General features: G+C 31.7%; 9 protein-coding genes across 22 annotated transcripts in view; 5 read left to right on the top strand and 4 right to left on the bottom strand.

Annotated features, from left to right (window-relative positions):
• LOC119616074 (protein cappuccino) overlaps positions 1 to 37296 on the top strand; it is an 82654-nt gene extending 45358 nt beyond the window's left edge. For 2 of the 4 annotated variants that reach the window (XM_037972221.1, XM_037972224.1), the window contains 5 exons: positions 18601 to 18761; positions 34404 to 35316; positions 35360 to 36388; positions 36452 to 36749; positions 36811 to 36940. In XM_037972221.1, the coding sequence (XP_037828149.1) occupies positions 18601 to 18761; positions 34404 to 35316; positions 35360 to 36388; positions 36452 to 36749; positions 36811 to 36913 (2504 nt within the window). In that variant the 3' untranslated portion in view covers positions 36914 to 36940. Of the gene's footprint in view, positions 1 to 18600; positions 18762 to 34403; positions 35317 to 35359; positions 36389 to 36451; positions 36750 to 36810 lie in introns of all 4 variants that reach the window. The other 2 variants (XM_037972222.1, XM_037972223.1) reach the window with 2 other exon arrangements.
• A 6472-nt stretch (positions 37297 to 43768) lies between these two features.
• Positions 43769 to 45973, top strand: LOC119616073. The gene has a single exon (XM_037972220.1). It carries the CDS (start codon positions 43769 to 43771, stop codon positions 45971 to 45973), a length of 2205 nt encoding a protein of 734 aa, XP_037828148.1.
• A 5601-nt stretch (positions 45974 to 51574) lies between these two features.
• On the top strand, positions 51575 to 52492 carry LOC119616081 (probable RNA-binding protein EIF1AD). The gene is made up of 3 exons (XM_037972243.1): positions 51575 to 51751; positions 51820 to 51988; positions 52049 to 52492. Exons 2-3 carry the CDS (start codon positions 51829 to 51831, stop codon positions 52396 to 52398), a joined length of 510 nt encoding a protein of 169 aa, XP_037828171.1. The 5' UTR covers positions 51575 to 51751; positions 51820 to 51828; the 3' UTR covers positions 52399 to 52492.
• A 581-nt stretch (positions 52493 to 53073) lies between these two features.
• LOC119616085 (centrosomal protein of 97 kDa) lies at positions 53074 to 59210 on the bottom strand. 2 transcript variants are annotated; one of them, XM_037972246.1, is made up of 13 exons: positions 58844 to 59210; positions 58217 to 58374; positions 57849 to 58109; positions 56833 to 57029; positions 56689 to 56772; positions 56348 to 56622; positions 56209 to 56286; positions 55971 to 56144; positions 55771 to 55917; positions 55354 to 55678; positions 55125 to 55292; positions 54761 to 55046; positions 53074 to 54692 (listed from the first exon to the last, which is right to left on the bottom strand). In XM_037972246.1, the coding sequence occupies exons 1-13, from the start codon at positions 58845 to 58847 to the stop codon at positions 54153 to 54155; spliced, it is 2697 nt and encodes an 898-aa protein (XP_037828174.1). In that variant the 5' UTR covers positions 58848 to 59210; the 3' UTR covers positions 53074 to 54152. The 2 variants fall into 2 exon arrangements, with proteins under 2 accessions (XP_037828174.1, XP_037828175.1); XM_037972247.1 differs by having other exon boundaries at positions 53078 to 54692; positions 55971 to 56141; positions 58844 to 59194.
• Positions 59211 to 60105: 895 nt separating this feature from the next.
• LOC119616079 (replication protein A 14 kDa subunit A) lies at positions 60106 to 73819 on the top strand. Of its 4 annotated transcripts, none has more exons than XM_037972238.1 (3): positions 60106 to 60545; positions 60610 to 60735; positions 73463 to 73819. In XM_037972238.1, exons 1-2 carry the CDS (start codon positions 60306 to 60308, stop codon positions 60709 to 60711), a joined length of 342 nt encoding a protein of 113 aa, XP_037828166.1. In that variant the 5' UTR covers positions 60106 to 60305; the 3' UTR covers positions 60712 to 60735; positions 73463 to 73819. The 4 variants fall into 4 exon arrangements, with proteins under 4 accessions (XP_037828166.1, XP_037828163.1, XP_037828164.1 ...); XM_037972235.1 differs by having other exon boundaries at positions 73441 to 73819; XM_037972234.1 differs by lacking the exon at positions 73463 to 73819 and adding an exon at positions 69158 to 69353 and having other exon boundaries at positions 60107 to 60545.
• LOC119616078 lies at positions 61160 to 62518 on the bottom strand. The gene is made up of 2 exons (XM_037972233.1): positions 62242 to 62518; positions 61160 to 62179 (listed from the first exon to the last, which is right to left on the bottom strand). Exons 1-2 carry the CDS (start codon positions 62311 to 62313, stop codon positions 61280 to 61282), a joined length of 972 nt encoding a protein of 323 aa, XP_037828161.1. The 5' UTR covers positions 62314 to 62518; the 3' UTR covers positions 61160 to 61279.
• LOC119616076 lies at positions 62955 to 69482 on the bottom strand. Its single transcript, XM_037972225.1, has 6 exons — positions 69321 to 69482; positions 69156 to 69247; positions 65845 to 66133; positions 65574 to 65778; positions 63713 to 65090; positions 62955 to 63193 (listed from the first exon to the last, which is right to left on the bottom strand). Exons 1-6 carry the CDS (start codon positions 69326 to 69328, stop codon positions 63063 to 63065), a joined length of 2103 nt encoding a protein of 700 aa, XP_037828153.1. The 5' UTR covers positions 69329 to 69482; the 3' UTR covers positions 62955 to 63062.
• On the top strand, positions 73616 to 111507 carry LOC119616077. Of its 4 annotated transcripts, none has more exons than XM_037972229.1 (7): positions 73616 to 73759; positions 78812 to 79178; positions 105112 to 105874; positions 105950 to 106144; positions 106362 to 106493; positions 106551 to 106863; positions 110025 to 111507. In XM_037972229.1, the coding sequence occupies exons 3-7, from the start codon at positions 105554 to 105556 to the stop codon at positions 110225 to 110227; spliced, it is 1164 nt and encodes a 387-aa protein (XP_037828157.1). In that variant the 5' UTR covers positions 73616 to 73759; positions 78812 to 79178; positions 105112 to 105553; the 3' UTR covers positions 110228 to 111507. The 4 variants fall into 4 exon arrangements, with proteins under 4 accessions (XP_037828157.1, XP_037828159.1, XP_037828160.1 ...); XM_037972231.1 differs by having other exon boundaries at positions 73621 to 73759; positions 78894 to 79178; positions 110025 to 110227; XM_037972230.1 differs by lacking the exon at positions 73616 to 73759 and adding an exon at positions 74092 to 74685 and having other exon boundaries at positions 78894 to 79178; positions 110025 to 110227.
• An 18398-nt stretch (positions 111508 to 129905) lies between these two features.
• Positions 129906 to 136414, bottom strand: LOC119616080 (39S ribosomal protein L13, mitochondrial). Of its 4 annotated transcripts, XM_037972239.1 has the most exons (7): positions 136302 to 136414; positions 136107 to 136230; positions 132553 to 132839; positions 132342 to 132490; positions 130965 to 131703; positions 130572 to 130900; positions 129937 to 130509 (listed from the first exon to the last, which is right to left on the bottom strand). In XM_037972239.1, the coding sequence occupies exons 1-7, from the start codon at positions 136323 to 136325 to the stop codon at positions 130047 to 130049; spliced, it is 2115 nt and encodes a 704-aa protein (XP_037828167.1). In that variant the 5' UTR covers positions 136326 to 136414; the 3' UTR covers positions 129937 to 130046. The 4 variants fall into 4 exon arrangements, with proteins under 4 accessions (XP_037828169.1, XP_037828168.1, XP_037828167.1 ...); XM_037972241.1 differs by lacking the exons at positions 136107 to 136230; positions 136302 to 136414 and adding an exon at positions 132965 to 133117 and having other exon boundaries at positions 129906 to 130509; XM_037972240.1 differs by lacking the exons at positions 136107 to 136230; positions 136302 to 136414 and adding an exon at positions 133248 to 133352 and having other exon boundaries at positions 129911 to 130509.
• Positions 136415 to 144179: the final 7765 nt, after the last annotated feature.

Raw genomic sequence — 144179 nt, 5'->3', positions numbered from 1 at the left:
CACGCACATTTTCAATGAAAGAATTGTTGATATTTCTGTTTTTCCCCAACATTTAACAACATGTCTGCTTTTTGCACCAACAAATATTGTTTGCATTTCCAGCGAAGGAAACACGTTACGAAACCAATAAGAGTGTTATATTCGGCTGTGCCGAATCTTGTATACCCATCATCAAATCATTGCCGAAAGGGAATGCTTCCTTATAAATAAACTTTGATATTTAAGAATCGATGCTTTTGTTATTATTAAAACAATTTTCTCATTTATTTTACCATCATACATTTGTATATCGATAGGATCAATTATGGACTGATCCTCCTAAAATTTGGTAGAGAAATTTTTGTTGAATTTTGTTACTTTACTTGTATTTTTAAGGTAGCAAAAAGGTTTAAAGTAATTTTCTGAGAAGGACCTTCTTTGAGGGGGAGGTTTGGTCAATTATGGACCGATCCTCGTCAATGAGCGTTAAAGCCATTTTCTGAAGGGGACCTTATATGGGGGATAGGGTCAATTATGAAACGATCCTTATAAAATTTTATAAAGCGATTTAGTTTCCTATAAAATATGTTCATGTCGAATTTCACCGCTATAGATGCTTCTTTTGGACAGTTATGATCACTAAAGTCATTTTCTGAAGGGGACCTTATATGGGGGATAGGGTCAAATTATGGACCGATCCTAATACAATTTTACAATGATATTAAGGTTCCTATAAAATATGTTCGTGTCGAATTTCATCGCTATAGATGCTTCTCTAAGGCAGTTATGAGCGTTAAAGTCATTTTCAGAAGAGGACCTTATATGGGGGGTAGGGTCAATCATGGACCGATCCATATAAAATTTTACAAAAATATTAAGGTTCCGATAGAATATGTTTATGTCGAATTTCATGGCTATAGCTGCTTCTTTTAGTCAGTTATGAGAGTGAAAGTCATTTTCTGAAGGGGACCTCATATGGGGGCTAGGCGAAATCGTGGACCGATATTGCCCATTTTCAATACCAAACAAACTGCACCAATACAAAATGTCTATGAAAAATGTTAGCCCGCTAGCTACTTCCGTTTGGACTCTATCGTGTTTTCAACTGACAGACAGACGGACGGACGGACATGGGTAGATCATCTTAGAATTTAATAATGATTCAGAATATATATACTTTTATAGGACTTAGATGAATATTTCTATGTGTTACATACGGTATGACAAAAACAATATACCCCCCATCTTTTTTGATGGTGGGTATAAAAATATACTACGAGTTATTTGTCAAAAAAAAAACAAATTTGCGAATTGGCGAAAGAATGGAAGAATGTCCGCATTTAGGCTGCAATAATGCGAAATAGAACGGATGCAATTCTACATAGTACAACAATATTTAGATGTTTACTTTTGGTTTTTCTTTTCACGGGATCAAGTGGAGATTTTCACTGTTAAAAGCACATAAACATGACTGAATACACACATTCATACATTTTCATAGAAAACACAGATTAATATGGCGACCAGTCTATAGAGGAGGTTTTACAAACATCTTTCTGTTATATATTTTGTGTAGTGTTCTTAACATTAAAGAGTGAATTGATTTTGTTTTGAAATTCCTTTAACATTTTTAATAAATTTAAGTTTTTAACTTTTTTATTACAAATGGAAATATTAATGGAATGTCTGTAGGCCGAGTAACATCCTTTTCGGAGGATTTGGGATGTGATTTTAATACACTTGCATTTGATTATATTTTGGCATTATGTGGGAATCTCTGGTAGGTTAATTGGTACTGTTCTAGTCTGTCAGTTCGGAGTTCGTGGATTCGATTCTCACTAAATATTAACGCATAACAAGATGGATAATGGCCTGTTGAATTACATTGGAGAAAACGCTGTTAAGGATTAGACATTGTATGTCTCGCATTTGATTATATTTTGGCATTATGTGGGTAGGTTAATAGGTACTGTTTAAGTCTGTCAGTTCGGTGGCCGTGAGTTCGATACTCACCAAAGATTATGGTAAAGAAACGCATAACAGGTTGAATAATATCCTGTTGAATCATACATCGGTTCGACATACAAATTTTTTTTTTTTTTACCTTGAAATCATTGTGTCAAATTCAAACTTCCTATAACCCATCTTTTAAAACAAATCGTGATTTGAAAGTTCTTTCTCCCTCCGTTACATACCCGCTAAATGTATTCCATCACATTTTTAATGGTGAATATAAAAAAGTTATATTTATTAATCAAATTAACCAACACGAATATATTCCTTCAATTGACTGCCCAACATTAGCTAGAAACTAATAAAATACAAAACGAAAACATGAATGACTAAATGAATAATTCTTTATTCATTTGTGCCAAGAGGCATTATAACACGAATCTTATTTTCGATTTAAGGCGAGAACATGGAATAATAAAATTTGTTTACACTTTGCCACAGCCAAGGCCTTCTGGCAACAATCATAATCTAATGGGAAAATGGCCCCAATCGATATAGTCTATACTCAACATATTGCACTACTAACACCAGCAACCATCATCACTTATCACCTTCACTGGCCAAAATAATTCCAGTTATCTTTCGTAGAGCACAGCCTTAAGAAAAAGAATAATGAATTTAATTTTAAAGAATAAGGACGAACGTAGTAAAAAAAAACGAAAGAACATGATTGAACAGAAAAAAAAAATTAGGGAAAAGAAATGAGCAAAAGCGAACAACAACGAAATTTAATGAAACATGTTTCCAATAGACATCACTTTAAACCACAGCCTCCAATGCCGTCGTCAACAACGCCGCGTCTTATTTTAGTTTTCTAACATCATGCGTTGATGTGGTTTTTGAGGTTTTAGGTTTTTTTTTTAATGGCAGCAAAAACTTTGCCTGAAACTATTTGCTTTTCCACACCCCCACACACATATATAATCATGTGTAGGCCCCGCTATTCTGAGTGGCGGAAAACAGATTATATAGGAACAATTTAAAAAATGTTAAAGAAAAGAGTCAATTTTTATTAACACTATGATTAAATGTGTAAAATTTGAAAAAGTAGAATCCCTGACTGCTCAGGATTTCTCGATCACATGGGGGCTTAGAGATATATCTTTTTTACAGCAAAATTTTCAACGAACGATATCTCAGCAAATACAAGAGATTTTAAAACAATTCAAAAAGAGTTTTGTGGGGATAATTATAACAAATTTTTAAATTTTAAATTTTTCTTAAAATATACATACATACATCCATCCACTATCGGCATTGACAGCGGTGATACATTGAGTACAGCTGGGTACTCAAATCGACATTATAACCTCAATGTTAGCGAATAATGTGAATTATAGTAACTAATATTTGAGTAAATATATTTTTTCGTTGCTTTTGTAACATTTGAAAATATAGTGTCGGACATCGAAATTGATTAAACTCCTTGGAGCAATATTGTTACAATTAATTTATATGAACAAATTTTTTCACTTATATTATTAAAATTTCTTCGTAATATTTGCGAAAAATGTTTCACATTTAATGAAAGTTTTCGTAAAATTTCATTCTTATTACGAAAGGATTTCTTGATGCGAAGCCACGAAACATTTCGTAACATTTATGATAGTTTTCGTAATATATTAGGCATTGATTATTTTCAGTGTAATAGGTTATGCTAGGTTGATAGAAGGATGTATCAACATCAAATCCGAAAAAACGCCTAGGCCACTATTCCTTTTCATGATAAAAGGGAAAATCTTATATCGTATTCACTGAATGAATTATCGTCCGATGTTCAGAAACTCACTTTTTGTACGTAATTCCAAAGAATTTTCCAATCAGGATTCGTGATATTATTTCGGATATAATATGCCCTATATCCGAAATAATATCACTCCCAACATATTTGGAACTAATTTCGGCGACAGTGTAACAAAGTCAAAGAAAGTGCTACAGAGTTTCAATGTCCTCTCTAAGTGCTCTACATTCGTCTGAATCTGAATCAAGTCCAATTTTGTTTTGCTGTGCTCGTAATCCTGTGTATCCACTCGGAATACGTACCATCATACTAATCTCAGACTTGCTAATATTGAGGAGGCTTCTCATCCTTATCTCGTTAGGGACCCCACATAAGATCTTTGTGGTTATATCCAATGTTTGATTCAAAAGGCCTCATGGGATTCTCTCACAAACATCTTCATCCATATTCAGTGTAATAACAGTTCTGGAATAAATGGTACTATTCCGCTTGTTATCAAAAAGGGTTTTCCAAAAAGAATCAATCTCAATTTATATATTTTATATACCCACATCAGTATATGTCAGAAACCCACATTTCACTAACTGATTGAAATCGGTATAATATTTCAACTAGCCCTTATACAAATGCCTTTTTGGAGCTGTTAGACAAACTTATCTGATTGGTGCATATCATAACATATCTCCCACTACAATCTTTTATATTTTTTATGAACTTTTGTTATGAGAGTCCCATAATGTCTAATATTATTCTAATAATAAATGAAATGGTCTATAAGTTGACGTAACTCCTATATAAAGCCCATTGCATAAATCGTAAAATTCTATAAAGGTCTACTATATAAAGTGCTTAAAATTCGATACAACCGAAAGTATCTCACACAGTTGTTGTTATAGTTTTTCAGTCATTCATCACATTCTGACATCAATTCACGCAAAAACATACGCTACCAATATACCACATATCCATTCCTACATACTCTTACATACATTCATTCACATGATCACAACACATCGGTCACCAGTTGTGGCACATCTCCTTTTAAATAATTTCCTTCATTTATCTCTCCTACTTCTCATGATGAGGTAGGCAAGCAAGCACGCGGTAAAGAGGAAATTGCAAAGTTAACAACGGTAAATAGAACTAGTAATTTTATTTTATTTTTTTCCCAGAAACTCGAAAATTAGAAAAATAATTTTTGTGCTCTTTCAATTTATGTGTTTTTTTTTTTCCTTAGCAAGTTTTTTTTTTCGGGAGAATTTTAGTATCAAGCCTAGTATAAAAATTTCTAAAGCACGTTCATACATAGACATCTGCAGGATTGTTTACACACATGTACTTTGAGGATATACACATAGATACAACTAACTAAAGTGATTTTATGAGCAAGTGTATGTGTGTGTGTGTGCATCTGTGTACTTTTATATGATAAAACTAATTTTCCTATCTAATTTAATGGTTTTATGATATCAATGTTAGTGCAGGAGATACTTACATATGTGTGTGTTCAGTTTGCCAGTTGGGATTGGGGAGGGGTGATAGATTCATGTATTAAATTTGGTATAATTTTCAACAATAGTGTGTGTCTTACTTTAGACAACTTCATTAACTTTTAAATGAACTTTTCTACGTAGTCACACATGAGTTCCTTCCTTGTCATTTCGTTTTTTGTACTTTGGTTTTTAATTATTATTAAGAAATTGTCTTCTTTAATCTAAATTTAATAACGTCAGTGAGTATTAATAAAGATTTATCTTTGTTAAATTACAACTTTTGTTGTTGAAACAAAAAATAGGAACATGTTACTTTAAATAAAACACATAAACCATAGAAGATTTTATTAAAAATAAGACTATTTAATAACTGAAATGTGATTCATTTTGGCATGTGGTTCTAAGGGAAAATCCGATCATGTCCACGCCACATTCTATATAAAGTCGTTTACTTATTATTTTATCGGAATAATCTTTCTGTCCCCATTACTAGCCAATGACTTACATCAATAGCTTACTGATGCCTTCACACTGTATTCTACTCATAATATAAGGATTACATTACTTAGATCTTCGACTTCTAAAATAGACATTTATGTGCATCACAAATGGCTCCAAAACTAATTATAAAGTGAGTTAGATTAGATTGAAACGCAATCGAATTCATTCGATTATAAATCGAGGTTCTATCGAATATTTTTAGAAACATTCAAATTTATAGCGTTAGTCACATTTATCAAGTAACTACTCCAGCCGACTGTCACTCAGTAAGTCTCCCCGGAGGCATGTTACTTTGATTAACTTTGCCATCTTGGTGTTATTGCTATCCAGGGAAAAGAAGTGCTACCAATACCTCTAGTTTGCCGGGACTATAAACGGGTGATAATCAAATGTATCATCGGATACCTCACAGAGGCGTGACTGTGGAACTAAACGATGATAATGAGTTGGTATCAAGTGTATATGTTACGGGATGGATGAAGGCATATGTAAACCTTACCCATCCGTATACCTAAAGTGAGAGTGTCGGAAGAATGAAAAGTATGCTGAGTAGAAAGGTGAATAGTATCTGCAAGTGATACTATTGAATTTTTCTCCTTGTCTGGGTATATTTAAGCTTTACTTTGTTCATACCAGATTTACCACAGTGTGTTCTCTGTGAGTAAGAACAAGTCCTCATCTTATTTGATGGATTCGTGTTTCGGTCTACCGATTTCATCTTTAAGCAGTTGCCGACTCAACAGAGACCATCCCATATGCGTGGTTGTAAACGAAGATGAGATGTTTTTGCATCTCGGAAGTTAAGCAATGGGATAGCAATTGTCAGAGTATAACAGCTCGAGTACTTGAAAAAAGAGCTTGTACATGAACCGACACAGGTTAGGTTAGGTTGAAGAAGTATGGCTTAACTTGGATCCAAAGTTAATTTCTTTGTAAGAATACCTGTAAGAAGAGAAAACGATATAGTAGAAAGAGAGAAATAGAGGAGATAAAAATAAAGAGGTAATGAGGAGTAAGCAAAGCCAACGAATACGGAAACGGACAGTACTACTATCGTAGAGTAGAGACGTGTAATAAAGATTACATCCAGCCTGGTGAGAATTGAGATTCACACACATTCTTTCGAATTTAAGACATTCCAATTGAACATTCGACAAGTCAGATAGATCACTACCTACCCGAGCATCCGGGTTCAAACCGTAGCTAAGGCAGAACAGTTACAGAGAAGATGGGATTCCGCCGCATCCTCATTCTGACAACTCCGGCACAATCATGTACAGATGGTGAGTCGTCAAAAACAGCTCACCCTGTGGATGAAAAATACCACCGTGAAATTAGGCCGTCAAGGCAGGTGTTCACATTAAACACTTCGACATCTTGTCACTCAGTAAGAAGGCGGAATATTCCAGGGAAACTCTTGTATGTTTAAGTGGAATCAAGAGGTCTTTGGATTGCTGATAAATTTGCGAAGAAGATGGCGAGTCATTTGAAAATAACACTCGTATAGATAAAGAAACACGGAGAAGCATTCGATAACTGTATTGCTAATAAATTTGCAAAGATTTTGTGGAGTCTCCCTCTCTTCCGCCATACCTTGTGTGTATCCTACAAATTCAATAAATGTTATAATTAATCTACTTATATGGTCGCCAAAAACTTATTTCTTAGACCAGAATCTATAAGTACGAGAATACTTCAATTTCAGTTCGGGCCTCTGTGTGTTTGTCCAGCTCGCCTTGTAAAATTTTTTATAAGAGCTATTACAGTGAGGAGGTATGCCTGCGGTGAGTTAGTGGTTAGTGTTCTAGTCTGTTAGAGCAGAGGTTGTTGGTTCGATTCCCACAAAAGACACTGGAAAATGACCGCAGAACAGGTCCGATGAAGGCCTAGTTGTATTTCTTCTGATTTGTTGTAACATAGGTACATCTTCCTTTCAAGCTGAACCTATATATTCTTCAGTGTTCTAGAGTTTATATAAATCTAGTGTGGTTTATAGGTAAAATTACTATTTAGGTCCGTCGTAAAATTATTATTTAACAGGACACTCATTGCTTAACTGAACTCGATATCTAAATATACATAAATACTAGGCTTCACGCAATATTTTGGAAATTGTGATATCATACCTTTTATGAAAGTTTTTGGAACAGCGCTAATATTTCCGTAATTATTTTGTTAAAATTTCAACTCCTTGATCTGCATATCTGCGGCCAAAATACCGATTTTGGGCGACATTTTTTTATAGACCGAAAACTGCTGAACATATTTCATATCCGACTTTAGTATACTATTCTACAGGAAAATTTAAGATATATAAACTTAATTTGACAGAATTTAGATGCACTATAAATGCATAAGAGCAAAAGAAAAAATGCAATTTAAAAAAAAAAAAATCAAAACCTAATTTTATCATTCGTAAATATAATATTCAGTGCCCTTAAAAAATAGTGTTAAAATTTTTAATTTATTGTAATCCGTTTAGGAGTTATGATGGTTATAATGTTGGCTTGTGGTTTAATAATTTCCCATCAAACAATGGTGTTTTTCATCATCATCTCCGAATTTAATAAAACTATATCCTATTAATGTTCCATATATAACTTGTATAATGACAAATTTTGGGCCTTATAACTTTCGTGGTTTTCGAAATATAGCGTTGTAAAGTTTAAAATCTGAAAATTTAATGTCTCATCACATCTAAAGGGTTAATGATAAAATTTTTGTTTTTGCACAATTTGTCTCAGCAAAAATCATACTTTGATTATACATAAAGAAAAAATTTTTTGAAATATTTTTTGAAAAAAGTGCATCTTTGGATAATACTAAATGCACTTTTGAAGCATTATAAAAGTGTGAAATTAAGCTCATTCTTATTGATTTTTCCTATAAAATCAATTATTAGAGCATGATTTCCTATAAATTCTGCAGTTTCGGCTCTGTAAAAAATGTCGCTCAAAATCAGTGGTTTCCGCCTCAGATATGCAGAGGAAGGAGTTGGAATTTTGAAGAAATTATTACAGTGATCACAGATACAAAAACCTTCTAAAAAGTTGTCATATCACAAAAACGGGAAACATTTTATTTTTTGAAACGAAGCATAATAAATACATATATAATTCCTTACATAATAATGTGGAAATTGAAAACAGAATGTGTTAAGACTTACTTAGTTTTTACGTTCCGTCCCGAGTTGAATAAGCTGTTTCGTTTTTGACTTACTGAAATTAAAGTAAGCCATTTCTTTAAACGCTAGGTTGCCATTGGATTTTTGTATACCAGCTGATACGTCACGAAATGGAACATAGAAACCAACTAAACCTTTACACTTGCTTCCATCAAAACAATGATTAACATATACTATGTACAAGAATTCTACACTAAAACAAATTCCCCTTTAATTATTGTAAATTTTTAATGCAGTTCTTATTTGAGAAGATAAATTGATTTTAAAATTAAAAGATAATTTAAAGCTTGTGATATTTTCTTCTATCTTTCTGCCTATTTTGTATTATTTTATCCAAAATTTTTAATTAACAAAACATGTATGTACTTTTTAAATAAACAAAAATATTTACAAACAAGTCTAAAGAGGTAAACAATACAAAATGACTCAAGTATAGAATTTATATTTAGTAACTACATTCTAAAATTCGCATATACAATCAAATATGAGGAATATAATTAAATAATCAAGTAATAAATCAATTACAATTACAACTGAGTTGATAATAGAAACAAAAAACACAAAAACAACAACAATAGCGAGTAAATAAACTATTGAATAAAATGTTATCAAATTGAATTAATATAGAATGTCTTTAAGGGCACGTATGCCAACATTATAAAACAAGATCTACAACAAAACAAGAAGTCTATAATCAAATTTAATTAAAGAATTTTAAGTTGGAAATATTCACAAGCAAAAAGAAATACTGAAAATGGTTGACTAGTGTTGTTTACCAAGCTATTTAGCGAATAAAACTTCAAATAAAAAATAACGTTATAAATAAAGAAAACAAACATTAAATAAACAATGGCAAAGACAAAAATATACTAAAGATTACAATTAAAGAAAAAAAAGAAAAACACAAGTTAAAAATACAAAAACAAATACATAATTATTGGCAAATGACGTATTTTAATTTTAAAATACGAACACTAAAATACTGACAACTGTTGAATGATCAATCTAATTTCATCGAACTTCAAAACACATCATAATAATACTACGTACTAATATTTAGTTGAAAATTTATAGTACTTATAACTACTGTTTTTGCACTTTTGACTTTAAATTTATAAATAGAACACAGTGATTTGGTAAGCTTTATTTGATTAAATAGTTACATATTAAAACATTTTTTTGGAGTTTTAACGTTTAGAGTCTTAAAAATCGTTTAACTTATCTATATATAAAAGAGTAGCGTTACTGACTGACTGATTCATCATCGCACAGCCCAAACGGCTGAACCTAGAATCATGAAATTTTGACAGTAGATGTGTTTTTGGTTATGTAGATCCACTAAGGAGGGATTTTTCTAAATTTGTACATTTAAGGGTAAAAAGGGGGAAAAACGATTAAAACAAGTTTTTTTAATTATCTTACACAATACTAGTGATACAAGAAAAAGTTTAAATGCATCTGTATCTACTCTTAAAATGAGCAGATGGGTGTCTGGTACTTTTTTGAAATTCGTACTTTTAAGGGGTAAAAATGTGTAATAAAGGTGATTTTGGTACTTTTTTGGCCCTTTATAACTTTTGAACTAATTAACATAATAAAATTTTTATAAATATTTTCGATACATTTCCCAAAATTATGATACACCTCTTTCGTACTTTTTTAAAATTCAGTCCTTTTTGGGTGTAAAAGGGAGAAAACTGTATTTATGGTACTTTTTTTTTAGCACATTAAGAAAACTTTTTCGGTTTATTGAATTATTCCTATTAAATTACGGTCTAACTCTGTAATATTTATTGTAATAAAATTTTTGCTATTTCACTGGAGAAAAAAGTACCAAAAAGGGAAAAAACGGGAAATTTAATTTTATTCAATCTCATTGAGCCAATTTTTATAAAATTTTAAAAAGTAGTTTATTTACTCACACAAAATAAGCTGTTGGTATATTATTTTGGAATTCGAGTACTAAGTCCTATATAGGACCAAATTCGAGTAAATTGTTTGGTACTTTTTGAAAGCACTATTTTTCTGGAACAAATGAATGCAGATTTGAATCGTTTGGGTTTTATCTGTGATATATAGATTGAAATACGGAACATTTTGTAAACTTAATTTTCGAAAAAGTAAATTTCTAAGCGAAAAGGGGAAAAATTGCATTCTTTATTAATACTTTCCACTTGATACTCTTTGTATGTTCTTTAATATGAATTCAAAACACATGATTATTAAACATACACGGTCCTCATTGAATAAGATTCTTTAAGAGAGAACTTTTTAGTACTTTTTATCTCATAAATGGTACTTTTTTAATTTTCTAAAATATTGAACCTAGGAACATAAATTTTAACATACATGGTCTTGACTGAATAATATTCTGTAAGTGGGAACTATTTGGTACTTTTCAATTCTTCAAATGGTACCTTTTAGATTATTTATAATGGTTAACCGGAACACACGGTCCTTATTAAATGAGAATTTATTAAGAGAAATTTTTGTACTTTTCCGTTTTTCCGATGGTGCTTTTAGATATTTTTACGATATTGAACATAGATATTGAAAATAAAATTTAAAATGTAGGGACTTTAGTGGATGAGAATCTACTGAAAGGGACTTTTGGTACTTATTCATTCATTAAAATTATATTTTTTGAATTGTATATAATATTGAACACAGAAACATAAAATTTTTGATTAAATTATAATCTATTAGAGGTATTTTATAGTACTTTTTTCAAATAGTACTTTCGAAGTTTTCTATAATGTGGACGCTAAATGAATGAAACTAAAAATACAAGCTTCTAACTGAATGCGAATTTAATCACGTGATATTGAACGTATAAAACTGAAACATTAATAAAATGTTTAATCAATTTTAATTTTCTATAAAAGTAAACAAAATTTTGTATGTATTTAATTTAAGTTAGGGTAGCGGAGCACCCAGGGTATGCTAGTTCATTATATTTGTAGCACGCAAAAATATTAGCTCCACATTCATCGAAATTATTTGAAAATATATTATTATATAAAATTTTACATAGGCTTGTCATTGCAGTCAAAAAGTATAATACCTCAATAGGACAAAATTTTGATGATTTTACGATTTTAATATCTTTTAAAACAATACGTGAAAAAATGGTAGACCCACTCCGATTATATCGCATTGATAAAAAGTAATTTTCGGAAGTATGTATGTATGTCTCATATGTATGTATGTATATGGAGGTCGCTCTACGGGAGACCTACTAGCCTTCCTTTCGAAGAAATTGTGTCATTCCATTCACCATTTTGGCGAAAGTAAAGTGATGGCTCAATTGTTACCAGGGAATGTTACCTGTCATGCTGAATGTTAATGAACATCCATCATCTTGGTATTTTGGCAATACCGAGGAATAGAGGTGCTACTAATACCTTTAGTTTGTCGAAACTAGAAATTTTCCGGGATAAGTTTTTGTTTTTGTAGTAGTAGGTGCAAATGGCAAAGGAAATAAGTCTTTTCAAATTATATAAGGATTCCGTTCTATCAATTACGTCCCTAGGCGCTCTTGCTGCCTCAACAGATACATCTCAGAAAGCACTGGGGTGATTCTATAGATGATGAGAATTGCATTTTAAATAATGCATTCTTTCATAACATCGATGGAGTGTTTTCACCTGATGTTGGGTACGTCTAAAGTCTAAAGTTAACTTAGTGGATGCAAAGGGACACTCTGAGATAAAGCCGCGTACATTGACATTTTATACGTGTTGTTAGTCATGTGATCCCATTAAATGAGTTCAAGATTAATTTCGGAGTGCCGCAATGATACGTTGTTTCCTTTACCCTATTTCTTATTTTCATAAAAAACCTTCTATATCAAACTTGAGTTGCAAGTCCTACTATTTTGCCGATTACAGCAATATAATTGAATTATATACTAAGCCCGTTAGAGGTTGGGGCAATGAGGCACAACATGAATGAATAGCACATAATTCACTGGATCATTGTCACGACGAGGGAACGTCTGTTCCCTCAAAGATATTATTACTACGGTCCCAGAGAGAAGAAGCCGGTTCTCACTCTGCATTCTTCTTTATCTAAAAATATTCCGATTTGTATTCAATCAGATTTTATTTAGAAGGTATTTAATGGACCAAGTTCCACAAGTTTGTGAAGTTTTACCTCCGAATATTTAAGTTTTATTTCAAAACAATTATGTAGTACAATCTGCATGACAAGTAGAATCAATTGAAACCACTGTAACTATCAACAACTTATGAATCAATGAACAACCTAAGTTTGGTGATAACGATGACGATTAGTTTTAGAAGTAAACTAGACGAATGTCGAGGGAAAAAATAAATAAAGTTATTAAACCAAACAGCAATATAGACAAAACTTTTATTTCATTTCAAATGTTTTTAGTCTCAAATCGCGTTTATAGACGTAAAGACATACTAAACGACGACGGTAGCGTAACAAAATTTTACGAACGGATGAGAGGGAAAAAAACGAAGGTGTTAAAAATGAGTTGAAGCGAGGGAGATCCCACATACAGCAACTCAATGCGAACTAAAGAATACATCATTCGGAAGGCAAACACCACTTAACACAACGACAACAACAACAACGAAATTAGAGCAAAGAATATAGAGCACAGAGAGAGAGAGAACACAAATAAACACGTTCGTTTTTAATGAAAAACACACAGAGAAATTAATGAACATTTAAGGCAAACATTATTGAGTGTTTAGAATTGCGTTCAATAATGTCATCATCGAATCCAATTTCAGCATCTTTAACAATTCAAACCATCAGGGTACAACCAACAATAGCAAAAACAACAACTGATGACGATGATGATGCAGTGGCAGAAGAAACCGCAACAACAACTGCTGCAATAGCAACACTATCACCAGCCACATTTGTAAAAACACAAGAGCTCTCAGGTGTTTGGTGTCCTTTATTGATGACATTGGCTAATAATACAGCCTTTTGTACGAGTGCGAACAATAAGAAGCCTTTTGGTTTAAATGGAAACTCGAGAGTTTTATACAAACCACAAATTCAATACTGTTCACCAAACAGCAGCAACAGCAACTACAACAAGAGCAGCAACACAAACAATTACCTTACAACTGAGCCAACAATGATACAATACCACAACCAACTACAACAACAACAGCACCTACATCATTATTATTCCAACTGTTGTCGTCGTTGTTGTTGTTGTTGTTGTCGTCGTCGTTATCGCCAAATAACAAGTGGGCTGTGTGACACAATAAATCCCCAAACAACAAAGACCATTAAGGATTCTACCAATAATTTGAAAGTTTATTGTGAAATGGATACGACGAGTAGGACGATTACAAATGAAAATTTCTTTGCATGCAATTTACCAAATCCTTTGCCATCCATTATTTTAAAACCAAATCCAAATTCATTGCTACTTTTAACAATTTCCCCTGAATCTCTACGCCATATTCCAACAGCAACAAGAACAACTACAACGGACCATTTGGCCAACAATCCAAATGACCTTGAAAACAGTGTTGATACGATTACCACTGAAAATCTTTATAAATGTTTAATTAAAGTGACTAAAGATAATAAAATATACTATAATACACCAGCTATTGTTCGTTGTGGTGTTGTACAACAGATTGAAAAGAACTTGGACAATTTATCTACTACTTGTATACTATTGAAACGTAAGTGATTTCACTCGCTCAATTGAAAACCAATAATTGTACTAATTGAATAATATGATGTTTTCAATTGTTCGAAAACAAATAGAAAACTTTTGGAGGGCTGTTTGTAATCGTTGTAGTGAATCATCATAGGTTGCGCTATATAAGGAAGTTTTATAATAACAACTAGCTGATCAAAATTAATTAATTTGTTTAACTGTTTAGTACGTTGTTTAAAGAAAATACAAATAGATTTTTATTAAAACCAATGTACATGCGTCTAAATAAAATGTTGTTCAAATCTAAAAGTATAGCCTGCAATGTCTGACTCTATATCCTCTAAGAAAGTCGTTAATTATGAACCTATTTTCAAGGAATTTAGTGTAAAAGTTTCAATACTTGGACTGTCTCAAGGATTTATTATATTTTTAAGGATTTAGGTAGATTTTAATGGGATTGATATCAGTAGTGGGTCTTATATGGACTTTACCCTTATACTAGCATTTATAAGTCAATTATTATTTTAAAGACCTAAGCGGACCTAATGCCAAATTTAGTTCGATTTTTAATATTCTTTAGATTGCACCTTAAAATATGATTTCTAGGCATACAAATGGAATTTTGGGATGACATTATTATCATAACCAACTCATGGAAGGTGTAGGGTATCTTAAACAATGACATTATATCTTGAATTCCTACTTATTTTAATTAAATTTTTTGACAATAAAATGTCGTTTTGTATATTCTCTTGTAATTTATTTACTCATGCAATATCGCAGACATAAATCATTTAGATAATTTATGAACAGCTGTTAGCTTCGTACACACTTTTAATGATCTTCGTTTGTTTCCAATTTTAATAACATCTGTGTTTTTTTAATGACGAATTGAATTCTCTCTATATTTTCATTTTACGACTTACATAACCAGCCCCTCAATGGTGTTATGTAATATTAATTTTTTTACGATGTTATCGAATTTATATCTTTAAACTTTTTAAATTTAATAGTTTTTTCCCATGTTCACTAGATACCAAAGTATAATAAGTAGTCCGACTCTTTGACAGCAGTATATATCTCTAAATATGTGTTAGTAACAAAAATATATAAGCGGACTACTTATTACAGAAACATTTACTACTGCTCTCCCATTCTCCTGCCTGACATGCTCGAGCTATCGATAGCGACTGACTCATTTCATTTAGTAAATGTATCGATATCTATACTGACGGATCCAAATCATCAAAGGATGCGGGAGGTGGCTTCTTTATATCCATGTTTAATAAAAGAGCGAGTTTCAGGCTGCACGACCATAGCAGTATATTATGTACAGGCTCAAATCTCCGCCATAAAAAGAGCCCCAAACTGGATGAAGTACACAGAGGGAAAAGGAAATATACACGCCTGGTACCAAATTGACATCAAAGAATTTATAAATTGGCAACGGATTGTTTGTCAATAGTGAGCTTACCACGTTTGTTAACATTTAGACAACAGATGTGTATAAAATTTAGATTTCGACAAAGAATTGTTGCAATGTTGTCAAAATTACATAGTGTTGCCGAACGTATGTATAAACTTTGACAACGGATGGTATTGAAAAATTATCAACAGTTTGGTGTCAATTTGGTACCAGGAGTGTATATTTCTTTTTCCCTCTGTGTACTATAGGATATTCAATCTGTACTGACAGTAAGCCGACCATGAAATCTCTAATTGGTGTCTATACGACATCCAGACTGGTTCGCGAATGTCGGTCGGGGAATAATATTGCGAATGCACTAGCAAAACTTGGTTCTTGCCTACATATCAACGAAGCTGACTCAATTGTTGGTGTTCCACTTTCCTGCTGTAAATCTCTAATTCAGCAGGATCTTCTCGGGACTGCTCAAATCAGGTGAGCATCCCTGACTACTTGCTCAATTTCTAGACAGACCTGGTCATTCTATGATGGTAGAAGGTCTCATAGTCTGTTGGAGCTTTCAAGAGTTAGTCTACGACTTTTAGTAGCCATACTGACAGGGCACTGTAAAATAGGTGCGCATGCTAGAAGATTGAATCTTTCATACAACGACTTCTGTAGAAGTTGTTATGAAGAGGAGGAGACTATTGAACATTTCGTTTGTCAATGTCCCGCCCTCTCTTCTATCAGGACTGCTATCACTATCACGACATAGAATATAACCTTTAGTTCATGCCTCAGGTTGGGTTTGACTCCGTATTGAACATGGACATTTAATGTCCCATGGGAGGGTTGAGGCGCTATCTCCTTCTGGGTATCACATCGGAAACAATACATGGACCCAAGCCAACTGCCCTAATAACCTAACCTTCCCATGTTTACCGATTTGGAGAAAATAAGATCCTCCAGTGTAAGGAATAATTTTTTAATTTAAATTTTGAAAAAGGGTTTAAAATAGCTGTAAGTTGGATTTAGTTTTCGGAAGTGCAAAAAACCCACAGTTCAATTTCATTTTCACTCAAACATCTAGAAAGAAAAATATACAAATCATATAAAAGGCATCATAATGCCTTCTTTAGTTACATTACATTAGTTACACTACGTTCACACATTAAAATCGGCTGAAATTTAAAACACTTTTCAGTGCATTTATATTTAAGAGGTTAATTGTTGTCTAAATACAATTTTGCTTTAAAAAATCGAATTTATGTTTTTAACTTAATTATGCTCCTCATAGTTAAGGTGTTAAAAATTGTCTAAATGTCAAATTAGAATAAATAAATTTAATACAAAGAAATCTTTAAATTATAAATCATAAATTTGTATGTATTAGGGTGTCTTTTTCTGCATCACAACCATTTACTAAAATTGAGAATAAGATTAATGTTTAACGATTCAACGAACGAATTTTTATGGAAAATTTAAAATGAAAAAAAAAATTAATTAAATTAAATTATTAAAATCCGACACGTACGTACATATAACCAAACTTATTTAATAATTCCAATTTCTATATTTGTTTTAACTCCTTTGATTAAAAATCAAAATGTTTAATTATTAAAAGTCGCTATAAATGTGATAATATCCAAACCATATTCCTCCTATTGAAGAAACACCCTAATTTTAGTTCGTTTAAATACAAAATTTAATTTTTTTTTAGCCAAATCAACAACACCCACATTGCGTTCGTTGTATTTATCTTTGCATTCTGGAGAAATGTGCATTCATTTTTTAAAGAAATGAGGAACTTCTACAAAAAACATGCCACACGTTTTGACAAAAATAGATTCTTAATAGTGATAACCCAACACACATACAATATTTCGGTAGCTTCTCAAAATCTAAACAACTGTCAAAACTTTATAAAAATGTTGTGATTGTCAGTGACCTATGTCTAAAGTTAATGGAGTTGCCACTAACCAGTGCTGATATGCGTTCTTTGAAAATATTATCCGGTATTTGTTGTAACATTTTATATGAAAAAAGGTGTAACACTGAATAAAAGTATACATTTAGCTACAAACAACAATATGTACCTTGATATTTCCAAAGAACAAGATTCAGCGCTAGTTTAGAATCAACTGTATTAACTCGATTATATTCTCTGGATTTGAATCTCTATTTATAAAATTTTTCTTTAATACAAGTTGTTCACTGGTATATTAAAAACAACTTTAAATACGATTCTAAAAATATATTCCTTTTGTGAAGATTTTCTTTTAAATTAAAAACAAAATCACACAAACCAAAAAAAAATAGATGTCATTTTCATTTAGTATTGAACGAATCTTCTCCGTGTTTAATTGTATTTACTTATTTTAGTTGACAAAAAATAACAAAAAATTTCACAGATTCACAAAGAGTATTTCGTCAATTAATGGCCACATTAATTGAAGTTTTCAATTTATTTTACGATTCTTTCAAAATAAGTACGTACATACGTTTGTTTTAGTTTTATGTTTAGTTGCTGCTGTTTTTTTTTTTTTTGTATAAAAGTAAAATGTTAGTACAAATAAAATTAATTTGTTGTTTTTTCTCTTTTATACTCTATTCCATTTCCAGGTCAAATGTTGATGAAATGGTTCATATCATCGCTACAAAACAATTGCAATCACTTGAGTGAACAGGATATTAGTATGTTAACACTTCAATATTGTAATAATTTAATCAATGTGGGTGTTTTGAAGCAAATTTCCGAGAAAAATGATTTGGAAACATTCAAGGTAAGTGAAGTGATGGTACTTGTAACTGAACATTCAACAAATAATCGATACGAACAATAAAAAATAATAAAAGGACAAAAAAAAAACAAAACATTTTTATAGACAGCCAACAGACATGCTAGACAATGTTGCATTTAATATTAATGGTTAAAATTTATGAATTGTAAAAATGGATTTAGACACAACAATTGTTTTCCAAAAGTCCTTGAGACAGAATATAAAAAGTGTGTAAAATTATATACATTTATACATATTTAGAATCTCGTAATATGAAGTAGAAAATTTTGTTTAATCGTCATGATTGCTATACTCAGTGGCTATAGAACATGTTAGTTTAAATTATAAAAATAAGATGTCGTATGCCTCAACTCCTAAATTAATGAATCTACAATTCGAAAAAGGTCAAACAGATACGATTTATAGGCCTACAACGTGATAACAATAAGAATTATTGCACAAAATATACCAGTTTTTGTACCATTTTTTAAAGACGATTCAGTCCGCTTTGTGAATTTCTTGGGTTATTTGGAAAAACATTTAGATGATCTAAACGCTATGGAGTACAGTCTCTAATTGTTTCCGTGTGACTTAAAATAATTTGAGAAATGTGTCTAATATATTGATTTTGGAAATCTAGTTTGAATTGTAGATTCACATTCACATGTTTTCATTGATGTTTTGGGTATTAGTTTAAATGGACTTGGAACTGAATTTGTTAACGATTTTTGAGAATAAAACTATTTTATTCATTCCTGACGGCTATGATAATGAAATAATCGAAATCGTTACTGATGGGGCCAAGTTTTCAACGGTTAAAACAGACAGATTTTATATGACCCATTAAGATAAAATGGTGAGTTTTAGATATATTACAGCTATAATAACAATTGTAAACTAGAAAAGTTGCTCTAGGATGTAAAACGTGAATATCTGAATCTGTACTGACAACAAACCTGCCATTAAATCTTTATCTGGTTCGCAAATATCGAGAGTCTCTTGACGAGATAGCCAACCATTTCAACCTATACCACGTTATGATCAAATGTTGGGCTTAAGACATATTACAACCTGAAATTTCAGCTATAAAAAGAGTAGTAAATTGGATGAGTTACCATAGAATATAATACAATATCCATACTGATTGGCGAATGTCAAGAGTCTCTAAAAGATAAAGCGAGCTATTTGAACCTAGAACTGCTCTGGGTACCTAGGCACCTAAATGTCCTAGGAAATAATTTATCGGACAAGATAGCTACGCCTTCACATAGAGAAAATTGTCTAACCAAACCTGATGTTCAACACTGGCCACTTGCTCAACATCAGAACTGTCTTCCTCATTTATTTTTATACCCACCATCAAAAAAGATGGGGGTATATTGATTTTGTCATTCCGTTTGTAACACATCGAAATATTGGTCATAGACCCACAAAAGTATATATACTCGGGGTCCTTATTAAATTCTAAAACGATCGAGCCATGCCCGTCCGTCTGTCCGTCTGTCTGTTGAAGCACGATAGAGTCCGAACGGAATAAGCTAGATGGTTGAAATTTTCCACAAATATTCTCTATAGATAAGGATTGTTTGGTATTGCAAATGTGCAATATCGGTTCACGTTTTCGGATAGCCCCCATACAAGTGGACCCCCGAAAAATAACTTTAACGAGCATAAATATTTTAAAAGTACGAGTAAGGCGATTAAATTGAACATAAATAGGGTTATATGAGCCAAAATCTCTCAAACAAGTTTTATGAGGATCGGTCTATAATTGACCCCACCCCCATATAAGATCCCCTTCAGAAAATTACTGTAACGCTCATTACTGACTATAACACTCAAATACGACTACAGCGATGAAATTTCACGTAAACAAGTTTTGTATGAGCAAAAATTTCCTTTATAAGTATCGGTCTGTAATTGACCCTAAGGTCCCCTTCAGAAAATTTCTTCATTACTGGATTAAAAATACATCAATAAGTTTTTTACAAGCTAAAATCTCTGTACCAAATTTTATGAGGATCGGTCCATAATTGTCCCTACCCCCCACATAATGTCCCCTTCAAAAAATGATTTTAACGTTCTTTACTGGCTTAAAAATACGAGTATAGCGATGAAATTCGACATTAGTAAGTTTATTACGAGCCAAAATCTCTCTACCCAATTTTATGAGAATCGGTCCATAATTAAACCTACCCCTCATATACATATAAAGCCATCTTCAGAAAATTGTTCTTATCAACAAAATTTTACGACATCGGTCCAAAATTTACCCTACCGCCTATAAATATGTATGTTCCTGGTTTAATAATTGGACAAAAATATTTTGTTTTTTTTTTTATATTTTAAAAATTAATATTTTGCTAATTCGAAAGATCACGTCCATAATTGTCTTAAGCCCTATTCCAAATATCACCCTAATGTTTATATGGGATCATCCCTTTTGTATAAACTTCGGCATATCCGAATATAACACTCATACTTGTTAATTGTTTTGAACATTTTATGTAAATATTACGGTTGGACCTGTAATGCTCAATTTCATTATAAAACATCGCTTATCGACAGACTCTCTCGTTTCCCACTTTAGAACGTAATGGTTTGTGGATCTACAAACAATATTTCAATATTTTACTCTTTAGTTTAGGATATAAAGTAGTATTTATATAAATAATACATATTCGTAACGTATGTTATACATTTTACATTTTAATATTATATTGCATTTACCTTTTAGTAAAATATCTATAATATGTCTATAGATAAATAACATTATTTAATTTTACTAATTATTAATTAAATTTTGGTCATGTATACTATACAAGGACTTCAATGTGTTTACTTAACTCGATGAGTAAATATTTAATGAAAATTGTTTTCACAAGTGTTGAGTGTTTAACTTTAACATTTATATTTTATTTTATCTATTAATATTAATTGTTAATATGTACTTGTATGTTTGTATTAAATAATGAAAATAATAAACGTTATAATTTATAGAACATAACGTAAATGCATGTAACAATTGTTGTAAATTTAACGCTGTGAGCAATTTGCAAAAATATTTCCTTTTTAATTTCCTTTTCAAATCGATTACGAAAGAAAAATTTACAAAAAAAAAAAAAATTGTTCAGTTTGTTGCACTCTTTATTTAAATCTTATGCGAAAATCATAAAGAGAAGATTGTAAGGAAAAATGTTCACATATACTTACATACATATTTTTTTAGTTTATTAATCCTTTACAACGAATTGGTATGAGTATATATTTAGTCTAGCGGTTTGTGACAGCTTGAAATAGTCGAATTTTTCGTTAAATTTTTGATCTATTGTTTTAAAATCTTTATAAACTTGTTGAACAAAAATTTAAAAATCGCCCCTTTCCATCACAATGCTTTTTTTTTAAATCAAGTACAAAAGTGACAGAACATGACCTAAAAGGATCGATGTAGAGCACAATATGAATATGAACTTGTCAATCTGCAATAAACCGTACAGTTTTTTTGTAGTTAAAAAAAGTAAGAAATTAAATTTCCCATGATGCAGTTGTTGTCATTGCAACGAATTGGTCGACATCGACATTCATTCCCATCAAACCATAAAATAGAACATAGACATTTCTTTTCGTATACTCGTAAAATAAAAAAAAAAAACGGAAATTATGCAATAACCAGCCAAAGGATGCGGACAAAGCGGAAATGAATTGTATGGAGATTTAAAAAAGGAAGACAATGTCATTAGCCAAGATATTTAAATATGCATATTTGAGTATGTACGAGACAAATTGCTTTTGCTTTAAATTTCGTAGAAATTGCTGAACTTAATATGTCTTATTGAGATTGCAATTTTGAAATTAAAGAAAAGAAATACATTAGATCTACACACAAAAAAGTGGTATCCCACTTAAAAAATACCTAGTTTTGAAATTACAGCACTCGGCTAGGTTGAAATAAGAGCTGATCCTCATCAATGTTGTTTTAGGGATTTATGATTACCCAGCTAAAAAAGATTATGTATGGATCATATATGGATTCATATATGAAGCATATATTTTCATATATGTTCATATCCGAAAATTGGCGGAATTGGGCATAATCTCCATATATTTCCATACTTATCCATATATGGAACATTTTTTCATATATTTTCCATATATGTGTCCATATATTACATGATCATATATCGCCATTTTTCGGATATGAACATATATGAATATATATGGTCCATATATGATTCATAGATGATCCATATATAATCATATATGATCGTTTTTAGCTGGGTATAAAAGAATTTCATTGCGATAATGTAATGTTTGTAAGTGAGTAATGAGCGTTCAAGTAATTTTCTGAAGGAGTCAATGTATGGGATCGGGCTCACTGAAGCCCGATCTTAACTAAAATTAGCATATATAAAACTTAGTTATGTAGACTTTTGTACAGATTGTAGTATACATATATTTAACATAACTATGAGCTTCAAAACTTCAAAAGTCAAGATGATGTAATACGACGAACATTACATAATCGTCTCAGAAAATGATTCTAATACTTTAATGAACACATGGTACAAGTTCTGTATTAAGTTAAGTTAGTTAAGTTTAAGTGCTTAAGGAGGACTTACTACTTACTGTCATTAATCCCCAAAAATGGAAACCGTAATTCCCCTCCAGAAACGGATGCCGTAACTGGAGGGGAATTACAATACTAAACGCAGTGAACAAGATCATAGGACATATAATAAGTGACAGAATTTCTTATTCCGGACCTCCGCTACGAGCAAGCTGGTTTCCGACCATAAAGTCCAGCACCTTAAAGATGATGGAAATAAATGGAAACCTAACGGAATGCCGTAACTGGAGGGGAATAACAATACTAAGGGCATTGAACAAGATCATAGGACATATAATAAGTGACAGAATTTCTTCTTCCGGACGTGCAAGCTGGTTTCCGACCATAAAAGTCCAGCACCTTGAAGGTGATTGCAAAACAGTCTTCTGAATGACAATCTCCATTGTATATGGTATTTATCGATTTCGAAAAGGTATTCGATACTTTAAGGTATGACGCTATCTGGACTGCTCCTGCTTGCAAGGGAATCCCATCAAAACATATTTGGACTGGAATACCTAGAATACACAGACGACACATAGCTACACAGACATCACATAGCTACACAGACATGTCATCGAAACTGATATCACTGAAACTGAAAGCTGGTCTAGCTACATATACATGTCATCGAAACTCAGATCACTAAAACTGGAAGCACCAAAGGCTGATCTAATGATTAATATGGATAAGAGCAAAAGCATGCGGTGTAATACTGTTCAAAATACGCAATGCCGATTTGGTAGCATCATTACTAATAAAGGAGGTTCTACTGACGATATGGCATATTGAATGTCAAAAGGCAATCGAGCATTCGGTATGTTAATCTTAATATGGAGATCGACCATTATGTTTTTAAACACAAGAAAAATTTTAAACACCTGTGTCAAATCCGTATTTGTATACGCCATACGTTCCACTGGAGCGCCAGTGAAACTTCTTTGTGACGAATTTCATCGCTATACTTGCATTTTTAAAACAGTTATGACTGTTAAAGCTTTGGCCCACGACACTTGTATGGGGCCTATGCGAAAAGGTGGATCGCACATTTTCAATACCAAACAAACCTTACCTATAAGAAATATTTGTGGAAATTTTCAACTCTCTAGCTCTTTCCGTTCGAACTCTATCGTGCTTTCAACAGACAGACATGGCTAGATCGTCTTTGAATTTAATAAGGACCCAGAATATATACACTTTTGTGGGTCCATAATCAATATTACGATATGCTACAAACGGAATGACAAAATCAATCATTTTTAATAAAAAAATTACTAAAAATTACTTTAATAAATTTCTTTAACCAAAAATACTTTTTAAAGGAATTTTTTTTTCGAAATTGACTCCTCAAATTTCTTTTTACACATTCACAATAAGTATTTCCTAAACTTAAAGACATATTGTCTCTGTAGAACACTTATAATGATTACAAATAAATCAAGGTATCTGTCACAAACTTATACAAAGTCTAATCCCGGATTAACCTTTAATTGATTATAACTGCGTAAAAGAGATTTTTGTTTATGTTACCATCGTTTTGTACTTCTACTTTCTTTTAATACATATAACAGATAAAAATCAAAACTTTTTATGACACAAATTACTCTATTTTCTAATAAAACACACACATACACTCTGTGTCCTTTACAGGGTTGGATAAATTAACATTTGTTTGTTTGTTTTTCTTTTTTTCAATAGTATAATTTTCAGAGCACTAACATCTTAATTTCGGAATGCTGTTAAGCTCTTATTTTATAGTCGACAGATAGGACTTTTAGATGAAAAAACAAATTTTATAGCATCTCGAAACCCAGATGTAATGGAGAAATTCCTTTAGAAAATTATACTTCTAATACTTATGTACTTACAAACATATAAGTAATTGTTCATTGAATTTTTAAATATGAAATCACACAAAACATTCTGATCAGCACTTCCGTCCCTGACGTACCACATCTACAAACGCATTGAAACTTGTAAAGTTTAGCTTTGTTTTATTATTGCTATTCTTGTTCTTAAAACACTGATTTTCTACTGTGTTTGTGTGTGTGTTTTTCCTTTTGTTGCTTTTGTGCTCCATAAACTCTAATCCGTATTGATCCACTAAAAGGAAAAACTCTTTTTAAACACTCATCGAGAACAATGCAAAAATATCGAAAGTTTTTTCATTAAAACAATTCAAGTGGATTAAAGAGGACTATTAAGTGAGAAAAAGTGAGAGAGAGAGAGAGCGAAAAGTGGGTGAATGAATGAATGTGAACGAACGTGACTGTGTATTATCCTTGCGTATTTTAAGTGTAGATTTGTACAAAAAGTATACATACGTACAACTACATGTATGTATGTATGTAAGAGTATGTGCAAATTGTTGTGTGAATGTCCTTATGTCAACTTTATTTAAGACAAAAAAAAAATAACGAAATAAACGGCAAAAGTTCATCTTGTTTTGACTTTCTTCGCTTTAGTGGATTTGTTAAAGTGACAAGTGCATTTTGTGGTGTGTTAAATTGAACGTTAGGGAAAGGATTTGAAATAAACTGACGGTAAAAACGACAAGACAACAATCTGGTAAAGAAAAGAACCACATATTCAAAGAAAACTAATTATCTGCTTAAGTGTTAAAAATAATAAAATCCATTTTAAAATGGAAATGACATAATTCACAGCTCTGGGAAAACTATTTTTGGGTTATAGTTTCCAAATCTAGCAACGAAACTTTTCTAAAATGCTAAATTATATGTTTCACAGAAGAAATAAATACTTATCTTTGTAAATAGCTTAGTTGTTTTTAGTATTTATTAAACAAACACACTTACATTTGCATATTAGCACATCATCATTTACTACACGATTGGCATAACCCACTAGTTGGACAAAGAGTCAATGCATCCGAAAAAGACAGTGATTTCCACTAGCGTTTGGTTGGCTCTAATTCGACTTTCGCCATGTACTCTTTGTAAACGAGGGCGAATATAATCGTCACTTTTGTGTATGCGAAAGAGTGGACACTTAAAAAACAAACATAAGCTTTTGTCTGTCTCTTCGTAATCTATGGGGTGACGATTGACTTCCTCGTGGGAGAAACACATGTTAAAAAAGCTAGTCACCTGGGCAGTCGGTGGCTAGGAGTAACCCTAACTGCTGGGAACTCAAAAAAAGATCACTTTTGAAAGTAGACAAAACTATATGCAAGACTTTATAACGCACTTTTTTAGTACTCTGTTAAAAAAAACGATTTTGCGTTATACCAGTCTTGTACCTAGTAAATTAGCAATACTTAGTACACAAGTAAATGTATTAATAAATAACTGTAATAATATCACAGAGTTTTGTTTTTCAATTCCCTAGACAATATCAATATTTGATGTGCTGCCAATCGAGGATAATGATAAACGTTGTCGTAACCATAATTATGAATGTTTCAGAAGAAAGTTATAATTTAAACAAGTTAGAGTGCTATATTCGGCTATGCCGAATCTTAAATACCCTCCACCAGCAAGCTACTTTTTATTGAAACCCATTTAACTATCTAATTTTTAGATAACTTGGCAAAATTTTTGTTTCCTTATTGAGGGTACTAACATTTATGCATATGTCAAACTAATTTTAATCAGACCTGGGCGATTTCCATTAATTTTGCATTAACATTAAATTAAAAAAAAATTTATTTAATGTAAAAAATATTACATTAACATTAAATTTGTAAAATTTAATGCATTAAATTTCCATTAACATTAAATATTTTTGAATTTAATGCATTAATTTTACATTAACATTAAATATTTTTGAAATTAATGCATTAATTTTGCATTAACATTAAATATATCTGAATTTAGTGCATTAATTTTACATTAACATTAAATAAGCAATAAAATTAATGCATTAATATTCCATTAACATTAATATATAAAAAAATTGATAAACGTAAATAAAAATACAGCACAAAAGACCTCGATCTAACTAAATACAACTAAAATTAAATCTAATCTAATCTAATAACTCCTATATTCCATTCAAACTTGTGTGTTTTAAATATGATATTTATATAAGATTCCACAGACAAAATAAACTGAAAAAGGAATATCTGGGAAGTCATACTATTTTTCTAATATGTATTATCGAGTATAGGACTTATTAGAAAGGACTTTAACACATTCAATTTTACTTGAATTTAGTTAGACCGAGGTCTTTAGCGCTGTATTCTTATTTTTATAAATTAATGTTAATGGAAAATTAATGCATTAATTTTATTATTTATTATTTAATGTTAATGGAAAATTAATGCATTAAATTCAAAAATATTTAATGTTAATGCAAAATTAATGCATTAATTTCACAAATATTTAATGTTAATGTAAAATTAATGCATTAAATTTAAAAATATTTAATGTTAATGCAAATTTAATGCATTAAATGTACCCATGTTAATGTTAATGCAATAAACTTGCATTAACATTAATTTTTTTTAATGTAGAAAAAATTGTTAATGCATTAACATATTTAATGCATTTATCCCAGGTCTGATTATAATTAGGTCGAGAAAAATGTATATTAATAGGCCAGTTTGAAAACATTTTAATATAATGATTTATCTGTACACAGAACATACTCATTTTGAATTTTATCCGGATATAATCATTTAATTACGAATTAAGTGGTATTAAGTGATTTTCAGAAGTATACCTTATTTGGAAGCTAAGACAACCTATGGACCGATCCGGAAGAAAAAATACGTAGAATGATCTATATATACAAAATACACATTTATGTCGAATTTTATCCCGATAACTTTGATTGTTAATGTGCATTTGAGTAATTTTCGAAAATGGTCCTTATATGATTTATATGTTTAATATGTGCGTTTAGGTGATTTTCGGAAGTGGACTTTATATGTATAGGAGCTATGACCTTACACAAAACATATTTGTGTCGAATTTTATCAAGATATCTTTATCTTGATAAAATTCATTATCTTTTGATAATGAAATATGTACGTTTAAGTGATTTTTTTGAAGGAGCTATTACCATATATGGAACAATCCGGAAATTGGTAGAATGATTTATGTGTTCACAAAACATATCCAAGTCGTACTTTATCCAGATAGTTTATTATTCAAAGAAATATGTGCGTTTAAGTGATTTTCGTAAGTGGACCCTCTATGGGAGCCTATCCGGAAAAAATTTCGTATAGTGATTCATATAAAGACAAAACATATTTGTGTCGAATTTTATCAAGATAACTTTATTTGACAATGAAATATGTGCGTTTAAATAATTTTCGGAAGTGGGACTTATATGGGAACTATGAATGATAGAATGATTTATATATACACATAACATATTCAAGTCGAATTTTATCCTTATAGCTTTAGAATTTAATGAAATATATTCGTTTAAGTGATTTTCGGAAGTGGACCTTATATGGGAGCTATGACCAATTATGAGCGTATCCGGAAAAAATTTCGTAGAGTGACTCATATAAAGACAAAACATATTTGTGTCGAATTTTATCACGATAGCTTTATTTGACAATGAAATATGTGTTTTTAAGTGATTATCGGAAGTGGGCCTTATATGGTAGCTATGACCAATAATGGACCGATCCGTAAAAAATTTGTTGAAATGATTTAAATGTACACAAAACGTCTTTTTTGACGAATTTTATCCCAATAGCTTTAGAATTCAATGAAATATATGTGTTTAAGTGATTTTCGGAAGTGGACCTTATATGGGAGCTATGACCAATTATGAGCCTATCCGGAAAAAATTTCGTAGAGTGACTCATATAAAGACAAAACAGATTTGTGTCGAATTTTGTCCCGATAGCTTTATAACTCAATGAAATATATGCGTTTAAGTGATTTTCGGAAGGGGACTTTATGTGGGATCTATGACTAAATATGGACCTATCCGGAAAAAATTTCGCAGAGTGATTTATATTTAGACTAACCATATTTGTGTCGAATTTCATCAAGATGGCTTTATATGACAATGAAATATGAGATTTTAAATGATTTTCGGAAGTGGGCCTTATATGGGAGCTATGACCAATAATGGACCGATCCGTATAAAATTTGGTGGAATGATTTTAATGTACACAAAACATATTTTTGTCGAATTTTATCCCAATAGCTTTAGTTGACAATGAAATATGAGCTTTTAAATGATTTTCGGAAGTAGGCCTTATATGGGAGCTATGACCAATAATGGACCGATCCGTAAAAAAATTTGTAAAATAATTTGTATGTATACAAAACATATTTGTGTTGAATTTTATCCCGATAGCTTTATAATTCATTGAAATATATGCGTTTAAGTGATTTTCGGAAGTGGACTTTATATGGGAGCTATGACCAATTATGGGCCTATCCGGAAAAAATTTTGTAGAGTGATTCATATTTAGACTAAACATATTTCTGTCGAATTTTATCAAGATAGTTTTATTTGACAATGAAATATGAGCTTTTAAAAGATTTTCGGATGTGGGCCTTATATGGGAGCTATGACCAATAATGGACCGATCCGTAAAAAATTTCGTAGAATTATTTGTATGTACACAAAACATATTTAACTCGAATTTTATCACAATAGCTTTATTCATCAATGAAATATGTGCGTTTAAGTGCTTTTCGGAAGTGGACCTTGTATGGGAGCTATGGCCAATTGTGGACCGACTGCGATCTACGTTGACAGTATGATTTCTGTTCATATTATATTTGCATGTACAAAATTTTGTGTTGATACCGATATATTTGAGGGAGTTATTAATGACAAACTAATTTCCGGGAATATATACCTTTGTATGGGGGCTATGGGAAATATTGGATCGATTGTAAAGATTTTGAACATAATTGATCACTACCCTAAAAAAATAATGTGTGACAAAATTCATCGAAATATCTTTGGTAGTTTCTGAGAAAACTTTAAAAGAATTATGAAAAAACGTAATTTTTTTCGAGGTAGTCTGAAATTTTTACTCATAACTTTTTACATTGGGAACCGATTTTGCTGATTTTCAATACCAAACTGCTTAGGATAATAATAAATATTTTGGGTGAATTTGGTTGATTTCCTTTACTTAGTTTTAACGTGAGCGTGTTTTACACAGACAGACAGACAGACGGACAGACGGACATAGCTAAATCGACTCAGAATTTCATAAGGACCCAGAATATATATACTTTGTTGGGTCTTAGATGAATATTTCTTGGTGTTAGATACGGAAAGACAAACTTATATATACCCTCTATCACCACTGATGGTGGTGGAGGGTATAACAATATACCACTAAGACTAAACACACATAACAATTTTCTTAACTTTCAAAGTTTTCATTACATACATAGTTATGTATGTACATTAGAGGGGCCCAAAAAAATGTCGACAAAAAGGAAAACTTTTTTAAGAAATAGTATCTGAGAAGGAATTAAATTTTCATTGCTGTTGGAAACATCCGCAACTTACATTTGTCATGCGTTTAAAAAAGTGCCCGTATAGCCGCCATTTGAGCATTTGTGGGGTCCAGTTTTATACCGATCAGACAAGACTTTTAGAAATGCCAGATTAGCAGTGACCAATCAATAACTTTCAATCTAATAATCAACATAATCAGTGCTGATGCTGATTTGGGTGAATTTAAAGAAAAGGTATTGGAATCATTTGTGTGTTATTAGCAGCCCAAAACATTGGTCATTTTATAATGATGTTATGGCAATGAGATTTTACATAGAAATGTATATTTGTGAACGTATGAACCTAGTGGAATTTTCGTTTAGTGTCGTTTTTTTGTAATCCCTCTAATCTGAAGATAATTTCACATGATAAGTAATTTTTATTTTGTCTCCAAACTCATTAATGAATAAATGACTAAATGTTTCAATAAGTCAGTTCACTGTCACCATGTTGCGATGTGTAGAAAATGTATTTGAGCTGAAAAACAATCACGGATACAAACGTTTGCAATATTTTTATTACGTAACCCTGTATTTCGGGATGGTTGTTCCTAATTAATAACACAGTTCAACCAATTTTTAACCCTGATATCATTACATATTCCTAAAGGATACAGAATTTCTTCATCACATCAGGTTTTCGATATATCGCGTCCTAAAGTTTACATTATGACGCGATATTATAATAGCGTAAATACACCTTTAGGTATTTAAATCTTGTTGGCCTGTGTATTGTGCACGTCATTAGATTTAAGTATGTATATGTAAGTATTTAAAAGAGTGTTAAATGATCCAAATATTCATACACACTACAAATCAACGATATTTGGGTAACATTCGGTCTAAAAAGGATACATTGAATCCTTGTAAAACTACTGGGAGAACTTGCTAAATATGTACATACAGATATTAAGTGTGTTTATTTTTGGATGATACTCGAATTAGCGTTTATGATGATTTGACAAATTTCCTGCTACAACAACAACAAATACAAAAATAAAACTTAGAAGTTCTTTTATTCTCCATTTACATTGTTGTTGAATGTCAGTTAGTGGTTTGGAATGTGTTGAAAATAAGGAAACATAGAAATCCTTAAACTGGTTTATTTACGCATTTTTACCGCTTGAGTGAATTACATACATACTTACACATATAATCTGTATTTATTCATTTATATGAATTGACAGCAATATCATCACATGAATAACAACAGTTATTGAACATTTCATTAGTATTGGTTTGATGGAAATAGTGCTACGTTGCTTATAATATTACATTCAAAATATCGGATGAGTGTCATAATGTCTATACTATGAGCTTAAGAAAGATGTTCTAATTTCCCTAAAAGCGGATCTAAAAGATTTTAAAGCGAAACGTAGAAATCTGTTCCTCTAAAACCGTTTTTTTTGGCAAACATTATAGGTATCCACTATAACTTAGTGAACAGGTTCCTATTATATCAATTTTACAATAGGTCCCACTAAAACAAGTTCTTCTACAACTGCTTTCACTAGAATAGATTGTGTTTTATACAAAAAAATAATGCCCAGCTTAACTTTGTGAACAGGTTTCCAATTTAACAGTTTTACAACATCATAATTATGTAAACAGGTTCCTTCCTATCAATTCTACAACAGGTTCCATCAAAAGTTTTACCACTAAATTTATATTTTTGGATTATAACAGCAAATAATAGGAATATAAAAACACAGAAAGATATAAAACACAGAAATGGGTTAAAAATTTTAAAATTTATAAAATTAGGTCAAAATCTCCCACAGAATAGCGGTAAATGCGATTTGGATATTAAGAATTTCGGAGAAAATTATTTTTTGTCAATATTTTCGAAAATTAGCCTTAATTTATCACGATTAAGCATTTTATATAAAACCTTATAAAAGTTCAGAAAATACCTAACCAAAATAAAATGCATATTTTTAGTTTCATTCGTTTAGCTTCCATATTATAGAAAATTTCGAAAGTACTATTTGAAAAAAAGTACTATAAAATACCTCTTATAGAATCTCATTTAATCAAACATTTTGTGTTTCTGTGTTCAATATTATAGACAATTTAAAAAATATAATTTGATGAATGAAAAAGTACCAAAAGTCCCTTTCAGTAGATTCTCATTCACTAAGGCCCCTACGTTTTAAATTTTATATTTCTATGTTCAATATCGTGAAAATATCAAAAAGTACCATCGGAAAAACGAAAAAGTACAAAAATCTCTCTCAATAAATTTTCATTTAATAAGGACCGTGTGTCATGTGTTCCGGTTAACCTTTATAGAGAATCCATAAGGTACCATTTAAAGAATGGAAAAGTATCAAATAGTACCCACTTACAGAATATTATTCAGTCAAGACCATGTATGTTCAAATTAATGTTCCTAGGTTGAATATTTTAGAAAATTCAAAAAGTACCATTTATGAGGAAAAAAGTACTAAAAAGTTCTCTCTTAAAGAATCGTATTCAATGAGGACCGTGTATGTTTAATAATCATGTGTTTTGAATTCATATTATAGAACATACAGAGTATCATTTGAAGAAAGAAAAAATACCAAAAGTGGAATAAATTCTACCTTAGTGGAAAGTACTAATAAAAATAGTATAATTTTTCCCCTTTTCGCTTAGAAATATACCTTGTTGCAATAAATATTACGGAGTTATTCCGTAATTTAATAGGAGTACTACAATAAATCGAAAAAGTTTTCTTAATGTGCTGAAAAAGTATCAAAAATACAGTTTTTTCCCTTTTACAACCAAAAAAAACTGAATTTTAAAAAAGTACGAAACAGGTGTCTCCTAATTTTGGGAGATATATTCAAAAATATTACAAAAATGTTATTTTGTTTATTAGTTAAAAAGTTATAAACGACCAAAAAGGTGCCAAAATCAGCTTTGTTACACATTTTCACCCCTTAAAGAACGAATTTCAAAAAAGTACCAGACACCCATCTGCTTATTTTAAGAGTAGATACAGGTGCACTTAAAATTTTTCATGTATAGCTAATATTAGGTAAGATAATTAAGAAAACCAGTTTTACCCCTTTTTTCCCTTTTTTACCCCTAAATGTACAAATTTCCAAAAATACAACATTGATAAATTTTCATGAAACCGTAGTGAAATATTAAAATTAAAAATAGGACTATTTTTCAATTTCTTCAGAAATAATGTAATTCAAATTATATACAAAATTACAAATATGTTGTTGTAAACTTTTTGTTATTTTGTCATACCGTGTTATCCAAATTCTTTAAGATTCCCATATTATGTCATTAATTCCTATATAAATTCCAAGGAATTTATCAAAATTCTTCGATATATTCTGAAAATTCTAGTAAAATGTTAGAAATAGCTTTAGAGCTCAATCTTAATATAATCGTTTAACTAAATTCCATGAGATATTATATTATATTTCACTTATGATCAAAGATAGCAATACTGTAAAATACAGTAAAGTCGCTACTATTTTACTTCGGAAAATGTCTCAGAAATAGTGTATTCAGGACCGGACGTCATATATTTCTAAGTAAATGGAGATGAGAATGCAAATTATTTTACTTTAATTATCTCATTTACAGCCATTCCAAATGTACCAATGGACACACACTGAAGCACCCACAACTTCACAACCACACACACCTGGAAAATTGGATAAAGTCACATCATGGCCGTACTGCAGTACCCCCACTTCGGCAGTGTCACGCATACCAAAAGCCATTCAAGTGGATACACCACAGTCCGATAGAGATAGTGGCTTTATGCAGATGCTAAGAAAACGATTATTAACTTGTTCCACCATAGCAGAGGTACATGCTGTGGTCAATGACATGCTATCCGTGGGTGAACCTTTAAGACGACCTTCCAAACGTTGTGTGTTATTGACTGATCTATTAAATGCCAGTGAAGCGACAGTATATCAATATGAGAAGAACAGTAGTACAGACGGTAGTTCTGGATGTGAGAGTGGAGTTCAGGAAGCTGGAGTACAAACAGAAGAAACGTTATCGCAGGCGATAACGGAGTTTGTATGCAGTAAATGTAAAAATTCTGAAGGAAATTTGCTGCGAAATGAAATATTGAGGTGTGATAAAGAAGTACAGGTTTCTCTAAATGATGATTCAAATGAAAATAAATCAAATGAACTAAAGCCGGATATACCACCTCCACCACCAATTGGGAATCTATCAGCACCGCCACCTCCTCCTCCACCACCACCTCCCTATGTGGCTCCACCCCCACCGCCACCTCCACCAGCTCCATCATCAACATCACTTTTACCGCCTCCACCACCACCCCCTCCGCCTGGTGTAGCACCAGCTGGACCACCACCTCCTCCGCCCCCTGGTTCCACATTGGGATCTACTGGACTTACGCTCAATACATCTGCAATTCCTCCACCACCTCCACCAGGTGCCGCAAAAACGCCAGCAACATCAACGCCAGCCCCACTACCGAACCCTGCAGAAGGAGGTTGGTTCAAACAAGCAAATAGTAAGTATATTTCCCTAAGATCCCTATCTAAACTAACTATCAGTAATTGCCCCAACTGCCCCCACTTTAGCGCTACGTAAGACTGCCGTTAATCCGCCAAAGCCCATGAAGCCTCTCTACTGGACTCGTATAGTAACGCAGCCTCCGCCACCTAAGCCTCCAAAGCCCATTGCTGCAATAGTTCCTGCCACTGGTGACACTACTGACTCTTCGACACCCAGCACTTCACCAGATGAACCGATTCTTTCTGAATCACCTTCAGCTCCAAAAGAGATTTGGCAAGAGATCGATGAAACTAATCTCGATAATATTGACGAGTTTACAGAATTATTTTCGCGGGAAGCGATCGTACCCAAAGTTGTACCCAAAATTAAGACCGAGGTGCGTGTTAGAGCGGTTAAAGTACTCGACTGTAAAAGATCCCAAAATGTGGGAATTCTGCTTCGGAGTTCTCATGTCGACTTTTGCGAAATCGAGCATGCTATATATCATGTTGATACCTCTGTAGTCAGCCTGGAAACTCTACAGCAAATCAATAAAAATAAGGCAACCAATGAAGAATTGGAACGCATCAGAGATCAAGGAGATGTACCGCTCGATGAACCCGAACAGTTCCTATTGAAAATCTCGCAAATATCCATGTTCACCGAACGCATATCGTGCATGGTATTCATGGCTGAATTCGAGGAAACTGCCACTGTTATAGAACGTAAATTGGAAGTAGTAAAGCAATTATCACAATTTCTGATGGAAAGCGAGGAACTTAAATTAATATTTGCCATCATATTAACCTTGGGCAATTATATGAACGGCGGTAATCGTCAGCGTGGCCAAGCCGATGGTTTCACTTTGGAAATTTTAAGCAAATTAAAGGATGTTAAATCCAAGGATTCACAAACAACGCTATTGCACTTTATAGTCCGTACATATATTGGTAGGAAGCGAAAAGATGGCGTACAGTTACTGGAAATACCTTTGCCAATACCGGAACCATCGGATGTAGAGAGGGCAACTCAAGTGGATTTCGATGAGGTCAAAGGACAAATATCAAAGTTAAATGATCAATTAAATGGTTAGTTTACACAATAATTCAATAGATTTTCGAAATTACTATTTGTTATCTAATATATTTCAGCTAAGAAACGTATTACAGACGCAGTTATCATACATTCAACTCCCCAAAATATGGAACCTTTCAAATCCAAAATGGAAGTATTTTTGAAAAATTCTTCCAAAGAAATCGGAAAACTCTTCAGTGAATTGGATGAGTGTCGTGAAGTATTTGTGGAGACTATGAAATTTTATCATTACGCGCCCAAATCAGGTACTTTGGAGCAATGTACACCCAATAAATTCTTCGAACACTGGACCAATTTTACAAATGATTTTAAGGAAATTATGAAAAAAGAAATTGCCGTATTGTGGAATGAATTGTAAGTACATATTCTGGACATCCATTGAAAAGAAACGTTAATAATTTTCCATTATTTGCAGACTGAAAAAATCGAAAGATGTACAAACGCGCAAAACAACTAAAACTACAAAAGTGAAACCGGGTTGCCTAAAAGAACGTATTATGCGTCTAAATAAAAAATAAATAAAATCTTTGTTATTTATTTCTTAATACTGACTATTTTACCAATATTTTTTCTATTAATTAAATGCCTTACAAAAACAACAAAAGTAAAGAATGAAGCACATTTTACTTGACTTCCTTTTTTGTCTGCCGCTAGACGGATGGCTGAATGAAGGATTCATTCTGACTACAGATCAATAGAACTGCGTTATTAATGTTTAAGTTAAATTATTTTCGATGAAATCACTTGAAAATGAAATGTTCTATTTTTTGTATTTTTTTATTATTATTTAGAGCATTTAATGGTTGTTATCCCCTAAAAACTAAACAATTTTGTATTTATTTCTAATGCTTTAATCTTTACATGAAATTTTCGCTGAAATAAAAGAATATTTAAGTTAAAACAAGTAAGAGTTCTATATTCGTCTGTGCCGAACCTTATACACCCTGTCATCTTTCTTAGACATTAAGGACAGAAAACATGCTTAAGAGTAGGGCCATTATCTCTAATATGGGTATTGGCATGACAAGGAAGGCACACCACAAGGTGGTGTCATCTCTCCACTCCTGTTGAATCTTGTCGTAAATAAAATCCTTTTCATACTTAGTAGGATGGGCTTCAAAGTAGTCACATATGCTGACGACGTTGTGCTTCTTATTCAAGGGAAATTTCTTCCCACAATAAGTGAACTCATGGAATCAGCCCTCAGCGTTCTACTATCATGGGCCAAGGAAAACGGTCTGGGTGTCAACCCGGCCAAAACTGAACTGGTTCTTTCCACCAGAAGGTACAAAATTCCAGAATTCAGACCTCCGCTTCTTGATGGTACCATTTTGAGCACCTTAAGCGAACCCAAATATCTTGGCGTAATCTTAGACTCTAAGCTCACGTGGAAACGTAATGCTGAGAGTCGAATGACGAAGACATTATGTGTCTTCTATTTATCTAAGAAAACCTTTGGGAAAAGATGGGGTCTTAAACCATACATTGTGCACTGGATGTACACTGCGGTCATAAGACCCATTTTGGCCTACGGAGCTCTAGTTTGGTGGAGAGCGGTGGATACCAAGACTTATCACTCTATTCTGAACCAGGTACAAAGATTAGCATGTCTTGTAATCACTGGCTGTGTGAGGTCCACCCCTCAAGCTAGTCTAGAGACGGTACTAAACATAACTCCCCTTGATAATACATCAAATACATTTCTGCTAAATCTGCTCTACGACTTAAACAGTCGAACGGATTAACGCACGACGGCATTGGTCATGGCACCATCCTACAAAAGATAGGCAGGCCAATCATGGGGCAGGAAACAGACTACATTCCATCTATACTGAATTTTAACAGGTCATTCAAGACAATAATACCGACAAGGGATGATTGGGCCGCGAATACTGTCCTAAGGGATCTCAATCTATACTGATGGCTCAAAGATAGAAAGGGGCACGGGATCGGGAATCTTCCCCGAAAAACTAAATCTTCTACAGTCTCTTCGACTACCTGATACCTGCACGGTCCTTCAGGCAGACTATATGCCATCTATACAGCCGGGAGAAGAATCCGGAAACCAAATCTCGAAAATTCGACTATACATATATACTTGGACAGGCTTGCATCAATCAAGGCTCTTAACTCCAATGTTATTAAGTCGAAATGTCTTCTCAATTGTATTCAATCATTCTCCCAATTGACACAACATCACGTTGAGTTGATATGAGTTGCAGGACATGAGGGCATCCGGGGAAGTCAAATATCTGATGACTGCGCAACCAAAGGGTCGTCCCTAGACTTAACCCTTGCGCAAAAGGATATTCACACTCCCCTAACGATATACTCTATCTTGGTAGAGCTATTTTCCATGATCTAGACTGTCTCAGATATGTGTCACTAATAAACATGATCGGTTTTATTAAAAGCACCGGCTGGTATACACGGAGACCGAACGAACCAAGTAGTCAACGAAATTAGGGAGGGTAACCATTCTCTCAATATTTTGGATTGATAATTAAAAGGGTATCACAATGGGCCACAAGGCCTCCGAGTAAACTCGCTTGATAGCGAGCAACCCACGTAACCTAACCTATACACCCTTCACCATAGTGCGTTAAAAAACAGTCAAATACAATAAGATCAATACAATGCCATTTGGAACAAGAAAAAGTATCAGAAAGTCCACTTTAATAGATTTTTACTCAATTCTACGTTTTTATGATTAGTATTAAAAAAGATTCAAAAAGTTACCAGTTGAAGAGTGGCCTCCGGTAGGTTAGTGGATAGTGTTCTAGTCTGGTAGACCGGAGGTGGTGGGTTCGATTCCCACCAGAGGCACCTGGTTAAGGAGCGCACAACAGTCCCGATAGAGGACTAGGTGTATTTCTTCGGATGTCGCCCAATGGCTCATGCAGGAGCTAATATTTATTGTTTTATTTTAATTTAGTTTGTTTTGTTTAAATTATTTATTTGTTCTTTATTTGATTTATTTGTTTTATTTAATTTCTTTTATTTGTCCTTTTAAATTTGTTTTATTTCTTTAATTTGATTTATATTTATTGAGCCACCTTAATGTTGTTTATAATTGTATGATCATTGTTGTTATTATTTTGTTCATATGGCCGTTAGGATTTTTTATATTGTTCCTTTTATTCCCTTTTGTTCTTATTTGTTTACGAACTAAACGCACTTTGTCCCTAAATTCTACTGCAGTATTTTCGTTAAGTTTTTTGTTTGTTTGGAATGTAACAGTTAGTAAATATACATAACAGAAAGAAATTTGTAGGCTCAGTATTTACTGGCTTTAATATTAAAGTTTAGTTTGTTGGGGACAAAGACTGCGGTAAGTGGTTCATATTTATATAAATATTATTTTTGTAATAATTTAAATTTTTTATTAGAAATAAACGTTTACACCCTTGCATCATAATTTTAAACAAATTTGTGGTTCTTTTTGGGTGTTTGTTAAACTCGCTGTCCTCAACATAAGGCTCAAGTCGCAGCCAGCGACAAATTTTATTTCGCAATCTTTGGTGCGATTGTGCTTCCTTGCCTGCCGGAACGAATTTTATTGGATTTAAATGTTTTTTTTGTGGTTCCTTGCCCGCCGGAACATTAATACGTTTTTGTGTAATTTTATGTAAGCGGTTCCTTGCCTGCCGGAACAAATTTTATTTGTACTTTGTGTGAATTTGTGGTTCCTTGCCTGTCGGAACAAATGTTATTGGATTCTTCCTTGTTTTTTGTGGTTCCTAGCCTGCCGGAACATTAATAAAGCTTTGTGAAATTTAATTAAGTGGTTCCTTGCCTGCCGGAACAAATTTTATTTGTACCTTTGTGTCAATTTGTGGTTCCTTGTCCGTCGGAACAAATTTCAATTGGAATAATTTTGTGGTTCCTTGCCTGCTGGAACATTAAGAAGTTTTGTGTGAAGTTATTTATTTTTTTCCTTGCCTGCCGGAACATAAAATAAATTTGAAAAGAGCTCAAGTGGTTCCTGTCTGCCGGGACAAATAATAAATTTATTTAAAATAATTTTGGTGAACAATTTGCGTTTAAATTTTTGGTGTGAAATTTTTTGTGGTTTTTTGAGAAACCTTTTGTGTATTTGTGGTTCATCATGCAACGCTCCCCTGCAAGAAAAAGCCAGCGTTTACAGTCAACAATGAATCAGCCTACTAGTGGTTCCTCGTCTGCCGGAACAAAAGTTGGTTCCCAACAAATGACTGCTTCTGCCGCTGAAGTCTCTGCCCTGCCTGCCAGTTCCCTTGCCGCTGGAACATCATCGACTCCCACTGCCGCTGGAGTGCCTCCACCAAACGTAAGTACCAGTGTCGCCTATTCAACCCAACCATCTAAAGTTGCTCCTTCTATTGCCGAGGTGCCTGCAAGTTCAATCGTTGCCGGAACGACGTGTACCGTAGCCACCACAGTTGCTGCCAGTGTTCAACCTAACCAACAAAATTTTTTGAGCTCTGCTGTTCAGCCGCCGTTGCCCCAGTCGAGCTACAACAACAATTTAGAAGTTCTCCAAAGCCAGATAAATGTTCTCCAGGCCCAGTTGTTAAATGCCCAGCGTGCTTTGTCCATCGCCATGAACAATAATTCGACGTCAAGCTCTTCAGCCGCCATGCCACAGCCATCCAATATGGCGCCGCCAGTAACGGGTACCAGTGAAGCCAACGTTGACAATTCTGCCTCAGCCAACGTCGACTGCGTTGAACGTCGGACGCCATTTTCTTCCGTAAGCTGTAATGAAAATAATTTTTTGATGCCGCCAAATATGCCGTTGTCTCAAAATGGTGGCTCGATGCTGGTGCATAGAAAAATTTATGTCTTGCCGGAATTTAATGGCGTCCCTGAAGATTGGCCCATGTTTTCAACAGCTTTTAACCAGTCTACTGCCGTTTATAATTATAATAATTTTGAAAATTGTTTGAGGCTCCAAAAGGCTTTGAAGGGCGATGCACGGGAATGTGTGAAGTCGTTGCTGATCCATCCAGATAATGTGAGTATGGTTATGGAACAATTGTGTTTTCAATATGGTCGGCCCGAAATGCTCATCCGTTGTCAGCTACAACAAGTTAAAGAAATTTCGCCCATTAGTGAAAGTGCTATCGACAAACTTGTGCCTCTTGCTGTTAAAGTGCAGAATCTAGCCGCCTTTTTGGAAACTGCCAATGGACAACAGCATTTAGCAAATCCTACACTGATGGAAGAGCTGGTCGGGAAAATTCCTATGAGTAAACGGATGGAGTGGGCCCGCTACGCCTCAACTATAAAGCCATATCCTACAGTTTTGGATTTTAGTAGGTGGCTCAAAGGTGTCGCTGATTTGGTAAGAATGGTGCAAAGTTCTAGTGGAAATCGTCAAAATAATGAACCAAAAAGAAAAGTTGTCCTCCATGCCGCTGATGGTCAACATAAACAAGAATGCCCTCTGTGCCAGGCAAATCATAAAATATTTGAGTGTAAAAAATTTGGTTCATTGAGTGTGCCTAATCGTTGGAGTGAAGTTAAGAAATTGAGGTTATGTTTTTCGTGTCTCGGTAGTGGACATTCAAGCCGATTTTGTCGTTATCGTAAGACGTGTCCCGTTGATGGTTGCCTAAGAAAACATAACAAATTATTGCATGATGTCAAAATTAATAATACGGTTTCATCTGAGACTTCTGGTCCAAGTGGTTCATCGAATGGAAATGAGTCTGTGCTTAGTTGTGTGTCCAAAGCTACAGATAAAAGTGTGTTGTGGTGCCAATTGTGCTTTATGGTCCTAGTAACAAAGTCGAAACATATGCGTTGTTGGATGAAGGTTCTTCGGTTACTATGGTGGACAGCTCCTTGGTGAAGCAACTGGGACTTCAGGGGCAACAAAGCAGATTAAATCTACACTGGTATGCTGGTAAGGCGTCACAAGAAATGGCGACTGTGGTTCATTTGCAAGTAAGTGGAATTGGTAGGCAGAGGAAATATGCGTTAAATAATGTTTATGGAGTTTCAAATTTAAAATTGCCGGCCCAAAGTTTAAATATGGATTTAAGTGATCATCCTGGTTTGCCTATTAAATTATACGACGACGTAGTCCCTAAAGTGCTTATTGGGTTGGATCATTGCCATCTGGGGCTTCCCGATGAAATTGTGCCTCTGGAAGAGAATGGTCCATATGCTGCCAACACTCCTTTAGGATGGGTCGTATTTGGTAAAATTAGGGGTAAGTCGTCCAATTCCCATTTGTGTTTGTTGTCGGTTCAGCCTGAGCAAAGACTCTATGACTTGGTGGCAAATTATTTCGAAACGGAGAATTTTGGCGTGAAGATATTGCCAGTCATAGAATCGAAGGACGACTTACGGGCTCGGCAAATTATGAAAGAAACAACAATAAAAATTGATGGACGATTCCAAACTCGGCTCTTGTGGCGTACTGATGATGTTGTGCTTCCAGACAGTTACCATATGGCTCTTAATAGGCTCGTTGGCATTGAACGAAAAATGAAAAGATGCCCTGAATTTGGTGTCGCCTATAAAACCATAATGAAGGATTATTTGTCGAAGAATTATGTACGTAAACTGTCGCCCATAGAAGCTGCTGATGTATGCCCCAGAACTTGGTATCTTCCGCATTTTGGAGTGGTCAACCCAAATAAGCAAGGAAAAATTCGGTTTGTGTTTGATGCTGCCGCATCCGTTGAAGGTGTTTCTCTCAATTCAAACCTGCTTAAAGGCCCCCAGCAATATAAGCCGTTGCCATCTGTTTTGTTCAATTTTCGTGTTGGTGCTGTAGCAGTGTGCGGGGACATAAAAGAAATGTTTCACCAGGTACTTGTGGCTCCTGAAGATAGATGTTCCCAAAGGTTCCTTTGGCGTGAAGATAATAGAGAACCACCCGATTGCTATGAAATGCTTGTTATGACTTTTGGTGCTGCTTGTTCGCCTTGTGTGGCTCATTATGTTAAAGAAACAAATGCTCTGTGTTATCGTGATCAATATCCTCGTGCAGTGAAGTCTATATTGGATCATCATTATGTGGATGACTTTGTGGATAGTTTTCCTAGCTCTGCAAGGGCCATTGAAATTTCGCAACAAGTACGCAACATCCATAAAGCAGCTGGGTTTGAACTACGTAACTTTTCATCTAACTCTTCGGAGGTAATTGTGGCTCTTAAAGGTACTGTGGAGAAACCGGTGAATTTTTCCAGCGATTTTAATGAGCTAAAAACGGAAAAGGTACTTGGTATTGGCAACCAAAAGATGATACTTTCAGGTTCAATTTAAAGTTCCACAATGTGAATGCTAGTGTTATGGAAGGTGTAAGGTCTCCAACTAAAAGAGAGCTGTTGAGTGTGGTTATGTCCGTTTTCGACCCACTTGGGTTTTTGAGCCACTATATGATAACGGCAAAATTGTTGATGCGAGAAGTTTGGAGACACAGCATTGGATGGGATGAAACACTGCCCGGTGAAATTCTTGATGTGTGGAATAATTGGCGCCAAGGTCTTCAAAATGTTGAAAATGTAAAGATAACTCGGTGTTATTTTGGAAATGGTGTTCCTTACCGCCTGGAACTACATGTTTTTGTCGACGCCAGTGAAGACGCATTTGGAGCCGTGTCATACTGGAGGTCAATAAATGCCCATAATAAAATTGAAGTGTCTCTTGTGGCTGCCAAATCTAGATGTGCCCCTTTGAAGATTATGAGTATTCCTCGGCTCGAACTACAGGCTGCTGTTTTGGGTACTCGGTTAATGGTTACAATTTTGAAGGAACATTCCGTTAAGGTATCAAGGATTATTTGTTGGAGTGATTCTACAACTGTAATAAATTGGATTGGCTCAGAAAGTCGTCGTTACAAACCTTTTGTTGCCCACAGAATAACGGAGATACTTGAATCTACTAGCCCTGCAGATTGGAGATGGCTGCCAACAAATCTAAATGTTGCGGATGAAACTACAAGAATGAAAAGCCAAGTTAATTTTTCTGATGATTCCCGCTGGTTGAATGGTCCTGAATTTCTTTATGATTCTGAAGATAATTGGCCCCAAAAGGTAAACGTAGCCCCAAACGAACAAGATTCGGAAGAACTTCGTCCAAAATTTGCTCTACTGGTAAATATACAAGGAGTCATTGATTATAAAAGATTTTCCTCCTATTTGAAACTAAAACGTACAGTGGCTTGGGTGTTACGTTTTATAAACCGCTGCACAAAGGAGATTGGTCCTGGTGAGGAAAATGGTTTAACTGCAGACGAGTTAAAAAATGCTGAAATATTGCTCTGCCGTCAAGCTCAACGAGAGCATTTTTGCAAAGAAATTGAAATAATTGAAAATGAAGGTAGTTTGCCCAAAAGTAGTGAATTGTACGCCCTGTGCCCTTATATGGATGAAAATTCATTACTTCGTGTCTATGGTCGTGTTGATGCTGCTAGCTGGTTACCATTGGATATAAGGCGTCCGATTATATTACCGTCGTTCCATCCTGTTACCGAGTTGTTTGTGGCCCATGTACACGAAAAGATGAAACACCAAAATTTTGAATCCACAATATGTGAAATTAGAAGATCATTTTGGATTCCTCGCCTTAGAAAAATTTTGCATAAGCGTGTTTCTAATTGTTTTATTTGCAGATTTCGTCGTACATTGCCGGTGCCACCACTTATGGGTTCTTTGCCAAAGGACAGGTTGACTCCACATATTCGTCCCTTTTCCTACACTGGTTTGGATTACTTTGGCCCACTTACTATTACAATTGGTCGTCGCCATGAAAAACGCTGGGTGGCTTTATTTACTTGCCTGACCATAAGAGCCATCCATTTAGAAGTCGCCTTTGATTTGTCCACAGATGCGTGTATTCTTGCCATACGCAACTTTATAAATAGACGTGGCCTTCCTACAAGACTCAGGAGCGACAATGGAAAAAATTTTGTTGGTGCTGATCAAGTAGCCAAGCGGTTCAGTGAAGTATTTGATGTGGCTCGTATTCAAGATGAATGCTCTACGAAGGGTATAGACTGGCAGTTCAATTGTCCCCACAATCCTGCGGAAGGTGGTATATGGGAACGTATGGTCCAGTGTGTCAAACGTGTCTTGCAGTCAACTTTAAAAGAATCGGCCCCCCGGGAACATACGTTGCAAAGTTTCCTTATTGAAGCGGAAAATATTGTGAATTCTCGTCCCTTAACGCACTTGCCCTTGAGCCATGAAGATGAGGAACCACTAACGCCGAATCATTTTTTGCTGGGTTGCCCTAATACATCGCAAACTCCTGCGGGGGAAGTAAATGTTCAACCAATGGTCCTGAGAAAGCAGTGGCGCATTTCCCGTCAGTTACGTGATCACTTCTGGAAGCGGTGGATAAGAGAATATTTACCCACGATGACTAGACGTTCCAAGTGGTGTCAACGTACGAAGCCCATTGCTGTTGGTGATTTGGTCCTAATTTGTGATCCAGTCGTGTCTCGTAGAGATTGGAAGCGTGGTAAAGTTGAAGAGGTGTTTAAAGGGAGAGATGGTGTTATTCGTCGTGCTAATATTCGCACTAGTACTGGATGTTTAATGCGCCCTGTTTCCAAGCTGGCTATCCTTGATTTGGAATAGTGAATCGTGGCCGATCCACGGGGGTGGGGATGTCGCCCAATGGCTCATGCAGGAGCTAATATTTATTGTTTTATTTTAATTTAGTTTGTTTTGTTTAAATTATTTATTTGTTCTTTATTTGATTTATTTGTTTTATTTCATTTCTTTTATTTGTCCTTTTAAATTTGTTTTATTTCTTTAATTTGATTTATATTTATTGAGCCACCTTAATGTTGTTTATAATTGTATGATCATTGTTGTTATTATTTTGTTCATATGGCCGTTAGGATTTTTTATATTGTTCCTTTTATTCCCTTTTGTTCTTATTTGTTTACGAACTAAACGCACTTTGTCCCTAAATTCTACTGCAGTATTTTCGTTAAGTTTTTTGTTTGTTTGGAATGTAACAGTTAGTAAATATACATAACAGAAAGAAATTTGTAGGCTCAGTATTTACTGGCTTTAATATTAAAGTTTAGTTTGTTGGGGACAAAGACTGCGGTAAGTGGTTCATATTTATATAAATATTATTTTTGTAATAATTTAAATTTTTTATTAGAAATAAACGTTTACACCCTTGCATCATAATTTTAAACAAATTTGTGGTTCTTTTTGGGTGTTTGTTAAACTCGCTGTCCTCAACATAAGGCTCAAGTCGCAGCCAGCGACATCGGATTTGATGTATATATTTATTATTGTATTTGTTTGTAAAAGACATAAAAATGACTCATAAAATACTCAAAAATTACTAAAACATGATTCAAAAAAGACTCTCAACGACCAGTAATTCGAATAAAAAATTAGTAAAAAAATATTTAAATATGAGTCGGAACTAATGATAATAAAAGACTCTTTTAGAAGAGTCGCAGATAGGGTACAATTTTCTCCCGACGAAAGAATCATTAATCGCGCAGAATAGTCATAAATGACTCGAATATTATCAACAATTTCAAAAAATGTTAGCTGGGATTATGTTTCTAGGTTCAATATTATAAAAATTTTAAAAAGTACCTATTAAGGGACGAACAAGTGTCAAAAAGTGCCATCTTATATGTTCTCATTTACTTCATCAGGATCCTATAGGTATGTCTGATTATATCTTTCGAAGTCAATATTATAGAAAATGCAAACAGGACCAAACAAGAAAGTACTAAAAAATTATCTTTGGTACCAGAGTTACAAATAAAAACCCATTAGCATGTCGAGGGACTATATTCAATAGTCTCTATCTAAAATAATACAAGTTTTCAGAAGAGCAAAAAACTGTTTATTTTGCTAGTTCGTGAAGGTTTTTGAATTTTTCTTCTACAATATATTTTTACGACCATATTCTAAATCGTTATATAAAAAAATTTAAAATTTTGCATTATTTTCAAAATTATTCACAAATTTATATCAGATAGAGCTTTTTTTCTACTAAATTTTTTTTTACTACCTTCAAATAGAGAGTTTTTCATAGAAATATAATTTTTTTATTTGATTTAATAGCAATAAATATTGTATTTTAGGCAATTTAATGAAGTAATAAAAACCAAATTGTTGAAAAAGATTATAAGGTTTTGGTACAAAATCATAATGAACGATATCTCAAAACTATTAGACCGATTTTTAATATTTTGACGGATTTGTGTTCAGCATGTCCAAATTATCAAGAAGACTTGCTTTGTAACAGAAAATTATCTAAAATAATAGAGTTTGAAGCAATTTTTGGATAAGATAGACAGTTTTGCATTCAGAATTTTATTTTTTTTAAGATAGATAAATTTAAAAATTGCTATAAAATTGCCAAAAAATATTTTTTTTCTTTGAAATTTATGTCACTGATGCGGGATAGTTTCCTGGATATTTTGCCATCAAAATCTTATTTTCATGAAAATGACAGATAGAGACTATTGAATATAATCTCTCGATGTTTAATTTTTTAAATTTTTAATTTTTTTCTTTTTAATCTTATTAATTTCCCACATTGTAATAATAAAACAAAAACAATAAAAACGTAACGTGCTGTTCTTGCTACGTTTTGAATTTATTAAAAAACAAACTAAATATGTACAAGAACAACATTTTACAATATAAAGCTGTATGTTGTTGAAATTGTATTTAATTTTTAAATTACATTTACTCTAGACAACAACCACTAAAAAAGCACTTAAAATAGTTGTTAAAAAAAGTAGCAACAAAATAGAGCAGTTGCGTTATTTTACTACTTTTACAACTCTGTCTCTTTTAAGCACAAATAATAACAAACAGTGTTGGTAATATCTTCATTGAATTTTGTCTTAATTTCTGCCAAACTCATTTGCTACATTTAGCTTCCTGAGTATACCCATGCCATAATGTTAATAGTTGCAACACCAAAGATATCTCTTGAATCCCTTGCTTCATTTCAGTGATTTAAAAATCAGTAAATTGTCATCACTATTCATTAAAAGAAAAACGGCACGCATTCACTATCCCTACAAGAACAGTGACAGTCATTTGATAGGTCATTTGACTGGCACTACTGATGTATTATTTCTATCACAGCGTAAAGCAAAGTTTCTATCAGTTTCTTAAGGCAAATGGACAAAAGTGATGGAAACATTTGTGTACATGTGATTTTTCTTCTCCCTTGCACTTATGAATTCTATCGACTTTAAAACATATATTTGAGCTCCTCACTCTTTTGTTGTTTACTTACCAAGGATGACATAAATATTAGTCAGGATTGACTGATCATGCTTGATGGATATATCTATCACAGTTAACAAATTAAAAATGATGTATTTATCGGTCATTGTTGACTAATCATATGTGATGAATATATCCGTCAAATGTGACGGCTATACCAATTTATAATAAAACACAATTTATTAATATTTTAAGATATATATTTGTTAATTTTATTAATATAATAAGCATGTACATAAATTAACAATCATTTCACCATTTTACATACCTCGCAGGATCTTAAATCCGCTGATGCTCCTTTTAATTTGTGGAAATAAGTTGTCTGTAAGAAATACATATGAATATCGAAATATAAAAATTAAAAGTAAGTAATCATGTTACCATAGATTGATTAAACTCCGAAGTGTTTATCTTCAGCTCCACTTCCTGCTCTATTTTTAAATTCTGTTTATAATAATTCTCTTTATTTTCAATAATTTATACACTTTGTAAATTTTAAAATTTTTCGCTTCTTGATCTTTGGCTTTTACAGAAATAATTAATTTATAACGTCGAAAAATATAACTCTAAAACACAGTAACAGTCAAATGTAGTTGTTTCACTCTTTCATATGCAAATGAAACCCTTTACCACACATTGGGTACATCAACAGTCATTTTACCGGTCATTTGACTGTCATTATTGATGGAATTATCCATTAACTATTTTTTTAGCAATTTTATAAAAAAAATGTTGCAAGAGTGTTAGTGAAATCATTTTGTATGTGTTAGTTTCGGTCATACATTTCTTGTAGGGTATTCATTAAAAGAAAAACGACACGCATTCAGAGACTTGCGCCGATTCGGCTTAAGCCGACTAAGCTTAGCCGCCGAACAAAATATCAAAGCCGCCGCCGCCGAACATTTTTCAGCTTAATACAACAGATTTGGTCAAAATATTGGTACTAACCATTGTGGGCTTTATATCGACTTTAGATCCCTTATAATTGTCACACTATACCCAAAAGCATTTTTGCTGGAATTAAAGTTTAAAACAAGTTTAATTCCAGTCAAACATTCAAATTTTCTCCAGTGAAAAGGAAACTTGAATTCAAGTCGAACATTACAATGTTTTTACAGTATAATTCAAGTCACGAAATCTATATATATATATATAAAATTCTAACGTTACTGACTGTCTGACTGACTCATCACCGCACAGCCTACACGGTTAAAGCTAAAGAGCTGAAATTTGGACAGGAGGTTGGCCTCCCACCAAATAGATCCACCAATAGATCTCCTAAACTAGAAAAGATACAAAAAAGTTTAAAACGTATCGTCGTTCATTTAAAAATAAGCGGACAGGTGTCTGGTACTTTTTTCAAATTCGGCCCCTTTAGGGAATAAACGGGTAAAAACTGCATTTTGGTACTTTTTTGCACCCCATGTATCTTTTAAACCAGTGAACATTCAAACAATATTTTTGACTCCTTCATAACTTGATGAAAAAATAAAAATATGAATTTAGTACTTTTTGGATATTCGGACGTACCTATTTTTGGTACTTTTTTCATAAAACATTGTTTTTGGTTTATTAACTTCTACATACATACATATGAATACATAATAACGGACACCCACTACGATGTTGCAACTTTTTGGAATAGAATTTTTGCTTCTTAATGGGGAGAAAAAATTACCAAAAGGGATAAAAATTGGAAATTTGATTTTATTCAAACACAATGATCCAATTTAGATAAAATTTTTAGATTTAGAAACACCGGTGTTCCAATGGGGTGTTATTTGGAACCCCGGTACTAAGTGACATTTTTTGATACTTTTTCATTCTCCAACTGGTACTTTTTGAGTTTTCTATGATATTGAAATCGATACATGAAATTAATAATAAAGAGACTTTTCGGTACTTTTTCGTTCTACACTGGTACCTTTTTGAGTTTCTTTAAAATTAAACCTAGAAACATGAAATTAAGCATGTAGAACCCGGAGTAAATGAGGATATATAAAATGGGACTTTTTGGTACTTTTTCGTTCTACGACTGGTACTTCTTGAGTTTTCTATAAAAATTTAACCTAGAAACATGAAATTAAGCATTTAAAGCCCCCAAGTAAATGAGAATCTTTACTTTTGGTACTTTATCGTACTTCGACCGGTACTTTTTGAATTATTCATTATATTGAACCTAGTAACATGAAATTAAGCATGTGGAGCCTGGATTAAGTGATAACCTATAAAAGGGGACTTTTTGGTACTTTTTCGTTCTTCAAAACTTACTTTTTGAATTTTCTATAATATTGAACTTAGAAATATGAAATTAAGCACGTAGAGCTCGGAGTAAGTGAGAACTTATAAAAGATTACTTTTTGGTACTTTTTCGTTCTTCAAAAAGTAATTTTTGTGTTTTTTTATAATATTGATCCTAGAAACATGAAATTAAGCATGTGGAGCCCGGAGTTAATGAAAATTTATAATAGAAAAATAATTATTTAAATTATTAGAATAAAATTACTTTCCACTAGATTTGTGTACTCGGTTTTAAAACGAGAAAAATAATGCGAATTCGTTTTTAAACGAGAAATTTACTCGGATTCGGATTTTTATTACTGAATAAATAAATAAACAAAATATCTTTGTTTTTACGTTATTGATCATTTTCTTAATGCAAAATTTTTTAGAAACTGATTTTTCGCAAGATGTTTTTTATGGAGGATAGGCCGATCCTCGTAAAACTTGGAGAAAGGATTTGTTTTTAATTTTTAAGAATTTTTTATCCATCCCTGCATAATTTCTCACACAACTTTTGTGCTTGCTCTGTTTTGTTGTTATATACAATATATTTGCTTCCAAAATCCCACTTTCTGATCTCTCGGATTTCGTTTTTATTTAAAATCGTTGAAAATTTAAAAACTAAACTTGAAAACTTAGTCGATTTTAAGCCGCCGACGACATATTTAGTGGCAGTCGCCGACGACGTTAATATTTGTCGGCGCAGGGCTCTGGACGCATTTTTGTGGCTAAATTAGCTGCTCCTGGAATTTCAACTTCCAAATTTAAATGAATTTAAAATTTAAAAAGTTTCTAAATTATTTTGAACTTAAAAGGAAACAGTTAAATTCTTGAAATCAAACAAAGGTATTGTTTTTCAAATTCACAGAAATCGTTAACAGACCAATAACACTTAATTGTTCTTTTTTTTGCAGTCAGAAAACATGTCTCGTGTAACACGCCGAAAACATGTCCTCAAAGAAATGATGGAGGACGATTTTGAATTGCCCAAAGATAATCAACAGATAGTACGAGTAGTTTGCAGTCGAGGCAATAATCTGCATGAGGTGGAAACCGCCAATGTAGATGAGGAACGTTTTTTAGGTAAGGTTAACTAATAACACAAAACCAGCATTGTTTATTTTGGCCCTTGCAATTTTGCAGTCACCATGCCCACAAAATTTCGCAAAAATGTTTGGGTCAAACGCGGCGACTACATACTTGTCGAGCCCATTGAAGAGGGTGACAAAGTAAAAGCGGAGATTTGTAAAATATTAACTCCCGAACATATTAAGGAGTATACAAAGGCCAATATTTGGCCAGAACGTTTTGCCAAGAAAAATAATCAGAACATTGAAAATGATATTCAAAATAACAAATATGTGGATAGCGACAGTGACGATGATGACTTGGAACCGAATATGAACAGGCCCATTCCAACAAGGCATATTGAGGAAGATAGTGATGAAGATGATGGCGACGATAATGATGATTCTAGTTCAGAAGAGGACTAGCAGGAGTTATAAACGTTAAGTGTGAGATACAATTAATTGCTTCGATTATGATTTATAGATGAATAAACTAAATACTAGTCTGAATAATTTGAAATGTTAGTTTGCAATTGGATTTTTAACACTTTCCCGTATACCCTTGAATAAGACCTTTTGGACTAATTTTAATGTTCTTAAAATAGTTCCGGAACATGATACAAGATGGTTTCGGAGTATAATTATACCTTACATCACTATAGTGGGGAGGGAAATATTGATTCTACTCCCACCTTAAAGTATACCAATCGGCTCGGAATCACTTTCTGAGTCGTTCAAGATATGTCCGTCCGTCTATATGTCCATGTAAACCTTGAACGCATGCTACAAGTCGCAATTTTCAAGATATATTTAATGTTCTACTATCGGGTCTAATTTAAATAAGAAGTTATTCCAATAAAAAACGAAATCGTAAGTTTCAATATTTTACGACTGTGTGTATGTATCCTGCATTACGATTGTAGAAGAAAACTTCGATTCGAATTTAAATGCAGAATGGGTGCGATTAACTGATCCTTATGGAAATAAGCTTTTTAAAAAGGTGTTTTGCACAGAGTTTTCATTTATAAAGTATTGTAACCCAAATATTCCTAGTAGAACTTTATTATTGCAGATTTAAAACATTATTTATTTATTTTTTTTATTTAAAGCTGGATTTTTATTCTTCATTGTTATTGCAGGTTGAAATTAAAATGGATTTATTTTTTTTTAATTTTTTGCATGTAAATTTTACATATTTTTTCTTTGAAATATATTTTACTTACAGCTACACAGAGAATAGAAATTGCAAAGGAAAGAAGGATAGACATAATTGGGGATTAAAAATAAAAAACTAAGAAACTAAAACTAATAATTTTTGTAATAGTTTCGTTGTTCTTATTGCTGTTTTTATGGATGGATGTTGCAGTATGAGTCAATATTTTCAATAATTGAAAAAATAAAATCCAAAAATAAAAAATGCTGTATATAGCAAATACCAATATAAAATTTATTGGTTTTCAATAAATTCATCTTCTTTAAATATTTTTGTTGAGTTGTATAAAAAAAAAAATAATACAAATTTCATGGACTTAAAATGGAGACAGAATAAGTTATAGAAATGCTTCAAAAAATGGTGGCATATTTAGTTAAATATTTTCATATTTATTTTATTTTTTAATAAACTGGTGGTCAGTTTGTTATAATTTATTTACTTTTTTAATTTTATATCAGGTTGATTTGTAATTTTTTTGTTGTTTTATGCAAAAGCTACAAGATAATTATAATAATAAGTACTAATGTAATGTAAAAATATTTGAGATCCTTTCTTTTTTGTTAATTAAGCCTTCCTGTGAAAAATTCTTTCATTCACATTCATTTATAAATAGAAACGACTACGAGCCTGAGAAAGAGTGAGTGAGTGTTTATGAGTCTGGTGAGGATAAGAACTACACATTAAGTTGAATTTGTTTGCAAAAATCAAAATAATAAAACTAATGGCATTTTTCTACTATCGATGTTTTCAATTTGATTTTTGTCTTCCTGTCTTAAACATATTCTGCGAAAATAGAAAATGTGCTAGCTGGCTGATTTTTTAGTTGTATTTTAAATTTTTTGGTTTTATGATTTATGTGTGTACTATGTGATAATTTTAAACTTATATCAACGTGAAAAATATATTTTAATAAAATACAAATATCTATCACTTTGGTTTTTGCCTTTCTACTATATTGCAAATTCCATTAGCCACTAATTGTTGTGGTCAAATTCAAATTGTGCTTCTCATCCTCATCTTGTTTCTCAACAATTGAAACGGAATCATTTGAACTGCGCACATCCTCGGTACTGGCGATACCGCTGCTTTCCTCTAAAGAAGGCCTTTTATTGGTTGGTGTTTCAGTAGTTGTGTTGTCGGTGTCTGTAGCGGTGGTGGTGGTGACATTGTTACAATTACTTGGTGTATTAGGATTTTGTGATTCTATTAAAGGCAGCGTAGAAGGTCGTATTTTTATAAAAGGAAAATGTGATTGACTTTCCAACTGGGGCGTGTGAACGGCTACGATTTCTGTTTGTGTAGCAGCTGAATCTCTTTTATCTATGTGTGACGCTGTGACATTAGTTGTGGTGGCGGAGTTGATGACATGTGCAGCATTATGCGGTGTTGTAGATAAAGCTTCAGCTACTCCCGCCGTTAAAAGACGTTTAACATTTTCTTGTGGCAAATTACAAAACAGTGTAAGACAATTTAAAATGTCTCTCATAGAACCTTGCAATTGCTGGACCTTTAAATAGAGAGTTGATAATATTTATTTAAAAATTGTTTTAAGTTATGCGATTCAATTGTATTTACCTGATTCGTTAGCATGGTGCAGGTTTTTGCCAAATCATTAACCACTGTGGTTGAACTGTTATCCAAACTTAGGGTATTTTGATTCTGTTGATTGCCTATCGATGTCGTTGAACTGGTATTTTCAATATTTTGACTATCGATTGTCGTATTAGTGTTGGTTGCTGTTGTATTTTGCATAGATGAGACTTTTTTCCATAATGCATTAATGGCCTGCATTTGCAATTGTTGGATTTTACGCTCATTTTCTAACTGAGCTTTTGTCATCTCCATGTCTTTGGTCAATTTACTGAAAAGAAAATTTATAAATAATCTCGAAACATCAAGAGCTTTGAATACAAATTCATTTTTTATTTAATTTACTTACTCTATATATTCATGAGTACGTTTCTTTAGTAATTTTTCCGCAATATCCTTAGTTTTCTTGCGAGTTCTGTAGCCGCGCCATATTTTCTGTATAACTACTGCCGAATTTTCTGTGTCGGGACTAAGATTATGACTAGAATTTTCCATATTTTGTTTAAGTTGTTGGCATCTACAAAAGAAGTCAAAATCAATTTCAAAAACATTTCAATTAATCACTGACAGACACTTACCTTTGAGCAGCTTTATTTCGTATCGTTTTCAGTTTATCCACATTTATGTGGTCACTGTCATCATCTGAACTACCACCACCGGAACAATCATCCGGTGCAGCAACGAGCATTGAATTGCTAATAAATTGCCTCGATTTCATTTGATGATCCATGTGTAAAGCATGCTGTTGATTAGCCACATTCTTTGGATTTGTAGGCTGGTGCTGTGCAGTATTTGTGGTGTTTGTATGTGAATTTGTTTTTCTTGGACTCATTGTTGGACTCCGTTCTGCGGTATTGCGTTTTAAATGAGGACTACGCATTTTTGGTGAATTTAAGCGATTATCTGTCAAAGTATGAATACAATTTTCAAAATATAATTCAAAAGAGAAAAACATGTTGGCAGTTAATTTGACATGGATTTCACAGTTACTTTACCTTTGTTTTTATTAATTTTTGTCTGCTGTATTTGAGTATTTATGGCAGAGACGGTAACTCTTTGGGCCACCGCGCCAGGACAAACATCTGGACTCATAAGGGTTTCGGGTACGGGCACCATTTTTGAGGCAGCATTTAAAGGTCCTCCTATGTAATAGACATTTAGTAATTGACACAAAAATTGAGACCAAAAATTATACCATTATAGGGATTTGGTGTTATAGTGCGAGGTGTGGAATCTTGCGAGTTATTCATTTTAGAATTTGAACTGTTGACATTAGAACCTTCTAGACTCTGCGACATTAAAGTATCACAATTTTTAATATTCTCTATTAAAGATGTAGTCATCTGAACTAAATGATTAGCATTGGCTACTAAATAAAATAGAAATTATTTAAAAAATTATACTAAATATAAGTGAGATTACAAAATAAATACCTTGTTCATTTGTTGTATTGCCATGATAACTGTTTACCATAGAATCTGGTGAACCTTGGCGGCCACTCAAACGAGAAACTGTAAAAATATATGAAATTATTTCAATATATTCAAATATGTGACACTTTTTTATACTTACACCTGGGAGACTGTATACGACTAGCTGGCTTTTTACGACCCGACGATGGTGAATTATTAGCAGATGGATTTGAATTTTCAGAAATTTCCTCTTGCAACTGACGTTGATGATGTTGGGCTTTGCTAAGTATTAAACGCAATTTACGCTCATTCTCATTTTCCAAAGCTTTACCAATTAGCGGACATACTGAACTCAAGTACTTGGCCAAGGCAGCCTGTTCACCCAAACGAAAACTGCGGCCTCGCCCCTGACTGTATAACCATTCGGCTTTAAGGCTGAAAGAAAATTGTTTTCCAATTTAGTCCCATTTATTTGATAAAATGAAAAAAAGCTTCACAAACCTCTCAATGGGATCCACCACAAATCCATCAATAATTTTTAAACTTAAACACCAATTTAAGACAAATGGTCTATGATCGAAACCACTGAAAAATATTTATAAACTATTTAAATTGTCCATAATTATTATTTAGTGTATAACTTACTCAGGTCCAGCTGTCATTGAGACACAGGGATTTTCATTAATCGTTAAACTATTTAAATTAATAAGATTTGTTAATGAACAAATTTCATTAAGATCACTTATATTATTTTTAGCCAAAGTAAGAGCTTCTAATGAAGTCGGTAAATATTTGTCACATTGTCTTAAATGCGTTAAACGATTACCATGCAAGTACAACTCCTGTAATTTAAGAAAATTATTATGAATCTTTCATTTAAATGGTATCTTCATTTAAAATGTTATTAATGTTCCTAAGATAACTTATTTTTCCCGGTGTTTAAAGTATAACTAACAAAACTGTTTAAACATAACTCCTTCGGTATGATAAACTATTTTTTATTCTTGACCTATAGAATAAATACTTTTTTGACACATTTTTGATTTTATTATAAAATTTTTATAGTTTATAAATTAGATTCTGGATTCCGCTCCAGTCAAGGTCCACAAAGGAGGTATTTAAGTATAGATTTTGATGAACTGGTTTATGGTAGCCTTTGGATCAAATTGCCATTTTCAGTGGCATGCCTGTTATGAACCAATTGGTTTCCAATCCGGAATAAATTTCGCTGAATAGTTGTTATATGTACAAAAAATATTCATGTTGAATTTCGATCTGATATGTTTCTCCGTTATTTATGGTCCATTTTTACTTATTTTAAACAAGAAACTATTCGAAAGCATTATATCAGAAATTACTAAAGATTTAGATCTCGCAGATATCTGGAGTCCACAGAAAACTGATTTAAAAATAGATACGGACATTGATAAATTGAATTGGCCATCTATAGGGACTCAGAATATTTATACAAATGGAATGACCAACTCTTCACTAATGTATACAACATAACAAAATCTACTTGCTCTCTCAGGTCAAAAAGTAGATTTAAAATAATCTTTAATATTCAATTCTAATATAATAGGAGTGCATTAAACGCAATTAAATTCAATACTTTTACAAAACAATTTTATATAAAAAACAAAAACCAAACAAAATCATACCTTAAGGCTTTTCAGAAATGAAATATCCGATATACTGCCAATACTATTTTCAGCTAAATTCAAAAATTCCAATTTTACATTCGTATTCAAATGTTCAATTGTCTTGATGTTATTTCCCTCCAGATTCAAATAACGCAAATGAACGCACTCCTTCAGACCTTCAATCGATAGTATGCCATTGAAGGATAGATTTAAATCTCTTAAACAATGTAGACGGCAAACACCATACATGCGTAATAATTGATTTTTACTTAAAGACAACTGCAAAAGAAACCAAAGGAAAAATTACGAAAAAAAAACAATAGATTAGTATGTCTACATATATCTTACAATGTCGGCTGGTAAATTATTATTCAAAGTACATTTACCTTTTCAATTTTAAGATATGAATCGATATTATCAATTTTTTGCAATTCATTTTCATCCAATAGTAAAGTACGAACATTTTGAGCGTCTTCTTGTTTTGGCACCTTCTTCAGTTGTTTGCGAGACAAGTCCAAAATAATTTTTTCGTTTTCCTCTTCACCTAGTTAAGTCAACAATAAAGGAAGGAGTCGTTAGTCGAACTTGTATGGCGACATAGTTAAATATTTCATTTGTTGTGGTTTAGTTTTCTTCAGTAAGGAGTAATAAGTTTTGAGGGGCATACGATATGTTTTGAGAGGGTTGGTAACATGACGTCATATTCATGGCATTTAATAAATTATTAATGCTATTATTACCTACTTCCATCATAGACTTAGGGGTTGCATTTTACAAAAATACTTGAAATTCTTATTGCCACAAAAGAAAACCGGAAAGGCTGAGCAATTAAAAAGTGAAGGAATTCAGGTAACATATAAACACACACTCTCAAAACACCTAATTCATCACACATATGTATGTAAGTATGTATTTAATATTGCATGTAATCCAATTGGAATTGCAATAAACAACTCCAACTAGCAATTCCTATGATATAATTTTATATTATTGTAATAAAATTTTTAACTTACTCATTTTGTTGATCGATTTTATTAATTAAATGTAGAAATATTGCTGGGTAAATATTTTACTACTTCCTATCTAGTTCCTTCTGGGCTTGCTGATGGAAAAATCAATTTTCGTCCTTTTGTTTTGGGGGAGTTTTTTATTTTTACTGCAGACGGTGCGGCTGTTTTCTATATTTTTTCCTTATTAAATTTTTATAAGTTTTACCATGTTTTGTAAAGTATTCTTGACTTTATTCTTATACATTATTTAGTACTCTATTTTATTATAAAAAAATTATTTTATTTTTAATTTAAAATAGCGTATTTTATATATTTTTCACAAGTTTTTTTTTTAAATGCAGCAGCCAGAGAACTGTGCTGACAAACATTAACGGCGGCAGCGGCTGACAAAAAATTTCGGCGTTGATTCAAAATCCTCTATAAGGCGGCATAGTTCTTAGCTATGTTTAAAACATTTCAACGATATTAAATAAGAACTGAATACAAATGATTAAAATGGGGGATTTTGGAAGAAAATACATATTTTAAAAAATAATAAAATCGGGAATAAATACAACTTAATACAAAAAATAAAGTATGAAAACTAAAAAACAGGCAAATATAAAAAAAACATATCTCTGGGAAAAGTATGTTGAAAAAGTATATTTTATTTACATCGATATAAATAATATATCAAGAATAATATTCCGAAATAAAAAAAGTTGATAATTGTATAAAGTTGTAGCTGTAATATATAAAAATATTAAAAAAAGTAATTAATTTCAAAGCTTTAAAAATCCAAAAATGATATGAAAATTGTTGAAGTAGATCTTATATTTTTCGCTATATAAAATAATTATACATATTAACAATTATAAACAATTGCGTTACCATATGCAATTGCTGATAAAATCGGTTTTCTATAACGAGTGGCTTATCAGACATATGTATTACATATTATGTATTGTGATATCATTCGAGAGGGCACTTGAAAAGCTTTCAATTTAAAAATTTCAAACTATGTTTACCATCCATTAACAAATTGATGGTTGCAATTTAAATTAACTATTAAAATTAGAGATTTGTATATGCTATCTGAAAAACAAAAATCAAAGCATACTTTTAGGATTGTCAAACACTGATTTATATTTGGCAATGCTATTTTTGACGACGTAATTGAAATGGCAACTTCTTCTAATCTCACAGTAATCAGAAATCATATATAACACAAATATTTTTAATACCTTTTATTTCATGGAAATTGGCAACTACAAAAAATTTTGTTTTTCACATCTGTTCAGAGCTTAGTCCAGGCGCCAAAGAAAACTAAAAGTCTCCGCCGTAATTTTTAGGTGGTCAGTTGCCGTCGCCGTTAATCTTTGTCTGCGCAGGTCTCCACATCTGTTTCATTTTACAAAATTTGGCGCAATCAGTTTGTTTATTTCACAATAATTCGCAAAATAATTGCAATAAATTATCTCCAATAATGTCCGGAACATTTGAACCACGCACCCTCATCAATGGCAATATGTTAAGAACCCATTTGGGTCAAAATATAAGCATTATGTTATGTGTGGAAGATGAGGCTGGCACAAATTTAACTGGAATCTCTACGGATGACCAAAAAATTACTGTGAGTTTGTCCGATTCGGTGGGAGCGGCTAAAGGTGATTGGATAGAAGTCATAGGAAAAGCAGCTGGTCCCTCGGCAATACGAGCTAGTGAGGTTGGTATAATGTGTAGTACAGTGGTTTTTGAGTTTTTATTATAAACGATTTTTTCTATTCTAGGCCATTTTATTTGGTGGAGAGAATGTGGATTTCGATAAAGAAGGCTACAATATGATGGTTTCATTTATGAACAACTGTAAAGAAATTTATCGTCATGGTTAATTTTGTTAATAAATTTAATAATAAGTAAGTTGTCTGTTTTTTATTTTATTCGAATAATTTTTCTTATGACGAGTGCCAGCTATAGTGTGATTCATATTTTTTGAAGAAAAAATATGTACCTGACATGTAATTCAAAAACTCTTCCGATTTTGTCACATAGAAAACAATTTTCGGAATGGAATGATTTTTTGTACATATAGTATATCTTAATGGAAAAGAATAAATCACTCTGTAGGCGTAAGAATGTCAAGCACGATCGTAAGGAATTGCCTATATGTATGTAAAAAGTAGCTCTACACAAAATGTATTGACAGTTTTAATTGATGCCACAGTTTTAACTGATGAAAGCCCCAGTCGGGCTTTGAAGACCCGATCTTTCCCCACTATAGTAGTGTATCGTATAAATATACACACAAACCTAATTATTTTAAGTTGAGAATGCTTTTTATTTATAAAAACAATAATTTTATTTAAATTTGATCTCTGTTTTTCATCACCATTGCAAAAAATTATGAATTTTCTTACAGTTTTCCAAAGTAATTATTATTTTCCTTCAATAAGTAAACGTTCAGTCCTTTTTCTTGAATATTGCCGCTTTATATACTTCGCTTACTTTGTATGGCATTCGTTCCAAATCTTCCATAAGAGACATTTCCTCCTTTAGATTATTCAAGTACATACGTTGTAATTTCCGAATCATGGGATTAATAACTTTCGAATTGACAACATCATCTAGGGATATAGTCAATGTGTCGGTATTCCGACAATCCAAAAAATCTCCTTTACCAATTTCAGTCATTACATCTTTTTGTGATTGTACAGTTTGTAGCCGATCGGTGCAATGTTTGCATCCGCCCAGTGTCAAAGGATACTGGGTGGATGGTTGTTCTTGCAATCCACAGGCATGATTTTCTCCAGTGGTATCTACTTCCGTATTGCACATTTGTTTAAGAGTCTCATCGATTACTTCGTGTAGCTTACATTGGGACGTTACCATTTTTCGTAAGTCGTGTGAACTTTTGCGACTTACCACCGTTTTCGAAGACTTTTGACTTTTAGCACTATCTTCTGAGCCGTTGCCACCAAGTCCTCCCAAATTTGAATCATTTTCGTAAATAAAACGATGATCACCAATACAATCATCTACGAGGGCATTTGAATGATACTTACGCGAAGAGTTTGAGTTTAAGGCTGGAGCTGATGGTTTAGGATTGGACTGTAATTGTTTTAAGCAGTAATTATCACTCATACTACGTTGTCTATAGGAATCACTACTGTGATGTGTTACATGGGTGGGATAGTGTAACAAGCGATCAGCATCGCCACCATTATTTGAAGTTTGATTTAAGCTTCGCTGCTTGGCGGCAATATTTGAGTCTAATTCGTGAATTTTTTGTTGAGCTTTCGCTGACTGTTCTTTTATATATTGTGCCGATGACTCATTTAAATAATTTTCACGAATTTTTTGCTGGAAAATAAATATAATAAATTCTATCTTCAATCATAGAACTATACAAATATAAATATTACTTGTAATTTTGGATTTTTTACATGACCCATAAAATTATGTCTAAATTGATGCCGATACACTTCATCATCCATTGTTCTTCTGATTTTGGGTGAAAAGATCTCTAGATTTATTATTGTTTGTGTTTAAAAAAATATTGGGATGGATTTCTTAAAAGTTGTAGTTATAAAATATATTACTTTTTATTTTTTCTTTTTAAAAATTCTGATTGAAGTATTTAAATGATTTTTATAACAAAGGTGAGTTGTACTGTTCTGAAATGTCATTTGTTTAACCGTTTATAAAAATAATTATGTACCTGCAGTTCTTTCACTTTAAGGAATTTTAGATAGATAAATAAGATTTGGTACAGAGCTTCGTCTTGGAGTCTTAATTAAAGGGCTTAAAGTCACCATTAATCCTACGTAAGAGATGTTGTGGGTCAAAGGTTATAAAAATCAGTTATCAAATTAATTATCTTGCTTATTGTGATTCCTACTACTTAGATGCTACTACATTTCTTTAGATTTTAAAATATCATTGCACTATAGCTTGAAAACTACTAATCATATGCCAAAATGGTCTTTAGTTAAAATGCAGGTAATTTAATTCTCTAGTGAAATTATTATAGCATATTTTTAAAAAGTGGTTAATAGGTATTAAAAATCTGTTAAAAATTTTCAAAAAAGTAAAAATCCTTACTTATGACTTTTATACATATCTTTAAAGTTTTTTCTTCCATTTTGTAAGAAATTATATAAAATTTATTATAATTTTTGATTAAAAATGTATATGAACTTACTAAACAGTAATTAAAATGTAGTTATAAGAAAAATTATAAAAGTTATAACGAAATAGTCTCCATATAGTTTTCAAACGAACGTGTTATAATTGAATGTTCCGGTCCAAGTTGAGTATCTGCCATCACAGCTAAGCGGAATTTATCACCAAATCGATGTATATTCAATGAAAGGCCTAAAAATAGAAATATACAAAAAATAGATAGAGTTTTTGACTATTAAAAAAATAATTGGATTGAAATCCGTAGAAAATATAATAATATCCTCTTCTACAAAATTTCCAATTGCATTTCAAAATATACACCGAATCAAAAGAATTTCTCCATCCATCATGCAATTAACATCGAAAACCACCGGTTTTTTCCAATGTTAAGGACACGATAGCTTCAAAACTTGAAATAAGAAAGGAATTCTGACTCCAGATTCGGATCGACTGCTACTCAAAACTTTGGAAAATAAAAATTTGTCCCTAGAAATAAAAAAAATTTCATAACGAGTGTTAATCATGCTACAAGTTCTTCAATTGGAAATTTCTAAAATAGAAATGTGGTTTTCTAAAATAGAGTTTCTGAAATATAAACGGAAATTTAGAAAATCCTGAAATACAATTGGAAATGATGTAGATCTAAATAATAGTTTTGTTTTAGTACTTGCAGATTTGTAAATAATTTTTTTGATACATTTTACTACTTACAAGTTTTCGATTGTGGCGGACGGAAAAGTAAGACATCTTCTACCTTTTGACCCCATAATGTCTGAAATTCTGAATTTTCACCATGTATTTCTGTTATGGTTACTGGAAAGTTTGAAGAGAAATAATTTATGCATATTTTTGTCAATACACTTGGAAAGATAGACGTTAACATGTCATATTTAGTTTGGCCCATTGAGGCCAAATAGATCATAATCTGCTTGCGACGTATTTGCTCAATTATCGAATGAATTTGTTTTACATGATCACGATCGGGTACTTTCAAAGGTAATTGTAGGAAGACAACTCCGCCAATAAAATCGGTCTTATCACCCAGATTATCTGTTAAATATCCCTTGCCCATGGTACGACAAGTGGTATTAAGCATTTTGGGTACCGGTACTTCTTTATTATAATATTGAAAGTACTCATAAATGGCTGCAGACAAACAGGCGAGTATGTAATCTGATTCGCGTACTTCATCGCTGAATGTTAAACGTTTTTGCAACTGTTTGCCATCTATGGATTTGGTAAACGAAACTATCTTTCGGCCCGAATAAGACATTTTATGTAATTTATTCTCTTCTTTTGAAGGATATTGTACTAGTTCTTCATAGATATTAACTGGAGCTTTAAATATTTCATAGCAGATTTTAATAAACTCCATTTGAGCATAAATTAACAATGGAACATAAACGGATAAACGGCTACTATATGTTGTGATAAGTCTGGTTTCTCCTTTAAATATTAACTCCCTCATAGCAAAGAGTTCAAGATAAACGTTATATGGTATCGACATTATACTACTGACATTAATTTGCCACATTATCTTTGCCCAGGTTTTTGTTAAATTCGTTAACTGCAGGGAATTACGCACAGCATCATTAGCAACTTTCCAAGACAAATGACGTTTGTTGACTTCCTTTGCCACCAGTTTTGTTAAAATCCTATATCTACCTTCCACCTCTGGCTGATGTTTGCGCAAAGATTTAGTTTTATGTTTGGATGACATTATTTTCCAATAATTGACAAACACGTTCACTGCTATTATCAGCAAAACTGAAAGTAGCTGTGACAGAGTTGTGATTTTTAAATCAATTACCCCATCAGGAGTTTCTAAAGATTCAAATTCATAAATAAATTTATTCCACTGGTTAAGTATCACCATGCCAATATGTCGGATAAGGTTTTCTATGTGATGTGGTTTGCGTATGAAAGATGAAATATTATTTAATTTCGAGTTTTGTCTTGTAATACCACCGATTTCTAAGAGTGGCTTATTGCTATCATCTTTTAACATTAGCATTTCGCTAATGTGAAGATCATCCTCATCGGCTATGATTAAATGATGTATTTTCAAAAGAATATAATAATGTTCATCCTGTAAAATTATGAAATTTATTTTAATTACTCATGATAATATTCTGATATATGAATGGATCTATCTATATATGTTTTGATTTGTTTTCTAATGCTTCCCAAAATAGTTTAAATTTATTTATTAATCATGATAGTTTGTCTAAGATTGACCAAATCCCCCTAAAACCCCTTACACAAAATCAGTTATATGACGATGTTATAAGAAATTATAACTCCCGCAAAGTCTGTAGAATTCGGTCAAAAACTTACACAAAATCTTATTAACGAGTTTATCACGTTTTGTAATGACCTATGTTTATATATGTAATTCATTTAAAATTAAGTACCGATTATCGAATAGCGAATATTTAAGATTCAGCAAAACCGAACTTACAGTTTTACTAGATACAGTTCACTAGATTCAGTATTTATTGGGAAACATCTTAAAACAAAACAAGTTTTTTCCTAAGTGATTCTCAGTTATGTACATATATATACTTTTTACCTGATCAGATTCTTCTTTATTCTCCTCTTGACTCGTAGAAGTTTTTGTGGTCGTTGGTATTACAATAACTTGCCATTGTGGTAAATCCGATGGAATATATTTAGTTACTAAATCGCTAATAAAGTCTTGAATATTAGAATCATTTACAGCATATCCACGATGGGGTGAGGTGTTCAACAAAATATGATTATTGAGATTAAATGAACTAAATACAATAATAATAAAGTAATAATGTTAAACGATTTTTTAAATTAATCACCATTATATTTACCTTGTATCCTTTACCCAGCCATAATGACCCCAACAATTAACTAATTGTTGTCGCAATTTGGGAAATTTCAATTGACCCGTTTTCTCGCGAGCACTCGTTAAATGTTCTTCATAATATCGTTTAATTTGATCGAAATCACATGGACCTTTCACTTGTACTAGGAAATTGAAAATGCCAGCATTTCGTCGTGTGTCAATGAGAGAACGTATCTTTTTCGTTTTTGAGATTGATATTTGTGGATATTTAATTGATAGCACATAATTGACTAATTCGTTGCTGTAGTGTACAACTGAAATGGTATAATTGATATAGTAAATATTATTGGGACATCAAAATAATATTCGTAGTAGAACATCATCATGCCCGTTTTGGAAAAGTTGTGTATAATTTCTGAATAAATCTACTACTATTCAGTAAAAAGAATAGTAGTAGAAATTTTAGCAAAAATATAGTCACTGCAGTATTTATTTATAATGTTATTATACCCACCATCAAAAAAGATGGGGGGTATATTGTTTTTGTCATTCCGTTTGTAACACATCGAAATATTCATCTAAGACCCATAAAAGTATATATATTCTGGATCCTTATTAAATTCTAAGACGATCTAGCAATGTCCGTCCGTCTGTCCGTCGGTCCGTCTGTCTGTCCGTCTGTTGAAAACACGATAGAGTCCAAACGGAAGCAGCTAGCGAGCTGAAATTTTGCACAAATATTTTATATTGATGCAGTTTGTTTGGTATTGAAAATGAGCAATATCGGTCCACGATTTCGCCTAGCCCCCATATAAGGTCCCCTTCAGAAAACGACTTTAACGCTCATAACTGACTAAAAGAAACATCTATAGCGATGAAATTCGACATGAACATATTTTACAGGAACCTTAATATCATTGTAAAATTTTTTAAGGATCGGTCCATAATTGACCCTATCCCCCATATAAGGTCCCCCTCAGAAAATGATATTAACGCTCATAACTGACTAAACGAAGCAGCTATAGCAATGAAATTCGACACAAGAACATATCTTATAGGAATCTTAATAACACTGTAAAATTTTATAAGGATCGGTCCATAATTGACCCTATCCCCCATATAAGGTCCCCCTCAGAAAATGACATTAACGCTCATAACTATCTAAAAGAAGCAGCAATAGCGAAGAAATTCGACATAAACAATTTTTATAGGAATCTTAAAATCATTGTAAAGTTTTATAAGGATCGGTCCATAAATGACCCTATCCCCCATATAAGGTCCCCCTCAGTAAATGACATTAACGCTCATAACTGACTAAAAGAAGCAGCTATAGCGATGAAATTCGACACAGACATATTTTTTAGGAACCTCAATATCTTTGTAAAATTTTATAAGGATCGGTCCATGATTGACCCTACCCCCCATATAAGGTCCCCTTCAGAAAATGACATTAACGCTCATAACTGTTTAAAATAAGCATCTATAGCGATGAAATTCGGCATAAACATATTTTATAGGAACCTTAATATCATTGTAAAATTTTATAAGGAACGGTCCATAATTGACCCTATCCACCATATAAGGCCCCCCTCAGAAAATGACATTAACGCTCATAACTGACTAAAAGAAGCAGTTATAGCGTTGAAATTCGACACAAATATATTTTATAGGAACCTTAATATCTTTATAAAATTTTATAAGGATCGGTCCATAATTGACCCTACCCCCCATATAAGGTCCCCTTCAGAAAATGGCTTTAAGTCTCATTACTGTCTAAAAGAAGCATATATAGCGATGAAATTCGACACGAACATATTTTATAGGAACTTTAATATTATTGTAAAATTTTATAAGGATCGGTCCATAATTGACATTAACCCGTCTCCTTCTGAAAATGGCTTAACTCTCATTACTAGACTAAACTAAAATCGTTCTAGAAAATTTGACGAGGATCGGTCCATAATTGACCAAACGTCCCCCCCTAAATAAGGTCCCTCTCAGAAAATACCTTAAACGCTTTTTACTACCTTAAAAATGCAGTATAGCGACAAAATTCGACAAAAATTTCTCTATACATAGATGTAATAAATAAGAAAATTGTTTGGATAATAAAAGCATGGATTCTTAAATATCAAAGTTTATTTATAAGGAAGCATTCCTTTTTGGCAATGATTTGATGGTGGGTATACAAGATTCGGCACAGCCGAATATAACACTCTTACTTGTTAAAAATAAAAATTTCTAAACCACTTCATTGAGTACAAATAAAAATGGGCGGGATTCAAAAAGCGGTCATGGCATCTCTTTAAATTCATATTTTTTATTTTTATCTGGAATAAATCGTTTCCAAATGGGCGGAATTAAAATAGTGGACATGGTACCGCCTACAAAATTAAATAGTTATTATGCAATATTTTAAAATATTTAAGTTGCTATATCTTCATTAATTAAAAGAAGAATAGGTAGTGGGCGTGAACCTAAATAAACCAAAAACGGATAGACCGTTTTAGAGGTTTCGCAATAATAGCAAATCAAATTTTGGAATAAAGTAAAAATTGAGTGGAGCCCGATATATTTCTAAAATTTATTTTCTAAGGTACAATAAGAACTTTCTGAAATATAATTTCATCGAAATCTCTTCCATGATCCCCTAGAATTTTATTAAGAATTTCTAAAGAACATTGCTTTAAACCATTTAGTAGACAAGTTATATTGTCTACAAAAGTAAATTTAAATAAAGTCGGCGTATATTTTTAAAGTCTTATCAAAAATACAAAAAATACTTATGACTAACAAGCGATCAAAGATCAAATCTATTTTTCATAATTGCTCATCGTCGACAATACAAAAAGGTAAATTTCTTTTGTATTTATTTATTTATGATTATTTTTTTAAATCAGAAAATATTAATCAAATTGGCTTCGTGTGTCTTGAGTGTATACATTATGAACTTTGATATTAAAAATGCAATTTTTTCTTTTAATTTTAAAATAATAAAACTTATCAGCCTTTGTATCACCTAAGTGTTCCACTAGTAGTTAAATTTAATACGAGAAATGCATTTTCGCATAACAAAGACCCTTTATTGATTTAAGATTATCTATTGGATTCACTGATCTTTTTTTTTTACAAATTAAACTGAAAAATGCCAACCGATGGTGATGCATTATCAGGGATCAAATATTTGTTTGTGTTGCATTTTAAATGTATAAAATATAGCAATAGACTCTCCGATTTATTATCACTTTAGTGAGAATTAAAACTTTCATCAAATTTTAGAAATCTGTTCAAATTATTATAAAAACTTATTATTTCATTTTTCATTTAATTACTTACAGATGAAAGTTAATAAAATTATGGGCACTAAAAGACAAGCCGCTAAAAAACACACCAATGTCTTCAGAAAATATTTTATTTCATTCAATATTCTAAAAGAATAATAATATTAAAAACTCCTCAATTATTTGCAACATTAAAAAATAATCAATAAATATTTATTACTTTCCCATGGTTTTATAAGAAATTGTATAAATTGTATAAATTGTATTTTTAAATAGTTTTGTTTATTTATTTTTCTTTCTTATTCGATTAAATGGCGTCCGTTGTACTCAAAATGTATTAATGAACTAAATTCGATTGTACTGATTTTGTTTGAGAATCCAGTTTTTTTAATGCAAGTGAATGAAAAATTGTGATTATGAGAACTTTTATTTAACGCGATAATTGCATGTAGTCCGAATGAGTATAAACATGTGTAGTAAATGAAGTTCTTATCAAATCGGTCTCAATTCATTGTCAGGTATGAAATTTTTATTGAGAGTAATACATATTTATCTATATATTTATTTATTTATACTCTACACTAATATAACACATAGAAATATTGGTCCTACACCCAATTTAATGTTTCCTAATCGGCTCAGAATTACTTTTTAAGTTAAATTTGAAGTTTTTGAATTGTTTAAGTGACCTCATCCTATTTACGATTCTGTATTTTATTATCTCTTTTGTGAAAGATGTTTTACACCATTAAAATATTAAATTTATTATTTACACTGGACAAAAAAATTAGAAAAAAACATTTATATTGTATTTATTTTAAAGCAAATAAATAATGGACGATATATCAGCAAATACAAGAGATTTTGAAATAAAAGTATTTTTATGGGAAAATTATAACAAATGTTGATATAAAATCTTGTTATAAAACAGAGGCGAAATGAAGAAAAAAAAAAATGCAGTTTTTGACAATTTACCGTTGTTCCAGATTTAGACACTTTAAAATAAAGGTTTACATTTATTTACAAGTCGGCAGATTGAGTTTTCAGATGGCAGATCTTATAAAAAAAAGGTGTCATCGCGACATTATAACGTCTCAAATTTGGCCAACAACTTTTTTTTTAACTTTATGACACTACTAGCTATACCCAGTGTGCTTCGCTACCCTCATCGTAATGAAATAAAATAAATTTTATTGGTAATTTTCAGTCAGTCTAATATACATATACATATGTATATCTGCAATATCAAAAAGTCTCCTTTTATAGATTTTTATACAGGTTTCTAGGTTCAATATTTCATAGATTTTCAATCAATAATGATTGATTATAGTTCCAATGTTACAGGAAACTCCAAAAATATCAGTTGGAGAACGAAAATGTAACAAAAAGTCACTTTTTAGATTTTAGTAGAATAAGGATGGTGCATGTCAAATTTTCAACCAGAAGTTCCTCTCATACATACAGAAAAAGTACCAGAAAACACTCCATTTTGGATTTTCATTCACATAAGTCCCTGAATGCTTAGTTTTGAGTTTCTGTGTTTAGTATAATTGACAATTGTACCAGTTGATGAACGAAAAGTACCAAAGGGTTCTCTTTTATAAGTTCTTATTTACTCAGGGAACTAAATGCCTAATTTTATGTCGCTAGGTTCAATGTTATAGAAAATTCAAAAAAGCACCTATTGAAGAACGAAAAAGTACCAAAAATTTCCCCTTTATAGGTTCTCATTTACTCCGGTCTCTACATGCTTAATTTCATGTTTCTCAACTCAAAAAGTACCTTTTGAAGAACAAAAAAGTACCAAAAATCCCATATTATAGATTCTCGTTTTCTCTGGGCTCTTCGTTCTTAATTTCATGTTTCTATGTTCAATATTATAGAAAATTCTCCAAAAAAAATTCTCAAAAAGTACCTTTTGGAGAAGGAAAAAGTACCAAAAGGTCCCCTTTTTTTGGTTCTCACTTACTTGGGGCATTACATGCTTAACTTCATGTTCTTAGGTTCAATATTATAGAAAATTCAAAAATTACCGAAAAAGTACCAAAAACTCCCCTTTTATAGATTTTCATTAACTCCAGGTTCCACATGCTTAATATTATGTTTCTAGGATAAAAGTACCTGTTAAAAACAAAAAAGTACAAAAAAATAGTCCTTTGTACCGGAATTCCGGTATATTTAGTGTTACTAAATCTATCAATTTCTCCAATTTTATCAAAATTGAGTAAAATTAAATTTCCCGTTTTTTCCCTTTTGGTACATTTTTCTCCCCATTGAAGTAATAAAAATTTTATTACAAAAAGTTGCAATATTGCAATGGGGAGAATACAAATCAGTACATAGGAAACAATGTTTTATGAAAAAAGTATCAAAAATAGGTACAATTTTCACCCCTTAAACGACCGAATATCCTAAAAATACTGAAGTCAAAAATATTTTTTGAATTTTCACTGGTTTAAAAAATACATGGGGTGCAAAAAAAGTACCAAAATACAGTTTTTACCCGTTTGTTTCCTATAGGGGCCGATTTTGAAAAAAGTGCCAAACACCTGTCCGCTTATTTTTTAAATGAACGACGACAAGCTTTTCAAAAATCCCGTCTTAGTAGATCTATTTGGTGGGAGACCAACCTCCTGTCCAAATTTCAGCTCTTTAGCTTCAACCGTTTAGGTTGTGCGATAATGAATCAGTCAGTCAGTAACTTTAGGATTTTATATATATAGATATCTTGAAAAAGTGTCCAGATAGTCAATTATTTAAAAACAATACTTTGGTCTCTGCTAAAAACAATAATGTAAGTAAATTCTAATCTTTTGCACCAAAAGCTTGATCCACGACTAATGTAAGATTTATTTACCATTTAACTTGCGCTTATTGAAAGCACTTTTATTTAGACATCTGCATATTTATATAGAATATATAATACATCACGTATAAGCATCACTGTCTGCATGTCATGGATGAATATCTACATCCCTTGAGAATCGTTTGACTGCAATATATAAAAATATTGTGAACATATGTACTTACATACAAACAAACGCTTATTGTATGCATGTATTTAAAAAAGAAAAAAATATTTAAAGATCAAAACTGCAACTATAAAGAAAAAGAACATTGATTGAATTTGTTAAGATTCATTTGCAAGTCTCGAATAAGTTTTTCATATTTAGTAAGTATGTAATTCTGAAAATTACGAATTGATATTGGGTTTTACGGTCTCTTGTGTCTTTCGGTCTTTCTGAAAATAAGTTGTTTTCTTTATCAAAACACTACTGGGCCTAATTTTGGTAAAACCCTAATGTAAAATACATATATGCAAATATGTATATTAGGGTTATAGCCAAGTTTATACCATTATACTACGTTGTAGCCAGTAGTGTTCTCATAACGAAAACCGTTTTCTCGATTTTCTAAACCCACTCATAAACAAATTTCCATGAATTTTCTATAGTATAATCTAAATGTTTGTGTACTAAAGTTGCCCTATTATTGCTTTTTCGCCGTATAAATATCGTGGGCCAAACAAATACACTTGTTTATATCTAAAATTTCTGATATTGTATTAAACAATATTAAATTTAATTTAATGTAAATTCGAAACTTTAAATCATTTGCCGCGGAAACATTGTAACGCTCGGGAAGAAGTGATATACTTTTTAGAAGTTATAACCTAGATCACAAGAAAACAATGATGGCTAATGAACTAATGGGCTACCGAATATTTCGGAGCCACAGTTTCCACCACAGAGGTGTGGGATCGTTCGATGAGTTGGCGGTAGAGTTTATGGCTGTCCTTCAACGGAAGTTCAACAGATTGCGGTAGTAAGGTTAACTCCGTGGGACATTAAGCTCAGAAGTGGTATGCTGCAGCATTGCTAACTATCAGTAATTGTTTCTTCAGTTAACGTTTTAGTGGGATTTCGAGACTAGATAACTCGAGTTATTAAGAAAAGTGTTATTATTATTTCGTTTGCCACCTGCAGGGTACTTTTTACTACTAAGTGGTGGTAGACGATCCTGTATCTATTCATATTTGACCAAAGTCCCTATTCCTTCCGAAAATTACTCCAAAGACTCTATTCCTTCCGAATGTTAACACATGTCTTAACACAGCCTACTATATTATACTTCCTTAATTGTTTATATAGGAACTTGTTCGAACGATGCCGAAACTGTAATTGATCAGACTGTAACAAATACTCCAGTATACATAAGTAGAGGAATTCCTAATAACTCTCACATGTTAATATAGATAAACAAACAAAAACTTTGGTGAATTAGTCTCTTGGTATTTTTTAAAATTAAAACAAAAAGAGAATTTATGTAATCAGGCGCAGGTTTTATTTGGATTGTTTTCAGGAAAAACACTCTTCACCACAAAACTCTCTTGCTCTCTGCACACACATTGCTGAGCTTCGTGGAGCATTAAGCTTACCCTTTTCGCTATACTTTATTATTGATGGAATAGAAATAAGTGTACAATAGACATCCTGATGAGTATTGTGGCTGCTGTTCGTGCGTTGTGGTCGTTTGACGAATTTGGTGTGCTGCGGTAAAAAATATTTGCTACTACTACCACATACTACAACTATTACTACTACTACTGCTGCTGCTGCTGGTGCTGTTGTGGAAAAAAAGTGTTGCTAGCTCATTAAAGTAATGATTTTTCTACATTATAATGAAAAAATATGAATAAAATAAAAATGAAATGAAAAATTTTGCAATAAAATGTGTTCAAAATAAAACATAGAAAGTTAAAACCAAAAAATATTTACACAGATACTCATGTATATATTTTAAAGTCTAGTGAAAAATGAAAAATAAGCCTTTTGTAAAATAAAAAAAAAAAAATTATGAGAAATTAAGTGAAAATTCCATTTTTTCGTTTAAACGTCTTTGGAAAAAAGTGAAAAAAGAAGAAGAGGAAAAAATATTCAGTCCTTGTACTCGTTCTTTACTACAACTAAAAGCTTGTAGGAGTTCAATATTGTATAATATACATCGTACGAATGTACCAACAATATACACAGTAGCAAAATATAAAATATTTTTTTTTTTATTTTATGAAAAATTCAAAAGAAAAACCAATTAAAACAAAGGAATAAATGAAAAAAAAAATGTTCAAGTGACACGGCAACGAATCGTAATTATAAAAGAATAGTTAAATATAAAAAACGAAATAGTTTTTTTAAGCGTTTTGAAAATAAAGTTTTTGGTATAATAAAACAACAACAACCACACAATTGTAAAAAGGATTATATATAATTAAAGAATATTTAATTAACCTCTTTAAATATACACAATAATTACATACATATGTACGTGCTGTATTTAATTTAAAATTATTTAAATGTAAGTGAAAGAGGAAATAACACCAATAACAACAATAACAAAATAATTATAAATTATTTATAAAAATTGTGACTGCGACAAACGAGATAAAAGTGAAAGTTGAAATTAAAATAATTTGAAAAAATAATATTTTTCAAAAAAAACAAAACCTTCATAATTTAAATAAGAAAAAAGTAAATTATGTTCTAAATGTGCAATTTGTTGTTGTGTGTACAGCATTTTATGAATGTGTGAGTGCGGCAGTAATTTTAAAAATAGAAAAGTGATATATTTTATTGTCGCTCCTAAAAATCTGCTACAAAAAATATTCATTTATATATACAAACACACATACAAAAGAATAACATCTAAAGCACGCACACACAAACACACACACTAGCATACTTAAGCATACATATTCTCTTGTTCTTACCGACGAAGAGCCAAAAAGAAGAAAAAAACGGGGAAGAAAGTACAAATACACAACATTTCACATCGTACTACATTTATGTACATATGTATGTAGCTGGCATTGTTGTTCATACTCGTACTCACAGCAGAGAGTAAAACAAATTGGACAACTAGTCCAATAGACGGTTTGGCAGACAGTCAAGCCTACTAACCAGCCAGCCAGGCCACCAAGTCGCATTGACTGTCATACACATGCTTACATTTAAAAAAAAAACATTCATACATACATATGCATGTATGTTTGTACATTAGGGTGGCATTTTTTGGTATGTTTTTTTTTTTTCAATATCGAAAAATTTGAGGAGTTCGATAGAGGAATATAGTGATACTTAGATATGATTAAAAGACCACAGTATACTATTTTAAATTTGGTAAAAATCGTTCGAAAAGCCAAACAATACTCCTGGAAACTTTTCTGTGAACAGGTAGATAGCGTAAATGACGTATCGAAGATAAACACAATTTCTATCTAAAACTCATGTCCAATCGCAATCTGTAATCGATTATATGGACAGGAGATAAGAGGAGATAATGGAACACTTAATGGATTCTCACTTCCCACCTGATGTATTGTGTACCATAGGTTCAAAGGCAAAGACTTTGAAATTCGTATATACAACAGTTAAATGGCAGAATGCGACGCCAAAGTCCAATTAACCTTACGTCCTTCCTACTTAAAGCCTTGTAACGGATAGTCAATAGACTCAAATATAAGCAGTATGCTTATGTAAAGACACCATCGGTGGAAACCACATTGAATGAAGTTGTCCACTATATAGGTGAATTCTTTGATAGCAAACTGTGTACACTGACGGTATGCATTGACATCGAAGGCACCTTCAATAACGTGTACACGGAAACACATATCCAAACCTTGGACCAGCTCAACTACATGCTAAGAAACAGAAGGATAAGCTTTATTTTGTCGCCTTTACTCTGGTTAAGCACGATTAATACCCTTCTAAGGATCTAGACCTGTCTGCTATGCAGACGATGTCCTAATACTTCCAAGGTGATCGATCGGTTAACACGGTGAAGATTTAAATCTGCATTTTCATTGGGAAGACAAAGATTGCTAAGTATATTGAAACCGTATTTCCTGGTCAAGAAGATACCGGTAACCGACAAAGTTAAGTACTTAGGTGTATTCCTTGACCGACATTTAAAATGGAGACACCACATAGATAACAAGACATATAGGTGATAGGCGCTGTAGTAGGCACGAAGTGGGCCCTTAGTCATACTTATAAAAGTTTATAAAAGCGTGATTAGACCAATTCTAACTTATGCTTTAACAATCTGGAGGACTTGCTAGTTATTTAACCCATTGAAATGTATGTATGATATGAGGCGTCACTTACAGTGGAACGGCTCTTAACTTTAGGCGAACTAACCAAAGGAGCTTATAGGACACGTCATCAATGTATACTGGACACAGGCAATACAAAAACATCGGATGTGCTCGATTGCATTCCAAAATACAGAATATGGCTTTGAAACACTGATCCCAGATAGAATATCTTAGTCAGCCGGAACATTATAGCAAAAACTCCTAAAAATCCGTTGCTACATGAATGGCTCTAAACTAGGGGACAAAACGGGCTGGGGTTCTACAATGAAGACCCAGAAACAGAAATATACTACAGTCTAACTTATCACAACACTAACTTCCATGCAGAAGTCCAAACAATAACGAATGTGTAAATTGGATTAGAATAAATTTGACGCCAACAGGGGTTAACTTATTTACTGACTCCCAGAAGGCAATTAGGGCGATATCAGGTAATAAGATTAAATCTAAGAAAGCTTTAACCGAATACTCTTACAAATATACGATTTGCATTATATGAATACCAACCCATTTGGGAGGAGTCGGCAACGAAAGAGCGAAATTACATATTCTGAGTGGACATACAGGATTACGGGCACTACTATACAAAAATAGATGTGCGGATTCAGACGAATGTAGATCATGTAGAAATTTTGATGAACTTTCTTTGCTATTGTCAGGTAAATTGAGAGTGTTTGGGATTATTCCGGATGTAATATCCCTTACGAATACTGATTCTTAACAATATCCTCTAGAAAACCGACGATAATACAGTTATTGATCACTATATAAGGTTTATATGTTTACCAACCAACATTTTCCATGAAAAGGAGCGCAAAACAGATAACCTAACTAGATATGATTAGGTTGAAAGAACTCAATTTACTAGATAACATCACTCCTATAGTCTTTGGGTCTAACATGAGAATTAAAGAGAATTGTAATACCAATCGTTCTATAATTATAAGTAATCTTATGGTACTCTCCTTAATAACAAGCGTATTATAACTCTTACTTTACCGACTATACCCTGTTGGACTGCTACAGAACTTATCACTCGAAGAAATGACAGTTATGGCTTTCTTCCCTATCGTTCGGATATGTCAGATGTTTGTGTAACCGTCTATGGACAGTTCACTTTTACACAAGTAATTTATTCCATGAAATGATAAGATTCCTCAATGTCCTTTACAAATAGTGATCATTTGTCACTGACATCTAATGTCAAATAGACAGTACAGGCTTGTCTACTATATTATCGATAAGCTTGCAAAGGATCGATCCATATTGGAATATTCTTTGTCGCTTCTTCGCACCTTAAACATATACTTTAGTCTTGTCCAAAACATATGGCCCTGTGAGTTTACTTTTATGGTGGTAAAGGCAACACATCAAATACAGCTGGATGCTTTGATATCCCAATCACGAGTCACTGTAGGTTTGAAGTACATACATACAAGACGCATCGGTATTTTATATAATTTGACAAGAGTTACCACAATTAAGAAGATGATGAAACTAGTAGCTATTCGCATTCTATTCATTGTCATCATAATCCCATCTATAATTCTCCAAAAACATAAAAATCACCCTAATACACATACATTTATTTATAGTAAACAAGGAAGTAGAAGAATTATGTAGGTATGTATGAATGTGCGGATATAGAATTGTGTTGTATGTATTTAAGTGAGTATTTAATGGTGTATTAGTTAGTTAGCGAGTGAGTGAGTAAAAATGTTTGTGTGTTAGCATGTATGTATGTATGTATTTATAATGTGTTATGGCAGAGAATATGAATGAAAAGGCATAAATCGTTGCTTTCTTCATCTACTAACACCAACCAAGCAGTCCCACTCTCTCTCTTCTTCAAACTTATACTCGACCACCCACTACAACACAATATGTATGTACGTATGTGCTACCTCCAAAAAAAGCATTCTCAATCACCCGCTCATTTTGCTCTGCACGTTTGCTCGCCTGTCCGTTTCTTTATCTGAGTTCTTTTTTCAATTTTCATTTAGCTTTTCTTCGTTTTTTTTATACTTTTCGCTTACAATAAAAACATCCTCATCGACAACAAGAACAACATGAAAATGGAGAAGACAAGGTGTTGTAAAATATGTCAAAAAATAACAGTTCTGTTTCTGATTGTAGTATTTGTTGTCAGAGACATTTGACGACGTTGTAGACGTTTACGGCGATGAAGATGTGTGCTACAACAATAAACAATGCAAAAAAACTTTTATAGAGCGTCATATAGTACATTAGAAGCTCTATAAATACCCATACAGAACCATTTTTTATCTCCTTTATCATCTTATTTCTCTTCTCTTTCTCTTCTGTTTGGTATTTTGTCTTTTGTATTGTTGTTTGTTTTGAGGGCATTTTTCTATCTCTTCATGCTGTCTACTTGATGAGTATACATAACAATGAACAAATGTGTTTGTATGTAAATTGTACATGTACGTGTGTATGTATGTGTGTGTGTGTGACAGTGTGTTCTTTTTGCAAAGGTGCCATTAAATATTACACACGTGTGTTTTATATGCATTTTCAAATTCATTCTAAAACAGATTAAACTAAACACAACAAAAGCCCAATCAACTAAACAACAACAATAAAAACAACGACACTTAAAAAACATAATTTTCTTAGCAAAATCCTAACAATTTATTTTTGCTGCTATACTACAGAAAAAAAGAGACTTTAAAAAAAGAAAAGAAAATTAAAAGAAAAAATAATAAATAAAGCAGATATTCGTGAAAAACGTGCTCCAGTTTTCTAGAGAACAACAACAACAATAAAAAATCAAGGAAAAATAAACTCTTTTTCATTTCGTTAAAGGAAAAGAATCACAAAGGAATAACAAAAGAAAGAGCGACAAAAGGAAATATAAGAAAAAAGAACACGCCAAAGAAGTAGAAGCAGAATATTAAAAAGGTGGGTCAAGTGTAATTTTTTTGATAGATACAAAAACCACAATCAAATACACATGATGTTAAAATAAAAAAACTCATAAAAACACATGGTACCAAAAAAATGTACCATGAAAATATTTAATTCCCAACAAATGTCTAACCACACGAAGTTTGTTATATCTACATCTACAAAAATACATACACATGAAAAACCCATACAAAACTTTCAAAATATCCTTATTCAAATAAAAAAATCAGTTTCCTTTTTAATTATTTACAATATACAACGAACAAATAAAATACTTCTTACATATTTGTACTAAATATGTATTTATGTATGTATGTATGTATATAAAATGACAACCAACACATTATCGTTCGTTCTCATCGACACTTTTTTCATTTGCATTGAGGCTCATAAAACCATAAAAATTATTTACATTGCATTGGACTGTCAACGTTGCGGAAGTCATCTAGTGGTTAGGAAATTAAATTTTAGCTTTTAAAGGAAATATTAATATACATACATAAATGTACATATACTATATAATGTATACATACATATGTAGGTAAACACATACTTGCAATTATATTTATTAAAGATATAAAATAACTAACATTATTATTTACATACATTCTTAGAACATTTAAATCAAAAATTTCTCCTAAAACTATGCAATTCATTTCGACAACTTGTAATTTACATGGTTACCGGATATATGCAATTGTCTTTTTATTTCCTGTGCCTTGTATGGTTAAGATATTTTAACGTTTGTTAAAAATTTAAGAATTTTATACAATTGCTAGATTTTTGTACCCGGCGTTCTCCGGGGTATTAGGTGTTATTTGCCTCTAAATAATACACATACGACATACACGCTACGACGCTGATTGTGAATTGGGCAATTGTTGTGACTGATCACAGAAAAATACTTTACAAATACCTATTTTATAATTATTTTAAATAACGTAAAACAATAAACTAAAATTTATTTTTTTTGCACTATGAGCTCTTTCAAGAAAGCGGGCTCAAACTTCATTTGGAAAGGTTTTGGAACTCTTTCATTAACCAATAGTTTTTGCTGGGGAAGCTTTAGAGAAAAAACACACCATCTTAAAAATATCGCATGCCGACATACTTTTAACCCACCACATTAGGTTTTCGAGAATATTAAAAAAATCTTTTTGGCCATATTTTAAAAGTAATGAAAGTCTAATATGTTGACTTTAGGTTAGGGTTCAGTATATTTATCCCTTTGTGTTACCTGAAACGAGAAAAATGATCAGCGTATTAACACACTCTGGGTTTCCTATCCGATCCAGTCAACCTCTGATAGATCCATTAAGTCATGCAATAAGTTGCTACCTCTCCCGCTAGGGCTGGGCAATGGCAAAGGAAGTCCTGGCAGATCCTGCAGAAGTCATTACTGGGTAAGTTTACCCCAAAGGGCAGTAAAATTCCGTAGATTTGCTCTCGGAACGTGAAGCAAGGCTTGTGATCGTTGTAGATTATTTGATGGCCACATGATCCTCGCCTGTCGACAGTTGGCCTTAGTCGACCATCTGTGTTGCGCAAGCTCATATAGTTTTCCTCGCATAAAGCGTTTGCAGGTTGAGAGCGGTATACCGACAAATTGGTCAGCTACTCTCCTGCTAGTGAGAAGCCCACCTTGGCAAGAGAGTCCGCGATGACTTGGAATTCAATACAGTCCTATTGTGGAATGTTTCAACATATCGTTTAATTATGATTGATTTAGTATAAACACCACTCAGAGCCATTCGGATTGCCTGGCTGTAGATATATATTCGTATATTAACACCATGTATTTGGTAAAACCTGAGCCATAAATATTACCATAAGACAAGTGCACCATATAATATAGGCTTAACTACAATGCCAAAGAGCCATTTCGAATTCCTGGAGTTTATGCCCCAAGATATACCTATTGCTCTTCTTTACCAGAATAAGGCCCCAGGCGCTTTTGACACTCTAGTTTGAGTGATGAGATGGGTTTTGAATCCATGATAACTCCCAGATATCCCACTATCGGATAACTTCAACTCTATCCCATTTTATTATATTTTATTATATTTTAAAGTAAAATTTTTATAGCGTGAAATTGATTCATAAGCAAAAATTAAGATAGTTTAAAATTTTTAACAAGCCCGACGTACTACATTTTTGGACTTCTAACATAGGTTGATTAGGTCTAAAAACATTTTTTCCCTAGAAATGGAAACTTTAAAAATTACAAATTTGTTTCCCTTTCTTTTCTAAATTCTCCAAAGTGTATCATTTCATATCACTCATACGCATAAGTAATTCTCCTAAATGTTATTGTTTACATTCCAAATCACTCATTCGGCATGAAGTTCCCAAAAATTCACTTTTTGTTTAATATTTTAAATCATTTTATTTATTTTTCTGTAAATGTTTTAATGCAGTGTTTTAAGAATTTTTAAATTAATTGAATTGTAAGTAATTGTTAAGTATTTGTAATGAAAATTTTTGCGGAGCTTCATATAATATGAATCAAACTCTAGAAATAGGTGTTATATTTCCGAAACTGTTTAATTCTATATTTAAGTTTATTAGACATAAAAATGTAAATATTTAAGAAGATGTTTTGAAATTATTAAACCTTTTTAAAAGCTCATATTTTTTTGGTTTATTCTTGTTTAAATATATAAATAGAAACACATACAAAATATTAATATATCGACTCTACTACTACATAGTAAAACATAGATGATTATTTTTTTACTACATATGTACATACATACAAATGTATGTATGTTTGTAATACTTATTTATTTACTACCATTTCTTTTTATGATGAAAAACGTGATTTCTTTTGAAATATAATGTTTTGTATACGTTTGTGTGGGGGTAAGTGTAAACAGTTGTGTATAATCATACACTTCTATATACATACACACGTTTTTATACATACATATATTAGTACAAAATCCTACAATTTTACATAGTATGTATTTATAAACTTGTGTACATTTTTTAAGAAGAATTAAAAAATGAAACAGGAAATGACAAACAAACCATTTTTGTGTAAAAATAACACAAACTCTAAGGCTGTGTTTGTATTTAAACAAATGATGCCAGATTATAAAATATGTATTCTTTATAATTGTTTGCTCTTAAATAATCTCGTTTGTAAAAAATTGGGTGAGTGAAAATAAAAAAGAACAAATTTTAAAACAGGTTACTGACTTATATAATGATTTTCTGTGAGAATGAAACGTTTTTCGGCACAAAAAGTCTTTTAATATTTTTTAGATAACATGTCGTACACATTACGTATAAAAGTTAAATTTGTGTTTTTTATGTGACAAATAAATGTTTTCAAAATTTTGCACTTATTTCAACTGCATACAACAAAATGCTTTTTATTTCTTAAATTTAAGGAAAATTTTACATTATTTAACATTTTAGTATTTATTAAACTGTGGAAATTGTATTTTTAAACTTTTTCCAAATAGTTCACTACTAAACTACTATTAACACGAAATCTTTAAATACCCTCAACCATAAACTGATTGTATAAAATATCAAATTAAAAATTTTAAATTTATTCATTTTCTTAAACATATACTACATTTTAAAAATGCCTTAGAGTATGTTATAAAATGTAACTCTGTTACACAACATACTCTAGTGTTATATTTAACATAAATTTTATATGACTGAAAAATACAATATGCTCTAAAAATATACAAAATATGCACTTAAAATTTCTCATTTTATAAATTACCCACACATTAGAATTCCCAACTGTGGGTCACCAACTATGGTTTTCGATAGATCATTAGAGGTTATTATACCGAATAGGGACTTATGAACTGATCAAACTTGGTGTCAAAAAAAAGCTGAACAAGTTTGGATCACAAACAAATAAACGGCGAAACGGGAGCCCCTTGGATACTATCATTCAATCTTTCAAGCAGAATATATGCCATCTTTATTTGAGCTAGGGAGCGCGTTAGGAGAAGAACCAAGGGTTAATAATTTTTATAATGTTGGATATCCAAGAATCACTGAAGGCCTTATTGTCATACGAGGTAAGGTCGGGTGTTGTAATGGACTGCTTAACTTCACTCAATGAGTTAGATAAACACAACAAACTAACTTTGTGCTGGGTACCTGGCCATGAGGGTCATTCTGTCAATGAAAGGGCAGACTGCCTAGGAAATAGATGCGCTCGTCGCCAACTAATCGGCCTTGAGCCCTTCTTTGGCATTCCCCGAGGATACGCCACATAGGTCGCTGTGCTTTGTGCCCCTTCAATCTAATCGAATGTATATTTTTAAATTTTGGTTCTTAATTCTATGTAGAAGAAATGATTAATATATGTATATATTGACTAAATTTTACAAATTTATATTGTTTGTTTTCTACACATACAGCTGAATTTCATATGATATTTCAACTGTTTGATTTCATATGAATATCTACGTATATCTCACTTTATATCACTTTTATATATATTCAGGCAATTAGGACCTTATAAATTTTATTTATGATTCTAGTCATAATATTACAGAAAATTGAAAAAGTACCAGCTAGAACAATAAATACCAGAAAGTCACTTTTTATTTATTTTATTTTATTATATTTAATTTCTTGGTTCTAGGTTCAAGTAAACTTAAAAAGTAAACTTAATCCATTCTACAGATTTAAATTACTCAGGACCCTGAATGTTTCATGTTACATTTCTTCATGGTTCAATTCAATTTCATGGTCCAATATTACAAAACACTGATACTTTTTACCAGATAAATAACCAAAAAGTACTAAAAATCACTCTTAAGAGATTCTCATGCACTCGTGAAAAAGTACCTTTTGGAGAATGCAAAAGTGCCAAAAAATTAATTCCTACAGATCTCCATTCACTCAGGGCTCCAAATGTTTAAATTTGTTTCTAGTTTCCATATTATAGAAAACTCAAAAAGTACCAGTCGAAGAACGAAAAAGTACCAAAAAGTCCCCCATGTTTCTAGATTCTATAGTATAGAAAACTCAAAAAGTACCTTATGAAGAACGAAAAAGTACCTAAAAATAGTAATTGGTAGCAGAGTTTCAAATTACACCATATTTAGTATTACTAAATCTACCAATTTTATCGAATTGTCTTTAATTTCAAGACTATATATATAGGATTTCCAAATTCATAAAATTAGTTTCCTCTATTTTTTATGAAACAATATCAAAATGATCTAAACATTGAAAAATTAAAGAATCATGTAAAATTTTTATAAGCTTCCCCACTGTGTTTCATTTTATATTACTCATACGCATTATTAATACTCTTAAAATTATGCTATTGTTTTATGATTTCAATGTTTATAAGTTATATATTTTTTAACAGTTCATATCACTCATTCGCCAAGAGGGTCATAAAAGAAGCACTATTTGATGTGAAATGATTTTTAATGAATTAAATCATGTTATTATTAAGTTTTTGTGACTTTTTAAAGCATTTTCGCATTTAAATATTGAAATTCTTATTAGTTATATATGATAGAATGAACTTTGAATCTATATACAGAGAGTTTTCAATGCAGAAGCACGGATATAGAAAAATGTTATTTTAATTATTTCCTAAAAATAATTGGCTAATTATTATAAATTATTATAAAATATGCACAAAATCTGGTAACATAAATGTAAAAAGCTGCAAAATTGTCAAACTAATTTAAACATATTTAATGTGCGTCTATCTCTCACTCTCCATTTTTTCTCTCTATCTTTATGCTCTGCTCCGTTATTTACAAACAAAAACTGTGGTGAAAAGCTTTAAACAAAAAACATGGTTTCTTACTCTTTTACGTATGTGACTCTTTTATAAATTATGAGATATTGTTTGGTTTTTTTCTCGTCTTCGTATTGCCAATTTTTTCTCTACTCTTTATAATATTTTACTTGCTCCCGGAAACGGAAAATACTTACACACATTTAATTCGTAGACATTTCATAGTTTTTCGTTTTTTGTTTATTTTTAGTTTTTTCTCATTCGATTCTTGCTAAAGGACACATGGCTGTCTATAGATTACAAATACATGCACACACTCACTTACTCACACAAAAGTGTTGTTTTTTATAATTTGAATGTGTTTGTTTTTTTTTTTCGTAGTACAAATGTTTAATTATTTTTACTCTTTTGTATGGATAAGAGTGTGTATATGTATTTGTATAATACATATTAACTGTTAATAATTATTTGTAGACAAAATGTCTTTGAGAGCTAATAATCCCCCACCAACATTTATTTATTTATTTATTGACATAAGAGACTGAATTGAATATATGAATGAATAAATGTTTTTAAGTACATAAACATTATAAGTTTGTATGTCTGTATATCTGTTGACATGAGTAGTTAGTTACTTTTTGTAGAATTTCATATAAATTGAACGGATTATTGTGTTTTAATAACTTGAAGGATTTCTAATAACTTGTACTTATTGGGTTTCCTTTTTTTGGACTATAGCTGGAAATGTATTAATTATTTGAAAGGATTCCTTAAGGCATAAGCGTTTAATTAATAATTGGATTAAGCATGTATTTAAAGAATAAGATTGCTTAATCCTAATCGAGCTCTACCGTCTCTGATATTAGTAAACAAGTTTTTTGAGTTTACAATAAAATTGTATTTATTGTTCAATATTTTTCTTTTAAATACAGTGCATATACTTTCTGAGAACTTACGCTTTTCTTCATTATAGAATCATGCTGAAACTTATAAAATGTATGTGGAAATATGTGTGCATATGTATGTATAAGTTAAAAAATCTATTTTGGATGAGCCAAAATTCAATATGAAACATTATATAAAGAATCACTGCACTTTAACCCCGCATTATTAAAAAAATCTAATACATGTGCCAGTACATACACACATATGTATGTATGTATAATGTAATTTTAAGGGATTTTCCTAATTTAAAAAAATAAAATAAAAAACTCACAAATTCAATATTAAAATTACAAAGAGTGTGTTTGCATGTGTTTATTATTATTAAGGAGAACAAGGTCATTGGGGAAAATATACACACAAACATACAAATACATATACTAAAACATTTTGATATTCATACATACTTAGATGTAGAAATATACATACATATGTATGTATGTACGTAGTCAATACAATATACAGTTGTCTGCGGACATTTTCCATGGTTGTTGCCCTATTGCACGCGATGAAAACATATAAATACACGCACACATACATACATATACAAAATGTATAAAATAATTTTTACAAATGTTTAATTTTTCATTCTAAACAAAACGTGCAGTTTTATATTAAAAATTATTTGGTCACTTGTCAGGTCATGTTCATGCATACACATATCTAAGTATCTGTCCGTCACGACAAAAATAATATATACATATATTACTATTTGGTAGTATATTTACATCTTGATTTTAAAATAAATAAATGTGACGATTCTTATACTTATATAGCCACAACAAGACATGTAGCCTATTAAAAATACGGGCCGGATTGTATAAAAAGAAAAACAGTTCATTTTAACATTATATATACATATATTGTATTACTGTTCATCTGAACAACGAATGATTAAATTTTAATTAATTTGTAATTACTAATAATTAATTACAAATACTTGTAATTACAATTACAACTTCAACTCCAACTACAAGTAATTGTCTTGTAACAAACTTATTATTTTGGTTCCTATAAAATATGTTCATGTCGAATCTTACCGCTATAGATGTTTTTTATTCAGTTATGAGCTTTAAATTAATTTTCTGAAGGGGGCCTTATATGGCGGGTAGGGTTAACTATGGGCCGGTCCTTATAAAATTTAACAAAGGGATTTAGGTTCCTATAAAACATGTTCATGGCGAATTTCTTTTAGACAGTTATATGCGTTAAAGTCATTTTCTGAAGGGGACCATATATGGCGGGTAGGGTCAATTATGGGCCGATCCTTATAAAATTTTACAAAGAGATTTAGGTTCCTATAAAACATGTTTGTGCCGAATTTCAACGCTATAGATGCTTCCTTTAGCCAGTTATGAGCGCTAAAGTCATTTTCTGAAGGGAACCTTATATAGCGAGTAGGGCCAATTATGTGCCGATCCTTATTATCAGTTATCATTTTCTGAAGGGGACCTTATATGGGGGCTAGGCGAAATCGTGAACCAATATTGCCCATTTTCAATACCAAACAACCTGCATTAACTAAAAATATCTGTGCAAAATTTCAGCTTTCCCGTTTTGACTCTATCGTGTTTTCAACAGACAGATGGACGGACATGGCTATATCGTCTTAGTATCTAATAAGGACCCAGAATATATACACTTTTATAGGTCTTAGATGAATATTTCGATGTGTTACAAACGGAATGACAAAACAATATACATATCTTTTTTGATGGTGGTTATAGAATAAAAAAGTACCAAAAATTTTTATTCAGTCAGGATCCTGCATGTTGAAATATACATACATATGTTTCTAAGATTATTGTATCATTTGAAGAACGAAAAAGTACCAAAAAGTTCTGTATTAAATAATCTTATTAAGTGTATGTTCAATAATCTTGTGGTTTGGCTTCATCTTTTATTTTGGCTTCATATTATAGAACAAAAAGTAACAAGGAAAAAGTACCAAAGAGTCAAACTATATTGCCGAATTTGGTCCTATTACGACATTAGTACCCGAATTCCAAAATAACACTTAAGTAGTTTATTTTGTGTGAGTAAATTAACATTTTTTTCAAATTTTATAAAAATTGGCTCAATGAGTTTGAACGTTTATCTCCTTTTTAGTACTTTTTCCTCCCCTAGTGAAATAGCAAATACATATTTTGTTTCAAAAACATTGCAGTGTTAGTCCAAAATAAAGTAGGTATACGTTAATAAATCGAAAAAGTTTTCTTAATGTGCTAAAAAAGTACCAAAAATATACCTTTCTCCCGTTTACAGCCAAAAAGGACTAAATTTTACAAAAAAATACGAAACAGGTGTCTGGTAATTTTGAGGCATATGTTCAATATACATATGTATTTTGAAAAATCTTAATATGTTTATTAATTAGTTCAAAAGTTATAAAGGGCCAAAAAGATACCAAAGTCACCTTTTTTACACATTTTGATCCGCAACCTTGGTAAGGCTCTTCGCAAACTATTTAACCGGGCACGGCGTAAAAAGACCGCTGTATACTGGGATGAGTATCGTAGTAAACGTGGTGAATATAAGAAATTGTTCGTAAAGCCAAACGAGACTCCTGGAAACTTTTCTGTGAACATGTAGACAGCGTAACATGTAGACGTATCGAAGATAAAAAAATTCCTATCCAAAACTCATGTCCAACCGAAATCTATGGTCGAAGACACGGGCAGGAGGCTGGAGGATATGGAGGAGACAATGAAACTTCTAATGGACTCTCATTTCCCACCCGGTATATCGAATAACATAGATGAACCGATATTGGAGGAAGGGGAGGCTAACACGGAAATTGTAATTACATCTGTTATGGTTAAAGGGGCAATCAAAAGTTTCGCTCCCTATAAAGCTGCAGGGCCGAATGGCATTTTCCCGGCACTCTTACAGTACATCGTACATCTGTCTCAGATATTCACTGCATGCTTGAAATTCACATATACCCCCATTAAATGGCAGGATGTAAGGGTAATATTTATACCTAAACCAGGGAAACCTAGCTATGCGACACCTAAATCTTATCGACCGATAAGTCTTACGACCTTCCTACTTAAAACCTTGGAACGGATAGTCGATAATATGGTTAAAAGCAGTATACCCGACAAAGACCTAAGCATGCTTATGTAAAGGGACGATCGGTGGAAACCGCTTTAAACGAAGTTGTCCACTACATAGGTGCATCCTTTGATAGCAAACTATATGCACTGGCGGTATGCATTGACATCGAAGGCGCCTTCAATAACGTACACACTGATACTCTTATCCAATCCCTAGACCAGTTTTATGTTGATCGGGTGCTCCGTAACTGGAAACGCTGATCCCAGATAGAATGTCTTGGTCAAGCGGAACGTTAGAGCAAATACCAGTAGGAATCCGTTGTTACACGGATGGCTCTAAATGGGGGGACAAAGTGGGCCTGGGGCTCTATATTGAAGACCCAGAAACAGAAATATACCACCGTCTACCAAATCATAACACAAGCTTCCAGGCAGAAGTACAAGCAATAACGGAATGCGTAAATTGGATTAGAATAAATATGGAGCCCACAGCGCTTAATATATTTACCGACAGCCAGAGGCAATTAGGGCGATATCAGGCGATATAACTAAATCTTGGACCATATTGGATTGTAAGAAAGCTTTAACTGAATACTCTCCCAGAGGTAAGGTTCACGTCGTATGGGAACCATCCCACTTGGGAGTAGTCGGTAACGAAAGGACGAATGTAATAGCTTTAAAGGGAAGGGAGCTCGAGGCAGTTAACCTGACAAACGCAAAACCATTCGACGCAACAAGAACTGAACTAAAAAATATGGGTGAGAGAATCCCATAAGTCCTCTTGGAATAATGAAACAGTAGGTAGAACCACGAAGATCCTATGGGGTGACCCTAATGAGAGCAAGACGAAAAATCTTCACAAACAGGCCCGATAGTGGCCTAGGTGTATTTCTTCGGATTTTATGTAGTATACATCCTCCTATCAACCTTACCTAACCTAAAAGTACACATTTCGAGAAGTGCCTCTTTTTAAGTGTGGATACATTTGTATGTAAAAGTTTTCTTGTACCACTAATATTGCGAAAGATATATAGATTACCCCTTAAGCCTGATTATATCTTTACCAGACTATGGACTTACCCATTAACCAGTATATTTATGAGTCTATAAACTTGGTTAAGGTGAAGAGTACTTAACTAATATACTCACTAGTCTATTAATTTACCTATTAACTTATTATATCTTAATCAGTCTATTAATTTCCTTAACGACCAGTATATTGACTTGCCTATTGTCAAGTCTATGACCTATTGACAAGTCAATATACTTTATGGAGCAGTCTGTTAATAGTCTATGGACTAGTTAATGTACTATGTGCTAGCCAATGGATTAGTCTATGTACTTGTTTATAGTTAGGCTATTGGTTACTCTATTAATTAGTCTACGGACTAATCTGTTGACTGTTTTTAAAACCAGTTTCTGGGAAGCTTATTAAATAGCTTATGGACGGATTATTTGCTCCAAAATGTATATCTGTTCGATATCAAACATTGCAGAATGAAAGTGACTTTTACAAACAAACAGACAGACAGACGGACATAGGAAGATCGTCGAATTTTAACCTTAGTCACTTATGGAATCGGTTAGCGATGTTTTCCGGAAATATAAATTAGCATAACATATTACCAATTTGATTATGTCCGATGTAGTATGTTGACCTCATGTTAACATTTAAACATAAGTACATACATGTCTGTACATATACATAAGTATTAATTTTAAGAGATTAATAGATTTAACACGAATCATATAATAATAAGTGCTATTGAATTGTTTCTTAAGATGAAAATAATTTTCTACTCGAATGTGTAAATTGTTTCCTACTTATAAAGTTTGTTTCTTTAGATTCTGCACGTACAATGGCAAAGGATATTTTTATACATCAATTTTCCTCATTGTAATAATTTGCTCCCTCGTGAATGTGTGTATTGTTTTAAAGTTTTTTTTTTTTTTTGTTCAAATGTTTAAGGAAAACACTTTCAAGAATCTTCACAAGTACATACTTTAAAATGGATGCATTGCATTTATTTCAAGTGTAAATTGTATGTATAAAACACATTAAAAAGGGTAAATTTTAAGAGATTTATTTACAGCTTAAGAAGTATTTGTCTAATATTTCCATTTCTCCTTTTATAGTCATGCATATGTATAGATTTAGATTTTTGTAATTTTTCGCGTAAATTCTAATTGTTATGACTACTACATACTGCCTGCATTACTTAGAAGTAGTCTAGTAATGACTTACAAATAACTTACTTTTGACATTTTGTTTTTTAATGTCGTTTTCAATAAAAACAGAAAAAATTTACTTTTAGATGTTGAGTTTTCCCTAATTAATTTGTCACTTAAAAAACATTAGGTAGGCATGTTATATATCAATGGAAAGGTAAACTGTATATAGTTTTTGAAAATTAAAAAATTCGCGGAATACTTTTTTAAAAAAAAAATTAAAAAATGTTTTTTATACAGTTTTTGCAAAGATACAAATTTTTCAAATTGCAATAAAAATTTTATTTATGATTTTTTTTGATGAAATTTTACAGTTAGGTAGATTTTTTTACTCAAAATCCAAAATTAAATAAAAATTTCGAATTTTCTTACTAGAAATCCCAAAAATGGGATTTTTTGGTTTTTTGCTTATTATATCCATACCAGGGCGGGGTTATAGAAACCCGTTACAAAATGATTTAGAACATATTGGGTCATATAAAACAAGTCACTATAATTTGATATCGACTATGCGATTTGAGAATTTTTGCTCAAAATTGAATTTTCCATAAAAAATAGGGTTTTTTTGGATCCTGGTCCCCTCTGTATCAAAAATTTGTAGGTTTTGTTTCATTTATCGTATTTTATGTAAAGTCAGCTTTCCAAAAAGTATAAATTCTATATACATCTTCTTAGAAACTTTTTAGATAACTTAAAAAGAAAAATATACTTTTTTCCCAAAAAAATGACAAAAAATCACCTTTTTTAATTTTTTAAATTAAAATGCCTATAACTTTGGACTCAGTAATGATTTTTACATAATTCTTTCACTGCTTGATATATAAACTTGTTGTTAAGCGAATAAAAAAAATGGGGAAAATCGGGAATATTTGGACCCGCTATTATCAAAAAACTAAATTAAGGACGGTAAAAATTTTACAATTTTAATTTTCTCCTAAACTATGAGAGATAATTTACTGCTACTGATGAGGAGATTCTATATACGAAATTTTTTTTAAATCGGAACTCAAATGAAGAAATAGGATCGTTTTAAAAATTTAACATAGCCGAGGTGTCCTAATTTGAGAACCCCCCGCCGGGCCCCTGGTTGGCCTATAAGTTCCAAATTCAAAACCTAAACTCGACAACACCTCCTCTTTGTGCATACCAAATTTCACCGTTTAGAAGTTACCGAATTATTTCCCTCTTTTTTTTCCTATACCACTGTGCAGAGGTGGAACAGGTGGGCTAGAACAAAGTCAAGCTATCGACAAATACTCGATTATTCGGTTATCAGTTATACATAAAAATCACTTAAACACCATTACAATAAATGCACTCATATTCATGTACGAGTTTAACAAGTTATCAATCTTCAACACTTTAACAAATTTTAAAGATGAAAAATTCAATATTCTTGAAAAAAATACTATAACGTTTAAGCCAAACAAACAATTTTTTTAAGTACCCTCTGTAGAACTTCGAAATCTTTTGTTCCAGTATTTTATACATACAATTGTTTTATTTTTATTTATTCATCCACGATGGATGTATCCGTCATAAAAAAACCAGCAGTTTGCAATATCGCCTAAAAACAAAAAGAGTAAAAAGTTATTAAATTGTGTGCATTGCTGCACTGAGAAAAGGATTGCGAAACTTAGCAATTGTGCAATTGTAACCTGCATATTTTATTTGTTCTAGTGTTGCTTTGATTGTTTAGATTCATATGTATATGATACATTTATAACAAACATTTATATACATACTTATGTACATATGTATGTACATTGTATGTATAGGTACTACATACATATTATGTATGATAGCTGCAAATGCTAGTGTCCCAAATTTTGTTCCACGTGTAAATTGTTTTCCACCACAAAACTAGAGCAAGGACATTCAACTTTCAAAGCAAAATTGTAATACATAACTAACTAAGTACATACATACAAATGTACCAGAGCATATGTAGTATATGCTCTTATGTTTGTATATTAGGGTGTATTTTTTATATTATTTTGACTATTTTTAATTTTTAATAATATAAGAATTTTGAAATGAAAGCCTATATATAACTTTAATAAGCTTTAAAGAAGAAGACTCTATATAGAAACTAGCATTAATTAAGGACCGAACTCTAAAGATATAAAAAAGTCAAGAGGTCTATAGTATAAATTAAAATTAACTTTAAAATATAGTTAAAATGCGATATGAATGTAAATTTAAGTATGTATTTCAAAGTTGTCTCATTATAATTGCTATAATGACCACCTTCTAAATCAGAATTTAGTGAGAAATTTACCCTAATATTTATGTGTATGTGTATACTCCAACAAAATTTACCTCAAAATAATTAAATAGTAATAATTATTTAACAGTTTGCAGGTAACAGTTTTATTATTGTTTTTATAAAATTTTTGCTGGGAAGTGTTTAATGTACATATGTAGTTCTACAATATATCCCATGTCGCTTGGGTTTAGCAATGTATTAAAATAATTCAACAATATACAGTGAAACATTTTTGACATCTATTTTTTTAACGCACCATGATTTTATGCAATTTAAATTGAAACTACATATAAGTGTCCTTAAGAAAATCGCTGTAGGAGCGGATTAAATATGGGGAAAATAAACGTGGACTTTTTCAAGAAGCACACTAACATCATAACTTCAATATACCAAAAAATATAATAAAATACTTTTCAATTTTACACCAAAAAAAGAATAGAGAAATCCGTACTTGAATAATCACAAGCGACATCAAAAGTACGTACTGTGGCTCCAAATTCGTTTTCACGAGAGGCGCAAGTACTTCAACAAATGTTTAAAAATGCTATTAAAAAAATCCATAAAGTCCTGTTTTATAGATTTTCATTAAATCAGGACGTGTGTGTTTAATTCTATGTTTCTAGGTTTAATATTAGAAAAAATATCCAAAAGTACCAGATGAAGAAGTAAAAAGTACCAAAAAGTTTAGTCTTTCATTCCATCAGGATCCTATATGTACACAGAAGAAATTAATTTTAAAAAATTTTCAATTAAACGATTAATCAAAAATTTTAAAAGGGTTCAATTCATTTTATATTTGATTCATAAAAATGTATAATCAAATACGTATTTCACAACAACAAAAATAGAAAAAAATAAACATTTTGTGTACGAAATCAATTATAAGTAGTAATTGAATATACAATTTTTGTTATAGGTTGAACTTCAAAAAATAAAATAATTGAAAACGAGGTTTTGGTAATTGAAAACGTTTTTCAGTTTTTTCTGTGTATGATTTTATGTTTCTATGTTCAATAATTCAGAAATGAAAAAAGTACTAATACCAATGTTAGAAAAGTACCATAAAGTCCCTTCAAGTACCAGTTAAAGAACAAAAAGTACAAAAAATTTACTCTCATAGATTTTCAAAAGTTCAATATTGTAGAAAAACCAAAATGTACTAGTTGAAAAACAAAAAAAAGTACTAAAAATCCCAGAGATTTTCATTCACTTAGGAATTTTAATTTTTAATTCTATGCTCAATATTATAAAAAATTCAAAAAGTACCTTTTGAAATGGCAACCTTATATAGGTTTTCATTTACTCTAGGTTCAATATTATCACTTTACTTTATATGGCTATTACAACTGTGGGTCGGTTTCAGCCTGAAGCAAAATAGAACGCCAGTTATTCCGGTTCTCTGGGTCCTGGCGCCAGTTGGTTACACCAAGTGTTTTCAGAGCCTTCTACACCTGGTTTTTGGGTCGCCCTTTTTCAGTTTCATGCCATCTATTGGTTCCTCCCCATATAATTTACGGACTGGGACATGTTTCTCCATTCGACATACGTGCCCAAGCCAACGCAACCTCTGAACTTTAATGAGTTTTACCACACTTATGTCCGCATACCTTCTTAATTCGGAAGATATCATCGACACGTATTGGGCCATAGATCTTATGGAGAATTTTTCTTTCGAACACTGTTAGCGCGCACTCTTCATTGTCCACGTTTCAGCGCCGTACATAAGGACAGGTATGATAAGCGTTCTGTAGAGTGTTACCTTTGTCCGTCGGGAGAGGACTTTTCTCCCTAGTTGCTTACTCCAAAGTCCAAAGTAGCATCATCAAAGTAGCACAGAATTATTCTCCATTTCATCTCTAAACTGACATCATTATTGCTGCTAATTGTGGTTCCCAAGTATATGAAGTCTTTTACAACATCAAATTTATAGTCTCCCATGTGTAGACGTTGTGTTTTAGCACTCGCAACTAGGTATTTTGTTTTGTCCACGTTGACTTTTAGGGCCATGATCCTCAAATGCCTCTCCAGTTTATTAAATGCACCATGTTGCCCGCATGTTGCGACCAGTGATGTCAATGCCTATCAGATCGTTAGTATATGGCTCAAGTCGTTCACAAATTACATCTGAAAGTATTTTATAGGCAATAGAAAGGACACTTATCCCTCGAGTGCTAATAGTAGGGTCACCTTTTTTGTAGATATGGCACAAAACACAGGGGTTCCATTCATCAGTCATGTAGTCCCAGACCATATTTGGCATAGGAGTTGGTGAATACATCGTAACAACTTTTCGCCATTAGTTTTGTATAGCTCTGCCAATTGTATTTCCATGTGGTCAGGTGGCGGTATGTCGATGCCGTCTTCATTATCTGGCTATTAAAATTTCCATTTGCGAAATGATCTCCTTTATCGCCTGCTAAAAGCTTCGAAAAGTGATCCTTCCATAACCTAAGTGTACCCAGTATGTCCGTTACTATATTACCACTATCATCCCGACAGGAAGAGGCCCCACGCTTAAATCCCTCAATCTGGTACTTTATATTCTTAAAAAATTTCCTGGTCTCATTCCTGTCGTAGTATTTCTCCATTTCCTCACATTCTGGTCTTTCCAGTTCCAGTTTCTTATGTCTGAACAGTCTGCGCTCATAGTTCCTCTTCTCCTTATACCTTGTATTGCAGTGTTCAGCTCATCCTGTGTAACATATTGCTGCAGGGTTGCTTGGTATGCAGCATTCTTCTCCGCAGTGGCGTCACGACACGCTTGGTCATAGCAATGATTTCTCCTAGAACGACCATATCCAAGCACCTCTTCAGCAGTGGTTCGGATTGTATTGGATAAATAAGACCATTGCCCGTCTACTGTAGGGCATCGAGAATTCTCCTGGAACAGTTAGGTGAGTCGATAAGAATAGTCCTGGATTGTTTGTTATGATTGCAGCTTTGTGATGTTACCAGGTAGTGGTCCGAATCAATGTTCGCAGTTCGAAACTTCCGTACGTCCATCCAGATGAATCGATGTCTCCTAACTTAAATCTTATACTCTTAAATTTGACTTTATCGGAGAATAAACTATTTAAAAACTTTTTCTTATTGTTCCTTTTCAATAGAATATGAGCAAAATTATTTGGTTCCCCAAATACAGAAACAGTTTTAGTATGAAAATACAATTATCCCCCTTATGTAAATTTTTGTTAATTTATATGCAAAGTTATGTACTTATACGTATGTATGTATGTAGCATGCATTTTAATTACTTAAAAGAAAATTTATTTGTTTTTCTGTTTTCACACTTAACTGTAGTTTTAAATAAGCTCATGTTTTTAAAAAGATATATTATGCTCTTACATATTTACATACATAAATATGTAAACCAAAACAAATTTCTAAACATTCAAACACATTAGACTGATCCAAATTCTAAACTGTCAGAACTGCTATACTAAAATAAGCTTCAATAAAACATAATATTTCGATATTGTTAAAAAAATATATATATTAAAATTAATGAAACCTTCCGATATATAAATTTTTCCTATCAATGTACTGAGAGAAATAAAGAAGGACCGATCCACATAACATTTAATGATCTTAAATTTCATTGTAAATATTATTTTAAGGATTGATAAATAATCGAATATTGTAGTCCTAAGTATAATAGGTACCATGCTATGTTTGTGAAATTTTCTATACCCTTATGCGGATGTCTGTATTTCCAGGTAGAAACATTATTGTTTCTTATACTCTGGCATCCTTTTAAATAAATGTGTTTGTAGTTTTTTATATGTATGTTTGCATTTACTATATTATTATTTTCTATGTTTCTGAATAGGTAAGAATAAGAGAACATTTACAATGTGTCATGACCAAATGTTTTATAAAATAATGTGTATGAGTGTATGTGTGTGTGTGTGTGTGTCTATGTAGCACTAAAAAGGTATTTGTGTGCATGGAAAAACATGTAATGTTTATGACAGTTTAACTAAAAGATCCTTTCAACTGTTACAACGATAAACATGGTCTCTAAAAATATTATTTTAAAATAATAAAAAACAATAAAGAGAAAAAATAACTGAAGAAAAACTATTCTTAATAGAAATAAAATTTAATTTTTCACAATTTACTATTATAATAACCGAGGAAAATTTTTGAAAAGAATAATTAAAATCCAAAAGAAACTTGTTTTCAAGTTGTATGTTAAACAATTGTATAACGGAACCTTAATAAAAACAAATATCAACTAATTGATATTATAGCTGCAATAACAACTACCAAATATTAAATTTTAATCCCATAACACGTATAAGTTATAAACAAATTTTAGATCAATCATACGCCTCTTTGAAATGACAAAAATTGAACAATTTTATTAAATACTAGCTATACCCAGTGTGCTTTGCTACCCTAAAATCAATATAAATAAAAAATCTTCTTAATAATTTTGAAGATTCTAACAGTAATGTTTTCCAGAGATGCATTTTTTCCGAACGTTAATTAAGATTTTAATGTAATCGATGACAAATTAAAAAAAAATCTAATATTTTCCCAGATATATGAAATTTTGTATTTAATTCATATAGGGGGTGCCAAGACCCCATTGAAAGTCCGCCCGTTATTCTCTAAATGTTCACATTAATGTCAAAGATCTTCATGTAGAATTTGAAGATTCTAGCTCTAATAGTTTCTCAGATAATTTATATGGGGGCTCCAAGCCCCCCATGACGAAAGTCCGCTCTTTTTTCTCCAAAATGTTCAGATGAATATTTAAGTTCTTAGTGCAAAATTTGAAGAATTTAGTTCTATTAGTTTCCCAGATAAACCAATTTTTGTATTTTATTAATATGGGAGGTGCTGCTCCCCTCATGGGTAGTCCGCCAATTTTCCAAAATGTTTACATGGATGTTAAGGTTACTCGTGCAAATTTTTAATATTCTAACTATAATAGTTTCCAAGATAAACGAATTTTTGTATTTAATTTATATGGGAGGTGTCACGCCCCCTAATGCTAATCCGCCCACTTTTTGTCTTAAATAATTATATTGATACTAAAGTTGCTCCGACAAAATTTGAAGACTCTAACTATTATATTATCTCAGATATACTAATTTAATATTTTCTTAACATGGGCGTGGCACGTCGCCCACATGAAGTTTCAACATAAAAAGTAGCCTATAGTTCCTTCCATACATACATGAAGAAACTGTGAAAATTTCAGGAAAATCGGACCAGCCGTTTAGCAGTCTATAAAGCACAAACAAACAAACAAATATACATACATACAAACACACTTTCATTTTTTTTAAATTAACGCATTAAATTCAAAAATATTTAATGTTAATGCAAATTTAATGCATTAAATGTACCCATGTTAATGTTAATGCAATAAACTTTCATTAACATTAATTTTTTTAATGTTGAAAAAATTGTTAATGAATTAACATATTTAATGCACTTATCCCAGGTCTGTCTAATAGTTTGTATTGCTAGTCCGCTAATTTATTACCCAAATATTCACATTTATGCCAAAGTTATTCGTGCAAAATTTGAGTATTTCAGCTCTAATAGTTTCTGAGATATACAAATTTTTGCATTTAATTCATATGGGAGGTACCAAGCCCCCCTCGTTTTTCCCCCACATGTTCATATGGATTTTAAAGTTCTTCCTGCAAAATTTGAAAATTCTAGCTCTAATTGTTTCTCAGATAAACTAATTTTATTTTATTTAATTCATATGGGAGGTGCCTCGCCTCCTATTGCTAGTCCGCCTATTTTTTGTCCTAAATATTCATGTTGTTAATAAAGTAGCCTATAGTTCCTTCCAGACATACAGGAAGGCACTGTGAAAATTTCAAGAAAATCGGTCCAGCAGTTTAGCCGTCTATAGACTTCAAACAAACAAACAAACCCACAAACAAATAAACACTCATTCATTTTTATATATATAGATTGTTTTTATTTTATAAAATTCCTGTTTTTTCGAATTACATAATAAAAATTTATTTGGAAAACATCAGTTTTTGTATTCATGTGGTTTTTATTTTTACAGCAATAGTCTGAAATATTCATAAATAAAAAATTCCCACAAAAACTTAATACATACATATTATAGAAACTGCAGTGTATAAACAATTTAAGTTTAATGTCAATGTGTGAAATTACATACATATATCTGCAAAAAATATAAATGTATATTAAAGTAACAAAATAGTAAATTATAAAATGAAATACATATACCATAGGAAGTCTTATGCTTTTTCTCAATGAAGGACTTTACCCTAAGAAAAAATTGTATACCATTTCCTATATTCGTACTAAAATTGCCTCACAAAATGTCTAAATGACGAATTGTACTTTGAACAATATCATATAAAATAAAATCCATTTAACAATAATTAAAAACCACTACTGCATTGCTTAAATGCAAGAGCATTTTAAAGTAAATCACCACAAATTCATTTCTTACCAAACAACTACATCGACAATTTCTCTTAGGAATGTTGAAGTGGTTTGCAGATAAAGTTGTATTTGGTTTTCTTTGGAAAATGTTTGAAAACGTTATCACAAGACAAACACTTTAATCAGGATTGTATAGGTTTGAATTAAAGTTAGTAACTAGAACCTACAAACAACAAATCGTATAAACGTTTTGGTTAATATTGTTCTTAGTTCTTGGTTTGATTAAATAACATAAATACTATTTATTTATTAAATAGTAAGGAATTATCAAGCAATATAATGATGATATTAACTTTAATAAAGAGCTACAAGTAAGTAAATATACATAGTAGTTATGACCGACTATATGATACTCTACACCTGCTACAAAAAGGTAGAGTTTATATGGGAGCTAGAGTCAAAAATGGACTGAATCTCATTGGATGAAGGTGTTAATTTCTTTAATTTTCCATAGAAAGTTATTGTTGATAATTTAGCTGAAATTGAGAATTTGAAAAGCTTAAACCCGATTTTGATTAATTTTTTGAATATTTTAAAATTTTTCCCATATAAGCGCATTTCCAAACTTTTTGCCGCTTCTAAACCCAAAAATAATTACATACATACATCCGGAGTAGTCCAGCAAAAATAAAACGAAGTACTTCCAAAAGAATAACATTTATCACCACTTCAAAAGTAGTACTAAATGAATTTTTTAACATTCTGAGGAAGTGATGTTTAAAGACTTCCGAAGATGCGAAAATAATTATAGTTTTTCAATGTTGAAGATATATTTTTTATTTTTCCATTTTTAAATGGGTCTATTTAGGCCAAATTAGTTGTATTCTATAATACTACAATTTCACTTCCGAATAACTTCCAAAAAAGAGCATAAAAATTACTTCTTGAAAATGACTTCAGATGTAGTGAATTTGGAATCAAATTAAAAGGACATCCCTCCTATGACAAGCCTGTGTTGAAGTAACCTCTTTTTCAGGTCTTTTAGTACTTCTTTTTCGCTTCTTTGGAAGTTCTTTTTTTTGCTGGGAGGGTATAATCTCTCTTGTAAACATCATATAGTACTTATTTTACAAGTTTGATGAAATGGAATAAGGAACTTACATTTTAAAAGTATGTTTTCGCATATCGATTAGCACCATAACCAAATATTCCCTCAAAAGTTGAATTGTTTGGTCGGCATGCTGGCTTCATATCTATTTACTCAAGGGGCTATAGTTACTATTTATTTTCAACCTTCTACGGTTAAGTCTACATACTTTTCCTATTTTAATTCTTTGGTAAATAGTAAGTTAATACTTAAGTAGAGTTTAAAATAAGCTCATTTATTTAGTTTCTTAAATATTGATTTATGCAGTGGAACAAATATATTACAAATTATGAATACTAACCACACAAATATGAAGAAATATGTATGTATGTATGTAAATATGTATATGATAGTGCAACACACGTAGTATTTTAAATACACAGAAAAAAATGGAATTCAAAATCAAACAAAAAATTCATAAAGTCAAGTATTTTTTTTACTAAAATAGGACCTATCACGAAATTCGTAAAATCAAGTACTCAAATTCGTAAATTCTTTATTGAAAAAATTTCAGGATTTTTCTTATTAAAATAATATACTATTTACGAAAAACATTAATAAATAATCGCAACATTTCCAAACAATTATTTCACTGAAACAATAACACAAGTTATTAGTATTTGTACTGAAATTCAAGCAAATAGGTTATCTGAAACAGTTAAATTATTTATTGTATTTTGGCAATAATAATAAGCAAAATTTTTTATTGAATCTATAAAAATTTTGTTAAAAAATATATACTAAGTTTTAACAAAAATTGTACAAAAAATATTTAAAACTAAAAGTAGTAAAAAAATTACATATATACTTACAACATTTTTAAGAAAACGTTTCTAATTCTAGAAACTATTATTTTGTACTGTGAAAACTGAAACACTTACATTAAATGTTATAAACCAAATAAGAATTATATCAATTCATTTTAGTACATTCCAAAACTGGTTTTATTTTTGTATTCCATATGCTGACATAAAAATAAAACTCAAACAAAAACATTTATTGAATCAGTAAAAATATTTACTGAAAATTAAATTTATTTCAATAAAGTGTTTGTTAGAAAATATTTTCCTTCTGTGTGAACATCAAACAAATTCGTTATAAACCCAAATAAAAATATTTATAAAAATCTAAATTAAATTTAAGCAAACGATTGTTAAGAAAAAAATTGTGCATATTTTTTTCTGTGTACGAAGCCAAACACTGAAACGCACATTCTACAAATGTTTGTGCTATGAGGCGTTGTTTGTTATTGTTGCATAAATCGATTTGAGGGTTATTAGACTGAAATATTTTATTTGACTTTAGTTTTACCCAAAAACATGTCATATGTATATGTGAATGTAGTTTTACATTATTAGGGTGCTTGTATATACAATTGCATCGTTTAAGCTCAAATATCGAATAAAATCGTCATGAATTATCGTGTAGTACAGGAAAAGTTTAACCTAACATTATAGTAAATAATTGGAATTGCTATTTCTGAACAGCACATTACTGAGTAAATGATTGTTAAAATCTTAGACATTTGATAGTCTGAACTAGCTGGTCATACCATGCACTATAGGTATATGAAAACTGTCGTTGAAAATTGTTAAACCCCTAATGTTCATACATACCTACATACTGTTTACATATTTACAACAGTTTTATTTGCATAAACTCAAACAGATAATATCAGTTTTACAGCATCCACCTTTTGAACTCTCGTATTGCATTTTGATGTGATTTTTCATTGGTTTAAATTATGTGATAACGTTTCAATTTGCAGCAAAAGCAAGTTATTCAATTGTTACTTCTATAAATGACCTACATATACAAATGTTAGTATGTATTTGTTTGCATTGGAAATCTAGAAAAATATTTTATATAACAATCAAATAAAATATGAATTAAATTTGAGCAACATGAGAATAAAATCTGTTGCATATGTGCGAAAATCTAATATAGTGGTGTCTATATAAAATAATCGCTTGTATAGGAAATATTCTTGAGAAAAGTTCGATAATTATGTAACTGAAAGGGATCATAGCAAAAGTATTAGAAAGCACACTTAGGCGCCACCTTCTGCAATTCCTCTAAACAAGAGCTATTTTTCCCCATTGCAAAAACTTAAGAAGTGCCTAACTAATGACAAACTGGTTCCTTTAGAAGCATTTTAAGATGATTTTTTTACTATTCAACTGCAACATATCTAATTGCTAGTTTGGTAATAATGAATATAGAGTAGTTCGATAGCATTCGAACCACCTAATTAATTTTTCCAAATTTTTGAGCTACGAACTTATCAAATCCTGTTAAATGAATGTTTTAGAATCACTTATGTATTTTTAATTAAACATTAAAGCTTATACTGTATAAAAACATAGTTTTGTATCTAATGTCCATGTTTTGGTTTCCTCATTCCTTACAGCATTTCAACTCTGTAAATTAACCTCATAAAAAAAGTTAAAAACATTAAATCCCTTGTACCAACAACTCAACAATTAAAGTCATGTTTGTTTTATACCCTACACTAATATAGTGGGAAAGGTATAATCGGTTTGTTCTGATGTTCGTAACACAAATAAATATGGGTTTATCTTAATCAGAATCACTCCTTGTGTTTGTCGATTAAATCGTGAATCAAACTACAGATCATAACTTTGAGGTAAAATTCGTGAGGCTTGTAACCACCAAATTGTAGAAGCTAATCTGCTGTTGCCCTGCTAATCTACTTTTGGATATTACAGCAGTTTTGTTATTATATAATAGGTTATAGATCCTAACCACGAAGTAGTGAATCGTATAGTCGGAATGTATCAACTATATTTTAGTACTTTTTGCAAGTGTTTGTGTGTGTGTTAATTGCCTAAAAGCGGGCAACACACTGTAATTTCAATGTGTTGAATAATTTGTTATTGTTTTATATCGGTGTGTGTGTGTGTGAGTGTCTGTTCTATTAAAATGCGGTGATTGTTTCTACTATGGTACCAGTATGAACAGCAATTGTTATTTGTAACTAAACTGAAATTCTGCATGACAATAATAAAAATAATCCTTTTACCACATTATGGTAACAGTCTATATGTGTAAATGAGGAAGTATACACACACATACAAACTCACATGTATACTTAAAACTCGAAAACTTATAACAAAACACACGTATAATATCTGTCTGTCTTTTTGAATGTTTGTCATACTATTAAGTAAGTAAAGTTGGTTGTTTTTTATATTTGTTGCTAATATTATTAGTCGTACTGTATAATATAACAATCTAAAGTAAGAATAGGTTTCATTTCCGTTTTACAAATTTAAATTATAATATGAGCACGCGACATAACGGAAGCGCATTCATGCATTTTATATCACTCTACAAAAATAGTAGAAAATAAAAACAATCATACTTTTACGATTTATGAAGTGTTTTTTCAACGTACATACATATGTATGTAAGTATATGCATTTGTGCGAAATATTATGTAAATTTACACGATTTTAATGAATTTAACTGAAAAGAAAATCACATAGTTTAGGTAACTATTGCGATTGTATATCAGAAGCGTAAGATGCCGAGGCCTAAGAAAGTTTGGGCTACACGCGAGAAAATTTATCGTAATTCTTGGACAGTGACATCTTTTCAATTCCTTAAATCTCTTGGGATATATAACATATTATCAGTCTTGCTGCAACGATCATTATCTGTTATAATGCGATATATCAAAGGCGTTTGATAAAGTGTGGCATGGTGCACTTATATCATAACTTATTGCATTTGGTGTCGCTAATAATAACTCTCGATTTTAGTTTCTCAGAGATCACACTACACGAGTTGTTATAGATGGGATCTCATCAAATGAGTTCAAGATAACTTCAGGGGTACCGCAAGGCTCCGTTCTTTCCCTTACCCTATTTCTTATTTTCATAAATACTTCCAACTCTATCTGCTCTTTTCCGATGACAGTAATATCTGTCATTCTTACTCATTTAATTATAGGCCGAGAAAAATTCTTAAGCTAAAAGGGTTTATAAATTATACTTTTCTTACGCCTCTGACCGGGAGACAATTTTTGAATTCCAGTTACTTTTCTATTATAACATTTTAAATGAACATGATTATTGCAAGTAAATTAATTATCACTTTTTATTTGTTTTCTTTCTCTATTTTAGATTCAATTATTGAAACGACAACAACAAGAATAACAACTGAAACAAGAAATATAATAATAATAATAACAACAAAAACACCTAAACTAAACAATCTTTAAACTTCCTTTAAACGTACAACAAGAACAACAATAAAACTACAAAAAGTTTTATAAAACACAATCCATCCAAAAGAGAGAATAAGGACAACCAACCAACACAAGGCTAAAACAAACAAACAAACACACTCAAAGAAACACGCACTCAAAACTAAAGCAAAACAAGAGAGTGTTTGAGAGAAGAAAGAGAAACAACGTTAAGTAATAAGAGATTGAATTGAGATTGAAAAAAGCTATTCAATTGCGTGATTGTGTTTTGGTGGTAGTCGTAGGCCAAAAACATTTTCAAATATTAAAAATTTCTTCGCACAAGATCCGGTGATGTGGGACAACCCCCGCAGCGGGAAATGCAACAACCCCAACGTTACATACCGTCTGTATCTGATCTATATGGAACGGACGAGATAGAACTTCTACTGGACGAAATACGTGAACTAGAGCCGGTCTGCTGTCAGCTGGACGATGAACAGGATTTTGAAATAGCTGGCAGCAGAGCCGGAGAGCTATCATTATCCTTGGAATCGCCGCTGGGTACGTGCACGTCGTGGGATTCCCACGCCAATTATAAGCAGCGTACCGCCCAAACGCCACTGCCATGGGGTGTTGCCCTACACTGTGATCCGCAACATTTAAAAACGCCTACAGGGATTGTGCGAATACTTTTGGTGGTAAATGTTGATTTTATTCGAGAAAAATACCGAATAATTTGTCTAATCTTTAATTTCTTTATTTAATAATTTCAGTTGTCCTCAGCCGCTTGTCTTGCCTGCGAATGTTCGGCGGGTACTGTTCAAGTCGGTCTCTTTTTACTGCCACTCATCGGACGCCTCAGATTGATGGTGTTTTGTGCATTATTCTCCCTTTTAATCACATGTCTCATGATATTTCTTGACGTTTCTCATATAGCTCTAATGTTTCCCTTCAATTGGACAAAAGTTGTAAGTATTTAGAAGTTAAAGAAAATTTAGATTGAGAATATACATAAAAGTGGGAAAGATTTAGTCTCCTTAAAATTAAATGCAAGAAATAAATCTTGTAAACTTTACAATCTAAAGTCATGACTTACATAATCAGTTCGAAATTCATTATGATTATAAAAACTTGTAATCGATCATAATATCAATTAAATGTAATCTAAATAATATCTAATTTCAGAATACATGGATGTACCTGAGTATTGGTTTAATATTGATTTTGAGCTCTACACTTATTATGCACATGGTTCTCTTTGCCGAAGAGTACACCTGGGTGCCAAAATACACAAAGGACACCTTGTTTACATCAGCGGTAAGCTATATGTCTATTACATATCTAATCAGATAATAATTATATGTGTTCTTGCAGATAATTGGTTATATTTGTGCTGTAGAATCATTTATATTATCAGGTATTGCCTCATGGCCATGGACACAATATCGTCATGTTCCAGATGACGGTAGCGACATGTATATTGAGGATCGTGAGATGACACCCATGAGTCCAATCGATAGTACTGATGTGCCGAATAATCACCATCAATTACCACAACAGCGACCACAAAATCACAATAATTGTAATAATAGCGTAACAACGCACAGTGAAACAAATCACCACAATCAACAAAATCGTACAATATCATCACCAACGTCCTATAATAATCAAAAGCCTTATATACCTGGTATGTGTACTTAATAGGAAATAATGGGAATGCATTTATTATTAGTATTTATTTTATTTCGTTTAAGATTTTTAAGTTCGAACCTGTCAAGTTTTAACTTTAATCAGGTTATGTTATTTTGATCGTTCGTTTGCAATCGATCGGAGAAACCCATTCAAACCCCATTCTTAATTTACGTAAATTCTTCAGCGATTGAACCCACTACCACTAATGATGGGTCCGATATAGAATGAAATTGATCTTCCAAAATGTCATCGTTTATCTTAGTTTTTCTATCAAATTCTTAGGAATTTTATCTTGTATTACTGGGAGATAATTACTTCTGATTTAATTTGTCGCTTGTCCTGTATTGTCCTATAACTATTTCTTGGCATTACACATTTTAGGAACCAGAGACTGATCACGGTTGTTGGGTTTTATGACTCGGACATGTTCAGCAACTCGATGTTAGGCTAGTGTATGAAGTTTCTCGTCATTGATTTGCATTATTCGATAGCGAAATGGTGTGAAAATGTTTAATAAATTATTTTGTGAATAGAGACAAAAGTAATCTTTACTCTGACATGTTTTCAAGTATTTTATAGATCCGGGATTAGTTTTAGCTGGCTAACATGATCAATTTATGCTTTTGTATCTTCTACACAGAGGGAAAAAAGACGTTTTAAAATTACCAAATTAACACCAAAGTGTATATAATTTTTCAATAACATTCGTTGAAAAAGTATGTAAGGATAGTTGTCATATCTTCAACAAAATGACAACAATGCGTTTTTGCAATAACGATGCGTTGTCAAAATGATAAATGGGTGTTATTTAAATTTGTATCAATTTCAATTTTCTACTGATATTTTCCTCTGTGTATACATGTACAAAGCTGGTCCCTGAAAACCTAAAACGCACCCGGTGTAGATTTTATTTCGGGTGTTAGACGGTTGTATCGAAATAGTCCCTTGTTTGTATTAACATTTAATAATTATTTACTCTCGGCATTTGTTAAATCCAGGTGACTGAAAACTTGAAAGAGGTTTTCAATATTCCCGTGTCGTTCTCAAAACTTATCTGAGGAAACAAAAATATAATGGGTGTATCCCATAAATTTAATGCTATCAATACCCATAACATTGCGTTCGTTAACGTCAGAGATATATCACATTGAAGGGAGGCAGAACAGTAACAATCTATGTGAGCCATTTTCTTACACTTGGACCATGTGTGTATCGAATATAAACAATTTCCGACGTATTGAAGATCGCCACAAAACCAGCATGATGCCCTTGGAGTCTTTGTGTTGTTTAGATGATAGAATCTTTTGCGTTTCATTGACAAGATTCTGAATTGGTAAACATTGAAGTGATTTGATTTTAATAGTTCGCACTGAAGATAAAAGTGATTTTTGAAATCCTTATCAGACTTGCGTTCGATAACATAACACCATCGAATATATTACGATTCAAAGACTATTCCACTGTTTGGCTTGTAAGTGAAATTATTCATTGAATTCGCCAGTGATTTCGATATAGATAGTCCATTTATGCCAGTTTATATAAATAAAGGTGTCTTCGCGCTGTTATAACGTCTCAAGTATAGCCATAAACAGGGAGTTTTAAAATTTTAGGACATATCTCAAAAATCTGATGTGATTGAGAATTTCTTATATTTGGATTAAGCGTAGTTAGTTTAGGGTATACTGGGTTTGTGTTGATGTTTGTAACGCACAATAATACTGGTCCTATACATATAAAGTATACCAATCGGCTTAGAATCATTTTTTGACTCGATTTAGAAAATTTGAAGATAATTCAATAAAATTTGGGACGACGCCTATTGAAAATGGTTATGATCGGCCCTAGGGTTCTATAGTTGAAACAAAAAGTCGACTTTTCGACTTTTCGACTTTTTGCATTTAGTTAAAAGTCGACTTTTCGACCTTTCGACTTTTTCCATTTTATGAAAAGTCGATTTTTCGACTTTTCGACCTTTTTCATTTATTTAAAAGTCGACTTTTAGACTTTTCGACTTTTAGTACTTTATAAATGGTCGACTTTTCGACTTTTCGACTTTTTCCGACTTTTCGACTTTTTCCGACTTTTCGACTTTTTCCGACTTTTCGACTTTTTTCGACTTTTCGACTTTTTCCGACTTTTTTCGACTTTTCGACTTTTTTCGACTTTTCGACTTTTTTCGACTTTTCGACTTTTTTCGACTTTTTCCGACTTTTTTCAACTTTTCGACTTTTTCCGACTTTTCGACTTTTCGATTTTTTACGACTTTTTGACTATTTTCGACTTATTTCGACTTTTTTTCGACTTATTTCGACTATTTTATACTTTTTTCGAGTTTTTCCGACTATTTTAGAGTTTTTGACCTCTTTTCCACTTTTTTAAAATTTTCGACTATTTTCGACTTTTCGACTTTTTTCGACTTTCTTCGACTTTTTTCGACTTATCGACTTTTTTCGACTTATCGACTTTTTTCGACTTTTTTCGACTTTCCGACTTTTCGACTTTTATTTACAAAGTCGACTTTTCGACTTTTTTCATAGACGATAGTCGAGTTATCGACTTTTTTGGAACAAAATAGTCGACTTCGACTTTTCGACTTTTTTCGACAAAAAGTCGATTGTTCGATTATTCGAAAGTCGATTTATAGAACCCTAATCGGCCCATTATTTCACCTAGCCCCCATACAACAGAACTCCCGAATAGGGCTTGTAAACCTTGTAATCAAACTACAAGCAATTTTGAAGATAATTCAATTAAATTTGGCATATGATCTTCTATAGTACTAGAGACGAAGCCTATTGAAAATGGTTAACATCGGTGAATTATTTTACCATAGTTTTGTTTAATATCTCGACAAAATGCTGCAAAACCAAGTTCTATACTAGCCTTGATGACCCTCATGAATATTATAATTATAGGCCTTCATCTGACCCTAGACTCCTTCAAAATTTGACTTAAATATCCCCAATTTTATATATAGTATATCTCAGACAAGGTACAATTCATCTTAAATGCTTTATTATGAACACTAAACCACATTTTTTGTATAACTGGTGTAGGGTTGTTTTTGTTTTAAGTTTTGTTGTCCTGTGCAATTTAATGTTTATTGTATACTTTAATAAAATCAATAATTAATCAATTCAAATTTTTCTTTTTCAGCCAAAAGACCCAATGAATTAAATAATCAAAGACCAACACTGGGTCATACTCAAACAACCCGTAAACCGAATCAACGTTATCGTGAGGGTTATCACTATCAACCTGTTGCGTCTACGTCCCGCCAGAGTCCCACATTCGTCTTAGGCGATGATATTGGGGCCGGTCCATCCACATCCCGATCCAATGATAATTCTAGTGCGTGATAGTTTTTATTCCTCATTACATTAATTAATATTTAATAAACAAAAGAAATACATAAATTTTTAAAAAACCCAAATAAAAAAAAAATAATTGCATTGAACAAATCTTTGGACAAAAACAAAAAAAATTAAATGAAAACCAAAAAAAACAACACATTTTTTTTAAATCATAATGAAAATAACAAAAAAAAAAAAAAAAAAACAAATAATTAGTAACGATATTAAGAAATTGGAAATTTAATTGTAATGAAAAATTAGTTAAAATTAAAAAAAGAACAAAAACTGAAAACAATAAAATTTAATTGGAAACTTTAAAAGAAAATTTAAATTGTATTAAGTATGAAATGAATAAAACAATAATACCGTTAAATTTGTATCTGTGTAAAATTAAATAAAATCAATAAAGAAACTTTAAAATGAAATATAACTGGAAATTCAAGAATTTAAAATACATAAACTAAAAAATGGCAACCATTGAATTAAAAGAAAAACAAAATCCAAACATATTTAGAACAAACAAGCAAAAAACTATAGATTATAATAAAGACAAAAAAAACGAGAAATAAGAACAAATAAAAACTACTAAATAAAAATAAATTAATTAATAAATAAATACAATACATAGATAAAATGAAATAAAACAGTACTGAATAACAAATTTCGAAAGGAAAATTTAAGCAAAAAAAATTTAAATATACATACACAAGCAAACACCTTTTTTCCGTTACATTAACTAAAACAGACATTTCTTCTCCCTCTCCCCCCTCCACAATATAAGTTTTGTAATTTTCTAAACATTTTTAGAAATTAATAAAAGCATAATATGGTATTTGTAAAAAATTTTTTATAAAATCAAATAATTTAAAAATTTGTTTTTTTAAATAATCAAATAAAGTTAAAAATCACTTCAATTACAGCAAAATAAATTATGTAACTAACAGTCAACACCAAACTACAACAACAAGGACTTACTGTTATACATACAAAAACATTTAGCGAAAATGAAAACAAACACAAACATTTCGTCAAGCATTGATGATCAATCAATCTCACTTCCTTCCCCCTTAAAAAAAACACAAACAAACACACGTACATACGTACATACATACTCGTTTGCATATTAAGAATAATTAAGAGAAACATACAAATTTCTTTTTAAGGATTTTCTTTTTTGGAATAATTGTATTGTATAGGTACCGTGAGTATCCAAATCCTATCCAGCCATAGTAAGAGAGTAGTCTAACTAACAACCAACCAACAAACAAACAAACAAACAAACAAACCATTTGATACTTTAGTCAAAGAGAAATTAAAAACGAAAGAAATCAATTAACAAATAAACTGCAGTCAAAAACAATGAAATAAATGAGAATAAAAAAGAAGTTATAAATAAATAATTAAATAAATGAAAAATGTTATGTATGTAATTGTATCCCATTTTTTTGAAAATAACAAACAAAAAAGCATCAATGAACATGACCTACATATAAATATTAAAAAATAATAATAAAAACAATATGAAATAAAACAAAAAATACTCATAAAACACTTGTAATCGAAAAATAATAACAAAAACAGAAAAGTAAAAAAACAAACATATTTTATTTTTGGTTTTTTGGTAAACAAGAGATTAAATAAAAAATTAAAAAAAAAGAAAATAAATAACAACAAAAACTAATTAATTAAGCATGAGAAGAAAATGAAAATCATCTTGTTATAAACGTAGTTTTGCTTATTTTTTAATAAAGGAATAACAAAAAAAAAATTATATAAATGAAAAATTGTATCAATAATTTAAAAGTGTTTTTTATTTATCAGGTCTGCCCCACATGCCGATTGGAATAGTTTTTATTTTAAAGTTATAATTTCATTTTATATTCTTCGCATTAATATTGGAAATTCATAAAAAATTAAAAATTTAAGTGATTTTCGGATGTGGTCCTTGTACGGATGCTTTGACTTATTAAGGGTCGATCTTGAAGATACCAAACAATTTGTCGATTTTCACTTCGACGTCCATATTTTTAATGGCAAAAATTCGTTTAAGTGATTTTTGAAAAAATGTTGATGACCTTATATCGGAGCTATCACCAATAATAGGCTAATTCGAAAACATTTTAGCAAAATGATTTACATATTTATACACAGAACATACTCATGTCTAATTATACCCACCATCAAAAAAGATGGGGGGTATATTGTTTTTGTCATTCCGTTTGTAACACATCGAAATATTCATCTAAGACCCATAAAAATATATATATTCTGGATCCTTATTAAATTCTAAGACGATCTAGCCATGTCCGTCTGTCTGTCCGTCTGTTGAAAACACGTTAGAGTCCAAACGGAAGCAGCTAGCGAGCTGAAATTTTGCACAAATATTTTATATTGATGCAGTTTGTTTGGTATTGAAAATGGGCAATATCGGTCCACGATTTCGCCTAGCCCCCATATAAGGTCCTCTTCAGAAAATGACATTAACGCTCATAACTGACTACAAGAAGCAGCTATAGCGATGAAATTCGACATAAACATATTTTTTAGGAATCTTAATATCATTGTAAAATTTTATAAGGATCGGTCCATAATTGACCCTTTCCCCCATTTAAAGTCCCCTTCAGAAAATGACTTTATCGTCCATAACTGGCTAAGAAAAGCATCAATAGCGGTGAAATTCGGCACAAACATGTTTTATTGGAACATAAATCTCTTTGCAAAATTTTATAAGGATAGGCCCATAATTGACCCTATCCCCCATATAAGGTCCCGCTCAGAAAATGTCATTAACGCTCACAACTGACTAAAAAAAGCAGCTATAGCGATGAAATTCGACATAAACATATTTTTTAGGAACCTTAATATCATTGTAAAATTTTATAAGGATCGGTCCATAATTGACCCTATCCCCCATATAAGGTCCCCCTTAGAAAATGACATTAACGCTCATAACTTATAAGGATCGGTCCATAATTGACCCTACCCCCCATATAAGGTCCCCTTCAGAAAATGACTTTAACGCTCATAAATGTCCAAAAGAAGCATCTATAGCGATGAAATTCGAGATGAACATATTTTATAGGAACCTAAATCGCTTTGTAAAATTGTATATGAATCGGTTCATAATTGACCCTACTCCCCATATAAAGTCCCCTTCAGAAAAATACTTTAACGCTCAGAATGGTCTAAAATAAGAAATTCGACACGAACATATTTTATAGAAACTTTAATATCATTGTAAAATTTTATAAGGATCAGTCCATGATTGACCCTACCCCCCATATAAGGTCCCCTTCAGAAAATGGCTTTAAGGTTCATAATTGTCTAAAAGAAGCATCTATAGCGATGAAATTCGACATAAACTTTTCTATAGAAACCTAAATCGCTTTGTAAAATTTTATAACGATCGGTCCATAATTTATCCTACCCCCATATACGGTCCCCTTCGGAAAATGGCTTTAACGCTCATTACTAGCCTAAACTAAAATCGTTATAGAAAATTTGACGAGGATCGGTACATAAATGACCAAACGTCCCTTCAGAAAATAACTTTAACGCTTTTTGATACCTTAAAAATACAAGGACAGCGACAAAATTCGACAAAAATTTCCCTATACATAGATGTAATAAATGAGAAAATTGTTTTGATAATAACAAAAGCATCGATTCTTAAATATCAAAGTTTATTTATAAGGAAGCATTCCTTTTTGGCAATGATTTGATGGTGGGTATACAAGATTCGGCACAGCCGAATATAACACTCTTACTTGTTTTATCTGGATTTAATCATTTAAGCCCGCTTCACACGAGCACACAAGTAATATGATCTGTCAAAATTTTTGGGTAGAAGAGAACGGATGGGATCGTTTAAACGCAATATGTAACGAAACCATCACACATGGAGAGAACGGATGGAAAATTTGACAGTTGTATGGCTCTCTTCATTTTTTTTAAATGATTCAAAAAACAAGCAAGTAGCATTACATCAGTAAACACCCAGCGGTAAAAATATACATTATGTACTCGCTTATCTAAGTGATATTTCGTGGCAGTCAGTGGTGATGCTTTCACTTATTCTTCTACTTAGATTTAACATAAAAGTGTCCTAGGCTGCCACATCGATGTGCTCTTGCTTAGAATGTAAGCCACAATATCATTAGGACAAATTAAAATTTCACTTACATAATGTGTGGAGTTCTAAGCGAAGTTAATGAGACGCCTATAAACGCTTGCAAATAGTAATGTAATGTATGTAGATTACAATCCTATTTGCATTTGTCTTCCCTTTTTGTTATAGAAAAAATATATATTTTTTTATATTTATTTTAAAATTATGTAAGTTTATTTAAAAATGATTATCAAATAATAAACATGTATTATAGTTAATTCAATAAAAATATAATTAAACAATTTTAACGAAGATAAATGAAATTAATCTTAATTTTCTTTTGAAACTTTCGGCCATCTTCCTTTACAGATCCTGTAAACAATCAGGAGGAAATTATCAGTATTAAAACTAGAATGTATGAAATAAATTTACACCAATTTTTAAATCCATTTCTGCCGTTTAGATCACTACAATTATTTTAAATTTTTACAATAAAATAACTTTTTTAACAAAACACAACTTCACTTACAAAAGATCAACTTTAAACTGATACAAAAAGATTCTTCTTTTCATGTAGTATACAAAAGAAAAATAAAACGGTACTTTAGGTTTTTTTTAAGAAATAAAAACAAAAAACAAAATGAAAAAGGCAGCTAACTCTCTGCTTAAATCGTAATCTATGTTATAATTAAAGTGCATGATATGTTGGATTACGCATACATTGCACTCTAAGTACTTAGATTGCTCGCTTAGAACGTCATACTGATGTCATCGAATATTATCTAAGTACTTTGTTTCATTTACCGCTGGGCACATACAAAAAAAAGTGAAACAGCTGTTTCCATCTTACTTTGTTATTGTTTTATAACAATCTTGTAAAACACGAAAAATATAAATCAAACGACTTTTATTCTCTTTTTTGTCATACGGATGCAATTTCATTTTACTTTTCATTAGATTTATCGTACGTAAAGTGTGATCGTCTGAAGGGCCCTTAAATAATGAATTATGTATGTGGTATTAAGTGATTTTCAGAAGCGAACCTTATATGAAAGCTAAGACAAATTATAGACCGATCGCGTACAATGATTTATTTATACAAAATACACATTAATGTTGAATTTTATCCCGATAACTTTGATTGTCGATGTGCGTTTAAGTAATTTTCGGAAATGATCCTTATATGGGAGTTGTGACCATAAGTAATTTTCGGAAGTGGACTTTATATGGGAGCTATTACCAATTATATGGGAGCTATTACCAATTATGAAATAAACAATTCCTTAAAATTATTTATATGTACACAAAACATATTCAAGTCGAATTTTATCCCTTTAGATTTATAATTCAATGAAATATATACGTTTAAAAGATTTTTGGAAGAGGACTTTATATGGGAGCTATGACAAATTACGGGCCTATTCGAAAAAAAATTTCGTAGAGCGATTCATATATACCCAAGACATATTTGCTTAATTTATCAATGAAATATGTGCGTTTAAGTGATTTTCGTAAGTGGACCGATACAGATCTACGTTGGTAGTATGATTTCTTTTCATATCATATTTATAACAACATACTTGATCCCTGGCAGAAAAAAAATAACGTGTGACAAAATTCATCGAAATATCTTTGGTAGTTTCCGAAAAAAACTTCTCAAGAATTAGGAAAAAACCGTATATTTTTTTTGAGGTAGACTGAAATTTTGACTTAATACTTTTATACGTCGTGAACCGATATTACTGGCATGTTTTGTGCATTTGACTCTCCTGGTATAAAATTGTCATTATTGTTTAAATATCACTTAAGAGCCTTTTTCCCATAGTGACATGATCTGGAAGTTGTAAAAAGTCTCGCAGTACATACGTCTCATCAACCATCCAAAACAAGTGTATTTTTTTATAAAATTTTAATTTATTTCTTTGGTTCATTTTTTTTTTTGTTTTTTTGCTTCTATGTTGTTTACCTAATTAATCTGGACCATTCTGAACTTTATACGACTTCTAATCAGCATTAGCCATGACTCTGCACAAAAAAAAACAAAGATTTTACCTTTACGGTCTACCATGCTAATGGAAGACTTTGGTACTCTTCAAAACAATTGTTCGACTTATTTTACATTATAAACACCTACTACACCGTTTTAATTTTATAGTCAAGTCTTACATTGTTTAATGTCTTTTGAAATTGCGTGGCGATAAATCTTTTGCTATTTTCATGAAAGGCCATATTAGATTTTTATAAAAATTTTTAATTATTTCTTCACGTACCTTTTTCCCGAAGTCCATTTTCGCCGAAACAAAAAGTCTTTTAGAAAAAGCGGAAAAACATGGCACTGTTTAAACTGTGACAAAGGGGGTTCTTGTTGAGAAGATTGCGGATTTCGAGGAATATAAACTGCCCGATACGTATTTGATAATTTTGCAATTAAGAGAGAGTTTTTATCTTCCTTTTCAAATTTGCTGATTCATTTAATAAACATGTCGATTTTAGGCTAGGATATGAATCAATTGTTTGCATGTTTTGATTGGTTGACAAACCAACTGACGATGGCAACATTGACAATTTTTAAATAGTTCTTTTGTTTTACCAATGGAGATCTGGGGTATAGAATTACCTAGAACTTTCCACGATAGAGAACATAAAGTTTCCACTTCAATTCTCTCTTTCAAGTCGTTTGCCTTAGCATTCTGATTCATGGATTCTCTGAAATTTTTTTAAATTAAGCGTTTCTTAGATATTTTAGACTATGTTTCCATTTCATCGCACAGTGAAGATGTTCAAAGCCACCAATTGACTTTTCTTCCTCAAAACAAGTTTTCACACAAATTAATAAAAATATAAAGAAAAACAAAAAAAATATACGTCTATTGAAACATTTTTACAGAATGACAAAATTTCCATTTGCATCATTCATGAAAAACTTAAAAACAGAAAACCAAAGAATAAATAAGAAATGAAACTGCTGTCAAAAGTACCTAAGTCTACTGTCATCCGGTACCTAACTCTAAGAATGTATTAGTAGAATTCTCAAGTCAACATAGTTGCAAAAAATCGTATTGAAAAATATTGAAAAAAAATATTACATTTCAATTTATACTTTGAAAGGTTTCTTAAGATATTTTCCACATATTTTATTTACAAACATTTTATAAACACGTCTATTTGTTTTTTAATCTATAATATTGAAAAAATAAATTATTTATTTGAAATATCTTTTTCGTTTACCATACGAAAATTTACAACATTGTTTTTTTTTAGTTTTAATTTCAACCAACAAAAATTCAATGTCAAAAAATAAAAAATATTTTTTTTTCGTTTGTAAAAAATATATTATTTTCGGGCTATTAAATGTGTTTAAATTGTGCAAAAAAATTATAAAACATAATGTTAAGTGATGAAAAATATTTCAAAATGCCCTTCAAACATTTAAAAGAGAAAACTATTGCGCATCACCCCAGACGCCACGTCAGAAACACTTCTGGACGATTGTCAGACGAGAACGCACATTTTACAAAAACAAAATACATTGATTTCGTACCTTTTTCCCGAAGTCCATTTTCGCCGAAACAAAAAGTCTTTTAGAAAAAGCGGAAAAACATGGCACTGTTTAAACTGTGACAAAGGGGGTTCTTGTTGAGAAGATTGCGGATTTCGAGGAATATAAACTGCCCGATACGTATTTGATAATTTTGCAATTAAGAGAGAGTTTTTATCTTCCTTTTCAAATTTGCTGATTCATTTAATAAACATGTCGATTTTAGGCTAGGATATGAATCAATTGTTTGCATGTTTTGATTGGTTGACAAACCAACTGACGATGGCAACATTGACAATTTTTAAATAGTTCTTTTGTTTTACCAATGGAGATCTGGGGTATAGAATTACCTAGAACTTTCCACGATAGAGAACATAAAGTTTCCACTTCAATTCTCTCTTTCAAGTCGTTTGCCTTAGCATTCTGATTCATGGATTCTCTGAAATTTTTTTAAATTAAGCGTTTCTTAGATATTTTAGACTATGTTTCCATTTCATCGCACAGTGAAGATGTTCAAAGCCACCAATTGACTTTTCTTCCTCAAAACAAGTTTTCACACAAATTAATAAAAATATAAAGAAAAACAAAAAAAATATACGTCTATTGAAACATTTTTACAGAATGACAAAATTTCCATTTGCATCATTCATGAAAAACTTAAAAACAGAAAACCAAAGAATAAATAAGAAATGAAACTGCTGTCAAAAGTACCTAAGTCTACTGTCATCCGGTACCTAACTCTAAGAATGTATTAGTAGAATTCTCAAGTCAACATAGTTGCAAAAAATCGTATTGAAAAATATTGAAAAAAAATATTACATTTCAATTTATACTTTGAAAGGTTTCTTAAGATATTTTCCACATATTTTATTTACAAACATTTTATAAACACGTCTATTTGTTTTTTAATCTATAATATTGAAAAAATAAATTATTTATTTGAAATATCTTTTTCGTTTACCATACGAAAATTTACAACATTGTTTTTTTTTAGTTTTAATTTCAACCAACAAAAATTCAATGTCAAAAAATAAAAAATATTTTTTTTTCGTTTGTAAAAAATATATTATTTTCGGGCTATTAAATGTGTTTAAATTGTGCAAAAAAATTATAAAACATAATGTTAAGTGATGAAAAATATTTCAAAATGCCCTTCAAACATTTAAAAGAGAAAACTATTGCGCATCACCCCAGACGCCACGTCAGAAACACTTCTGGACGATTGTCAGACGAGAACGCACATTTTACAAAAACAAAATACATTGATTTCGAATTTTCGTCTTCTAGAAATATACTTTTAAGTTACTTCCGGATGATAGTTAGAAGAGTGCATCCATTTTGCTTAAACAAAAAACCATGTCTGTTGAATTTTTTTCATCTGGAAGTATACGTTTTAGTGACTTCTGTAAGAGAGTTGGGTGAGAACACACATTTTACAATAACAAAATACATTGTTTCCTAATTTGTATCTTCTTGATTTGTACGTTTATGTCACTTCTGGAAGACAGTTTGAAGAGTGTTCACATTAATGTTGTATTTTATTCATCTGGAAGTGTGGATTGTAGTCACTTCTGTACAATTGTCAGACGAGAGCACACATTTTACAAAAACAAAATACATTGATTTCTAGTTTTCGCCGTCTGGAAGTATACTTTTAGGTTACTTCCGGATGATAGTAAGAAGAGTACAAAAACAAAAAAATATAAATACTCCATTTTTTAGCGTGAAAAAAAAAATAAAAATAAATAATGCAGAAATTTTGCTAAGTTCAGTGATGTTTTGTGTTTTGTTCAGTCATGTTCAGTTTTAATTATTCATCGTAAAACTTAAATGAGTTATTGAATTTAATGTTCATAGAAAAATAGTGTAATTAAAATATTGTGAATCTTAAGTAATAAAAAACAATATGACAGTGTTGTGTTAAAAATCAACTGTTAATAAACATTTAAGAAGGTTTTCTCAATTGGCGAAGTGTATTAAATATATACCAAAAAGTATAAGGAAGGATTATATAAATAAAATTAAAAAGTAAGTTGTCATATTAAAATACTATTTTAGGAATATGTTAACAACTCTAAACGGCTTCCATTTCCATTATGTTTAAAAAAGTCTAATATGTTTAATTAAAAATTTTTTTATATTAAATTTCGACTCTCTCTTAATTCGTTTAGGAGGTATAAGCATTTAAAGACTTTTTCAAGTTGTACATTTCGGCTTTCATTTGATGAACATTGCATTTTTAACATATTTAGATTTATTTGAGTTAAATCTTAACTTTCAATATTTTTAAAACTATTTGCGCATTTAGGTCTGGAATCATTATATTGAAATTAATACTACTGTTTTATACATAAATTATTTTTTGACTTGGGTCACTCGACACGAAATTGCCCATATAAGATATTGTTACGTTTTACCTTTTAAAACGTTCGTTTATTTCCTTTTGAAATAAACTGGATTCTTCTTATTGCAAATAAAAGCGTCAATTTGTTAAAAACTACAACAACTCTTTATTTACACAGTTTTATACACAAATACTTTTATAACACAACTTATATAGTAGACTGTAAGGCTGTCTTTTTATCTTTAACACACGAAAGCACACTTGACTTTATTAACTTTACTCAATGACGATTTATTACAGACTGACTCATTTGGTGATTGCCACCGCTATTTATACATGGGCATCACCTTTATATTTCCAGTTTATTCTGGCTCCATCATCTAGATACTTCTACTGATGTAAGTCAATGTTTAGTGGAGACACACACCTCTTCAACGCTTAGTGATGCCACCCAAATGTTAGTCGCTAAGAAATTTCGGGAACTGGCCGTTAAAAACCGTTTAGTTTAAATGCAAATTCAATTTCGTAACACTGTCCCCCGCTTAAGCCTGTTCGTCCCGAATAGGCACAGATTCACCTTTCCCATAGGCAGCTAGTCGTTCTAGGTGTACAACCTTCATTTTGCTTCTCGGGCTCTTATATTTCTGTATTCGGTAGACTACGTCGTTTAATTTCTTAATCACCACATACGGTCCTTCCCAGTGAGTTTGCAGTTTAGGGGATAAACCTTTTTTACGTTGTGGGCTATACAGTAGTACTAGCTGGCCTTCGGTAAATCCTTCAGAATTTACTGCTCGATCGTATCTGGCCTTCATTTTATCACTAGTCATTTTTATTCGTCTCCGCACGAATTCATGAAGTTCATTAAGGTCATCTTGCTCTTGGGAAAAGTTTTCATCATCCTTACTTTTTGATGACGGCTTTATACCAAATTCTAAATCACCAGGCAGCTTGAGTTCTGTTCCGAAAATAATTTTTGCAGGTGTTCGAGAGGTGGAGTCGTGAACGGCTGTTCGGTAGGCCAGCAGAAATTTTGGTATGTGTTCATCCCAGTCCTTCTGATGTGCACTAACCACTTTTCTCAAATATTCCTCCAGTGTGCGATTGAATCTTTCGACCATGCCATCTGATTGAGGATGCAGTGGAGTTGTTCTTGTTTTTCTTATTCCGTATAAATCGCACATTTCTTTGAACACAGCGGATTCAAAATTTCTGCCCTGGTCCGAATGTAACTCCAATGGTACACCATAACGACATATCCAGTTGTTCACAAACACACCTACGACTGTTTTAGCTTCCTGGTTGGGAATGGCATACACCTCTGGCCATTTGCTGAAATAATCCATAACCACTAGAACATAACGGTTTCCGGCATCACTAACAGGGAAAGGGCCCGCTACATCCATTGCAATCCTCTCAAATGGCGCACCTGAGTTGTACTGCTGAAGTCGTCCACGACTTTTTCTTACTGGACCTTTGGCTGCTATGCATTGTGGACAATTTGAAATCCAATCGGCTACCGATTGTTGACAACCGACCCAATAAAACCGTTGTTTTACCTTTTCTATGGTTTTCGTCACACCAAGATGTCCACCACTTGGACCGTCATGGAACTCTTTCAATACTTCATTTATTTTAGAGGCAGGTACCACAATTAGATTTGTCACCGTTTTTCCGTCTGCACTTTCCCATATTCGGTATAGGCAGCCATTTAACACTTATAGACTATTCCATAGAGCCCAATAGGATTTCATTAATGGACTTTCTGCAGATATTTCATTGCGGGCTGGTCTTTTACCTTCTTCTTTAGCCGATATTATCTTTGCCAGTAAGGGGTCATCCCTTTGCGCTTCAGACCAATCTTCAGTGGAATCTATATACGTTAGCCGAACATCGATGACGCTTTCTTTTACCTCAGCCTTGCTTTGATATCCGACATCAAGAGGTATTTCAACATTTCGCCAAATCATAACATTTGGTCCCAAATGTAATTTAATGCCATGCATAATCATGAAGTCTGCACCAATGATTACCTCATCCACGATATCGGCAACAATAAATAAATGATCTACGCTTATGTTGGCAATGTTTACTTTCGCATTTACTTTACCATAGACAGTGGCAGGCTCTCCAGTGGCGGTGCGTAATCTTACCCCGCATAGTGGTTCAATTGTTTTCTTAACTAAATCTGGTCTAATAATAGACTGCGACGCTCCTGTGTCTATAGTAAAAATGTGCTTTTCTGCTGCATTACTGATATGGAGATTGTGGGGCCGTCATATGTGGGAGCTAGCTCTTGCCCCTCAGTGCTAGCTCGTTTTAATTTAAAGGTGATTCTTGTGATGAGTGATGATTTACCTGTTGGTTGTTTCTTGGCGGTGAGACCGATCTGGTACGTTTTCTTTGTGCTTTGCAGTTTCGCTGAATATGTCCGGTTTTTCCACAGTTATAGCATTTGATTTTGGCTTTATTTTGTTTCTCATTTAAAGCCTCTAAATCTGCCTCTTTTATCTCAGTGACTATATTCCTTTCGTTTTCAGCGACAACCTCGACATTTCGTACCTTGAATATTTGTGGCTTTGAAATTATTTTAGCCGTTTCTTGTGCCAGCGCAAATGAGACAGTTTCAGCGAATGATGGCTTTGGTGTGGCACAAACCGCATGTTTTATCTCAGGATCACGTATGCCATTTACAAATGCCTCTATCTTGAAAATATCCAAAAACGGGTGATGTTCTCCTGGATAAGTAAGCTGTATCAATCGCTCGATTTCCAATGCAAAGTCTTGTAGTGTCTCATTGGCCTTCTGCACTCTGCCACGCAATTCCATTCGGTATAATTTCTTTTTATGTTCTCCACCGTACTTGCGTTGTAGTGCTTCCATTATGTCGTCATAATTATTTCTGTTGCTCACTGGTACGCTCTCAAGAACTACTGAAGCACCTCCTTTTAAGGCTAAGATCAATTCTATAGATTTTTCTTCATTATTCCACATGTTTCTGATGGCAACTGTCTCAAACTGGAACTTGAACACATTAAAAGGTGTGGTGCCATCAAAACTAGGGGCTTTTATTCTACTCGAGGTTTCTGGAATGATTCGTACAGCTCCTTCTTGATATTGCAGATTATTCATCTTTGTTTCTAAGTCTGACACCTTTTTGTCAATGCCATCTACTCTGCTATTAATAACCTCAGACACTTCCAGAATTTTTTCTTCTGTGGCTCTTGAACTTTCCTGAAATTTTGCTTCCATTTCAGCTAAGTGTTTAAAAGTTTCCTTTACTTCAGCTTTAACCTCAGCTCGAAGTTTCTCGTTGTCAGTAAGAAGTTTCTCGTAGTTAGCCTTAGAAGTTTCTTGAACTTCAGCAAATTTCTCCATCATAGCGGCAAACATTGTGTTTAAGTCCATGTTGCTCGTTGTTGAGCGAGTACATATCTCAGTTTCTTCTTTGTACTCGAATTCGTATGTACCTATGTCAATGTCACGCCGCTTGAATTCATCTATTAGCCTCTTTTGCAATTCTGCCTTATTACCGGCTGTCGGTAACTCCATCTTACTCAATTCTCTCTTGAGTTGTTCCACTTTTAGTTCTTCGAATTTCATGACTGCTTTTTATTATGCAATTCCGCTTCTGACACCAATTGTTACGTTTTACCTTTTAAAACGTTCGTTTATTTCCTTTTGAAATAAACTGGATTCTTCTTATTGCAAATAAAAGCGTCAATTTGTTAAAAACTACAACAACTCTTTATTTACACAGTTTTATACACAAATACTTTTATAACACAACTTATATAGTAGACTGTAAGGCTGTCTTTTTATCTTTAACACACGAAAGCACACTTGACTTTATTAACTTTACTCAATGACGATTTATTACAGACTGACTCATTTGGTGATTGCCACCGCTATTTATACATGGGCATCACCTTTATATTTCCAGTTTATTCTGGCTCCATCATCTAGATACTTCTACTGATGTAAGTCAATGTTTAGTGGAGACACACACCTCTTCAACGCTTAGTGATGCCACCCAAATGTTAGTCGCTAAGAAATTTCGGGAACTGGCCGTTAAAAACCGTTTAGTTTAAATGCAAATTCAATTTCGTAACAATATTTAATATTGAAACCAGATAGTTTTAAACCCACCTTTCTTAAATAAATACAATTTTATTAATTTTCATATAGCTTTGGATTTAATTATTCTAATTATAGGTACTTTTTAGTTATTAACACCAGGTCTTTCTATGACCTATCATATGATACTAATATTCTTAATATTTAGCATGCCGTTCCCAAGATATTGAACCTAAGTATTAGAAGAGAGCAAACAAAAAATAGTATTGCAATATTAGTGTCAAAAGCAATATCCCGTTTAGGGTCGTTAAGGTGTTTCTATCGTTAGTGACTGTAAATAATTTAAACAAGTAAGAGTGTTATATTCGGCTATGCCGAATCTTATATACCCACCATCAAACCTCGTTTGACTCGAATGAAACTTACTTATGTCGAATTTCATCTATATATTCGTATTATTAGGCCAGTTATAAGCGTTAAAGGAATTTTCTGAAGGGGACCTTATATGGGGGGTAGGGTCAATCATGGACCGATCAACATAACATTTTTTAGATAGATTTTGACTCGTATGAAACTTACTTATGACGAATTTCATCTATATACTAGAATTTTTAAGCCAGTAATGAGCGTTAAAGTCATTTTCTGAAGGGGACCTTATATGGGGGGTAGGGTCAATTATGGACCGATCCTCATAAAATTTTTGGATCACAAGAAACTTACTTATGTCGAATTTCATCGCTATATTCGTATTTTTAAACAAGTTATGGCTGTTAAAGCTGCTTTTCGAGGGCCACTTGTATGGGGGCTATCCGAAAACGTGGACCGATATTGCCCATTTTCAATACCAAACAAACCTTACCTATAAGAAATATTTATGTGAAATTTCAACCCTCTAGCTCTTTCCATTCGGACTCTATCTTGCTTTCAACAGACAGACAGACGGACGGACGGACAGACATGGCTAGATCGTCTTAGAATTTAATGAGGACCCAGAATATATATACTTTTGTGGGTCTATGACCAATATTTCGATGTGTTACAAACGGAATGACAAAATCAATATACCCCCCATCTTTTTTGATGGTGGGTATAAAAATAATCCATGACTTAGTAATTTCAGATCTTTATAGACGGTTTAATTCCAAGTTATTGAAAAAATGTTCATGAAAGGTAATGTTTTTATTGATTCAAAACAATAAATAAATAAATTAATTAATTTTTAATTATTTTATTTTTTAGAAAGCAGTAGCTAATATTGTACCCCCTATTAAAATACTTCTAACCGAATTAAAATATAACAAGTAAGAGTGTTATATTCGGCTATGCCGAATCTTATATACCCACCATCAAACCTCGTTTGACTCAAACGAAACTTACTTTTGTCAAATTTCATCTATATACTCGTATATTTAGGCCAATTATAAGCGTTAAAGTAATTTTCTGAAGGGGATCTTATATAGGGGGTAGGGTCAATTATGGGTCGATCCTCATAAAATTTGGTAGACAGAATTTGGTTCGTATTAAATTTACTTGTGTCGAATTTCATCGCTACACTCGTATTTTTAAACCATTAATGAGCGTTGCAGTCATTTTCTGAAGGAGACCTTATATAGGGGGGGGTAGGGTCAATCATGGACCGATCCTCGTAACATTTTTTAGATAGATTTTGACTCGTATGAAACTTACTTATGTCAAATTTCATCTATATACTAGTATTTTTAAGCCAGTAATTAGCGTTAAAGTCATTTTCTGAAGGGGACCTTATATGGGGGGTAGGGTCAATTATGGACCGATCCTCATAAAATTTTGCACAGTGATTTTGGATCATAAGAAACTTACTTATGTCGAATTTCATCCCTATATTCGTATTTTTAAACAAGTTATGGCTGTTAAAGCTGCTTTTCGAGGGGCCACTTGTATGGGGGCTATCCGAAAACGTGGACCGATATTGCCCATTTTCAATACCAAACAAACCTTACCTATAAGAAATATTTATGTGAAATTTCAACCCTCTAGCTCTTTCCATTCGGACTCTATCGTGCTTTCAACAGACAGACAGACAGACAGACAGACAGACAGACAGACAGACAGACGGACGGACGGACGGACAGACGGACAGACATGGCTAGATCGTCTTAGAATTTAATGAGGACCCAGAATATATATACTTTTGTGGGTCTATGATCAATATTTCGATGTGTTACAAACGGAATGACAAAATCAATATACCCCCCATCTTTTTTGATGGTGGGTATAAAAAAGGGATCTGGTAAGTTATATATGTCTTATTTCATCACGTGGTTCCATTAAAAATGTCGATTATTTGCAGAAAATGTAAAAAATGGATCTGACCGTTTAAACTTTGGTGGTAAATGTATTGGACATGAGAGAATCCTATTTTTATTGCTTCCTAAAGTATAACTGGTAATTTCAATAAATATTCAATATTAATTATAAGATTATTTTGGTTTATTTCGTTGAAGGATTAATGCGTTCCATAATATAACTCTTACAATTTGATGGATTAATCATAAAATTGATGAAGAACTACAAAAATATTTTAGAGTCCAACGTTTTACAATTTTTGGAAGTATACCAGTCAGCAGTTGGAATATTAATACAGATTCCCTGAAAATTATCTTATTATAAGGTAATAATTCTAAATTTTTGATACATATGTACATTAGACCGACTCACTCTGTATGGAAAGCAAAAACGTGTTTTTGTTACCCCTCCCAAAATTTACCTTGCTTTGTTTTATGATGATTCCCAAAATATTTTAAGTGACCGCTGGACCAAATTTAAAAAAGTTATTTTGGAATTATTTTTTTAAAATTTTTGTTTGTTTTGAAACAAAATATCCAATACGGGTATCGTTTAAAAGGTATTTTAAAATCGCGTCCAATGATGTATTAATCATAAATAACCGTTTGCTTATAATTGTCATATTCCAAAATATTTAAAATTGTTAGGTTTTTACTAAGAAAAATGAAATATATGCACAATTTTGCAAATTTTGCGCACCACTAGACTTGGCTTCAAAAAACCTTTCAAATGATACCACATACTGTATATATTGTTTAAGAAATGCTGTATAATTTAAAACAAAATAACTAAAAAGGGACTTTTTTGTAACCGGTTCAGCTCACGAACGGCCATCGACAGACTAGAAATATTTTGGGAATCATTATAAAACATAACAAAGATTTTTTGAAGCTGGATAAAATATTGAATTTAACATGAAGAATCGTGTTCCCATACGATATTTTCTTTAAAACTGTCCAGCTCACGAATGGACAACACTTAAGCGAAAATATTTTCGGTCTAATGTACATATATTACTTTTTTTAGATTAGTTGTTAAATCAATTATATTTTCTACTATTTTAATTTCAATTAATTCAATAAAAACTATAAAATTTCATTTTATTTAGATTTATTTTTATAGATTTTATTTTGGTGAGTATACAAATAGAAAAAGAGAAAACTCATCTTCTAGAAGACGAGAATACTCATCTTCTAGAAGAAGAGAATATTCATCTTCAAGAAGAAGAGAATACTCTTCTTCTGGAAGAAGAGAAAACTCATCTTCTAGAAGAAGAGAAAACTCAACTTCTGGAAGATAAGATAGGAACACTTCTAGAGGATACTAGGTAGTCACTTCAAGAAGTGACTTCCTAGTCACATCTAGAAGAGTCTTTGGCAATACCTTACTTCCAAGAGTCATCTCGAAGTTTCTTCTGCGGGTCTTCCAGAAGTATCTTCCAAGTTACTCTTAGACGTTCCCCAGCTCGGCATCAGTTCTTCCCGACTGGTGACAAGAATTCTTATACTTCCGCAACATCGCTGGCGAGCTTTTAGCACGTTTGGAAGTTTCACACGGGTAACTTCCGCAATAGAAAATGTTTGTAGGGTGCTATTATCCTCAAATTTTCGCGAAAAAGTTTTGAAGTTTGGAGAGAGAATAAAATTTTTACATATGTGTTGGATTTACACAGCACTCGTCTGTGAGAAGAGCGTAATGTTATTGTTGTAAAAAAAATGACAGCGTTTCACTTCTTGTTTATTCTTTGCAGAAAACTATTACGATTGAAAATTTTATTTCAACAATTGATTGTTGTTGAAAATTGAGAAACGTTGTTATTAAAACACGTTTATTCTATTCAATATTCAAAGGACAAGTCAAGTCTTTTATTATAATTCAAATAGGGTTACTTATGAATATGGTTACAGGTAATTAGTAGGGCTACCAAATATATTGAAATTATGGCATATCCAATATATAACAGCTCTTCTCCTCTACAACTATTTCCTACTCTTTAATATAGTCATTCAACCAAGCTGTATTTTTTCTTACTCACGTTGGCCTTCGAGATAAATCACTATAGGTCATTTTTACCCTACACCACTATAGTGGGGAGGGTATTATACGTTTGTGCTGATGTTAGTTAGTTAGTTAGTTAGTTAGTTAACTGTTATTTAAAAATATATCCCTTTCCCAAATTTAATGAGAATTGGCCCATGTTTGACTTATACTCCTATATAAAGTCTCATTAGAAAACCCGAATTTCCCGAAAACACAATTAAATTTCCATAAAACTTTTTTATTTTCAGTATACTTTGCGAGAAAGAATACCTCACATATTTTCAGTAATATTTAGTTCAGGAGAGTATGGTGGCCAATCTAAAATGTTTACATTCTGGTTTTTAATCCACCCCCTTAACGACTCTAGCGGTATGGATCGGGACTTAATCCCGTTGAAATGTATGTACATTCAATGTTATCAGAATAATATGAAAAAGCTATTTCCAATATGGCTTTATAATTATTACCGTTCATTCTAAAGAAACTTAAGCTCACATGTTACATAATATGAAAGATCCATCACACTTCGCTCACAGTTATGCAGACGACTCGGATAACGCTCTTCCTTTAGCAAATCATGGAAATCATAAATATATCCAACTGGAACTTCCAAATTAAATTAAAATTCATCCGAAAAAAACAATATGTTGTCATTCCTTTTTAAAACCCATATATGGGATGATGAAACATATATGTTTAGGGGCAAACTCTAGGTGTTTTTTTTAATGTTTAATCTTTTCAAATGCTTGGCACTTCGTTTAATACGTTTTATTGTAGCTACGCTTGCTGTAACACCCGTTTTTTCTTTAATTTTTGCCGCAGAATCTGTTGAATTGGAGGCAGCTCTAATTATAGCTCTTCTGTCCGCTTCTGTTGTGGCTTTATGGGTACGACCTTTCATGTTTTTTCCGTATTCAGACTGTTTTCTTATAAAATTGCTAATAACATTCTGACTCCGCCCAATATTTTTTGCAATATTCCTATGACTTAAACCAGTTTCCAAAAACGCTTTAATTTTGACTTTTTCTTCTTCAGTTAAAGATTTACCGCGACCCATGTTTTTAAAAAATATTACAATATTCACAAATAGTAAAATTTAAATGGATTTTATCCAATGTCAATTGTAAATTGATTTTATTTTCAATGAACCTGATCAAGTGAGCTAAAATCTACAAGTGTTTTTTAGTGCAAAAACTAACTAACAAAAAAAAAAAAAAAATAATAATAAAATAATAAATTAAAATTATTTTAATTTGTGTTTATTTTTTTCTTTTTATAAAAGAAATATGTATAACTTTATTTAAACTTAAATGGTTACAAAACAAAATATTTTTAGTAAATCTTTTTTCACAATTCAATAAAATGCATTTTCATACATAAAACATCAAATGATTTATTTTAAACCTAAATCTTTTTCGATGGTATGAGAACACACAGCCATCATTTGATCTTTAACACGTTCAAAGTTTTCCACAGCCTTAGGTTTGGCTTCAGGCCATTGAGCTAAATCACGATAAATTGGACGACAGAATTTCATGCGGAAGTTAGAGTTGGCAAAGGCAATAATCTCGTCCAAGCGATTTATTAATTTAGCCATTATGCACAAACGCATAACACGGAAGCGAACTTCAGCATTTTGAGTGTTCTTCAAGTTGTAAATAGATTCCAACAATTCAATTTTCTTTTCAGACAAATCATTGATTTGCTTGCATTCAATTAATTTGCCCAAGAAATCAATTAGTTGATGTGTGGAAATAGTTTGTTTAACATCGGCATTATTTGCCAATTCATCGGCGGTTTTAGTGCTCCACAAAGTAGCCAACTGTTTGGAAACATTAGCCAAGGTTTCATCGAATCTTTAAAAAGTTAAAAGTTATTAACAAAAATATATAAAATGTATAAAGTCATAAACACTTACTTGGGTATAATTGGTGGCATACCCTCACATGTTAACCAAAGATCCCAATCGATTTCATTAAGTTTATCCTTTTTATCGGTGTCAATGAAATAATCATACAAGGCCGATTTGAAATCATCGGTGACCACAGACTTGTAAGAAAATTTCTTCAAATAGGAACGCAAGAAGGGCTCGAATACTTCGGGTCCTCCAAACAAGTCCTCAATGTAGCGCAAGAAGGTAGAACCTTTAATGTAAGGCACACTGGAAAAGGCATCATCAGGACCACAGTTGGACAAGTCGACAACAAGTTTTGTCAAATCGGGGCTATTGGCCAATTGAGTACGAAGCTTTAAAAATAAATTATTCAAATGATTATAACAATGCAAACTTATTGTTATCAATCTTACTTACACATTCTTGTAAGTCAGTCAAGTTGCGGATCATGTGGAAATCACGCTCTTTCAAACCTTGCATACGTCCAACAATTTTTGTCTCTACGAAAACGGTGAAACCTTCATTCAACCAGAAATGTTCAAAGTTTTTGTTGGTCACCAAATTGCCAGTCCAGCTGTGAGCAATTTCATGAGCCACCACATCAGCCAAAGACTTGTCACCAGCCAACAGGGTAGGTGTAACAAAAGTTAAACAAGGGTTCTCCATACCACCGAAGGGGAAAGAAGGTGGCATAACCAATAGATCATATTGTTTCCATACATAAGGTCCACAGATGTCAGCAGCAGTTTTCAACATTTCCGATGTTTGTGAGAATTCTTCAGCGCAGGCATCAATTATTCCTTGTTCAGCCCAGACATTAGAGTTAGGGCCCAAAGGTTTGGAAACCAATCTACCAATGGCAATAGCTAAGAGATAAGCTGGTATGGGTACCTCCTGCTTGAAAGTGGTCACGCCGTCTTCTTTCTTAGCAACAAGAGCACTCATTAGAGCAGTCAATTCCTTGGGATGTTCTACGGTGGCTTCGTAGGTGAATTTAACAGCAGGAGTGTCTTGACAAGGCATAATTGAACGGGCATGAATTGCTTGACATTGACTGAACATATAGGGATGTTGTTTGCCCAAAGTTTGTTCGGGATTCAGCCATTGAAGACCACTGGCATTGCTGGCTGTTTCATAATCGATGCGTACGAATAAACTGGAAATATAAAATGTATAATTTGTTATTTTTACAAGCTTTCAAATCCTACTTTATATTAAAAACTTAAAATTGAACACTTAGCACCTCGCTACAGTACTGATTAGGTATCTTTAGTGATAAATGGATCTTGTAATTTACAAGTTGTAAAGTTGGCAAGTTCCTTTTTACACTACGTCTATGGGTTTTACTATTTACTTTTTTGTCACAAATTATCTGTGATAGAAAAATTTATTATTTTAAATAATCTTTGAGATTATAAATATTATAAAAATCTTAAAAACATTCAATTGTTTTTATAGATAAAAACCACAGAAATTTTCTTAAGATAGATAAGACTTAATAATCAGTAAAGTGTTATCTGAATGAAACCAGAAAGAAAGTACAGACAGGCCCTAAGATACCCTACAATGGATATTAGTGTATTTTAATTAACTTTCGGAATGAATAGTTGCAGTCTTTTTAAATTATGAACTAATGTTTAAGATTTATAAGTTTTATGTGTAAATAATACTAAACTAATGAATTACGAGTTTTGTGTATTGCTGATGTACTATTTCTATGGGAAAATGAGGCAACTTTTGCTGTATTATTAACATATTAATAAGTGTTCAAATCATTCCCGTTTTCATACTTACTCTCCAGTAGCTGTACCCTGTGGTAATTCCAAAGTAAGTTTAGCACCAATATCATCAACAGGATCGCTAACAAAGTGATTCAATGGAATAGAAGATTTTCCAGAAACAATTTCAGCATTCAAAACTTTAACATCACGTACATCCAACAACTGCAATAATAAAGAAATTTAAGGACTAAGCGCAAAGGCAATTTGGAAAGCGAACAACTTACAATAGCAGGCAAATCCTTTTCCAACACATTAAAACGATGGGTAACTGAACCCTTCAACTTGGTGTTTTCAAAATCTACCTTCCAGCTCAAGACACTGTGTTGTGTGGTAATCAATTCTGGTTGGGAGTAAGAACTTGGATCAATTTTACCTAGACGACCCATTTTGCGTTGACTCTGTAGCGAATACAATGGAATTGTTTGTTGGAACCTTCTGGTATTAGCTGACGCTGGCGCTGTTGATGACGACGATGCAAATAGATGTTGTGTACTCAGAGTACGTGTTGAAACTGAGGGAAAAAATGTGGAAAAAAGTTAAAACACTTGTACAACACAATTACTTCTTACTGATATCAGATTATCAATGGTTATATGCTTATACTATCGAATTAATCTTATCGCCACAATGCATTACTTTAAATTAAAAGTTGGTCGGTATGTGTGGCTACTGTGGTAAATCAAAATATTTATTAAAATTATGGATCGTGGTCAATTATTGTGCTGGTTGGTAGCAACAAGTATTTTCTTTTACTATAAATTTGAGGCACTGTATCACAAATTATACACGGGAGTGTTATACAATTGTTGGTTTTTATTTAGAACAAAAAGAAAACAAAACTCTGTTGGTGTATTATTTGAGTGGGTGGATTTTGTCACCTTTTTATTGTGTTAAATAAATAAACTTTTTACTTTCTTACCGGCAAATAAAATAAATTGCTTGTAAATTGCAACTCAATTCACTTGATAATGACATCAACAAAAACTAAAAAACATTAACCTAAATGATGAATATTCTGGCAACACTGCCCACTGAAATTTGCAAAAACAAAGCTGTTGCCAGATAAATTAGATTACGAGTAAAGGGATTTTAGCAAATCGCCAATTTGCAAGTTTGACTGGAAGGAAGAAGAGATACCTACTTATTGGATGAAATTTCTACATTGCTTCTAATTAAGTATTATAAATGTGAGAAATTGGATACAAATAGGTATACAATATTCGATAATACTTTTTATAGCTCCAAAACTTCAAATTAAACGTTTTGTATAAATTCACATAGACAAAATTTAAGAACATACCTATAACATATAGTATACATATGTTATGGAAGATTTTGGGAATGTAAGATAAATATTTTAAAGAGTGTTACAAAAGAATATGAAATGACGCGTTACGTAGAAGTAAAATTTCTTATAGCGGGTTTTAACATTACGACCATTATATCCATATTCTTTATTGTTACATACATATCTGATAATTTTCTAAAAATTAGTACAATTTTTGCTTCATTAATAGCATAGATTTTTAACTATCACTGATAATTATTTATGCAGAAATGAGTATATTTAAAAACAAGTTAGGCTATGCCGAATCTTATATACCCTTCACCTAAAAGTCAGTTTCTTCTTAACACGTCGAATATTTATAGAAATTTACAATTTATAATTTTGAAAGCTTAAATAATAAATAAATAATCCGAAAAAAAGTGGGGGTCGATTTGTACGATAAGTACATGTGTACAAAATTTATAAGTATATAGAATCTTATCCCAATATTATTACTTCATGAGTTATTTACGTTTAAGTGATTTTCAGAAGAGGGTTTTATATAAGATATATGACCAATTATGGGCTGATCCGGAAAAAATTTCGCTGAATTTGTGTTTGTATACAACATATTCGTGTTAAATTTTGTTCCAATTGTTATTTCTTAATGAAGTGGACCTTACATGGGAGCTATGGGATAATTATGGAATGATTTTTGTAAATAAAACTATTTTTATTGTTGTTGGATTTATGTATATGCAAAGTTTTTTATACTCTAGTTATTTAAGAGGGAGCTATTAACAGTAAATACATTTTCTGGGAACCTAACCTATGGGGGATATATGAAGTTTATATGTGACAATTTTTTTTTAATTAGCTGCAGTTTTTGAAAAAGATAATATGGAATGAGAGAAAAAACGTAATATTTTCATGGGTTGTTTCAGAATTTTGTTAATATCTATGTTATTAATGGACCGATTTTGCTAATTTTAAATAGGAAACTTCTGGAAAGTATATCTGGTTAAATAATGTTGTGGAAATCACAAATTACAAAATATACTCGATTAGGAATGTTCTTAATGGTTTATTACTGCAATCTTCTTTCTTCGAAAAAGAGCACAAAAAGATAAATATCTCCAATCCTCTTGATACATATTTGAATATTTTCTTAAATAATCTGCAAGACTTTTTAATTCTGAGTAGGAATAGGTAAAAAATAGTTTTCGCTGTTTTTTTTATGTGAAAAAATGCATTTTTAGCGAAGGCAGTGTTGTTCCAAAGGAAAAGACGATGTCAAAAGCAAAATAAATTTTCACATAAAATCTGTAGTCATCTTCATGAGCTCCAAAGTTTATTAAGTTTAGGAAAATAATACAAATTTTGTCCTGGGCTATATCTCAGTTTTACCGTATCTAGACGTATTTAGCGGTACACTCAAGCTTCGTTTAATGCGAATTCAAATTTATGCGGTTTAAAAATTCGCAAATCCTCTCTTTGATTTGAGAAAGTATTGAACCATTCATATTCAAAAAATCTGATGTTCTTAAAAATATACTACATATATAAAAAATATACCTTATATGGATCCCCACACGGAAATAGCATTAGAGCTGCAATGATAATTTGATGATATTTGTTCAGAATACCAAGAGTTACATCAACAACCATGGAATAAAAAATACTAATATTTTTTATACCATGGTATAAAATATAAAATATGGTATAAAAAATAATTTACCAATCCCGATACTAATATTCTAGTTAATTTAAAAAACGTAAGAAAACTGTTCAGTTTCACTTGTCTTAACAAAACACTTTTCAACAAATTTATTAAAGTTTAACGCCAAGCGAATTAATAATTTACCAATCCCGATACTAATATTCTAGTTAATTTAAAAAACGTATTTAAAGAAAACTGTTCAGTTTCACTTGTCTTAACAAAACACTTTTCAACAAATTTATTAAAGTTTAACGTAAAATATAATCTTTTGGATAATCCATAATTGAAGGGAAATTTTCCAAGGTTTCCTTGTCGATATGATCCAAACGTTGTGGCACTTCACGTGGTGTTCTAATTTGATTTGTTACATTTGCCAAAATTTCCTCAGGAACATTATCATCGGCAAATAAATGAAGCCTCTGCATAGTGTGACGACGTTGAAGATTGCCTTTCATTGAATTATAGACAGCTTTGTGCATCACCATAGTGGGATCTTTATCATGCAATTGCCAGGCGAGAGTCCAACTGGCACCGCCAGGATAACCCGTGTGATGGAAGTATACACGTTTAACCCATTCATCGCCAGGCAAAGCGATTTCCTTTGTATTAATAACAACCACATGGTCACCGCAATCATCTGCAAAAGGAAATGAGAAAATATTAAAGAATTTACAAAAAACTTTGGGTATTTACCATTAATCTTGTGATTTTTTTTAATTCAATGCAACACTATTTACAGACTTTGTATGACTCTTATAAATAAACTAGAGAGGATTTGAATTATAACTTACTCATTGGATGGTAGATAGGTTTTTGTAGGCCTTGCAGGTGTCTGGAAATCAATTTAGCTGAATCGAATGGGTTTTGCCAGGTGCAATCATAGATGTGCCATGTTCTGGCGAATGTAGCCCATTGCTAAATGTGTTGTAAAGGAATTTATTTATTAAAGTAATGTTTTTTTTTTTGTATTTGAATAGTTCACCCACCTGCACACGTTTTGCAATAGACATTTTGTTTTTAATTTAAAATTTTTACAAAATAATTTATTAAATAACTTTCGGCAATTCACAACAGAGCCCTGCGCCGACAAATATTAACGACGGCGGCGACTGACACTAAATATGTCGGCGGCGGCTTAAAATCGACTGTAAGCCGGCTTAGTTTTCAACTACGTTTAGTTTTTAAATTTTCAACTATTTTAAATAAAAACGGAATCCGAGAGATCAGAAAAAGGGATTTTGGAAGCAAATATATTGTTTATAACAACAAAAAGAGCAAGCACAAAAGTTGTGTGAGAAATTATGCAGGGATGGATAAAAGTGTATTTCAATACTGCTTATTGGTTATTGTGTGACAATTATAAGGGATCTAAAGTCGACATAAAGCCCACAATGGTTAGTACCAATTTTTTGACCAAGCAACCTAGCCAGGCTATATCCTCTAAGTTCGTGAAAACATTCTCTACAAAGCTATAAATTTGTATAAAAAGCGGCTTAACAATTGTTTCTTGTAAATATTCGGCCACCATACTGTTTGGAGACAAATTTATTATGCTAAACGTCAAATTGTTATCATAATAAACAATTAGCGGGTACAGACGGCATTTATTAGCGTTATAAAGTCGTTATGACAGTGTTGTCTAAACAATTGTTTAGACAACGTTGTCTTGATAACAAACGTCATTTATTGTAAAATTTGTTTACAATTTTGTTTTTGTGCAATTAAAATTGATTTTTAACATTAGTTTTAGTGAAATTAGTGTTTATTTACAAAATTTGCATTTAATTTTAATTGGTTTTATAAAATATAGAATTATTTCAATAAAATTATCTGTGAGTTGTCGTGATAAAATCAACGTTTTGTTACTCTTATGAATTAACATAAACAAAAAACTGACAATTTTTCTGCCTACGTTTTGTCAAGTGCCGTGATAAATATTTGTTTAATATAGACACAGGTTACGTAGCTGTCAAAGTTTGTTATTGTTTACATCTATTTCAAAATTACCGAGAATTTTTTTTAGTATTTTGAATTATTTATGTAAAAATGTGAAATATTTTATTTAAATTATGGCATAATTCAACGTAAACCAAATGCAAAAACAAAATACATACATGGAAAAATTTGTTTTTGCAGAACTGCTACAACCTTATGTGAATTCGCCTTGGACATTGTGGATAATTAAGTGATTGCGATTTGTAAATTTAGGTAAATTTTAGCGATTTGTACAGTGTCGCCAGATGTGGGGATTTGTCCCCAAATTGGGGATTTCAACTTTTATTTGGGGACCGATTTTCGTGGGGAAGGATTTGGGGATTTTCGTAAAATTTGGGGATTTTTTATAATTTTTGGGGATTTTTATATTTTTTTTTATAAATATTAACAATTATTTTTTTAGTTTTTAGTTTAGTTTTTTTATATAAGGGTATTTAAAACTGGGTTCGCACCTTACCCTCTCCGATTTGGAGAGATTTTGTTATCATACTCTTTGAATAAATACAAAATTCAAAGTTTTAAAAAATTTTCAAAATCGTTAATTTTTAGATTATTACGAAATTTTTGCTCAAAGGCAGAAAAATTTTTTCTCAAACTCATGAAGTTAAGTATCGTATAATTTCTGAACAAATTGTTCGATTTTATAAATCTCGGTCTCAAATTTATGGTTATGTGTCCTAGCTTGAAAATTTTTGTTTTTAAATAAGGACAATAAATTCAAAAACATATTTGAGTTAAGTATATCTCAAAAAAGGTATCTTCGATTTTACTTTTTTTGTTCGAAATTTTTAATTCCTTTTGTTCATCAAAGATAAAAGTTTTAAATTGGCGATCCCCATGGTCCTATTCAGATTTTTGTATATGTTGTCGCTGACATTATTACCTAATTTTAGTATAGAATTATAAAAACTAAAAAATTAATTTTTAAGATATCTATGGTCAATAATTGTTTTTGAATTTGTTATCCTATAACACCGTTCAACAGCATTTATTGGACATAAACGAGACCATATATACATGATACTAGTGGTCTTACAAAGTAAAACTGTGTTTTCAGTTTTTCATTTTCTGATCATTTCTCTTTTTTAAAGTACTTGAAATTTTAAGGATATAAAAATGTATTAAAAAAATATTTCTATCAAATAGTTTTCATCAATATGGGTATCAAATAGGGTGATCAATTATACTTTTGCTGCTTAAAATACAAATAAAATATGTGAAATAATTAGGAAAATAAAAAAAAAATAACAAAAGCTCCTTTTTTAAAATATACTCTAGTCCCTAAACTCCAACATTCTTCAAATTTTGTAGGACAGTATTATTATTTACTTCAAAATTTGATGTAAGTGTCCCCTATGTATTCAAATAGCAAATAAAAGTATTCGAAACCATTTTTTTTAAGTAAAAAAACGGGTTATTCGATATTCGAAATCAACATTTAGAAAAAAACCGACAGTAGTAAAACAGAAAAAATCCGAGTCGATCACCCTAGTATCAAATGAAAGAGGATAACCTATGGAAAACAAAACTATATTTTGTTTTTACTTTTCAGGACAAAAAAGTGTAAATAATGTCTTTTAAAAATTCATCCTTTATATCCTTGAGAATATGGGCATCAAATTAAAGAGGAGGATCTCTGGAAATTAAAAATATATTGTTTTTATTTTGAAAGTTGAAAGAGGGGCAAATATGGACCAAACCCGATAAAGTTTTGTGAATGTATTTATATTTATATAATATTTATTGAAGTAATTTTCTGAAGGGGCTAGGGTCAAATGGGGTCCGATATCTATGAAATTTGGCAAGGTCATCAAGACTTGTATAAAACTTAGTTGTGCCGCTTTTGATCAATATACAGGAATATTTAACATAATTATGAGCTCAGAAGCCCTTTTCGGGGGGTTCTGTTGTATGGGGGCTAGGTGAAATAATGGACCGATTTTAACCATTTTCAATAGGCTTCGTCCTTGGGTGTGTCAAAATTCATCCATTATCTTGAAAATTGCGACCTGTACCTGACGCACAAGGTTTACATGGACAGCCAGCCAACCAGCCGGACGGACATGGCCAATATTTTTGTGCGTTGCAAACAACCCTAGGGTATAAATACTATCAATTTTATAATTTCATCCTTTATATGGAAGGCTAACATTTTAAAATGATATTGCTATTTTCAGAGACGTCCTACTTAATGTGACGGCCATGAACACAAGGATATAAATATTTGAATAAATTAAAAAAATCCTTGAAAGTTTAAAGTCCTTCAAAAAGGAAAAATGATCAGAAAACTAATTATATAGTTTTTCTGTATACGATCTCTACTTTCACTCGTATTTGGTTTTGTTCCAGTCCAAAAAGTAATGTTCAATATTTTACTCATATTTATTTTCTTATTTATCAAGAAAATATTTTTTGCATATTAGAGTAATAATATATTTTTTTACGGCTTACATAATAAAGCTATAGAAACAAATTTTAACCTATATTTAACATTTTAAAAGGATATTAATTAAAATTTTTCGTCCTGAAAAATAAAAACAAAAATTATATTTGATTTCCGGAGATTGTCCTCTTTCATTTGATACCCATTCGGACTAAAACTATTTAGTAAATATATTTTATTAAATTTGTATATCCTTAAAACTTCGAAGTACTTTTCACTATAAATGACCTCTAGCAACGTTCAATTCCAATAAAAAATGTAAAATGGTTTTACGGTGTAACAATACAATTTTTTTTTAAATTTCCAAACTAGAAACGTAACTATTAATTTAAAACTAAGAATAATAAAATCGGATATGTAGTTTAGAAAATATGCGATATTAAACTTCATTCTTCAAAAATATATATATGTACATAAATTTTGGACTACGATAAAACGTAACGAATTTGAGAATTTTGGAGAACTTAATGCAAAGAACGTATATTCGAAATTGCATTTTTTGTTCAAAATTTTTAAAAATTATCATTATTGATATAAACATCAGGAAGGTTTTCGGAATAGGTCTTTTAATTAATTTCCTAAAACAAATCATTTTTGTTAAATGTTATCTTTGCCATGTCCGTCTGTGCGACTGTTGAAATTCATCAAAATCCGTCCATAAATAAGGGAGATATGAGCAAAAATCAGATACGACCTCTGAAAATTGCATCATGATTACGATTGCTGCTGTATTAATATATACATGGCTGTTTTAACTGTATTCCGGGGGCCTATTTTGAATCAAATTCCGAAATTTCTCTTTTTAAAAATCAAACAGTTCCTATCAATGGAAAATATTTGTATCGGACGGAATTAAGAGTTTTTCATGAACAAATTTTGGGGAAAATTATAGGGAATTCAATTTAAAAATGGGGATTTTTTGGGGACAACAAGCTTAAGATTGGGGACATGAGATAAAATTTTTCTGGCAACACTGGATTTGTAGAAAACTAAAATATTTCATTTTTTTGTTCATAGGTGGCACTTTTGACACTATATTGTAAAAGATTACTGCTATTAATTTTAAATTTACGCAAAGAAGTATGCTGTTAACAATTCACCAACAATAATGATTATCAGTGTTGCCAGAAAAATTTTTACTAAAAGTGATATTATATTCTGCTGTATATATATATATATATATACATACCCTGCATAAATTAATGGAGTACATGGTCCATTTTTGTAATCCCAAAACTACTCCCTTGAGATTTTTATGTCTTTTTCATATTTCTTACAAAGAAAATCAACGCGATTTTGGTAACTCATGAAAGGTCTTCTAAATGCGCTCTTAATGACATATCAAACAATCAAATATGTACATTAGGGTGGCCCCGTTTGTATGGAGGAAAAATAAGGCGTCAATGTTCCCAACTAAAATTAATGTTTAATTGATTTTAAGATACCGTTTTTCGAAATTTTTGTTCTGGCGTCAATATCTGGTGAGCTAGATCAAAGGATAAAAAGCTCTTTTTTCAGGTTTTTATGATTTTTAATATTTCTTCCAAAGGAAAGATATAAAATCTTGGTATCATTAGAAATGTGCCTGAAAGACGCTTTAAATTGCATATCAGAAATTTTTGTGCTGACATTCCCCTATAACTGACCCTATTCCAACTTCAGAAAATGACTTTAACGCTCACATCTGGCCTACAAGTACAAGTATAGCAGTGATTTTCGACGGAAACAAGTTCTACTGGAACATGAATTTGATAAGGATTGGATCCATATAAGGTCCCCTTCAAAAATTGACTTTAACGCTCATTACTAGCTGCGATGAAATTCTACCCTGCATATAAGCTCCTCTTCAAAAAATTACTTTCTCGGTCAAAACTGGCTTAAAATATACAGTGGTTGTCAGCTTATTTGATGCAAGCTAATCTAAAATACTTAAATCAGTATAACTCATAAATTAATAGAACTATTAAAAAGAAACAAAACGCACTTTAATTGCTAACATGGTCCCTTAAAAAAAACAATTTTTTTTAAAATTTTTTTTTGTTGTAAAATATGAAAAAAAAACAAAAACAAAAAATGCGCTTTTTTCATCGCTCAGCTTATTTGATGCAAAAAAAACTTTAACTGTAGTAATACAGTTATATTAAAAAAACAACTTGGTTTACATTATGCTGACATTATCTACTAAGGTTTGCATAATTTTAGTATTTTTTTGGAGTTTGAAAGTAATAAACAGATTTTATTGATCATGGGTCGGCGTACAACAATAGAACAAAGAGAATTGGTTATCCATCATTATAAAACTGGAAAAACTCAGCGTAAAATAGCAGAAATAGTGAATTTGTCTTCATCTACAGTCCAACACATAATAGAGCGCTATACAAAGGAGAACAGAATTGAAAATAAGGGCAGATCTGCTCCTAATTTTCTCCGCAAGTGATGAACGTTGGATAATAAGAAAAATTAAGGAAAACCCAAAATTATCGGCACAAAAAATAGCTGATGAAGTGGGCAAAGGTATTGGGAAGATGTGTAGTGCATCAACAATTCGGCGTGTTTTACGTTCACATGACTTTCATGGCAGAGTACCACTGAAGAAGCCATTTATTAGCCCAAAAAATAAAAGTTCTCGATTAGCGTTCGCAAAATCCCACATTTCCAAAGGTCCAGACTTTTGGAATACGGTCATATTTTCAGATGAGTCTAAATTTAATATCTTTGGCTCCGATGGAAGATCTTATGTTTGGCGGAAACCAAATACTCAGCTTCAATCAAAAAATCTTTCCGCGACCGTTAAACATGGCGGAGGAAGCGTTATGGTGTGGGCTTGTATGGCCGCAACGGGTGTTGGAAATTTAGTTTTCATAGAAGGAAATATGGATAAAACAATGTACTTGAATATTCTTAAAGAAAATTTGATTCAAAGTGCAGAAAAATTGGGTCTGAGGGACAACTTCCGATTCTATCAAGATAACGACCCAAAGCATAAATCTAATATGGTTCAAACCTGGCTCATATGGAACTGTCCCCATTTGATGGAACCACCTGCACAGTCTCCGGACTTGAACGTAATCGAAAATTTATGGGCGTTATTAGAAACTAATATAAGAAATCATAACATTTCAAGCAAGGAATTGTTAAAAAAAGCGTTACTAGAAGAGTGGAACAAAATAACTGCAGAAACCACACAAAAACTGGTTAACTCAGTGCCAAATCGACTGAAAGCGGTTTTAGACCAAAAAGGCTACCATACTAAATATTAATTAAAGCAATATAGACAAAAACCACTGTTATTTTTTATTAACAACGTTTTGCATCAAATAAGCTGCTTAAGTTAAAAATGGAGTTTTTTTTGTTTTTTCTAATTTTTCTTTAAGATAGTATAAAATATGAAATAAATGAATTAATTAATCGAAATTGGAATAGTTCTTAATAAACTGGGCTTTTAATTTTTTTAAAAAACCGAAATAGTTATAGAGTTACATGAATTTTAATACAATGATTTTACTTGCATCAAATAAGCTGACAACCACTGTAGCTATGAAACTTTATATGAACAAGTTTTGTGCGAACTAAAATCTATAAGAATTAGTCTATAATTGAACCAATTTCTCATGGATCGGTCCTTATTGGATTCAAGAAACCATACTTTTTTTTAGAATTTTCTATAACATTAAACATAGAAATATAAAATTAAGCATGTATAGCCCGAAGTAAATGAGAACCTATAAAAGGGGGACTTTTTGGTACTTTTTCGTTCTACAAAAGGTCCTTTTGAATTTAGGTACTTTATGGTTTTTTAACTGCTACTATTTGTATATTTGTATAATATTGAACCTAGAAACATGATATTAAGCATGTAGAGCCCGGAGTAAGTGTGAACCTACATATAAAAGACTATTTTTTAGTACTTTTTCGTTATTCAAAAAGTACTTTTTGAATTTTCTATAATATTGAAACTAGAAACATGAAATTAAGCATGTAGAGTACGGAGCAAGTGAGAACTTATAAAAGACGACTTTTTGCTACTTTTTCATTCTTCAAAAAGTACTTTTTGAGTTTTCTATGACATTAAACCTAGAAATATGAAATTAAGCATGTTGAGCCCGGAGTAAGTGAGAACTTACATATAAAATGGGACATTTTGGTACTTTTTCGTTCTTCAAATGGTACTTTTAGAATTTGAGAACCTATAAAATGGGACTTTTTGATAATATTTCCTTCCTTAAAAGGTGCTCTTTCGTTTTTCTAGAGGTACTTTTTGAAATTCCTATAATATTGAACCTAAAAATATAACATTAAGCATGTAGAGTCCGCAGTAAATAAAAGGGGAGTTTTTGGTACTTTTTCCTTCTCAAAAGGTACTTTTTGAAAGTTTTATAATATAGAACCTAGAAACATAAACATTTAGAGTTCCAAGTAATTTTTT

This window comes from Lucilia sericata, unplaced genomic scaffold (genome assembly GCF_015586225.1).
Source record: "Lucilia sericata isolate MDLA Ls3-8-SP2 unplaced genomic scaffold, ASM1558622v1 Contig000056F_arrow, whole genome shotgun sequence".
Lineage (NCBI taxonomy): Eukaryota > Metazoa > Arthropoda > Insecta > Diptera > Calliphoridae > Lucilia > Lucilia sericata.
The sequence above is the reverse complement of the archived record's forward strand: the minus strand, read 5'-3'. Positions and strand labels throughout refer to the sequence as shown.

Coding starts and splice junctions, on each gene's coding strand:
- LOC119616073 (XM_037972220.1), top strand. CDS start 43,769: ATGATAACGGCAAAATTGTTGATGCGAGAAGTTTGGAGACACAGCATT.
- LOC119616081 (XM_037972243.1), top strand. CDS start 51,829: ATGTCTCGTGTAACACGCCGAAAACATGTCCTCAAAGAAATGATGGAG. Junction 51,989..52,048: donor AGATGAGGAACGTTTTTTAG/GTAAGGTTAACT, acceptor GCAATTTTGCAG/TCACCATGCCCACAAAATTT.
- LOC119616085 (XM_037972246.1), bottom strand. Junction 57,030..57,848: donor CATTTCTGAAAAGCCTTAAG/GTATGATTTTGT, acceptor CTTAAATTACAG/GAGTTGTACTTGCATGGTAA. Junction 55,047..55,124: donor CGTACTCATGAATATATAGA/GTAAGTAAATTA, acceptor TTTTCTTTTCAG/TAAATTGACCAAAGACATGG.
- LOC119616079 (XM_037972238.1), top strand. CDS start 60,306: ATGTCCGGAACATTTGAACCACGCACCCTCATCAATGGCAATATGTTA. Junction 60,546..60,609: donor CGGCAATACGAGCTAGTGAG/GTTGGTATAATG, acceptor TTTCTATTCTAG/GCCATTTTATTTGGTGGAGA.
- LOC119616078 (XM_037972233.1), bottom strand. CDS start 62,313: ATGGATGATGAAGTGTATCGGCATCAATTTAGACATAATTTTATGGGT. Junction 62,180..62,241: donor TAAAAAATCCAAAATTACAA/GTAATATTTATA, acceptor TTTATTTTCCAG/CAAAAAATTCGTGAAAATTA.
- LOC119616076 (XM_037972225.1), bottom strand. Junction 65,091..65,573: donor ATAAAGAAGAATCTGATCAG/GTAAAAAGTATA, acceptor ATAATTTTACAG/GATGAACATTATTATATTCT. Junction 63,194..63,712: donor TCCGCCACAATCGAAAACTT/GTAAGTAGTAAA, acceptor TTCTATTTTTAG/GCCTTTCATTGAATATACAT.
- LOC119616077 (XM_037972229.1), top strand. CDS start 105,554: ATGCAACAACCCCAACGTTACATACCGTCTGTATCTGATCTATATGGA. Junction 106,494..106,550: donor ACACCTTGTTTACATCAGCG/GTAAGCTATATG, acceptor GTGTTCTTGCAG/ATAATTGGTTATATTTGTGC. Junction 106,864..110,024: donor TCAAAAGCCTTATATACCTG/GTATGTGTACTT, acceptor TTTCTTTTTCAG/CCAAAAGACCCAATGAATTA.
- LOC119616080 (XM_037972239.1), bottom strand. CDS start 136,325: ATGTCTATTGCAAAACGTGTGCAG. Junction 131,704..132,341: donor CAGGGTACAGCTACTGGAGA/GTAAGTATGAAA, acceptor TTATATTTCCAG/TTTATTCGTACGCATCGATT. Junction 130,510..130,571: donor ATGCCACCAATTATACCCAA/GTAAGTGTTTAT, acceptor AACTTTTTAAAG/ATTCGATGAAACCTTGGCTA.